This window comes from Sceloporus occidentalis, unplaced genomic scaffold (genome assembly GCF_023333645.1).
Source record: "Sceloporus occidentalis isolate IW3139 unplaced genomic scaffold, rSceOcc1.0.p SCAF_46, whole genome shotgun sequence".
NCBI lineage: Eukaryota > Metazoa > Chordata > Lepidosauria > Squamata > Phrynosomatidae > Sceloporus > Sceloporus occidentalis.
Genome location: NW_028317026.1, coordinates 390,354 through 534,532, shown reverse-complemented (window position 1 = coordinate 534,532; position 144,179 = coordinate 390,354). Strand labels below are relative to the sequence as shown.

The 144,179-nt window shown below is 40.1% G+C and overlaps 1 protein-coding gene across 1 annotated transcript; it reads left to right on the top strand.

The window, feature by feature from the left end:
* Positions 1 to 51,457: 51,457 nt before the first annotated feature.
* On the top strand, positions 51,458 to 122,139 carry LOC149289300 (neuromedin-K receptor-like). The gene is made up of 5 exons (XM_089490713.1): positions 51,458 to 51,891; positions 77,500 to 77,685; positions 78,495 to 78,645; positions 119,697 to 119,893; positions 121,818 to 122,139. Exons 1-5 carry the CDS (start codon positions 51,458 to 51,460, stop codon positions 122,137 to 122,139), a joined length of 1,290 nt encoding a protein of 429 aa, XP_089346839.1.
* The last annotated feature ends 22,040 nt before the right edge of the window (positions 122,140 to 144,179 follow it).

Below are 144,179 nucleotides of genomic sequence, written 5' to 3'. Positions count from 1 at the left end.
AACGTAACGTACATGCTGGGCAGTGGTGACTCTAGAAACAATATATAGGGGAGCACACAAGATATCACAGTCAAACTGGGGGGGCATTAATCATTTCCACCATTAAATCATAGCACTGAAAAAACTGAATATATATATAGCCAAACGTAATGTGCTGTGGAATGATACTTTTGTTATTGGACTAACATAATACTTGATCATTCAATATGGGAAGCCTGAAGCCACAATTTAGTACGACAAATACGGTAATCAACTGAATGAAACTTACAAAACCTGTATTTGCAGGTATACATAAATAATGTATGGAAACATAGCATAGCAGATATGGATCTACAGAATAACACAAAAACCTAGCTTTGCAGGTATAGATTAATTGGAATTCACATAAAAACACTGCATTAAAGGTATATTTAAAAACCCTTAAATTACAGGCATAGATCACAGGCTGCACACCCCACAGCCAGCCCACATAGAACCTGACCAGCACCCAGATAACACATACAGGATTTGCCATCTTTTTCCCCAAATAGCCCAACACAAGTCAACTTTGTCCCCAAACAGCCCAGCCTGTGCTATCTTTGTCCCATATACACCCTGCCTGTGCCATCTTGGTCCCCAAGGCTCAAACATCCTGCTAGTGACATCTTTGTCCTTCCACAATTATACATCTATGATACACACAAACACTTTTACAGTCACTCACTAATTCACACTTTCATTCAGACAATTCATCCACACATTAACTCATGCTCTCCCTCATTCAGACAATTCATTCACACATTAACTCATGCTTTCCCTCATTCAGACAATTCATCCACAAATTAACTCATGCTCTACCTCATTCAGACAATTCATGCACACATTAACTCATGCTCTCCCTCATTCAGACAATTCATTCACACATTAACTCATGCTTTCCCTCATTCAGACAATTCATCCACAAATTAACTCATGCTCTCCCTCATTCAGACAATTCATCCACACATTAACTCATGCTCTCCCTCATTCAGAAAATTCATCCACACATTAACTCATGCTCTCTCTCATTCAGACAACTCATCCACACATTAACTCATGCTCTCCCTCATTCAGACAACTCATCCACACATTAACTCATGCTCTCCCTCATTCAGACAACTCATCCACATATTAACTCATGCTCTCCCTCATTCAGACAATTCATCCACATATTAACTCATGCTCTCCCTCATTCAGACAATTCATCCACATATTAACTCATGCTCTCCCTCATTCAGACAATTCACCCATATATTACCGTATTTGCTCGATTATAAGAGGACCCTGATTATATGACGACCCCCAAATCTGAATATTAATTTAGGAAAAAAAGAAAAAGCCTTAATATAAGACAATCTTATAGGAAAAAAGTTTTACCAGTAAATGTTAATTCATGTAAACTATTTTTTTTAATAAAAGCTATGATTGAGAAAAATATTTTGGTTTTATTTCCTTCTATTTTCCAACCTGCCCCCCCCCCAGTTATGCACATCTGCCCCAGAAATGCCTTATACCCCCTATATGCCACTGTGCCCGATGATATGCCTTTTAACCCTATATGCCACTGTGCCCCATGATATGCCTTTTGACCCCTATGTGGCTTATTATGGGGCAGAGTGGCATATAGGGAGGTTTAAGGCATTTCAGGAGGCAGAGTGGCGTACAGAGCGTTAAAAAGGCATTTCTGGAGGCAAAGTGGCATTAAGGGGGTTAAAAGGCATTTCATAGAACACTCTGCCTCCAGAAATGCCTTATGCCCCCCCATTTAACACTCCCCTACCCCCCCCAAACTTACCGGTTCTTCTGACTCCCCTGTCATGCAGCCGGGGCAGCGTGTAGATGTCTACGCCATTCGCGTAGACAACTTACGCTGCAGCCGGAAGGAGGTGTGGCTAGCAGCGGGGGTTGTCTGCGTCCATCGCGCAGACCTTCCCCGACTGTCAGAGAGAATTCCGGGGAACTCTGATCTCTGACAGCCGGGGAAGGTCTGCGCGGTAAGAAGCACCGGTAAGTGGGGTGGGGGAGACAGGAGGATCCATAGTCAGACCTATTTGAAGTCTGATTATAAGACGACCCCGATTATAAGACGAGGGGTATTTTTCAGAGCATTTGCTCTGAAAAGACCTCGTCTTATAATCGAGCAAATACGGTAACTAATGCTCTCCCTCATTCAGACAACTCATCCACACAATTACTCATGCTCTCCTTCATTCACACAATGCATCCACACATTAATTCACACTCTTTACTTATTTCAATATTCTTACTACCCTCTTCCTCACTATCTACCCCCTCTCCCTCCCTTATCACTTTCTACCCTCTCTTCCTCCCCTTTCCCTACTACCCTCTTCCTCACTATCTACCCCCTCTCCCTCCCTTATCAGTTTCTACCCCCTCTCCCTCCCCTTTCCCTACCCACTATCTACCCTTTGTAGTTCTCTCACCTTTAGGTCCAGCGATGGAAGCACACGACTTCTGTCTTCCTGCTCTGCTGCAGTGCCTGCTGACGTCATATTCCGGCGCTCAGCATGAAATGCCGGCACCGCAACCGAGGTAGAGGCCTCGCGGAGGAGAATGAGGGGCGGCGAGCGGTTGCTAGGCACCCCTCTCTCTCCCCTCCGCATGGGATTTAAAGACTTTATTCGAAATTCGGTGGGGGGGGCAACAAGGGGGCAAGGAATATCCTAGTTGCTGCAATTGCCCCCCCTGTAGCGACGCCACTGATGCCGGGTAAAAATTTGACATCTCTAAGTGTGTGCTGAAAATACACCAAAGGTTTCACTTTGTGACATAGCTTCTTTGGAGCAGGTTCAAATTCTCAATCATATTTACCAGCTTGGGGTCCAACTTAGTTATTTACTAATAAAAGTATTATTAACCCCTTAATGACCAGTGATGTGCGGGGGATGTCAAGAAAAAACGGTTAGTTAATGAACAATGACGTGCCTGGTATGACATGGCATTCAATGAGCCTAAAAGGCGGTCAAAGATCAATTTCTTCGCCCAAACAGTGTGGCTCCTACAAGGACCCAGTGTGGTCGCTCTCTGGTGGAACAACATGCACCATGTACAAGTTACAATTTAAAAGAACCTAAGCTCAACTGAGTCTCCATAGACTTCATTCATATCTTGCTGCTTGGTTTCTTAAAGGATCGCATCAACATTGTAACTGGACGCCAACCACAGAGGGGAAGGCGACCGGAGGTGCTGCCCAGTACATGGCTACTTGGTACAGGACTTGAATCTGGTGCCTCAAACCCTACAAGCAGGTTATTAGTTGCCACCTGTGAAGCTGTGCTGGTGATCCATTTTACAGCAGTACTGATCACCTGCACCTGTTACCTGTTTAGTAGATCCTTTTAACCTGCCTCTGGTCTGCATTCATTGCTCAGCGATACTTTGCCTATTGAGCTTGGGTTGTGGCCTGTTCCTTTGAATCTGATTTCTTGCCTGTTTACCTGACTATGAATATGTGCTGCTTGTCTCTAAACCTAGATAGCCTGACCAAACCTCTGGTTTATCCTTCTGTACTATGCAAATGGACCTGGCTCTGTGCATTATCTCAACTTCTACCCTGTTCATCTCCCTTGGTCAGTTATGTTTTATGTGGACATTAATAACAGTTATAATAATGATCAGGCGCTAAATATCATACAATATTGTGTGAAAGTTATAGATAATGCTGCAAACACTTGAAGTATAGCCCCAAAATACCACCAATAATCATAAAAGATAGAAAAGTGTTGCGCCGAAGAGAATAATAATTATTGATAAATCAAAAATGTGAACGTGACTATTAATATTTCACCAAAAAAGTGTAGGAATGGAGATATAAAACAATAATACTTATATTTGCTTTCCAATTGTCAAATTAGGTCTCCATCCGTTGTATCAAGGTAATGTGTCAATATGTAAGAACAAAAAACGAAAGACAAAAAATCAGCTCTGCAGGAGATCTGGATCTTAGTCTTGTAGTCAGACTTTTATTTGAGGTCTGATCATAAGACAACCTCGAATATAAGATGAGGGGTGTTTTTCAGAGCATTTGCTACATATTTTTTGTAAGCATGTCATAAAACATTGAGTGCTATAGCATATCGCTGGTCATAGAGAGTAGATCATTGAAACTGGAAGATCATTGTGTAATACCATTTAAAGAGTGAAAGGTATTCTTTAAGCTTCTTGTCAACAGAATTGCAGTTCATGTAAAATGGACTGTAATGTGCATGATTTAAATACAATCTATTTATTGTTATAACTTGTAAATTGGCAACATCAATAAAAGCTTGTAAGCAGAACTCTTCAGCACTGTCAGACATGTATCCATAATACTAACATCTTTCATATGAACTCACATTCATTGTGCTTCAGTCAGTGGCATAGTCAATTAGTACAAAATAGCAAGTTTAGGTTATAGCATATTTTATTACATTTTACTAAATGTGCCTGGTTCTTTGTATTTTCTTGTTTTTTGTTTTTTTTTGCTGTAATGTAACCTCACATACCTTATTGGTATGATTACCAAATGTGTATTTGTATGAATATTGAATTTAGTATTTTATATTTATGTAGTTCTAGTGTTATATTTTCTGCATCTGTACATGGGCTTAAAAGGCATTAGAGCATGTTCTTAAGAGATTGACGTCAAAAAAGTCTCAGCAATAGATGAGACTTACCAGTAGTACTGTGTCCTCAATGGGGTTATTTTTACCTACTAATCTCTGTCAGGATTGAATAGTATCTCTTGTTATGTGCTTTTTATTTTTTAATATATTTTCTGCATTCTAAAAGTAGCAACAGTAGCAAGGATAAAGTAATTGATCTATACAAGTTTTTTTTCTGTGCACTATTTGTAATTAAAGGTTTTTAGGACTTGCTGATCATACACCACAGGAAAATGTCTAATAACTAAAAGGCAAATGATTAATTTAAGTGCAGTATGTCACAATATATTTTGGTGACCTTTTAATCTTGTTTTAATGATTTAGACTATGATAATGTATGAATATCATTAACACTCAAGTTAACTTAAATATACATTTGGAAACAAATAATTGTAAAGGTGGATGTGTTACCTTTCTCAAATCCCATATAATGTGGTGTACAGATTAAAATAAGCAAATTGGGTCTAATCACTAACATCAAAGTCTAATTACAGATTAACTCAATTTACTACACATCCCCCTTTGCAAGCTAACATCTGCATAACTTGCTTAAAAAATAATTAAAAAAGCGGGGGTCCCCTGGACCCATTATTAACAAGGACAGATGAAGCCTCTTCCTTCCCAAAGCCATGTAACATAGTAACATAGTAACATAGTAACATAGTAACATAGTTCATAAGGTTGAAAAAAGACCAAAGTCCATCAAGTTCAACCTATATACATATTGTGTCCCTACTGTGTTGATCCAGAGGAAGGCAAAAAAACCCTTATCAAGCAGATGCCAATTGCTCCATACCAGGGGGAAAATTCCTTCCCGACTCCAAATATGGCAATCAGAATAAATCCCTGGATCAACGTTCTGTCCCTATTAATCTAATATCCATAACTTGTAATATTATTGCTTTCAAGAAACACGTCCAGGCTCCTTTTGAACTCTTTTATTGAGTTTACCATTACCACTTCCTCTGGCAGAGAGTTCCATAATCTCACCGCTCTTACTGTAAAGAACCCCCGTCTGTGCTGGTGTAGAAACCTTCTTTCCTCCAACCGTAGAGGATGTCCCCTTGTTATAGATACAGTCCTGGGTATAAATAGGTCCTAGGAGTGATCTCTGTACTGTCCCCTTATATATTTATACATAGTTATTAAATCCCCCCTAAGCCGTCTTTTTTCCAAACTAAATAACCCTAATTCTGATAATCTTTCTGGGTACTGTAGTCCTCCCATTCCCCTTATTACTCTGGTTGCCCGTCTTTGAACCCTCTCCAGCTCCACTATATCTTTCTTGTACACTGGTGCCCAGTACTGTACACAGTATTCCATGTGTGGTCTGAATAGTGACTTGTACAGTGGTAGAATTATTTCCTTGTCGTGGGCATCTATGCCCCTTTTGATGCACCCCATGATTTTATTTGCCTTAGCAGCAGCTGCCTGACACTGGTCGCTACAGGTAAATTTACTGTTAACTAAAACTCCTAAGTCCTTTTCCATGTCAGTCGTCCCCAGTGTTTTCCCATTTAATACATATTCCCAGCCTGGATTTTTCTTCCCCATGTGCATAACCTTACATTTATCTGTGTTGAACCTCATCTGCCACATCCCAGCCCAAGCCTCCAACCTATGCAGATCCATTTGTAATCGTGCACTGTCCTCTATTGTGTTAACCACGTTACAGAGCTTAGTATCGTCTGCAAAGATTGATACTTTACTATACAATCCCTCTACAAGGTCATTAATAAATATATTAAAAAGAATAGGACCCAAAACATACTCAGAGTATGTACCATTAATAACCACCCTCTGTTTCCTATCACTGAGCCAGTTACTTACCCACATACACACATTCTCCCCCAGCCCAAGCATTCTCATTTTGTGTACCAGCCTTTTATGTGGCACTGTATCAAATGCTTTGGAAAAATCAAGATATACGACATCCAGCGATTCACCCCGGTCTTGAGCTCACCTCCTCATAAAAGCTGATCCGGTTAGTTTGACAGGACCGATCCCTTGTAAACCCATGCTCATATGGAGTCATACACTTATTTTCATTGAGATACTCCAAAATAGCATCTCTTAGGAAACCCTCAAACAGTTTACACACAACAGAAGTTAAACTAACAGGCCTATAATTCCCCGGGTCACTTTTTGTCCCCTTTTTGAATATTGGCACAACATTTGCCATGTATGGTAGGGCAGAAGTTAATGAAATAAGCTAATGGCAGGTTATAAAACAAGCTGGTGGTATAGTCTCTTGACTCTCTTGCCCATGGCTCAAGTGGGAAACTGAAGAAAAATATACCCTCATAAACTATAATAAAAATATACCCGGTGGAAGGTACAGTCTAGAGCCCTGCACGGGACTGCTTTTTTAATCTCGTTCCCGCTGTTTTGAATCCCGCTCCCGCCCGCTCCCGCAATGTGGGTGTTCAACTCCCGCCCGCTCCCGCCACATTTGTGGCCAATCACGCCCGCCTCCTTACCTGATTTCCCGCGCAGTCCCGCAAGGCTGCCCTCGAGTTGTTCCCTCACAGCGTCTCTTCTCTTGCTCCGCCCAGGAACAAGGCGGAGTCACAGGAAGTGACGTCACATCACGTGATTCCGCCTTGTTCCTGGGCGGAGCAAGATAGGAGACACTGTAATGGAGCAGCGAGAAGGCATCCTTGCGGGACTGCGCGGGATTACCGGGACCCGCAGGTACAGTGCCTGACCGCCCGCTCCCGCCCGCAGCCCCAGCAAGACCGCCCACGCCTCCCAATGCAGTACTCTAGTACAGTCCCCATCTAACTGGCACACTAGCAAACCATACAGACAACTAGCAAAATCAAATAAACACTGTACAGGTTATACTGTACTTATGGTGGTACGTGAAGTGAATGTGCAATTTTCTAGTGTTTGCTCGATTTTTCTTGTTGTCTGTGTGCTTTGCTAGTGTGCCAGTTAAGTGGGGACTGTACCTCCCATCGGGAATATTCTTTTTATAGTCTATGAGGGTACATAGAATACATTCACTCTCACTCTCTCTCTCAAACACTCAGTCACTGTCTCACACTCTCATCCTCTCTCACGCTCTCTAAATTTTTCCCTACCTTCTCTGCCGACCACTTCTGCTTCCATTTCTACATTTATTTATTTATTGTTTTATATAGCGCCATCAAATTCCGTAGCACTGTACAATGGGTACACATCTTCTTGTTCTTCATATTTTCTCTTCCATATTCTCTCTTTTATCTTCTCTCTTTTATCCTTTCTCTTCTCTCTTCGTTCGCATCTCTGTGGACATAACCTGGAGTGAACTTATGTGTCTGGGCCCGGGTAATCAGGTTGGGTAGGAGCCTGATTGTAGGGGATAGCCTGGGGTTCTGTCTGCACACAGCGATGCATGGGAACCGAAGGATAAGACAGACAGGCACAAAGGAATACACCACAGGCAGAATTTCAGGGAATGCTATGTATTGTATATTATTGCAGGACAAGCAAATACAGGTTAAATTGTCTCTTAGCAAGAAAACGTAATTATGGCAGGAACCCCATTGGACAGGGCACAAGGCAGAAAGCCCACTGGACAGGGCACAAGGCAGGAAGCCCACTTGAAAGGGCACAAGGTAGGAAGCCCGCTTGGAAGGGCACAAGGTAGGAAGCCCACTTGGAAGGGCACAAGGCAGGAAGCCCACTAGACAGGGCTCAAGGCAGGAAGCCCACTAGACAGGGCTCAAGGCAGGAAGCCCACTGGACAGGACACAAGGCAGTAAGCCCACTGAACAGGGCACAAGGCAAGATGCATTCAGGATCAGGTACAAGTCAGGATCAGGTACAGGGCCAGAGCAAACCGGTCCTATAACTTCATTGCAAAGGCCCCTAACAAACAGGGAAGTGTCCAGTTACAGGCCTGGTCATTAGGTCAGGTGTGAATGACATAGGCTTTAGGTGAGGGAGGCAGGGTAATAAAGCCTGTTGGTTAGGTCAGGTGTGGTAATGGCATAGGCTTCAGGTGGGAGACAGATAGAGCATAACCAAACACAGCTGAACATAAATAAGTACAAAGCGAACAAAGGGTTAAACTTTAACTTTCCTGCAGTCAGGATAGAATCCTGACATTATGCCAAAATGGTGGTGCTTCTGGTCACATCCTCTTCCACATCCTCCAATCAGAGGAGAGGACTTCACCTAAAGCTCTGCCATTTTGTCAAAGTTCAACTTCAGGCAAACAAATGTTATATACAGTATCTCACAAAAGTGAGTACACCCCTCACATTTTTGTAAATATTGTATTATATTTTCATGTGACAACACTGAAATGACATTCTGCTACAATGTAAAGCAGTGAGTGTTCAGCCTGTATACCAGTGTAAATGTGTTGTCCCCTCAAATATAACTTAACACACAGCCTTTAATGTCTAAACCTTGGCAACAAAAGTGAGTACACCCCTAAGTGGAAATGTCCAAATTGGGCCCAAAGTGTCAATATTTTGTGTGGCCACCATTATTCTCCAGCACTGCATTAACCCTCTTGGACATGGAGTTCACCAGAGCTTCACAGGTTGCCACTGGAGTCCTCTTCCACTCCTCCATGATGACATCATGGAGCTGATGGATTTTAGAGCCCTTGAACTCCCCCATGTGAGGATGCCCCACAGATGCTCAATAGGGTTTAGGTCTGGAGACATGCTTGGCCAGTCCATCACCTTTACCCTCAGCTTCTTTAGCAAGGCAGTGGTCGTCTTGGAGGTGTGTTTGGGGTCGTTATCATGTTGGAATACTGCCCTGCGGCCCAGTCTCCGAAAGGAGGGGATCATGCTCTGCTTCAGTATGTCATCGTACATGTTGGCATTCATGGTTCCCTCAATGAAATGTAGCTCCCCAGTGCCGGCAGCACTCATGCAGGCCCAGATTATGACACTTCCACCACCATGCTTGACTGTAGGCAGCTACAACTGGTTGCCGCCACACATGCTTGACACCATCTGAACCAAAGTTTATCTTGGTCTCATCAGACCACAGGCCATGGTTCCAGTAATCTATGCCCTTAGTCTGCTTGTCTTCAGCAAACTGTGGGCTTTATTGTGCATCGTCTTTAGAAGAGGCTTCCTTCTGGGACGTCAGCCATTCAGATACAATGTGCGGCGTATGGTCTGAGCATTAACAGGCTAACCCCCCACCCCTTCAACCTCTACAGCAATGCTGGCAGCACTCATACGTCTATTTTCCCAAAGACAACCTCTGGATTTGACGCTGAGCATGTGCACTCAACTTCTTTGGTCGACCATGGCGAGGCCTGTTCTGAGTGGAACCTGTCCTGTGAAACCGCTGGATGGTCTTGCCCACCATGCAGCAGCTCAGTTTCAGGGTCTTGGCAATCTTCTTATAGCCTAGGCCATCATTATGTAGAGCAACAATTCTTTTTTTCAGATCCTCAGAGAGTTCTTTGACATGAGGTGCCATGTTGAACTTCCAGTGACCAGTATGAGAGCGCGTGAGAGCGATAACACCAAATTTAACACACCTGCTCCACCTTTACACCTGAGACCTTGTAACACTAACGAGTCACATGAGACCGAGGAGAGCAAATGGCTAATTGGGCCCAATTTGGACATTTCCACTTTGGGGTGTACTCACTTTTGTTGCCAAGGTTTAGACATTAATGGCTGTGTGTTGAGTTATATTTTCTGGGGACAGCAAATTTATACTGTTATACAGGCTGTACACTCACTAGTTTACTGTCACCAGGAAGTTCACCGGAGGACAGCATATCCCCTGCAGGGTCTGTCCAGACCCTGCTTGGATATCCCACCACTCTGATGAGGCACCTGTAACAGCTTCCCCAGTGCCACCCATCCAGAAGTAATGTCACACGATCAATGTGATCTGGAGGACAGAGACAGAGCATCGTGTATTTTGTGCATTTGCAATAGTGTCAAAAAGTGTCTACAAGACCCATACAATACCCCCCGAATACTTATTTTACCCCAATTAACCCTTCTCTCCCTGTGATCATCTAAAAAAAATTTTTAATTTTTGCTAGTTTTTACTAAATTTCTCATCCTAAGTTTTCAGCTAATTATCTAACTATGGTATCAAAAGAAAGCCCTCTATCTCCTTGAAAAAAACAATATATATTTTCATGGGTACATTATTCACAGGAAAAGAGAATAATCGCTGAACCGATATACTGCAAAAATGGCAAAATTGCTCCGGGACTTGAGGTACCAAAAACCCCTCTCACTGAAGGGGTTAATCCCTAATATAATTCTAAACGAATACTGGTGTGCTGTTGATTTTCTTCTTTGCATTCTTCTTATACATATTTATTCTGCAATATGCTTTTAAAATACAACCAAGAAACAACATCTCACTTGGGAGAAGTTTGATACAATTTTAATATCGAAATCTGCTGTTAAAATATGTTTTAACCTACAGGAATGTACCATTTCTTTGGAGATGTGCAATGAAATCAAAATAATTTAATAAATGCAGTAGTTATTTTATTGGAACAAGAGTAACAATAACAGATCGGGAAGAAAGATATGTAATTTGTATTTTTGTGGCTATGCATCTTTAATCCATCTGGGAGAAATAACACTATACAGTATGTATAATTCAGGCTGTTTTTGTTTGCAGTTAATTAAACATTTTCCATGTTGTGTCATCCCTTTGAAATTCCTGAACACATTAAGAGAGATGTTTCCAACAGACTAAATGACAAAAAATAACACATACTGAACAGATATGCAACCTTCTTATTGACATATTTCCATTGGTAGAAAATAATATTACATTTACTTGATGATAGTGTCACTTACTTTCTTATTTGTTAGATATTGAATATGAAGTCACAAATGTTTCTACGTATATATATATATATATATATATATATATATATTGTAAATATAAAATGGGTAAAAAAGTTCCAATTATTTTGCTCCATGGTAGCAATACAACAATGTTAGTATTTAGTATTAGATACAACTCACTAAAAATGTTGAACTTTGATGAGTGGCTGTCTAAGGGATAGATGACCCTAATTTTATACTTAGATTTGCGCTGATCCAGACTTGCCAGTCCCATTATCTACTAACTTTTAATCCTCTCTGGCAGATCCAGCTAAGACGGGCATGGAAAAACTTTCCTCGACAAGGCGTATATGGTCCGGGAACATAATGGCTCTCTTGGTCAAAGGCCACTTATTGCCCTGGGAGCCCTGCTCCCTTGTCCAGTGTACAGATCTAAGGGAGTTAAAATGTCAGCCTCCTGCACCTGTTGCATGCTTCACCAAAGTCTCGGACAGCACCTTCAAAACCTTGGATTGATTTTCTATCTGTTGAAAAGTAAAAGGGGATGAAATATTAACCCAGTTTGCCCTTCAATTGCTCCAGCCAAGGGGCCCAAATAAATTACTTGTGCATCATCTGTGCATGGAATCCAAAAAAGACATTGCTATGCTACGAAAAAACTTAGCTCCAAAGCCTGCCAAACATGTTTTAAAATATTACAATTGCCTTTAGAAATTAGTAATTGTTGAGCAAGATGAAGTGGAACAGTTTGCTTGGTATTATCAGCAAATTTGAAATCAGTAGACTAAAAGAATTGTTGTTACAAACTAATGTGATTGTACTGCTTAACATCAATCAAATAAATTAAAATATGTCCCAAAAAGAACTTTCAAGATGGAGCGTTGTCTGCATAATAAAACATAGAATTGAAGCATGTGGCAATTCTAGGTAGTAGAAGACAAGGAACAAGCTGCATACACCAATAAATTAAAGCCAGTGTAATGGATATGGTGCCTCTTTTGTTATTTGCTTGGAGTTATTGTACCTAGAAGGTGCTTCAAAAGTAAGCCTAGAACATTTGCCTCATGGTCACAATCTTTTTTTTATGTGGAAAATACTTTAAAAGTCACATATTAATACATACATGGGTCATATCCTAATTTAACCTAGAATCAAAAAGTGAAGATATTTTGCACTGCAAACAACTGATGGCATATGCCATAAACCAAATCCGCTGTCAGAAAAATGTGATTCCAATTCCAATATTTCTTGATAATTATTTTGATTTTGTTTATATTTGTTACTTAACCCACCAAGGTAAGAAATCCTTAAACCATGTTTAAGTTCTAAGATTGAAGGTCCCTTGCTTTACTTTAAGACAGGGTTGGATAACATTTACCACGAGTGTGTGTTGTTTGAATACATGCTATACACTGACCAAAATAAGGACATTTTCTGTCAAGAGCTAAGAAATCTTGTTGTGTTCTATGTTTACATTATTTGTCTTTAACTTCTTACTTACTGGAAAGTGTAGATGTTTTCAGCCAGATCCATACTAAAGAGTGCAAATCTTTATAGGCATTCCAGAAACTGGGTCTGAGCCCTTGGTTTCTGTTGCACAATAGTTTGGCAACTTGATTTCTCAAAATAAATCTTATTGATTAAATTCTGATGAGATGACATTCAGAAAACCCAAACTCAGTTATCAGTACTGTATAAATATATATTGATTAAGAGAATGATTGGTTCCCTGTCAACTCTCTAAACCTTAGCAGATCTTTTATTTTATTCAGAGAAACATAAGAAGTGTTTTGTACAGACTTTGTACAGTTACCAGCAAAAATTCTGAATGAGCCAAAATCTTATAAGAATAAAACATTTCTAGGAAGGGGGGATTTAATAATACTATGAATGATGTGTAAATGGTGCATTTGGCCATAAATTCCACAGAGTATGTGGAACAACACCTTTCATATATGGTAATAGAACATGTATATCAGCCTTAAGGACATTAGTTTATGAATGATTAAGTAACATTCAATGTTACCTTTGAAACAAAGTTCTAACTGCTAAGTGCTAGCTTTTTGACATCAAACAACAAGGCAATCAATTATTTCTCTGGCAAAATTCACTAAACCTGTCAGACTAATTTGTACTTAATTATTACAGTGTTACAAAACATCAATAGGAAAAATAATTATTCCACATCTCATCTTAAAATAACTCAGGTCCAGTCTGGGGGTAATCAGTTATTGAAACTGAAATTAAATAAATAGACCTGAAAACAATGAGTAACTAGATGGTAGTCATGGTAATATAATTACAAATAAATCTTACTGTAAAAAGGAAATTATTTATAAACTTGAAATTATTTATATGTGTTTCAGCATTATGTTACTCAGTGACATAGCTCATGTGGTTGGACAAAAATTCTTGTAGTTAATTATTTCCTAAAACGGGAAGCAAAGCATAATTTCTGACCCCAATATGACAATTAGGCAGATGACTGAATTAATCTTACTCTTCAGTTTATATAACTATGTGTGTAAGCAGAGTCCTGACTAAGGGTAGCACCCTCCCCACCTCCTATGCTATATGATAGCTCTGATATGATATGATACCGGTATGTCCTGCCCTTCTTGCAGCGGCTGGGACACATCCCTGTCGCTGCACGGGAGATCAGGTTGTCGTTTGACAGCCTGGACCCCCCTTTGACAGCAGAAGCCAGCATCGCCAGCTTTCTGCTGCCCGGTCTAATGTAACAGCTTCCAGCACGAATGCCGGAAAACTGTTACATTTTTAAACGCCAATTAACTCTGCTCCCATCACTATGCGGCCATCAGACTGCTGGGAATGTAATCTAAACGGCTGATGCCGCCGGCCGGCTCTGCTTTAATACTTTTTTTTTTTTTACTTTATATGGCAAGCCGATCCAGCTTACCATATAAATAAAAAAAAGTGTTAAAGTAGCTCCGACCGGCGGCATCAGCACGCATCGGCCGTTTAGATTACATTCCCAGCAGTCTGATGGCTGCATAGTGATGGGAGCAGCGTGAGGTGAAAGCTCCGCCCCCTCGCACTCAGACTGCTGCAGCACCGGATGTCAGGTCAGTGACATCCTGTCAGCATAGAGGAGAACAGTGTGCAGCTACCAGAGGACGGAAGTCAAGAGAAGTAGAAGGTCAGTAAACCAATCTATTTTTTGTACTGTATAATATTTTTTTGTATTTGTTAAAAACAAAAAAAATCGGCATGTGTGTGTATGCAAGTGTGTCCCCCTATATGCCACTCTGCCTCCAGAAATGCCTTATACCCCCCTATATGCCACTCTGTCCCATGATATGCCTTTTAACCCCTTATATGCCAGAGTTGCATATAGGGCTATAAGGCATTTCTGGATGCAGAGTAACATATAGGGGGTCAAAAGGCATATCTGGAGGCAGAGTGGCATAAAGGGGGTTAAAAGGCATATCATGGGACAGAGTGGCATATAGGGGGTATAAGGCATTTCTGGAGGCAGAGTGGCAAGCCTGGGGGCAGAGGTGCATAACTCAGGGGTAGGTTGTCAAATGAAAGGAAATAAAAACCAAACATGTCTCAATCATAGCTTTTATTAAATATGGAAAAAAATAGTCTACATGAATTAATAAAGAAATAAAAGTTTCTTACCAGAATATTGTGAAGAATAATGTGATCAGTGTTTTGTTCCACTGAATAAAATGGAACTTTTTCATCTAAAAATTTTCGCAGTAGCAAATGTTTTGATCCCATTATGTGTAATGTATTTAATTTATTAGGGCCTTTTAACACTTTTGCTTTCTGGCATTTTAATACAAATAATGAGATAAAAAGAATGGCGAATAGTGTGACGCGGGTATGTATAAGGGGTGCGTGTGGGTATAAGAGCTTGACCGTGAGATAAACTATATGGGGCTGGTCTCCAAATTTTTCCAGGGCTGCTTTTCAGTCCCAGTCCGGCCCTTGATCGGTGCAGGAGGATCGCAGGGAGGAGAGTGAGAAATCATGTTTCTCACCCTCCTCCCATGCTGAAACACAAAACGAAGAAAAAAAAATGTTAAGTGATTTAAAAATAAATACATTAATCACCAAAATAATACATTAACTAACCATTTTTTTTTTTAAATATATAAAAAATAAAATAAACAAATACAAAAATATATATAAAAAAGATAATAATAATAATAATAAAAAAAACTTACATCCCATTACCCTAACACAACATCTACCCAGTATAGCCCTCTTGAGCATAAAAATTCAACGAATAATGTACACCTTATAGTATCTTCCCTATAAGTGCTAGGAAAGTATGGAAAATCTATATAAATTAGGTATTTCTGAAATCAGGACACCTGAATTGATAAACTTGGAGAGGATTTTTCATCACTTTCCTCCTAATTTTGCGAGGATTCAGAGGGAAAAATTATAAAAAAACCTAGCTGTTTGTTTTGCTAGTTTTTACTAAATTTATCATTCTAAATGTTCAGCTAATCATCTAACTATGGTATCAAAAGAAATCTCTATCTCTCCTTGAAAAAACAATATATAGTTTACATGGGTAAACTATTCACAGGAAAAGAGAATAATCACTGAACCAACATAGCGCAAAAATGGCTAAATTGCTCCGAAACTTGAGGTACCAAAAACCTCTTGGATTGAAGTGGTTAAAAACAAAACCCCTAGTGGCACAGCAAACATGAAACTAGGGAATTAACAAACTGTTTAATTGACATTCAGAGGAAAACATAAGCAATTAACATTCCTATAATGTAACATAAACACTGAACCACTCAATATTTAACAAATGTTCCCCATTTCAGAGGCAAACAGATTTATTTCTAAGCATCAAGAACACATGAATTCCTTTGATCTGAACTAAAGTTTTGAAAAAATTGAAATGTTTGGATTTGTGAAATTGCAAGTAGAAAAAGTTTGGATTATGGAAATTACAAACCCCAGCTATAAAGAGTTAGTTGGTGCAATTAACAAATATATTAATATTAGTATTATTATCCGCTTATTTATATAGTGCAGACAATGTACTCAGTGCTTACAGTAACCTATACAAAAAAAACTGCATTTATTTTGAACATTTTATTCTTTAACCAGTTTGACCTCCTGGATTTTGACCTTTGGCTGGTTTATGAAATATCTTGTATGTCTCCTGTTCCAAGACCTTGGCTTGTTAACCCATTGTGATCCTGTACTGCCTGCCTTGACTCTCTGGACTGATTATTACAAACTTCTATGCCTATCTTTTCAGTCTACACACATCAACAACAAGATAAAAGGAGAAATATATGTCTTGAAAAAAAAGAAGTTAAGACACCTTTCCCATGAAAGGTGGGTTTTATAATATACATGTATTGCACATTTTAACTATAAACACAGTTGCACTGATTTATTTAGTGGACAGAACTGTAAATACGGTAGTTTGGAAAAGTGAAATCACCACTTTATCTGACATTTCAAGCAAAAAAGTAATTCCAGTCCCAACAGAATTGTAAACCAATTTTAAAAATGACACATCAGCTATTAATTATAGATATTTCTCTATTTTATATGGAGAATTATATAACAATCAATGTTGCCTGTAACATGATTGTAAACTATTATGTTGTGCAAAGTAAAGTTTATTTTTTCATTATTCTTGAAGCTGGTAATAATGATCCTTGTATCTCTCAGCTCACTGTAAATGTACACAGATATGTTCTGAATTATTGTAGTCATATATACCCATCTAGAACTAAGATCAACAAGATCTTAATATTTGTAAGTATAACACATTTATAAAAATAATGGCATTGCATGTAATCTCCAGGGTTCTTAGAATCATAGCCTATTAATCATATTCTTTCAATATTACTTCCAGGAATTCACAGTATGCATTTACTGACACCAATAGAACAAAACAGTAAAAATAGACTTTTTAGAAAACGGTAGCCACAAGAGCATCAGTAAGGGTGCTACAAGATGGTTTTTTTTCATTATGAATACTGTATTTTAAATTATATTTAAAAGCGTTTTTCATTTGGATATGTCCTTTATATAGTCAACCATGGTTTGCTTGTGCTTTTTTAAATTTAAATCATCCAAAATTATTTTGGTTAAGAAAAATCATGACCTACATCAGCCTTGATGAAAGTGTTGTCATACAGTATGATTAGCTATTTAAAAAAAACATTTTTGTCTTTGTTTTACATATTTCTTGTTTCCCTTTATTACTTTGCACTGACCAGATAAAACCACTGTAATCTTCTTCAACATGTACATGTGATAATCATGTGGAGATACTGGATTTTTTACTGGACTACAAGCATGAGATTAATAATACATTAAAATAAAAAAAATATTTGAAAAAGAAAACATTTATTCTAATATTTTACTATGATGATGATGATCACCAAACCAGTTCATTTAACAAAATACCGCACTTAAGTGACTCGAATTTGAAAAAACACAATACGTTTTAATTTTTTTTTCAAAGTTAAGGGGTACAAAATGAAACATGCCTGTTTCCTTTTTCAAACATGAACTTTTCAAATTATTTTTTGTGAGGGCCTATGTCTGCTTAGCAGCCCACCAGCTCAAAATACCCCCATACAACTATTTGGTCACCAATCTCTGGTAAAGGAAGCCTCGGATGAAAACGGAACCTTTTCATGTTTTTTAGGATTGTTTGCATAATTTGCATGCAACTTCAGAGAAATCCACAGAGAAAAAAAGTGAGTTGTCACGTACAAGTAGTTAGGAGACACCGTGGTCAGGTAGGACTCCAGGACAGAACAGGTCAAACAAGCTGAGGTCAGGTTTCCGGAGAGCAGGATGGTCATATAACGGAGCCGAGGTCAGGATTCAGGAAAACAGGATAACCGTAAACGTAGCCGAGGTCAGGAATCAGGAAATCAACGAAGTCAGACAAGCCGGGATCATACACAGGAATACGGAATCAGAAAACGCTATCTGGGTACTAGCACAAGGCATAGAAAACCAACAGAGGCAAAGTCAGACAGAACTGAGGAGGTTTAAATAGGAACCGCAGAGGAAGTTCAAATCTCCCGCCAAACCTCATGACGTCACCACCAATGTCCGGGAATCGCCACCATGATGAGTGTGGCGCAATCTCCCCTCATAAATACCTGCAGTCTGGGAGTTCACCACTAGAGGGCGCGCGAGTGCCGGACGCCGTGTTCCAGGAGGTCTGCCTCTCCTGCGCAGCAGTCCTGCAGATGACGGCGGAAGCGGCACCGCGTTGGAGGGCGGCCTCCCTCTCCTGCGAGGAGGCTGCAGCGGTGGTAGCCGTGCGTTGGAGGGGGGTCTCCCTCTCCTCCGTGGCGGCTCCGGTGTCCGTGCGTTGGAGGGGGGTCTCCCTCTCCTCCGTGGCGGCTCCGGTGTCCGTGCATTGGAGGGGGATCTCCCTCTCCTCCGTGGTGGCTCCGGTGGTCGTGTGTTGGAGGGGGGTCTCCCTCTCCTGCGTGGCGGCTCCGGGGGTCGTGTGTTGGAGGGGGGTCTCCCTCTCCTCCGTGGCGGCTCCGGTGGTCGTGTGTTGGAGGGGGGTCTCCCTCTCCTCCGTGGCGGCAACGTGGGAGCCAGGGGCAGGTAAGTAACATGAGTGTGGGGTTTTTAATTGTATTATTTGTGATTATTTGTATTTTATTTGCAGTAGGTGGTGGCTGTGTCATAATATTTGATTATTGACAGCAGGGATAAGAACGTTTTTTTTCTCCCCCCTTCAGCCACACTCACAACACATGAATGGAGTTCATTGTAAACATGAGCTGTCTTTTTATAGACGTATTTAAGGAAGTCTCCCGTGATGCTATTACCCCAGACTTCTTTTCAAGGCTGTACTTAAATCATAGTAGACATGTACCTAGAATCACCGTTTTAGAGGCTTTAAAGAAAAAAGTGCTTAATGTTAGCCCCACCCTCTATTGTCAAAATGCCCACTCCCATCTATATTCTGCATTTTAAACACTCTACCTAATTTACAACCATTTCACCCTTTTTTCAAAATACAAAGCTGTTCTGTGTCTAATGGGGCTTGGGAAATAAACATAGTTATATGTCTTACAGGGGCACAGGGTCTTTAGGGTGAGTGGAGGCACAGACTGACCGCCTGGCAAAAGCTTGGGGGACCTCTGGCCACCCTTATATCACTAATCTCATATGCAACTAAATTACCAACCGCCCTCTTCATTCCTCCAATGACTTGCGTTTCTCTTTTTACCATTATTACCTCTTCCCACTTCCAAATTCAGGATTTCATACCTGCTCTACCCCATTATATCAGACTTTCTCCCTCTCTCATAAATAACATAATATAAAAAATGTGACTTTAATGAGAAACTATCACGTAATCATAATTTAATTCAGTACTAAAATAACTGCTTTTTGTATTTATATTTTCTTTACCAAAGTTTCCCATAATTCCTCAATGAAGACTTCATTGGATGCCTCAAAATCTTACTTCAGTCTAAATATGCAACATGTTTCATGCACTCATGTGCATATGGCTCTACTGTTTTTATCACCAATCTCTTAAAATGAGGTAAGAGCCTAAGATGCAAAAAAGCATACTGACATTAATGAGAGTGGTGAATAAAGCTGTGTAGTGTTCTCTTCAAGCATCTGAATTACAGTGTTCCTTTTTTGTTTAAATTGTAAAATTTCAACTTTCGAACTTTTTAACAAATTAATTATATCAACAAACTGTACAGCATTGTTTTTCCTTTGGAAAATTAATTAATCTGTGTCTCCAAAACAATGAAAAAGTAGATAATCGCTCCTATGGGATATAAAAAGTATAACAAAAAGATGTATCCAATAAAACCGATGGCATTAATTAATTAGCATACCACTCTGCCTTTTCACTGTGAACCCTGTGCTAAGCTGTTGCTCCATTATTTCTGAGCTATTTGAGAAAAGAAGAAAATTGACAGGCCTTCAACAATAAATATAATGCAGGGAGGGAACAGGAGCTTACCTATTTTTTTTTTATTTTTTTAACATAAGTAAACAAATAACTTTTCATATATTACCTGTAAAGACCAACTACCAATGCAATGGTTTAAATGATCTCTATCTTTCACCACTATTTTATCAATTAAATTGATCTACTAGTCAATAAACACTTTTATCCACTGGGGTGCTAGGGTGCAGTCAGGTAGCTTTTCTCCTCTTAAAAATCAAATGCTATGGAAAACAAGATAATTTGCTTTATGCATTAAATACAGTTATGTATATAGTAATTCTGTTTAGCATTCAAAAATATATGGTTTAATACCTTTTATTTCAATAAACATCCCTTAAATGCAGACCTGAAGGTCACCTTGTTGTCAGTCATATGATATCTAGGGTATATTTCCCTGCTCAATCACCACACTGAGATAATTCTTCTGGGCAATGTTAATGAAGCCCTGCTTTATCTAGCTAGAATACATTCACGCAACACATAAGCAGTCTGTATGAAAACATTTTATTATGTAACTACTAGGATTCTTTTAAAACACAACACAATATACCAAAAAAAACCAAAAAAGTGATTCATGGGCTTATAGTGATCAAAAATTAAAAATGTAAATATTTTACCTGTTTCTGATAGCAAATTCCTTTTGATAAACTGGCTCATAAAAAGGAGAGAAAATAAAACAAGAAAAAAAACATATAGTGTAGTATTCTAGAAGTTCTTATTAGTGATAATTATGCATCAAATGCGCTCACATTTACCCAAAAGAAATCAGACACTTCAGGGGATCCTGTAGGAACTTCCTTATGTAGAGGAGACTTTTGAGACCTCTAGTATTTGCTCATAACAAGGTAAGAGCAGAAAAAAGGACAAAGAGCAACACAATAGTGAAATATTGTATGAAATCTTGATTATTTAAATATGCATCAGATGCACTCATGTGTGATCCAAGATTCAATAAACACTTCAAAAGGTAGGGGGATATCTTCTTTTTTTTCAACTCTATTTGTGACTTGGATGAATGATATAGCAATTCGATAGAGAAAAGTCTTTTTTCTTCATACCAACTCCTGGGGGTGCATTGAAGATATCCCCCTACCTTTTGAAGTGTTTATTGAATCTTGGATCACACATGAGTGCATCTGATGCATATTTAAATAATCAAGATTATTAGCATTATGTTACAGTCTGTGATTCCTATAGTTAATTTTAGCATTATATCTTGGCTTTAGAAATTGGCCTCTTACTCCTTAAATTTATACTACCAGTAATATAGGGTGTGATTTAACTCACTGTGAATTTCAAAATTATTATGTATTTGAGTATAAATGATATCTGTTGTTTGTTTCCTCCAACATTTACTCTGTGCAGCATACAAAAATGGTAGGAACCTAAAAAGGACAGTACAAGCATCACATAAACACACATGTGAACAGTAAAACAATAACAATTGGTGAGCACCCAACTGCTAGTATACCTCTTGCTCTTGTGTACATTAAAAAAAGTTGCCAGCATTTAAATATAAGCCTTTATGTATTTCCAGTTGAAAGCTCGTGTCTAGCCAGTCCATCCAAAATTTTCACATAAAATAAGCTCATGGTGGGGGGGGTCACCATAAACCCCTTGGTCTACAACCATTTTCCGTGCAACTTAAAATGATATGGGTCAGCCTGGTCTATTAGATAGAATTTCTACTTCTAGAATCACTTTACACGGTGTCAGTGTAAGTTTAAAAGTGATAAGGACCACAAACAGTGATAAAGCTCTGCCCCCTCTTCATGGCATTTACGACAGCAGTGGGATTATGATCTGCCCATTTGGAACAGCCTAAAAGGTGATATGTACATTCTATGAACTATATGGTATTGCATCTCAATATCTATTAAGCTGGGTGGGTGCCCTCTCTACTTGATCATGGGTAAGGCTCTACTGGATAAAAGAGTGAAGGGCACTAGTTCTATGACAGAAAGATTTGGAAGCATGCATAAGAGAGTTTGACTAATATAGGTTGGAAAGGTTGGATATCTATCCCTGCAGTCTGCATGCCCTCTCACTGATTATAATTCATGATGTAGGAACTGATCAATAATATGTATCAGAAAAAAGGAGAAATTGCTGAAATCAGTGGCCACCAAGTGATATAAAAATGTAAAGGGAAAATACGTCATTACATTACATTTTCTCCAAATCATTTGATGGTACACTAAATGCAGTAGGGGGGTATCGTTACAATCACCATTTGTATAAATGTTTTAAGTGGGTCCCCTGTGTATTCATGAAGTAAGTAGGAAAAAGTTTTGATTCCAACAATGCAATCTCAAATGGCAGGAAGCTGGAAATTAAATAGGGGAACAAATTGAATGTCAAACCTTAAAGTAATGGCCTCACTGATATTATGGCAAGAGTCACCTGGTAAATTAATAAGAAAGAGGAATGCTGGGAATTAATCTCAGCATTCTGGTAAGTGTAGCATTCTAGTGAGCTCAATACTCTAATCAAAATCCACCATGAGAATGATTTAACGGGTGAATATGAGAGACCCTGAATGAAGGAAAGAAGGCAAGAACAGACTTGTAAACGGTTGGTTAGTGTACAGAGAGATAAGCTGGAAGCAAAAAACAAATGGGGGAGAACACATTTGGTAGAGAATGTATGTGTCTGCCTGGAGCGACAGGTGGGGAGCGTAGACCAGTATGCACGATAATAACCAGGCGAGGTATTTAGTAGATCAGTCCCAAAAAGTATAGTCGAGAGGATAAGCCAGAGGTCAATACACAGGAAGACAAAAGTACGCAAAGTCCAAAGGAAAGCCAAGGTCAGCACACAATAATGCAGGAGCTGTTTAGGTTCCAAGGGCAAGGAGATCGATAATGGAAAGCCGGGTGTGGTACACAGTAAGGATATTCACAGAAGAACTCAGGAGATACGGATAGAAGGCACAATAACTGAGCACGGAGGTACGCCCCGCCTCTCAGGGTGGAACGGCACCCGAGCGTGTTCTCGCCGTTCCCTGTGTGGGAACAATAAAGTTACCAGAGAGGGCATATGCACGCCCTTAGATCCGGCCACGGGGAAGGAGGAGGAGGAGACCGACGATGCAAGCAGCGCTGGAACCGCTACCGGTACTCCGGTGAGTCGCTGCTGCGGGGTCTAGTACGCAGACCCTGACAGTATGTTTATAGCATATGTTAAGGAAAATTGTTTCCTGTAGAGTTTGCATCTGCTAATACTTAATAAGCAACATTTGTTAGATTGATTGGGATCTGAATGCTTAACACATGTACCTACTTTGAACCTTAACCGCATTTTCTGTGAATATTGTCAAAAATGCTAATCATAGCTTGTTTAAGCCTGTATGACCTCAGATAAAGTAACATTTTGTAATTACTGGCAACAGTCCCAGAAAATGTGTGAGAGGGAGAGAGAACTCATCTAGAGAAGGCATAAACTTATTTAACAATTTCAGCAGTTTTGCAACCTGTTTTAGTTAGTTTTGTCATGGATCGCCCTCGTTTTCGGTGATTTGTACGAAACAGACAATTTTCCAGTTTGTTTATATGTTAAAGTTTGTATATAAAAATAGTTGTAAATAACCAAATCCTTCAGTAATTCCAATTAGAGGTATCTCCTTCAAATGATTTCATTTTCACTTGAATATATAGGTGTTTCTGCAAAATACAGTATGAAGTTGAAGATAGTGTAGAACTTTATTAAAAAACACACTAAGACGATTAAAGCAAGTACTTTATCCAATATAAAGAATAGGAAGATACAAGAATAATGTGATACATCCAAACTGTACTGGTAAAACCAACCTGAAATAGTCTGGAAAGTCTGGCAATCAAACAGTGTGTCTAAGCCTCAGTCCTGCCCTACATATTTCATGGCATCATCACTTTATCAGGTGATTACTCATTGTATTGGTTTGTGTTGAGGTCTTATGGTTTACAATATAAACTCATAAATCATTACCAACTGAATCTCCAATTACTAAGTTTTTTGATTTGCTTGACTTTTATTTATTGACTTAGATGTGTGCATGTTTAAAATAAATGGGAACTTTATACTATGTTAACTATGTTAGCCCCTCGCTAACCTGCTTACCCAGTGTGTGACAATATACATGGCTGCTTACAATATTACACATTTTTTTCTCTCTTCAAGATAAAAAGACAGCCAAGCATTAACTTGCTTAATTTAGCAGCTAATCCTTTCCAAATGTTTAAATAGATCTGTTTTGGAGACATTTTTTTAATAGTCCTTACTTCTTTGATAACAAAATTACACTTTTATGTCTAAACACTGTTATGTTATATTTTACATGTATATTCAATTTATAAGTGTCAAATGTTCTTATCAGCTAAATTCAAATCTGAGCTCAGGGTGTACTGGAAATTAATAGGACAAATGTTTTATATTTAGACTCCAAGCATCAACTATTTCCTTTTACAATCTAAGACAGAATCTTATCTGTGTTCTTGTAGCCTATAGCACTATCCATATATACTACCTGAGCTTTTTAGAAATTATTGTTGCTATAAACACAATGCATTACAAAAAAGAGAACACACATATCTCATAAAATGTTGATATACTGTTGAAATACTATTTTACAGTTTTTCATGAAAATACATCTTTTATTTCAGATTTACTTTTTGTAGAATATCTACTGTTATTTCTGTCGCTCTAATTTTTATTTCCTTTGCTTTTTTGTGTTCTTTTTTTTTTCTTCCATTTGATCGTGTTTACTGGCAGAGCTACTTTAGTGAGTGGTTAAAGTATCATAAAATGATCCACACCTTTATTCTAATTTTTGACCTTATTTCTCAGGATTTAGCAGGTACCAAAAGAAATAATTTTATATAGTTAATTCATATTGAATAAAGGAGAGGGGTATAAAAAATAAAATGACTTGGAGTATATACAGTTGTGCTCAAGAGTTTGCATACCCTTGGAGAATTGGAAATATATGTACCATAGGCAAAACACGTTTCTTTCATTTCTTATGGGATTCATATTCAACTGTAGGTTATAACAGAATGGCACAATCATGAAACCAAATATAGCAACAAACAAAACAATTGAAATGACCCCTGTTCAAAAGTCTGCATACCCTTAGTTCTAAATACCAGAGTCGTAGCTAGCTTCTTTTGTGCCTGCACATACACACACTGCCCTTACAAACACTTGCCCATATATGCTGCCTTTACCCACACCTGCCTATTAACACACATATACACCACTCTCCTTATACACGACTGCCCCCACACGCTGCCTTTACACATACCTGCCCATAAACACACATACACATATACTGCCCTTACACACACCTTCCCATACACGCTGCCTTTACACACATATCTGCTCATTAACAGGCATATACACATACACTGCCCGTACAAAGGACTGGCCATACATGCTGCCTTTACAACCACCTGCCCATTAACACGCATATACACATACACTGCCCTTACACAAACCTGCCCATAAACACACACATACACATACACTGTACTTGCCTTTACACACACATATGCACATACACACATAAGCTTACAAACACACAAATACCTACAGTGCTCTCACACACACCTGCCCATACACACACACACACAAGCTTACAAACACACCCGTATATACACATATACTGCCCTTATACCCCTTTCTCCCCTTCTCTTACCTTTCTCATCCTCCATCCTGTCATGCGAAAGCAAGGTCTGTCATTTCAGGCCTCTGCTTTAGTGCTCCCTAATCACTGTGCAGAGCATGGGGGTACGATATCATATCCTGGTGCCTAGCATAATTTGCCGGCGCATAGTGATTGGGCCGGTTAGAGGGGGATCGTGATCAGCCCTGCTCATTGGACACCTCCTACTCAGACCAGCATCATGGTGACTGGGTCCGCACTGCCCACAGGGGCGCCCGATGAGCAGGGCTGGTTGGGGAGATCACAATCTTGCAGCTGCCTTGGCACTCTCCTGAAGACCGGCCCAGGGGAGGTGGCCTTTCTGCTCATTGTCTCCCCTATAGAATAGCTACTGTTTTTTAGGGGCTTTGTGGTGAATGTGGGAGGCATTCGAGGAAAGGGATGTCCAGCACCATGCGCCCCTCCTACTCCGGCTGAAGCGCCGGCAGTGGGGCAGAGTGCTGCTGGCCTCTGCCCGCCCCACAGTGAAGGGTCCCCGCCTGCTAGCAGGGACCCACCATGGCAGAGCGACGAAATCCTCTGCCCAGCACCGCAAAATGCCAGACCGGCAGAAGAGCCAGCCACGGGGCAGAGTGTTGCTTGCCTCTGCTCATCCCCCAGCACAGTGTTCCTGCTGGCTAACGAGGACCAACAAACAGAAGCACTGGCACCCGGACAGAGCATTGCTGACCTCTGTCCTGCACCAGCAATCCTCGCTCCGGCTGAAGTGCCGACAACAGGGCAGAGTGCTGCTGGCCCCTGCCCGCCCCACAGCGAAGGGTCCCCACCTGCTAGCAGGGAACCACCAGCGGAAGAGCTGGCCACAGGGCAGAGTGACGCTGTTCTCTGCCCTACACCAGCAGAAGCACTGGAAACCGGGCAGTTTTTTTCTGCTCCCAATGCTCAGTATCTAGCTGCTCGGTGCATTCACGTGAAAGCTAACAAACTCATTGACTATTTATACACAGACACTAATCGAAATTTAACCTGTGTGTGTCATCTTGTGTGTCTGCAACAAGGACATGGGAGAATCGGTTAAAGATCAACGGCTTGAGAAGAGATAGTGGAATGTACGTGAAATGCGGAGATTACAAGGTAAATCCAGTTTGTAGGTGACAGGATTAATGCATCTGCAAACAGAGTAGGCCGATGTATCGTGGTGTCAACTTTATGGATGGCACATGCAGATGGATGTAGAAAGCCATACCCTATCAGTACTTCTTTTGAGAAAAGGAGGCCTTGGATAAGGCAGTGTGAAAAGAAGCAAGGTGCTGGATGAGATTCTCCAGAGCAGGAATCCCTGATTCAGAAATTCCAAATAGAAATGTGATGGAGTGGACCCCATAACCACAGTAGAAGGGTGAAGTTTGTGTAGAACCTTGTAAGGAGTTGTTTAGAACAAGTTCCAAACAAGGAAGGAGCTCATACCAGTCATCCTGGTTGTCATTTACAAAGGCCCTTAAGTTCTGCTCTCAGTTTTGGTTTACACGTTCTGCTCATCAGGGAAGTGACCTGGGTACATTGGTAGTAGCACATACAGGGCATGCTTTGACGAAATCTTCAATGTCCCTTCTCCAAGACAGCCACCAGAAACGTTGCCCTGTGGAAATATTCCAAGACGTCTCGCAAACCTGGGAGCAATGATAAAAGCTGATTTTCCCTTCTCTGTAGTTAGGAAGCACAAATAGTCTCCCAGTGTGAGTACGGGCTAGACAAGTGACTTGGGCTTCTTGGATGTGTTGGAAAAGGGGAGTAGTTGTAATGGCCAACATAATATGGTTGCTAGGGACTATGGGCTCCAGTACAAAACATACGATATAGAGATCAGCTTTTGTATTCTTTGATCCCAGGAGGTAAAAAAGTCTCTTTGCATAACTGATGTGCTGGAAGCTTTTGTGATCAGTAAGAAAGTAAGAAAGTAAGAGGGATATGAGACCCTTCTAATAAATGTCTCTATTTCATCAGAGCCAGGATAACAGTGATTAGTTCTCAATGCTTATAGCGTAATTTCTCTTTGCTGGTGAGAATTTCTTAGAAAATAATAATGGGTGTAGTGGCCCGTCTTAGGTCTTCAACTGGGGTATCACAGCTTCTACTCCAACTTCACATATGTCAACTTCTAGAACAAAGGACTGAGAAATATCTGGGTGGATCAGAACCAGAATAGATGCAAACAGTCCATTTAATCTGTTAAAGGCACCAGATTGCTTCTGGAGGTTGATTATGACCATTTTTAGTGAGGGCTGTCAGAGAAGCAATAACCTTGGAGAAATCCCTGATGTTGTTGGTAATAGTTAACTGAGGTCATTGTAATACGATGACATATCCCAAGAAGGTCACTCTGGTTACCTCAAATTCAAATTTTTCGAGCTTGGCATAACATCTATGCTCACGAAACCATCTTTTTAACATGGTGCGTGGATGTGCGTGGGTAAGTAGGGGGGAATGAATTAAGATGTCTAGATACATTATAACGAACAGCTGCAAGTACTCTCTGAAGCAGTCATTTACAAGTCTTGGCAGGTGATAAAGGGTAAACTTTGTTAAAGAGTGGTATGGTGCCTATGGGGCAATCATAGGCCTACTTGTTATTAAAGACATTTGCCAATTCCTGGTACTGTGACGGGATAGTCGAAGTGGAGACAGTCGCCATCAACCTAGCACAAGGTTGGTATGAAATGTGTGATATGTGCAATGCCAGGATGTGATATCTCGGGAAAACCAGTCAATTATGAGATTATACAGAAGCCAGAAGTATCTGTAGGAGATTACATTGAACATTAAAATGGCGAGCACCCACATAAAGGCAAAGAGGAACAGTCTCATATCTCACAGCAGCCGGCTGGTGGGGGTGTCCATCAATGGCCTCCATATATACTGGGGTGGTTTTAACAGTCAGAGGTATACCGTGAGATTCACAAAATGTTGGCCAATTAAATCCCTGGCTGCCCCAGAGTCTATGAGAGGAGTTTTTCCCTTGGACCATGGGAGTGGCATGTACAAACATTTGATGAGTTTGGGTGCAGGGGAACCCACAGACAAACCTATAGTAGGCCACTCTGTCTATAGTAGGCCTCCTCAGACAATCTTGTAGTACCTATATGCATAAGGTCTTCTGGAGATTGGGAGGAAGGTTCAAATGGAGTAAGGGGGGGGCAGGCAAACAGCGGGTCTTGCTGTATCTGGCACTCACAAAGACGTAAATCAATGTGACTGGTGTAGTCTATGATTTCATCTAGGCCAGAGGGTAGATCTCTGTCTGCCAGTTCATGCTTTAGGCAATCACGTAAACTGTTGGTGGCCACCAATGCTTCATTGTTCCATGAGTCCTCCGCTGCCAGAGTCCTAAATACAATAGCATAATCAGATAGGCTAAGGGAGCCCTGGTGCAATGAGAAAAAGCTGGAGGAAGCAGTATGACTACTGTCTGTCATCTCAACCACCTGTCTGAGGGTAGCCACAGAGCACTGGCGTAACTACAGGGGTAGACCGCAGGGCAACTGGGACCAGGCCCGTGCCTCTAGGGGGCCCGGTGTGACACCTTTCGCACTGATCCAGGTTGAAAGGGCAGTTTCGAAACTATTTTGAACCAGGAGACAGGAGCATATCGGGGTTACGTGACCCCGCTGTGAAACCAAAGCAGCCCGCACGGTGTGTACTTGTGTGTGTGATCATGGATGTGTACTTGTGTGTGTGTGAGCATGGATGTGTAATTGTGCGTGTGTGTTTTTGATCATGGATGCGTACTTGTGTGTTTGTATGAGCATGGATGTGTAATTGTGTAAGTGTGGTGAGATAGAGTGTGTGTTAGTGAGTATATGTGTATAAGTGTGTTTGCATTTGTTGTATGTTGGAAGGGGGCAAGGGGCAAAGTAGGCACATACCAGTTGTGTGGGGGCAATGATGACCAACCATTGAAGTTGTGGGACCTGGGGCAATTTTTCTAGTTTCTAGTTACGCCCCTGCCACAGTAATTATTCCCTAAGGGTGAGTTGGTAAGAAGGGAGATAAATACCCCACTCAAGCTCAGAAGGGCACAGGTGTGGGGATACCTCAAAGTTAATGGAACACTGGTTTAGGAAACTCCTGCAGCCAGATGGCTCTCCCTCATACCCGGGTGAGGAGGGAGACACATCATTTGCTGGAGCATAAATTCAGGCCTGCACAAACTGATCCATGTGGTGGTCAAGGCTTTCAATAGGGAGACAAAGTCAAACAAGCCGGGTAAAAATCAAAAAGACACCGTCAATGAGCCAAATCAGGAAGCAAAGCGCTAGGTCAGGACAAGCTGGGTCACAAGGGGTTAACTCAGAACAAACTTCAAGCAGGAGCAAAAAAGAGTACTACATGAACCAAGGGTAGTAGTAGAATGGAGGTCCCATGCTAATATAGGCCCTTAGGGACAAAAATGAGGAAGCGGGGATTAATGAGAAGGTGTAGAAATAAAGAGAAAGGAAAGAGGTAGGTAGAAACAGGAGAGATAAATAGCAGAGAAACAAAGAGAAAGGAGGGAGATATAAAGAGAAAGGGCAGAGATGAAGGGGTAATGAGAAAAGGGAGAAATTATTACAAAATGGAGAGCAAGAATGTGTTTGTATTTTGAAAGCGTATGTTTATTAGGGCAAGTATGTCTTAGGGCAAGCAAGTGTGTGGATGCAAGGAGAAGTGTAAGTCAGAATGTCTATGTGAAGTGGCAAGTGTGCATTTGTATGTGTGTTCATGGGCAGGCATGTTTGTTTATGGGCATGCAATTGTAATCTTGTATTCTTTACTTTTTTTTCACTAGTACAAGCTACTTGAGTCACTGTCTAAGGCTCCTGACACGTCAAGCATGTGATCACACATACAGACACTAACACACACCCACAGTTACACACACACACATGCAGATATATACATACACACACATAAACACTTTCAGTAACATACACACACATGCACACACTAACTTACACATACACATACCTGTATACACACTGTACATAAGGAACATTAAGGGGAATGCAATTGATAATTGTGTTCCTGGGATGATTTGGGGTAATTACCAACACTAGGAATTAAGTTTATAATTCTAAATTTTTAAATAAATGATTAGTGTAATTAGTCATTAAGCCTTTATGGTGCTACAATATTAGAAGTGATTGTGAAGAACACTATTCTCTATTTAAGAAAAACACTATACTGTTAAAGTGTTACGCTATGCTTGGTTTGGAAATTATTTTTGTTGTCCAATATAATAGAAAAGTGAACATATTTTTAACACTTTAATAAGATCTATGCTAAGTTGCTGTAGTTATTAGTAAGGATATTTTCAGCAGAAATGTTGAATAGTATTATCTGATTTCACAATCATATCTAGTAAACTAGCGATAGCAAACAATACTCAGTGACTATTTTAAGAAAAATACTACATAAATAAGTATCGTAATATTATCTGTTAGGAGATATATTTTACCTATAACAATGTTAATTAGCAGATACATTTGTATTCATCCCACTCTGTATACTCTCCAGCTAGAAGAAAAAATCCTTTATGTGCCAAAATAGAAACGGCTCATTATTTGCATTGGAATTATTAAAAAAGTAAATATTCAAAGGCATTTTTACCTTATAAGCAGACTGAGCATCTGTTTATGGCTCCCTTTAGTCTAAGTTGCCCCACAGGGAATTTTAAATGGGAAACCTAATAGTTATATTACTCCAATACAACAAGTACCATCATAGTGCTCGATCATAAGACGAGGCTTTTTTCAGAGCAAATGCTCTGAAAAATACCCCTCGTCTTATAATCGGGGTCGGCTTATAATCAGACCTCAAGTAGGTCTGACTATGAGACGACTAAGATCCAGATCCCCAGCAGCTGCAGGGGACCTGGATCCTCCAGGGGACCTGGATTCCCGGCACCGGTGCGGGGAACACTGATCTCTGACAGCCGGGGAAGGTCTGCGCGATGGACGCAGACAAGCCCCGCTGCTAGCCACACCTCCTTCCAGCTGCAGCGTAAGTTGTCTACGCGAATCGCGTATACATCTACATGCTGCCCCGGCTACATGACAGGGGAGTCAGAAGCACCGGTAAGTTTGGGGGGCGGGGAGTGTTAAATGGGGGGCATAAGGCATTTCTGGAGGCAGAGTGCTCTATGAAATGCCTTTTAACCCCCTTAATGCCACTCTGCCTCCAGAAATGCCTTTTTAACTCTCTATACGCCACTCTGCCTCCTGAAATGCCTTACACCTCCCTATATGCCACTCTGCCCCATAATATGCCTTTTAACCCCCTTAATGCCAGAGTGGCATATAGGGGTATAAGGTATTTCTGGAGGCAGAGTGGCACATAGGGGGTCAAAAGGCATATCATGGGGCACAGTGGTATATAGGGTTAAAAGGCATATCATGGAGCACAGTGGCATTTAGAGGGTTAAAAGGCATATCATGGGGCACAGTGGTATATAGGGGGTATAAGGCATTTCTGGGGCAGATGTGCATAACTGGGGGGGCAGGTTGGAAAATAGAAGGAAATAAAACCAAAATATTTTTCTCAATCATAGCTTATATTAAAAAAATAGTTTACATGAATTAACATTTATTGGTAAACCTTTTTTCCTACAGGGTCGTCTTATATTCAGGCTTTTTCTTTTTTTCCTAAATTAATATTCAGATTTGGGGGGTCGTCTTATAATCAGGGTCGTCTTATAATCAAGCAAATACGGTAATTAATTAATTGTATAAAATTTTTGATTTTGTATACAAGCCAAAGTAGTGAATTAGTTAAATCAAATTAAACAAGTGAAGACAAGAGTGTTATATAAATCCAACATCAGACCATAAAATGAGCTACCTAAAAACAAAGAGTTTACTTGAAATGTGAATTGGCAGTGGAATATCATAAAGATGGAGTGGAGAAAATCAAGTCTCAAAGAAATAAAGTTTCCCCATAAGACCTTCAAAATTGCATATCAAAAAGAATAATGAATATAAATGCTGAATATATATTCCACATTTATTTTGGAAGTACTCAGGTAATCTTGAAGAGTAGGAAAACTTCAAAAACCTTAATCAAACTGTATGTGAAATGTGTCTTGACATTTTCATGGCACATATAACTGTTCAGAATACTTGTAGACTTTTACCCATCCTAATTGTGAATGCTAATATTGTATTGCAGCAAAATTAAATATGTGCAGTGCATGTTTATTTAATTTCTTCCTTTTTTTAGATAAATTACCTGAAGCTTCTAAAGAGGCAATGTGACTAGAATATAAACTTTTAAAAAAGTCATATCCTTTTCCAAAAAAGGTTGATAACCAAAGATTTCTAGAAATGCTGTAAGGTTGACTTGTGCATTTGCATTTGTCCGAATTTTAATTCATACGAATGTCTGAAAACCAGGAGGGACCTCAATGAAAAAACAAACAAACCCCCCAAGAATCCTGCTGCTTACCTATGCATTACTCGCACACACTGCGTGAGCATCGTCTCTTCTACAGCCCAGGAGAAGTAGGAACCCAGCAGAGTCACGTCAATTTATGTCTCGTCACATGACCCTGTTGCCTTCCTGCTTCCCCTGGGCAGTACAAGAGAGGCTGTTCGCACAGAGTGCCAGCAGCCCCAACTTAAGCAGCGGGCCCTGCGGAAGTCTAGGAGCGGTGCCAAGAGTGTCGGTGTGGCAGAGCCTGTCATGATGTGTGTGTCTGGGTGTCAGTGTGGCAGAGCCTGTCCTGGTGCATATGTTTGGGTGTCAGTGTGGCAGAGCATGTGCTGGTGTGTGTTGTTTTGGTCATCTGTTTCCTTGAACTTTACTTACTGCAGGAATAAATTGAACTATTTAATTTTTACTTACCCAGAGATAGTACACTCTCCTGAATTTGTAATCACTAAAGAGGACAAAACAGAGAGATACTCAAAAAGAGCATACATTTTTTCAAAGCTGGATTGGGTTATTGGTGTTTACATCTAATCATAATACAACTAGACTTCAAATCATGGCAACTGACTGAAAAACGCAAAGATGAGAATTTACTAATTAAAAGTCTAGAAAACAAACAGGTCATTGAATTTGGGCCAAGTCTGTAAAAAAAAATCACTCTGTATCCATTCTAATGTAGTACAATATGTTGCATTCAAAAGGTATCACTTACAAGCTGAGGCATATGCCCCTTAAAAGTCATTTTGTTGAGCAATGTAGTGCAAATATTTCAATGGTGTAATTATGCACAAATTTAACTGAACACATTATGCGTAGGTAATCAAATTTTCATTATTTGTAGACCATCTGTCTTACACTCTGCTGCGCCTAAACTATATTGGGTTGCAAATTCATGAAAAAGATGACATAACACAAAATGTTGTATGATCTATTTTTATGTAAATGTTTATGTTTTTATTGTTACTGTATCAGAATGTTCTTCAAATTACTTTCTTTCCACCCTTGTAGAAACTGAAACATACTAAGCCCTCTGCAAACCACCATCGGAAACCATGCACTAACCCACCCCTCTATTTATTTTATTTAAACATTCTATTTTGCATCCTAAAACCATTTAGCCATCATTTAGATCAGAGACTGATCAGCTGCATCAATAACATTAAAAATAATAATAATAATAATAAAGGCAAAACAGAAAATATTACAACACTCTTCTGGTTGGCATTCCACTGACTTGACTCTCTCCTCTACAGACCATAGTAAATGCCGCTGCTGGGCTTATCTTCTTTGCACACCACTCTTCTTCTGCTTCCCCACTCTGTACATTCCTTCACTGGCTCCCTATTACCTTCAGAATTCAATGTAAAATATTTGTACTAACATATAAGGCCCTTCATAACACTGCTCCTCCATACATTTCTAAACAAATACTCTCCTACTCAATCTTTATATTCTTCCTATGAGCTAAGGCTTCTCTCCTCACTTATCACCTGGGATTTTTCTGTCTACAAGACTTCACTTGTGCTACCCCTTACCTCCGGAATCTACCTCCACCGAACCTTCAACTTTCACTTCCCTACATCTTAGTTGCTACAACTTCCTTGTCACTGATACAACACTACCTCTCACTTTTCTCTATTCCTTATGGTTGTCCTCAAGCCATTACCTCAAGATTGTAAGCTTGCGAGCAGGGCCCTCTCCACCTAATGTATAGGTTTATCTTAGTCTGTCAATTCTAGTCTTGTCACAGCCCTTGAAAAAATATATTGTAAGAACCGCTGTATAAATTGTTGTTGCTATATAAGTAAAAAATAATAGTAATAATAACCTGGCAGGAATTTAAAACAGTCTTGTTTAGGAAGGGATGAATGTGGGCAATGTTTTTAAGTTGGAGAATGCAGGGGGGTTTTTTTAGAAAAGAAACAAAACAGCTTCCACTTCGGATTCCAAGCTGAAAACCTCCTCTTGGAGTTACAGGTTGCAGGCTGTAGTTGACATTGTTCCCACTGGTCAATAGCATATAGAAAACTAGGATATGAATCCACACCAACAATAAATGAAATGCTGGGCAACTAGAGGCGTATGCAAGAAAAGTGCATTTATTTTCCACACTTACAAGTGCCCTGTCCCATTGGAAAGGTATTGTTTCTTTCCACCAGGACAGGGCACCTGTAAGTGCTGAAACTAAATGCACTTTGTTGCATTAACTTCTAGTTGCCCAGCGTTTCACTTACTGTTGAAGGAAGATAAGAAGTTTGTTTTTGGAGAGAGTCTTATGAATCATGCAGACATCCAGTTAGAGACAAGGCAGTTAGTTACACAATCTAAGAGGGAGGAAAAGAGATCAGAAGTGTGTGTCATAGGCATACAGGTTGTATTGAAAGACAAAGGTTCAGATGAATTTGCCAAGAGAGATAGTGTAAAGTGAGAACACAAGAGATACAAGAACTGAGCCTTGGGGTACACCCCCTGAAAGGGGAGTGAAAGTGTTTCCGAAGAGTGAGATACTCAAGAGGAAGTAGAGAGATGGGACGGTAGTTGAACAAATCATTTGGGTCCAAGGAGGGCTTTTTCAATGTATTCTTGAAGGAGGATAGGACAGAACCAGAGAGGTTGAAGATATGAGCTAATGTAGAGACAAGAATAGATGAAAAAGACTGGATAAGGAGAGGAGTACAGGGGAAATGCGGTTACACAAGAGGAAAGAAGAAGAGCACAAACCCCATCTTCAATAACAAGAGATAATACGTTTAATGTAGAAGAAGACGAGTTCAGTGTATGGGAGGGTGCAGTCAGAGGGAGAACAAGGGCAGCAAGAGTACTGATTGTCTCAATTTTATTATTGAATTGTGTTGCAAAATCAGAAGCAGTAAGGTTAGTGGAAGGGGTACTATTGATGGGGCAAAGAAGAGAATTGAAAGTATTGAAGATATGTTCAGGATTATGAGACAGGAAAGAGATAAAGTTAAATAGATTCCATGAGCAAGGATGAGAGCAGTAGTAGGGACATAGCATAAATTTAAAAAGCAGGCAAATCAGACATAATATGAGACTTCCACCAACTATTTTAATTTTAAAGCATTTGTTTTTGTTGTTTTTTTTTAGCGCAATCAATAGAGGCTGAATGCCTCTATATTAAGGCACTTCAGCAACTCTGGCTAGCTGGCTTTTTTAGCTGACGGTCGCCGCCGTCAATTGAAAGGCATATGGCCTTTTAATATGGTTGATATGATCAGTTCTAGTAGTGGTTGTAAAGGGCCTTTAGGCATTTTTGTGTGCCGCACCGGTGCAGGGAACTCTGATCTCTGATCAGGTCTGCGCGATGGACACAGACAACCCCCGCTGCTAGCCACACCTCCTTCCGGCTGCATCGTAAGTTGTCTACGCGAGTCGCGTAGACATCTACACACTGCCCCGGCTGACACCGGGGACTCAGAAGCACCGATAAGTGGGGCGGGGGGGGAGACAGGAGGATCCAGGTCCCCTGCAGCTGCGGGGGATCTGGATCTTAGTCGTCTCATAGTCAGACCTATTTGAGGTCTGATTATAAGATGACCCCGATTATAAGACGAGGGGTATTTTTCAGAGCATTTGCTCTGAAAAAAACCTCGTCTTATAATCGAGCAAATACGGTACTTTTGGTTGGGTATTTTGAGCTAAGGGGCTGTCCATAATGAGACATACTGTATGTCTCTCAAAACAAATAATTTGGAAAATGGAAAGGACATGCTCCATTTTGTGCCTCTTAACTTCCAAAAAAACATAAAAAAACTACACATGGAAGTATTTTTAGATTCACTTTTGTTCTGGTAACCAGTAAACAATTTGATAGCGATAGATTTGCGATTAGCTTTGACGTGGTGAGGACTTAGCAACAAGGACAAGGCTAATAAGAAAGGCGTTAAAGAATATAAAAGTCCATGGTCTAATTTATGAATAGGTAAGATAAAAAAAAAAGCAAACAGGGGACACAATAAAGCATTTTACAAAATATATAAGCATTTCAAGGTGTAGTATTAATATCACTAATATCACTAATATCACTATTATTATAATATCACTAATAATGACAGTAAAACAAGCTAACGGTATTTAGATTTGGGCTAAATTATCAATTCAACTGACCACAGAATGCCTGACTACAGAAATAGTATATATGACTTAACCTAGATTTAGGTTTATGTATAAAAATATATATTTTTTGTTTTTGCACCAGCACATGCCATCTGCACAATGATGACACATATTTCTGTGACTTGATTCCTCATGCTGCCACACTTTACAATGCCAAGATTGATGAGCATAGAAGGCAGTTAATAGAGGACACAAGCACTAGAAATGTATGCTATTTGATACCCAAACATGTGTGATAGACAATAAGTGAAACATAGACTAGAAGTTCATGCAAAAGTCTGAAAATCCATCCTGTAGATTTAATTCAGCTGAAAGGTGCAGGAAATGATCTTCACAATTTTTCTTAAACAGAATGATGACTGTTGATGGGAACACAAGATCCCCTAAGCATTATAATTATACTGCAGTATGACAGTCTTATGTTTTTATACTAACCTCCCTCACAGAATATTGACACATTTTGCCATAAGTGATATTATGCTTTTTCTTATTTCTAGTAATTTTAGGTCTGGCACTGAATAATAAACATTTTATCAAAAACTTCCAGCTGTAGGAATAAAAATACCATCCCCTGTACTACTAACTGTTCTGCGGTGCTGTTGAGAAGTATTGGCTCATTGCATATCATCTTACTCAGTGAAAATACGCTCACACCTTCAGAAGCATATTTTTTGATATGGCAGCAAAGCAGAGACTGAATCTCCATAATCCACTCAGCATTCCATAAATTTGCTAGTATGTAAAAATCATCAGAAATCCAGAACTGAACTTTCCTTATCTGCTTGACATATTGAAATTAGTTCAGACATATGAGAAATGGAATTTTACTGAGGCTAAATACTTTATTGAGGAAAGATGCATTATAATATGTTCATCTATAGTGAAAATTAAAGGAATCAAATCCAGTTTATATATTTTTTTTTAAGTACAACGATACAACTTTCTTATAACTTTTAGCATATCTGTCACCTGTATTCCTGAAGAGCTGATGTTTTATAAGGAATAGTTTGGACGCTATGCATGCTGGAAATAGGTGCACGTGATACATATTTTCACTGGTATGGACAAAACGGGCTCCTCGAATAACAGAACTGTACTGAGTAACCAAAAGTGGAGCAAACATTATCATGGTCAAACTAATAGTCCGAAAATAACTTCTCTACTTGTCTTAATCTATACTGAATAATGTTGTATCCCTATAAAGTTTAGTAAAAGTTCAGGCGCTACACAAACAAAAAATATATATGTGTATAAAGTAAATGAAGATTAAAATATATTATAACAGGTTCTGCAAACACTTAAGTATAACCCCTTTCTACCAAAATACAAAATAAAGATTCAATAGTGTTGCGCAAAAATATTTATGCCAATTTAAGAGGCAAAATGTAAAGTGATTATATATAATATAATGTGATACAAATAATATGTATAAAAAATATATATTAAGGAAAACAATACTTATATTTTTCGTCTCTGTGTTCTGTCTTTTTTTCAGTTTCTCAGTTGTGTTTTTTCTCCCAGTGTTTCAATGTATATAAGAAAAAAAGAATAACATAGTGTTTTCCGTAAAGGCAATAAATTTGTATCAGATATTTCGAATGCGGTATCCCACCCACATTGATGAGAGCATTATAGTTTGCTCTGACTTTCTGGGCGTAAAACGAACGGTTCCACCCGCCAAAGGAATTATATATGCTTCCGAAACTCCTTCCCGTAGAAAACAATCGGTCCACACGATAACGCCACAAGGCGAAAACCAATTATCGGTCCACACGATATCACCACGGAACGAAGCAAAGAGGCAGAAGATAAGGTATACAGATATTTAATTTGTTTACAGAAAAAAGTGCAGTATGCTCACATTTAAGATCTCTTTCTCGGGTCTCTCTCTTCAAGCGGACAACTTCCGGGTGTAACAAAATAATAATGAAAACGGCCATTGGGAAAGCCTGATTAAGGCGAAACGCGTCTGCGTGCCGTTTTCATTATTATTTTGTTAAGCTTTTTCCCATCTTTTCTTTATCATTATCTCCCCTTTCTAACTATTTCACCCTTTTCTCCATTTCTCCTCTGTCTCACTATCTATTACGTTTGAAAAGGTGAGGAAACCAGGATGCAGGAAATGAGGTATCAGTCTCTTTAGTGTGCTCAACTGGTATAGACGAATCTTGGGTGGGAGCGGAGTAGACAGCACAGTGCAACAGATAGTATTGTCCGGGTATCAGGCAGAGAATGGTCAGGGAATCCGGGTCAGGAACAGAGAGGTCAACGAGGTCAAAACAGAAGCAAGGGTCGATACCGGGTATCAGGCAGAGAATGGTCAGGCAATCCGGGTCAGGAGCAGAGAGGTCAAAGAGGTCAAAACACAAGCAAGGGTCGGTACCAGGTATCAGGCAGAGAATGGTCAGGCAATCTGGGTCAGGAGCAGAGAGGTCAACGAGGTCAAAACACAAGCAAGGGTCGGTACCGGGTATCAGGCAGAGAATGGTCAGGCAATCCGGGTCAGGAGCGGAAAGGTCACAGTGCAACAGATAGTATTGTCCGGGTATCAGGCAGAGAATGGTCAGGGAATCCGGGTCAGGAACAGAGAGGTCAAAGAGGTCAAAACACAAGCAAGGGTCGGTACCAGGTATCAGGCAGAGAATGGTCAGGCAATCTGGGTCAGGAGCAGAGAGGTCAACGAGGTCAAAACACAAGCAAGGGCCGGTACCGGGTATCAGGCAGAGAATGGTCAGGCAATCCGGGTCAGGAGCAGAGAGGTCAACGAGGTCAAAATACATGCAATGGTCGGCAACAGAAATCAAGCAGAGAACACCGTTAAGCAGGTAAGTACACAGCGCAGTCGTATCAGTGCTCAGTTTTTAAATCAGCCGCTCTTCTAAGCCCCGCCCCAACCGTGAAAACGTCCAATAGACGTTTCGTCTCCTCCATGGGGGTGTGGGAGAGGAAGGGGGGCATGGTGTGCAGCGTCGTATACGTCCTTCACTTAGCGGCGGTTCATTCTTGTGAACCGCCGTGTATGAGGAAGTAGAGGCGCTGCGAAGACTCTGCCCGTCGTGGAAGGATGGTAAGTGTCCTGCAGGTACTCAGGTGACGAACTCTGGATGGGAACGCGATGTCGCAAGTATTCTGGCAACGTGCCACGGACGGGACCGCGACGCAGCAGGTACTCGGGCGACACGCGCTCCGGCCGGGACCGTGACACTATCTTTCTATTCTCTCTATCATATATTCCGGATTTATCGGCGTAATACACACGTTAGCGTATAACACGCACCTGCATTTTGCCTCCTCTGTGGTCCGGCACTCAGTGTGTCAGAGCAAAGTGCCGGCGCTTTGCTCTGACTCATTACTACATGCCGTAACGCTCGCTGTACTTCAGTGACATCACCCGCGTAGACTGGTGTGTAGTAATGAGTCAGAGCAAAGCACCAGTGCTTTGCTCTGATACACTGAGTGCCGGACCGCGCACATCACGCAGCTATGATTGCAGCCCCGAAGCTTTGGGAAATAAGTGCGTGTTATACGCCGATAAATACAGTATATCTATCTCTCCCTTTTCTCCCTAACTCTCCTCTTTTTCACAGTCTTTTCTTTCTCTCTGTCTCTCCACTTTCTCTTGATCACTTAAATTTCTGAAGTCTTCTGCTTGCAGGCCTATGATCATGGCTACATCACGGAGGACTGACCTCACTGCTGAGTGCTGGGATAAGACGTAACGTCACAAAGACTTTATCCAAGCAATTGCATACCCATTAATGCATGTTGAGTACCTTTCACTATTAAAATTTTGGCCTTATTTCTGTTTCTAGTAGTTGGTCTCTGAGAAGCTGTTTCCTTCCTTATTTGATTTGGTAATGATGCTAATCTTCTGCATCTATGTAACCCCAAAAAGATGTGTGTACAAGTATTAAAGGCCTACCTCAAATTCAGAATATGGAGACGTGTGATAAGACTGTCCATCCAATCAAACACAAGGCTTGTTAACAACATGTAAAATGCTGATTAATCCCCATGCATATTGTTGTTGTTCCTTAATATTACTTGATTAGCCAATATCTACTTATTTTTTTCCTCTGAGAATTTAAACTGTAGGAAGTAAATTAGAAAAAAATGAAAAAAATAAGATAACGGAGACAGGAGGAAAGTGGAAAGTGGGTATAGTAAAAGTAGACTGTAAAAAAAGCTTTTTTATTCTAAATATAAATTCACATTAGGCATAAGTGAAACATATGTGACAGGAACCTGCATTTAAATGAGACTTGACAAAATGAGCTCCCTGGAATACGTGTAAGATGTAGTAGTGAAATTTATAGATATATGTTTGCCATAAAAGGTAACCACTTCACATTGATGAATATTGTAAAATTGTAAACAAAAGTAATGGATAGAGGACATGGATACCTTTACCCTCCAACCCTATCTACACGTTCCTCTACTCTAGCCTCCCTTGTTTTAACATTAAGAGCCTACAGCACTCAAGTTCCATCATTCTCTCATTGGTGCTGTATGTATGTATGTATGTATGTATGTATGTATGCTTTGCACAATAAAAAATATATTTAGGAAGACTTAGAAGTTGCGGCTCCGACTTATCTTGGGTCACAGAGGCATTTAGATATTTAATCAATAAATAGCTAAAAGACTAGATAACTGAAGCTATAACCCTGCATTATGTAATATTATATATTTTTATTTTTGTTGTTTTCAGTTAGCTCCTGGTTTTATATGCTTAACCCCTTCATGACCGGGACGTACCTGGTACTTCCTGGTCAAAGGTCACCGGCAGACCGGGATGTACCAGGTACGTCATCAATGATGCGCGATCCAGCGTCGCTATGAACGCTGGGATCGCGAGGGGCGGCTGCTACTGACCGCTGGCAGCCACTCCCCCTTAATTCCATGCACGTGATCGCTTTGAAGCTTTGAATTTAAACATTTAAAAAAAAAACTGTGGTCTTCAAGGGATAAAGATAAATTATTTCCCACACCCCAATGCCACACATTATTTGAGGTGTGGTAGAAAGTGAACGATTTAAGTTCACAGTATTGTTACAACAGATAGGGATAGTTCCCTCTCATTTTTTAGTGGGTTTTAGTTTTTATCTTAGGTTTCCTGTCACGTATAGGATCTCAATATTAAAGATTTGCAAATGTTACTATATTTTAACCCAACAGAACTTTTATTTATATCTTTTTTTTTATTAATTTTTGAACATCTCAATAAGTGAAATCATTGCCTGAGAACAGACTAAATGGGTGGTGTGTCACAGTATGTTAAAGGAAACTAATTAACAAGCAAAAGTGTTCTATACTTTGCAGAGATTTTAATGACTATGCAGACCCAAAATTAGTTTCCACTCTACCATCTTCCATGATGAGACATAACAGACAGATACAGTTTTACTTTGCTTTTTGAGGTATGGAGGGTTCTTCATAACTCTGAGAAAGATTTCACTTTCTACTCAACGGTTCATAATTCAAATACATGTATAGATATGTTTTAGTCCATAGTTTAACTCAGCAGGATATGTCATCTTGTGCCATAGGCACAATTTCATGGTCTATGAATTTGAGAGATAATGGGTTTATGCTAATACTTAAATTTTGGAAAAAGATGACAAAATTTGGTCCGCTTTGAATTATCACCTGGTAACTTGTATGTAGGTAGTGTGTACGGTGCACTGCCAACCGACTACCACCTAAACCCACCAAGTAAAGACACGGAGACTGAATTTGGATAAAACAGGCCACAGCATATTTTATTAACAATAACCACAAACAAAAACTGTTGGCCTAAACACCATATACCAATTAACATAAATACACAGTAAACAACCAACAAATAAATATTAAATACAAATATACAAATATACATATCAACATAATCCATAATACATTTAGACATAACCAACACAGGAACTGAATTAACCCCGTCCTTGCCGGCCGCTCACCACTGTACAATCCAAACCACAGGTACTCACCTCCCCCCTCGTCTAAACAAAACTGACAGCTAAACTGATAAGCTCGGTGGGCATGTCTAAAAAAAACACCAGAGGTCAGGGGAGAATTGAGCCTTCCTTCATCCAAACTCTGTAACTTAATAAAACCAGACCGGCAAGGACACACTAACCGCCAGCTGTGACAAAAGAAAAGAAAGTTAGTACATACCATTAGGGAGGGAGGTTGGGAAGCAGGTAAATCTGTTAGCTGTCTCTGAAAAAGTGACACTGACCGGGGCCGCCCAAAGGGCACCGTTTATCCCCTAGGGATACCCCAAACAAAAAATACCCATGCCACAAACATGCACTCACCCACACACATACATGCTCCCTGTCCATTTAGCTACGCTGATTCCCAGGGGCCTGCTCCTCCTACATCTCTAGTCGGAATGTTGAAGGGGAAGGGAATGGCAGCCACTCAGAGCACCACAGTGAAGGATGATGCATGAACAAGAATACCATTAACAGAAGGTTTTTCAGGAGTGCCTTTTTAGTTAATTACATTGATGAGTGATTGTTACCAAATTAATTTTAATATTTTTATCTTCTTGAGCTATATGTGAGGATTGAATTGTTCTCGAGCATTGAGACAACATAATACTTATGTGTCAAATGTGAAAACATGATGTGCTCGAAGAATACAGAACAACTGCTCATTATGTTACAGAATATAAAATCTTGTATTGCTTATTGAAATGTATAGATTGAGTTTTTTCCATTCTATTTATATTTACTTTAATTGTTGAAAAAAAAGACTGTTCACCATTATGACCATTGGAAAATGCCAAATAAACATATATTAATACTACTTATTCTTGATGATTTAATGTTGATTTTGAGGTATTTGATTAATAATAAAAATGATTCAGCCAGAAATTATTAGAGACCTGTGCCTCTACAGCTTTTCACCATGTTGTCTTCAGTTGCAGAGCATTAGGGTATGATGTCATATGTTGGTTATCTATGCCGTGCAACTATACATATCGTGCAGACCTTCCCCGGCTGCCAGAGAGGAGCATTCCCTTCAGCCCCAGCGGCTGCTCAATGGATGCAGACAACCCCTGCTACTGCTGGCCCTTCCGCCGGGGCTTCTATGACGGAGCATCGGCATCACATGACCTTCTGGTGCTCAGTCATAGAAGACCCAGTGGAACTAACGCCCACCTCCACCCGCTGCCCCCACTAGACACCCCTTTTTGCCACCCTGCCTCCAGAAATGCCTTTTAACCCCCTATATATCACTCTGTCCCATGATATGCCTTTTAACCCCCTATATACCAGAGTGGCATATAGGGGTATAAGGCATTTCTGGAGGCAGAGTGGCATATAGGAGGGTATAAGGCATATCAGGGGGGCAGAGTGGCATATAGGGGGGTATAAGACATTTCTGGGGGCAGAGTGGCAAGCCTGGGGGCAGATGTGCATAACTTGTGGGCCAGGTTGCCAAATAAAAGAAAATGAAAAAAAAAAAAAAATTTCTCAATCATAGCTTTTATTAAATATGAAAAAAAAGTTTACATGAATTAATATTTACTAGTAAAACTTTTTTCCTATAGGGTCGTCTTATATTCAGGCTTTTTCTTTTTTCCTTAATTAATATTCCGATTTTGGGGGTCCTCTTATAATCAGGGTCGTCTTATAATCAAGCAAATACGATTATTAAAATGACCCAATGAGATACAGTCATTTGAAAAAGAAAGTACACCCTCTTTGAATTAATGTATATGGGTTTACACATCAGGACATAATAACAAGTAGACATGGGCGCCGGCCAGCTCTTCGTGTTCGTCTTCGTGGGGGAAACAATCTTTGTATTCCGCAAATATTTGCCCGTTCCTGTCTTCAGTTGGCGCCAGGAGTTAAAATGTCCGTACGAGCAACTCTATTGGTAGCCTGCAGGGGCCTCCTCTGCCATCGACCAATGAAGTACACCTGTACTTCATTGGTTGATGGCAGACGAGCGCCTGCTGGCGACCAACAGGGTCGCTCGTACAGACTTTTAGAATGTTTTCCCAGCAACTTGGCCGGCAGAGAGCACTGGTCTCCCTGCTGCAACAGTTAAAAGTCCATACGAACGACCACTAAAGTCGCTTGTACAGACCAGTGCTCTCTGCCGGCCAAGTTAACCCCTGACGGCAAACCTACGGATTTCCGCTCCCGTTATCTCCACATCATCACAGCGGTTAACGGGAGCAGAAATCCGTAGATTCGCCATCAGGAGTTTTCATGTTCTCCCGAAGACGAATGCGCAAGTCTAATAACAAGCATCTGTTTTTTAGCAAGTCTAAGAAGTAGGTAAATACAACCTATTACATTTTGTTTTCAGCAGGAATAAAGCCAAAATGGAGAAGCCATGTGTGAAAACCTTAGTACATCTTATGATTCAATAGCTTGTAGAATCAGCTTTAACAGCAATAACTTGAAGTAATCATTTTCTGTATGACTTTATCAGGCTGTCAGATCGTTGTGGAGGAACTTTGTCCCACTCTTCTTTACAACATTGCTTAAGTTCATTGAGGTTTGTGGGCATTTGTTAATGCACATATCTCACTACAGCATTTCAATCGAGTTGAGGTTTGGACTTTGACTTCACCACTGCATTGCACTTTAATTCTTTTTTTCAGTGTGCTTGGGATCATTGTCCTGTTGCATGACCCAATTTCTGCCAAGCTTTAGCTGTCGGACACATGGCCTCACACTTGACGCTAAAATATTTTGGCATACAAGGAGTTCATGATCAACTCAATGACTGCAAGGTCCTCAGGTCCTGTGACTGCAAAACAAATCATCCCCCATTGACAGTTGGTATGAGGAGTTTGTTCTTTTATGCTGTGTTTGGTTTTTAGCCAAACATAGCGGTGTGCTTTATGACCAAACATCTCCGCTTTGGTCTCATCTGTCCAAAGGACCTTGTACCAGAAGTCTTGCACTATGTTCAGATGCAATTTTGCAAATATAAGCTGTGCTGCCATGTTCTTTTTAGAAAGAAGGGGCTTTCTCCTGGCAACTTTTCCAAATAAACTATACTTGTCCAGTCTTTTTCTAATTGTGCTGTCATTAACTTCAACATTTAACATACTAACTGTGGCTTGTAGAGTCTGAGATGTAACTTTTGGGTTTTTGACAATTTCTCTGAGCATTGTACGATCTGACTTTGGGGTGAATTTTCTGCGACATTCATTCCTGGGAATGTTTTCCACTTTTGAATAATCTTTCTCACTGTAGAATGAGGTACTGCTAAAACTTTAGTTTTTATAGAGGTGGTTGCACATGCTAATGATCACTTAATCAAGGGCATTTGATTAGCAGCAGCTGTATGCTGCTTAGCATCTTAATTCTTATTGAAGCAGTAAGGGTGTACTTTTTCTCCACATGGCTTTACCATTTTGGCTTTATTGTTGTTGAATCAAGACATGTGTAATGTGTCATATGTTGTTTATCTAAGGATGTATTTACCTAATTCTTAGATGTGCTAAGGAAGAGAAAACTGTAAAACCATTGAATTCTAAGAGGGTTTACTTTATTTTTCACACGATTATATACACAATTATAAAGATTGTAAACACAGGATTATTTTTTCACTAGGCCTTGTCATTTGACCCTTTTTGATAAGCAAATGTTGCAGATACAGTCAGCCAAGAAGCTTGATTTAAATTCAGAATTGGGCTCAGTACCATACCTGGGGGCATGGGAGGCAGTCAGCCCTGGGTGCCACTTATCAGGGGGTACCACTTATCAGGGGGGTGCCACCAGGCCGGCGAAGAGGAAGAAAAGGAGCTGACTGCTGTAAGAAGAAAAGAGGAAAGGTAGGAAATCATTCAGTGAGAGTGGATTGGTATGTGTGGAATCTGCGGATTGGTATGTGTGGAATCTGTGGATTGGTATGTGTGGAATCTGTGGATTGGTATGTGTGGATTGGTATGTGTGGAATCTGTGGATTGGTAAGTGTGGATTGGTAAATGTGTGAGAGTGATGGGTGTTATGCTGTACCATTTCCAATGTCTTTTTCATTATATAATTATGCTCTAAAGTACATCATAACTCCCATCACTCTATACTGTTCCATACAGTGGCAGAGCTGGGAGATAGAGGCCTTGCACCCCCACCGCAGGACTCCTGAAACGTAAGTGAACTTCAAAGGGGGGAGAGGGTAGATAGGGAGAAGGGAGTGAGACGGGGGGATAGGGGGTAGATAGGGAGAAGGGAGTGAGAAGGGGTAGATAGGGCAGAAGGGGGTGAGAATGGGTAGATAGGGAGAAAGGAGGGTAGCAAGAATATTGAAATAAAGAGTCAGAATGAGAGAGCGAAAATGAATGGATTAATGTGTGGATGAATTGTTTGAAAGAGTGAGAGAATTAATGAATTTGTGAGAATGCATCAATGAATATGTTTAAATAATTTGTGTGAAAGAATAAATGATTGTGTGAATGAAAGTGAATTAGTGAGTGACTGTAAAAGTGTTTGTGTTAATCATAGGTGTATAGTTGATTTGTCAAAAAGGCAAAGATGGTATAAGCAGGGTGTTTATGGGACAAAAATGGCACAGGTAGCGTGTTCATGGGACAAAGATGGCGTACACTCTGCTGTTTGGGAACAATGCTGACTCATGCTGGGCTGTTTGGGGGCAAAGATGGCACGTCCTATGTGTGTGTAATTTGGGTGCTGGTCAGGTTCTATGTGGACAATGTGGACGCTGTTTTTTTTGGAGGGTTATTAAAGAAAGCACTATTATATGTTCAGTAAATGTTATTTATACGTATTTATTTTACTTATAAGTTATTAATTTATTTTTTCAGATTTCTTGTTGTTTACAGTTGACATACAGTTTACAAATTGGTGCAATAAATATTCTTAACATAATTTTGTAGATGTCTTTACATTTGGGGGGGGGGGTGCCACTTACAGGATCCGGCCCGGGTGCCAAATACTCTAGGTACGCCCCTGAGGACATGTATACGTTTTTCATATTTATGACCAGCACAGGTAAAGTGCTGCCCTGCATTATGTGGGATGTATAGACTCATGGAAGGGAACCAATTAGTCACTTATACATCATCCATACTGCATGACAGCACTTTATCTGGTCTGGTCAGCAATATGTAAAAATGATATGTGTCCTGGAAAACATGGCTGATGTGATCATCCTAGTCTCAGTATATAATGATAATGTTATCCTGTACCACTGTCAATGTCTGGCTCAGTATAACACGATAGCAGTTATGCTGTACAACTGCCAATGTCTGCCTTGGTATATAATGATAGCAGTTATGATGTACCACTGTCAAAGTCTGGCTCAGTGTATATAGCAAGGCCTGACTCAGTATATTGTGATAGCACTCCTGCTGTACCTCCATCATTGTCTGTCTCAGTATATAATGCTAGCAGTTATGCAGTTTTAAAGTGTGTGTGGGGTGCCACATACAGGATCTGCCCCAGGTGCCAAATACTTTAGGTACGCTCCTGCTTGGTGCACCTAATGATGCACTTGATTGAATAATAACTCAACTTAACGTAATACTAAAAAGCTATGTTAGATAACTATGTACTAAGTACCTTAGATTTGTTCTCACATGTATTGGACCACTGGAGCCTCAATGACCCACTTGTGGTTATTTGTATATTTTCTTTTATGTATGGTAAGGTTATGTTATAGGAAAACAAAACAAAAAAGTTGGTAATAATGATACCCTCATTGGCTAACTGAATTGCATCATATAGAAAGCTTCAGGCATATTGTACCACATGAGGAAAAAACTAGTACTCGTGTCCACCTAATGGTGTAAGTGTGGCTGATGGCTTCATAGGACAGGCCACATGTGATATTTTTTTTCTAGGAAGCTGTTCCACTTATCTTCCACCCCCTCAGTAAAGTAAAACTTCCTTATATTACATCTAAACCTCTGACCACGTAGTTTTAGACAATCGCCTATTGTTCTAATAAAAGTATTATGCTGTATGATGTATGAAATTGCAATTTAATCATACTAGTTCCCTAAGCGAGAGTAAAGAAACACAAGCTATAGCACATAGTTTACTTTTATACTTCACGGCTCCTTTAATTTCTAATGGAACCCATATTTAAATTTAAATTAAACTGAACATATCAAGATATCAAGAAAGAAGTTAAGATAATTGGCTACCTTACAATTACAACCTTATTTAATTGCCGCGCAGCCTTGCATCAGGTCCTCTCAACGGAAGCTCTCTGATAAATGCCAGCTGCTGTAGTAATAGTGTGTAGTTGGGGAATCCTGTGTAATGTCAATAAACACATTACTAATTTTAATTTAACACCGATTGAGTTTGGGGGAATTTACTATATATTATGTATATTATTACATATCTTGTATATTATTCTGCAATATTTATCAATTTATCAGCAATATATACATTTAATCTGAACAGACATAGACAGATACACACTGTATATGGAAAATCATATTCCCAATTATTATGATTTTCAAACAAAAAGTAAACTATTATGGAAAAGGGTGTGAAAATCGTCATGCAGGAACCCTGCATTATTATGTTGTATCATGATACGAATTAACCCCTTGAGTTTAATATATTGTTTACCTTTTTACTTCAATTATAAAAATGCAGGGTATTTTAGGACAACAAATGTAGACCCTTCTGGTAAAGATGTATATAATGAGCTTTACTTGACTTGACCTCAAATCCTTTCTTCTGCTTATTTATAGTTACCCTGGAACATAGGTTCCTCAAGTAACAAGAGTTATAAGCACAGGTACAATTGGGTGCAATTATTCCAGCAATATTCTGATTAATATATGAGCCTATAATATAATTTACAACCATTTAGTATGATTTCATAATATTTACTATTAATTTAATTAATTTAATATCACATCAATTTTAAGATTACCGGTATTTCAAAATGCAACATATAGTTGGGCTCATTGATCACACCTTTAAGTAAAACAAGGAAGCAGAAATCTTATAGCAGAAATGTAGCTTGGAAAAAGAAAAGTTTTATCTCCATGCAGCTGACACATTGTCACATTGTTTGCATGCTACATAAATGAAGTCTATGTAAAAAAAAAAAACACACACAACACGGTGACAGGTGCCCTCTTGGGATTACCGTTCCATGGCTTGCACAGAGTGGAGGATGACGCCTTGCAGGCTAGGCAGGCACGGTAAGCAGGCTTTGTCGGAGTCTGGGTACCGTGCTCACAGCGTTCACAACGCACGAAAACGAACGCGGCAGCACCGTGGACCCACATTCCTTTGATGCCACCGACCTGTCCATGGCACAGAACGGATAAATCGCGTGGAATGCATTGCTATTAATACACCAGAAAAACTCGGGACAAGGTGGCAAAATGAGCACTCGTGATTTGTTTTTGTATGTCAGATGAGCCTAGTATGCACTAAAGCTACCTGTTTGCGTGGCGTCGGGAGTGTAGAAGCACTCAGTAGGGGTAAATCCGTATCCCCCTCCCTACTGTGATGTCACGACCGTTCTTCAAGACATTGGTGGACCTAGTTGTATAAAATGCTCGCAACCAGCAGCTTCTTCTGTTGCTTGATCTCAGCTGGTGGGTTGGAAGTTATCCTGAAGTTCACCTCTGTAGAGCTTCACAGAGTCTTTATCCTTTTCCCACTATTCAGTGAGTACATTTGAACGTAACACAAACAAGGATGGTTACCATTTGAGTTAACCTTTTCTTTTTCATCTGGCATTCCTGCAGTGAATTTGGAAAGAAAAAGAACATTTGTGTCCTTGTTTCCTTTGATTTCGTTGTTCAAGAATGACTTCTACACCCACAAATGTGTCATCTGAAGAAGTGAATGTGTTCGCTCCTCTTGGTGAAGCGATGTTGTGGCCAAAGAACATCTCCCAGAGTAATGCCACCATGACTCACAAGTTCGTGCAACCTCCTTGGCGCATAGCACTTTGGTCCCTGGCTTATGGTTCTATGGTGGCTGTGGCTGTGTTCGGCAATATAATAGTGATTTGGATCATCCTGGCACATAAAAGAATGAGGACTGTCACCAATTACTTCCTGGTCAGTCTGGCTTTCTCAGACGCATCCATGGCCGCTTTCAATACCCTGGTGAATTTCATATATGCCCTTCACAACGAATGGTATTTCGGTGAAGCCTACTGCAGGTTCCACAACTTCTTCCCAATTACAGCAATTTTTGCCAGCATCTACTCCATGTCTGCTATAGCTGTGGACAGGTGAGTCATCCAACCATTGCCCTATACAGAATATGTCATGTTCCTAATAGTGCTCTGTCATCTTTTATGATATGCCCAGATTCGTTTCATTTATGGAAGTCCAGAGATCTCTCGAAGGTAGTAGACAAGCAGCATTTCTACAGTTGTCAACTTGTAGAAAGGTTGTGAATGAAAGACAAATGACCAGAGTAACACCTGCTAATATTACTATTGCCTATTATTATAAAAAATTGAGTAACTTACTTATAATTTTAGTCCATACAACAAGATACCATTTGCTTACCGTGTTTCGTGTGCTATGATTTTGTGCACTGAATTAATTAATATGTCAAATATATTTCAAATTTAATTCTTTATAGGTAATATCATATGACTTTTCCCTAGAATGCAACATATGTTTCTAGATGTTTATGTTGACACTATTAAAAGCCTTAGATTGTGTCTTTTGTATCTAATTTTTGAACCCTCTTAATAGGTGCTCTAATTGAGTGCAAGTTCTAGTTATACTTTTGGTTGCCACAAATGTCAGATCTCAAGTATGTGTGTGTTGCTTTCAGTTAAAACACAGGGAAATACTACTGTAATGAAGTGACTACAGTTAAACAGTCTCCTCCAAGAACTGGAAAAATAGTGTAGTGCTTGGTTCTACATGAAATAAAGACTCTTGGCTTGATAATCCCATTTTCTATTCTTTATAAATCCAAGTTAAATATCAGATTTTCCTTCTATTTAGATTGTTATTCCTTGTCTTTGTGGTCTGTGGGCCGATTAATTTATGTTCAATTAATCTTTTTCCGTGAATGGATCATTTTAAGAGTGATCAGAATTGAATATGACACTTTAATCCATTTTGGTATTAAACAAATCACCAGGTTTACATTTAATTCAAGCAAACTTGTCTTTCATCAATTTTACTCTTATTCCACAATTTAAACATATTTTATGTTAAAGTCATATTCATCACAAAATATTTGATAGACTGAAAAGAAAGTTTAACCTGTAAAAGCAAACATCCCCAGTGCACCCCTTATTCAGAGAAGGAGGTTGGAGTTTTGTGAATTTAGGAATCATATTAGTCAACACACCAGTTGTGTTTTTTTTAAAATAGTTCAAGAGTTTGACAGTCATGTTAACATTTATTTTACATTATTTGTATTTTCTATTCTAAACACAATGTTTGCCAACATGCACATAAAGCTAATTTTGACTGTTCTCAAATTTGTTCAGATATCAGACAATAGGATGATGGTTGGATAAGTGTCTCAAGTTGCCCATAAGGAAATGAGATCTAGAGTGCATATGTGTGTGCCTGTATATATTCATCTGTGTGTGTGTGTGTGTGTGTGTGTATGTATGGCAACACTGACATTTTCACTCTCTCCTATGGTGACATCACTGCCTAAACCTGTATGAATGGTATTTGCAGATTGATATAATTTATAATAATCCTTTCCAGCAGACTGTTTCTGCAAAAAAAGGCAGACACAATTCAGTGTTTTTCTATTCCATTGTTTTTCTTCTTTCTTATTTTTCCTTTTTTTTCGTGCTCCCTGTACTTTGTATGCCATTTTAATCATTGTACTCTCATGCCACTGTCATAACCTTTAACACTACATATCCATGGAAAAATGTGGAAGAGGGGTATATACACCCCCTAAGATCCCTCCGACAAATCCAGGCTGTAAACAGCCTTTACATTATATATATATATATATATATATAAATATACCTTATGTTATTGCTGATGGCATCTTTGCATTTTGGAAAAATTGGCAGTGAAAAACATGGGTGGAAAAATAAACACAAATGAAAACAGAATTCTGACATTTTGACATAACTTGTGTTTAAAGTAGGCAGAATTGCACAGATGAGAATTAATGACAGCTATTAATCTGCTAGAAGTGCCCGAGCTCCATAAAACCAACATATGTCACAAGCATCTTTAACTGTCAGATTTCAGGAGACCTGGACATAAGTTAAGGTATTATGATTCTTCTATAAATGTACACTAATAAAAATTAATTAAGAGGGATATTTATTGTGGTGTACAAGTCAGTCCATTTCCATAATTATTTTTATACCTGTCACTAGGCCCATTTAGTAGAACAATCAGTGGTGTACTTGGGGGGTGAACTTTAGTCCTTTCTGCTGAACGTTTGCGGGATGAGCACAGACAATCTCCTCTGCTTCTATGGTGGAGCACCGGAAGGTCATGTGATGCCGGCGCTCAGTCATAGAAGCCCCGGCGGAAGTACTGGCCAGCAGTAGCGGAGGCTGCCCTGCCCCACTAGACGCCAGGGAGTCTGAAGCACGGGTCACAAGTAAAGGTAAGTCGGGGGGGGGGGTGTTCAATGGTTTTCTGGAGTGGCATATAGGGGGTTAAAGGGCATGTCAAAGAGGCAGAGTGGAATATAGGGGGTTAAAAGGGATTTCAGGGAGGCAGGGTGGCTTATTAGGAAGGCAGAGTGGCAAACTTTTTTTTCCCTATAGGGTAGTCTTACATTCAGGCTTTTTCCTTTTTTTCCTAAATTAATATTCAAATTTGGAGGGGCATCTTATAATCAGGGTTGTCTTATAATCGAGCAAATATGGTATTAATATTAAAATAAATACTAATAGCTGTATATGTGAACAGCATTCTAATTTGCTAAGTCACGTTAAGTTACCTGCACAAAGACCTTTACTGCGAAACTGAATGGTTATAAAGATTTGCTAGTACTGGAGGTATATATATATATGCAGTCTACTAAAGCAACGCAGGGTGAGAGGGGAAGAACTTTTGGTCTGCTGGCCTTAATGCTGACAATACATTGATGCCTAAAGTGCTTCAGAAACCCCATTCATGCATGTATTTATGAACCCTTCTTTACCCCATTAGGCTTGCCCACAGCTGGTTGTTGGTTCCTGAAATGGTACATCACGGGTGCATGTTTTGTTTTTTGAGCATGTCTTTTGATATTGAGTTCTTTAATGATGTTTTGCACATTTTGTGGAAATGCTACAGTTGAGCTTGGATCCCTAATGATTTGCCACCTTACCTTAAAGACTACAGTGGTTCCCCTAAACCTCTGTGACAAGAAGCATTGGCATTTTTTTCTTCACTGCATGGCAGGAAGCATGACAACTCAGGCTTCAAAAGACAAAATATACATTGTATATATAAAAATGCTGGGTAAATGCAGGAAGGGTAGTAGAACTCCTTGGATTAAGAGATTTAAAGCCAATCTTAACTCAAGGATAATGAAAAACAAAGGACAATTAATGAAATACCCCTAACTATGCTGTCGATCTATACAGTATATAAGAACTGGAAAAAAATTATCTGGAAAATGTATCAATTGAATATTTAATGAAAATTATAGTAACATGAGTGATAAATGCATTTAAGTGCTGGGATCAATTATACTTCTAAATCCAGCTAGAAAAATGCAGATGGAAAAAGATGCAGAAATGCTTCACTTTCTCCAGAAATCTGCCTGCAATCAGGGCTGGACTGGGAATGAAAAGCAGCCCTGGAAACATTTGGACACCAGCCCCATATATTTTATCTCATGGTCGAGCTCTTGTACCCACACGCACCTCTTATACATACCCGAGTCACACTATTTGCCATCCAAATAACTATAAAACATTCTTTTTTTTATCACATTATTTGTATTAAAATCCCATAAATCAAAAGTGTGAAAAAGCCCACATAAATTAAAGAGATTAGACATAATGGAATCAAAACATTTGCTGCTGCAAAAACTTTTAGATAAAAACGTTCAATTTTATTCAGTGCAACAAAACAATGATAGCAGTATTCTTCACAATATTTTTCAAAAGGAAATAAGAAAATGTAACAAACCTTTTGGCCATTAATACCACACGATCATCCCAGCACTACATCACACAGTGAATACCTAATCTTACATAAAAATAATGCATACATCTTACCGCCGCATCGGCTGCAATGGCATCTCAATGTGCCGGACGAAATCTCCCGGTTTCCCGGTGGGCCAGTCCGGCCCTGCCTGCAATATTCTGGCTTACTAATATTCTGGAGTACTATCACTCAGGGGTGAGGGTGTGTGTGTGGAAGTTCCACCCTTTTGATGAAGCGTTCCAAGAGACCTTATTAACAGGACAAGCATACAAAGAAAGAAGACACAAGAAAAAGAACAGACAAAAAAAAACCCCGTAGCTGCAGAAAAGGAGACAGGGACATGGAAGTAGCTGGAGGAGAAGGTAAGGCACCAGTGGGAGAGAGTGTGCCTCAGGAATATTCTTGTGTGCATCATGGAGATGGAAGAAACAACCACATTTCCTACTAAGGAGAAATAACAGCTGCATGAGCACTAATGAGACACAACTTCTGCCTGTATGTAGTAACTGTGTTTAACCCAGTTTAGTACAGAAAAAAAAACCTCTAATTTAACCAATAAACTGATTTGACTAATCTTCTGCTTGTTCGTTATTCATTAGTTGTTTGTATGATTCAGACAGGAATATAGAAGACTGTTATTTGGATGAATATTTAGTAAGCTTTATTAGTATATGGTAAGCTTTAAAAAGGTATATATATATATATATATATATATATATATATATATATATATATATATATATATATATATATATATATACATACACTTAATGAAAAAAGAAAGACCCCTGTGATAACGCAAAGCATATGGGAAAGTCTGTATTGACAGTTATCTTCAAAAGTATTCCCTTATAATCTGAAAAGACAGCTACTCTAATGCCTTGAAGTGAAGTGAAATGAATCCTTTTTCCTACAAGTTGAGAAAAAAATTCCACTCACACTAGGTGAAGTCAATAATACCACAGTAGTTACGTGACAGGAATCTCTTTTAGATGTTAAGAATTATTGCCATTCTAAATCAATGAAGGGCAAGTGAGATGGATGTGATCCCAAATTAAACTCTTCAGAAATTCAACCTCAGAACTCCTCTGGAGAAATATCTTCCTTCTTACCAATTATGCCACAAGATGAGAAGAACCAACCACCATAAAATCTGGCTCTTTCATGACTCTAATTAAACCTTACAGAAACAGAGAAATTGTATTTTTTCTTAAATATTTTTTTTTGTATGGATCTGTGTGGTTCACTTTTTACCAGTCCATTTTAAATACAAACCAATTCTCATTATTCTCAGTTCTAATCTTATTCTAGACTTACTTAAAATATCATACCATAGTGCGGTGTCATTGAATACTTTTAAGCAGTATAGTCCTGTGGAAAAGTGTTTGCCTATTCCCAATTTTCTGTTTTTGTCATACTTTTTCAGATCATCAAACTAATTTTAATATTAGACAAAGATAACCTGAGCAAACACAAGATGTTTTTTTAAATGAAGATTTCATATATAGAAGGAAAAAAGCTATCCATCTCTATCCTATGTGTCATTTTAGTTACTAAGTCAATCAGTTAACCAAATTTGGTTAGTGAACCTTCCCAGAAGTGGCCCGCCTACCAAAATACCTCCAAGAGCACATCGATGACTAATCCAGGAGGCCACAAAAGAACACAGACTAACATGTAAAAAACTGTCCTCACTTGCTTCAGTTAAGGTCAGTGTTCACTATTCCACAATAATATTCCACATCATACCAACAGTCAAACACTGCCGTGTCAAAGCCCCTCCTTTGCTGCTTCAGGACCCTAAACCTGGGTGACTTGACCTAATTGATGCAACGATTATTTCTGCTCTGTACCAGAAAATCCTGAGGAAGAATGTCTGGCAATCAGTTTTTGACCTAAAGCTCAACTGCAGTTGGGTTATGCAGCAAAACAGTGATCCAAAGCACACAGGTCACACCTCTGAATGGCACAAAAAAAAACAAATGAAGAATTTGTAGCGGGCTATTCAAAGTCCTGACATAAATCCAATTGAGATTATGTTGTATCACCTTCAAAAGAGAGTTAATGCTTGAAAACCCTCCAATGTGAGTGAACTAAAACAATTCTGCCAAAAAGAGTGGAACAGTTTTCCCCCCAGAGCGAAGTAAAACCCTTTATAGCCTGTGGGGACTACCCAAATTGTTCGACTTGTTAATCGATACTCTATCTTGTAGACTAAGTTTGGATTTGGAGAATTCTTGTAAATACTGGCAGAAGAGTCTAACAGTCTTAGTCTTTTTGACTACTGATCACATTTGTGTTTGGACTATCTTTACTCCATGTTTGTTGTCTGCTAGGTCATTAACTTCCTTGTACCCTTCATTTGGTACTTTAGTGTGTGCAGTCTCCTCCAACTGAGTAGACAGATCTGTGTTATTTCTTTTTAAAAAACACAGTGGCAAGTTGAATCTGCAGGGGTGTATATGGCAAAGATAGATGAGGATGGAGCTGGAATAAATAGTAAAACCAGCTAAAAACAGAGAACCAACCAATTTTTGGTTATTTATAACTACAGGTAATTTAACACACAATAAAAAAGTATTGAAATAATATACACAGTACAGGCCACATATATCACAATATAACTTAAAGGTACAGACATATTTTCAGATATTGAAAGCCAGGTAACACCCAAAATGAATCCAGCAATAATAAACAAAGGAAACATACTCACCTTAGACCCTTAGAAATACACTAACGGTACCAATGCTATTCAAATTTCTCATTAAGGTCATTAGGCATCATAATTTCTTTTAGATGTGTGCATTCAGATTAAGATGGATTGCAAATCTACCAAATCTAACAAATTTTGGAAAATGTGTAGTTTTGTACAAAGCCACAAAAAAAAAAAAAAAAAGACGTGACCCCCTACAAATCATAAGAAAACAAAGCAAAAAGCTCTGAATTTTCATCTGAAATACTTGGGCCCACATTCACTTACATACACTCTCACTCACTCTCTCACACTCTCATTCTAAATATTCAGCTTCTGCCGACCACTTGCTATCTTCAATATTCTACCCTTGTCTGCATCTCCGCGGACGTAGCCCAGTGGGAACTACCGCCCAAATGGTGTTGCCTCCAGTGATATCTGCTCCCTGATCCTTCAATCGGGGGAATCATTTTGCCATAACTTGAACTTAGGGCAATATGGCAGCCCTTTTGGTGATGTCCTCTAAATATATAAATAGGTTAGCATATGATGGGGCCATGTTTATCCCCATCGCTGTTCCTTGAAGTTGTTTAAAGAAGATATTCTCATGTGGGAAATCATTCCTAGTCAGTACTATCTTGAGCAGTTTTGTAGTGAATCAATAAAATCATCACCCAATGACTCCATATCTGCGGTTCCTCTAACAGTAGCCAAACCCTCTTTATGTGCAATAGATATATATATATACTGTAAATTAGACATAACTAGAAGTACCCAACAGAGTTTGATTATTTGTAATAATATCCTTTAGTTTATTTAAAAAAATCTTTTGCATCTCTCAGGTAGGAGGGACATCGTAAGACCTGGGGTTGTAAGATTCTGTTGGTAAAAATGGCTAGTTGCTGAAATTCCAAATTAGTACCAGCACCATGGACAATTCATTCTGCAATTCTGCAAGCCATATTGTAAACTGCCTTTTTCTCCGCATGAACATTTCTGGGGCCGCCAAAGTATTTACAGATCTCACAAAGATCTCTGTCAATAATATTTTCCAATTTTAAAGTTTGGAAAAAGCCCCTGTATATGTCCTGAGGCGTCCAAGGGGCATAAAGGACTTTACCATGGTTCAAAATCTCCACAACACTTTCTACTTTATCTAGATGTTCCTCAATAGTAATTTTGCCTAAATAATAAATCTTTGGCTTATAGAGTTATCATAACCTTTATGTCCTTAATCACCTTCACATCATGTGGGTGTTCGTATACCCTGGTGGGGCTTTCAATTTGTGGGGTTATTTGAGATTAGTGTCATAGATCTTTCTCAAAATCTGATCATTCACCAATATGTTAATTCCAGTAGGAGCTATTTTTCACTTATTTTCCAGAATTAGGGATGCCTGAAATAATATTTTAAGCAATGTTACCTAGAATAAGTAATGAGAAAAGCCAAACAACTGATATATTTTTATAATATTCATAATTTGAATAATTTTTAAATACATAATTAACATACATTATATATTAATAAAAAGACATGTAAAGTACTATTGATACCTAAACTAAATGTTACTCTCTATAAAAACCCTGACAATGCTGCCTAGCTTGACAAAATCGTAGGTCTAGCCATGCCTTTTTAATAAAACTGTAAATGTTAAAAATGCAAGTCAAATTCTACTTGTAGATATGAAGTCTTTTTGGGGATATCAACAACAGATAAGATCCTTCACATGAAGAGGTAAGGAAATAGATAGACCTGATAAAAGAAGGTGGAAGGAAGAAAGCATATGTGGTAAGGGACAAAATAAATCAATAATCAAGGTAGATGAATTAAGAAATAACTTATTTTTTAGTAGTTGTTTACAAAGCCCATGTATTTTTGTAATTGACTACTATTAACATCCTTGGTACATGTTAAATCAACTGGCAAGCAATGGAAGGGACAATGCACCAGATATACAAAATATATTGCCCAAATTAAGATATTTAGCAATTAACTATGCCAGCTAATTATATGAAATACTTTACTAGTTTAGTAATATAACCTGTTCTTTTGACATAATAATAATAATAATAATAATAATAATAGCAATAATAATAAAAGCCCTTATCTCAGACAGTGCCAAGGGTTTCATTACACAAATTAAAGCAAAGCAGGGAACCACCGAGAACTTAATCAGATTATTGGCAAAAACATGCTGTTACCAAACGTGTGTGCCGCACTTATTGGAAAGCTGCTAGGGAGTCATTGTCCACAAGACTGAGGGTACCAATGTCAAACACAAATAATGGCTCTACTGAATAACAAGGAAGATGTAGGATAACTGGGTGCTAAAACACTGCTAGCTGATAAACTGTTTGAAAAGAAAGAACCCTATCTGAATGTAACATTTATTAAGATACAACTAAAATCAAACTAAGATCAGTACACCTTAATCACATGAATAAGACAATTTGTCCCTCCTTAACCTCCATCTGCCAATTGTATCCCTAGTAGTTGTTTGTCCTGCAGTGCTGCAGCTATAAACCCTATAATCTCAGGTGCAGACTCCTGCTGAACAGTCCTCCTTTGTTTCAATTTACCATCCCCTTTTGTCACCAAAACTGCCCTGACCCGTCGAGGCATGAACTCCAAGAGCAGCCAGATGGAGGCCCTCGACTTTACTCACAGCATCCAGCAAGTTAATACCCTTTGTAACAAAGGCAAGGGAAAGGTGAGTAAGTATATTAAGACCTGTTCCTAAGACATCCCTACCAAAAGTATTCAAATTATAGGTGTTGTGGAAAAACAAGGTGAAGCAGCTGGTTCAAATTAAGAGTTATTTATTCAAATAAGATTACAGTTAAGTGACATGCAGTGTGTAAACACTTTCATGAAAACTGAGCAAGCCCCCATTGAGTTAAAACAGGGGCTTCCTATAGTTTGAATATGGTAACACCCACTTGACGAAGTCAGTAGATACAAGTTTGGCTATGTCAAAAATGTCTCCTTATCTTGCTGAACAGTTGGTGGGGTGCAGTCCTTTCTCCTTGTGCAAATGTAAGCATAAAAAGAATATATCTTGTTCTTAGCAAAACAAAAGTTTCATAGAATACCAGTGCTAGAATGATTTGATTTCTTAAACATAGGCTACTTTCCCATCTTTGTGGGTTCCAGATCTTAGAGTCAATGATATCATCAGGCCCCATTGAGCAAGGACATGTAGTTTCTTTCAATTAGTGTCCTGTCACTGCACAGGTGTCAGTAAATGTGACATTTCACTCTATCCACAAGACTGTGTTGTTCTTATATACATTATATGCTCCAAACTTAATCTGCTGAAACCGAAAGTATAAATTGTGTGTCTTGGTAACGAAATAGTTGAGCTTTCAAATAACTGAAAGAAATTCTTTTGGTTTTTTTGTGGACCAGCTTAAAATATAATATTTATATTGTGGAACCTTTTGAAATTTTTGAAACATCTATTTTTCCACTACTCTCTCTGTGAATTAGTTTGTCCTATGGGATAAATGTATATCTTCCAAATTCACTGTTTCCATCTAATGTGGTAATGTGAAATGGCAGTATACTGAAATTAGCATTAGTTGCTTGAACATACAACATATTTAAGGAATATTTAAAAACTACTCAGTTATCCTCTAGTACATCTATATTTAATGATCAAAAGACACCAGTGTCCAATAAGTAGGGTTATGAAAGAAGGGAGTTAAATCTCTTGTGTGTCCCAGAAAGCCTCACAAACACTAGATATTAAAGTAGGTACTTTAACGTGCATTCTTTAAACCAACAAAAACATATAGGAACTACAGATCCACAGGTTCAGCTATTCTACTCTTCTGGATTATGAAGGTTCACACCACTGATTGGCTCCTTAAAGAGTCAGTCCGTGGCAGGAAAGCACTTGAAATTTGTGCATTAAAGTTCATATGATGGCTAGAGTGTCCCTTTAATGATTTACATGGCCTGGCACAATTAAGCCTAATTTAAATTGGTGGAGAAAATTTCCCTGGCTTACAATAATAATTCCTTTGTATCCCTTATGGGTGGGAATGGTCAGATAAGAAAAAAATATTAGATATTATAAAAGCTATAAGATACTTGTCTCCAAAGAGCCCCTGGTGTCCTAGCTTCATAAATGAAGCCAGTCACACAGAAATACCAGCTGTGTTAACATGGCCTTGTCGATGTGCTAATATGTATCAGCAGTATGAGGCTGGGCATTAGCCATGAGATCATTGAAGAAACACAGCAGGCACCATACATGCCAAACAGACTTCAGTCCCTCTGTAAAGGAAAGGGGAAAAAAACTATGAAAAGTGTTTGGAATCTGTAACCTTGTAAAAGATGGATATTTATTAATTATTACTCTGGTTGCCCGTCTTTGAACCCTAAAGAACAGAGTAATAAGGGGAATGGGAGGACTACAGTACCCAGAAAGATTATCAGAATTAGGGTTATTTAGTTTGGAAAAAAGACGCTTTAGGGGGGACTCAATAACTATGTATAAATATATAAGGGGGCAGTACAGAGATCACTCCCAGGCCCTATTTATACCCAGGACTGTATCTATAACAAGGGGACATCCTCTACGGCTGGAGGAAAGAAGGTTTCTACACCAGCACAGACGGGGGTTCTTTACAGTAAGAGCGGTGAGATTATGGAACTCTCTGCCAGAGGAAGTGGTAATGGTAAACTCAATAAAAGAGTTCAAAAGGAGCCTGGACGTGTTTCTTGAAAGCAATAATATTACAAGTTATGGATATTAGATTAATAGGGACAGAACGTTGATCCAGGGATTTATTCTGATTGCCATATTTGGAGTCGGGAAGGAATTATCCCCCTGGTATGGGGAAATTGGCATCTGCTTCATAAGGGGTTTTTTTGCCTTCCTCTGGATCAACACAGTAGGGACACAATATGTATATAGGTTGAACTTGATGGACTTTGGTCTTTTTTCAACCTTATGAACTATGTTACTATGTAAAGGTTAACTTCATTTTTCTATTAAAAAAAAATACCTGCTGTCATTTTCAATGGCCGCAAGTTGGGATACTTTCCAGGGACCAGTGGAAGACCTGCACAAAAAAGAGAGAAAAGGAAGGCAGAGTGTGGTTTGTGTAGCTGAGATTGATGTTTGATAGAACCTGACCCATATAGTTGAGAGTAATTTGTGTAGCTGAGAGTGGTGTGTAGTAAGTGTGTGATTAAAATAAATGTGTGGGGTTGGGAGAGGCATTGTGGTAAAATGGGATTTATGTTGCTGAGAGTGGGGTGTGTGGTAAAGTGTAATCTGTGTGGCTGAGAGTGTTGTGTGAGCCAAAGTTGTGTCTCTGACATACATACCTGCTGGGTTGCAGATATAATGCATGTCTTACTGACTACATTGCAAAAAAGCACCCAAATTTAGGGTAGGAATTCATTTAATCAGTTGTAGTAAATGAGCTACAAGATAATTATTATTTTTTAATAACAGACAAACAAGTAGTCACATTTGGATCAGCTTCAAATGTACCTTTTCAAAAGATAATTGCCATTATAGACAGGGTTGCTTATTAAATTTTTATTACATTTTGTAAGCTTATATACAATGTTGTGTGAATGAATGGAAATTGCTACTTTCCTGAATGGCAGTGTTTTTTCATAGGTAAAGAGTTTTGCAGATTAATTCAATGAAAAATGTGTAACATTTCCTTGCAAAGCTACAGGGCACACTTGGCTTTAATTCAAAAGCAACATTATAAAGGTTGTTGATATTCAAGCAAACGTTATGTATTGTTTTAGCTCCTTATTGACTATGAGTAATCCCAAATGCACAACTCATGCTGTACATCAGTAAAAGCTAAATATTGCTCACCATAGACCTTTAAAGTTATTTGTGAAAGGTAATTAATTGTTAATTTATAAAAAGTCAAAGTATGCTGTGGAGTACAATATACAGATACAACATAAAGAGGGATTTTTTTTTCTCCAGGTTATATCAATGTAACCTCTACAGTAAGCTGATCTCAGTTTAGCCAGTATATCAGACATATGCTACACTTATTCTGAGCAAATTTGACATAATAAAATAATTCAACTTAAGTCTGCATGCATAAGGAGAACTAAAATGAAATCACCTAATGTGTAGCATGGCTGCATTCAAATATACATACCTTTAACCTTTGTTGATGTCAGGGTGGCAGGACCTGCCAGAACGTGATGAAAAAAGAGTTAGCCTGGGCAGTAAGCACCAGACCATATATCTTGGAGGTGTCAGGTGTGAAATTAATTAACATGTAAATTACAGTGAAACAAGTACTAATATGGCTTTAAAAATACACACCCATTAAACATTCACAGTGTTGGTGGAATTTCTGATGTGAACAGCTCTCTTGAGGTCATTCCGCAGCATATCTAGTGGGTTAAGATCTATGCTCTAAATGAGCCACTTCAAAAGGCAGATTTTCTGTTTAAAGCCATTATGCATTACACAACTTCTACTGAGCTACAGCTGGCAGGCAGCCACCTGGACATTATCCTGTATTATACCTTGATAAATTTAGGAATTTATTGTCACCTTGATGATGGCATGCTGTCCAGGCCCTGAGGCAGCAAAGCATCCCCAAATCACGATGCTCACTCCTCACTGTTGGGGTGATATTTTTATGTTAGTAGTGCTGCTTTTCTTCCAAAAACAAATCAACCTTAGTTTCATCAGTCCACAGAACATTTTTGCAGTAAGATTGTGGAATGTCAAGGCAAACTTCAGGCACGCAGCAATGTTTTTAGGAGAGCAGCAGTTTCCTCCCGTGGTCTCCTGTCATGTTAAATGTTTAGTTTATGGTACATTCATGAGCAGAGATGTTTTAACCAGTTCAAGTGATACCTTTAGCTGTTACTCCAAGGTGCTTTTTTCATCTAAATGTGCATTCTCCGTTCATCTTGGCTGGGCACCCACTTCTAGGGAGAGCAGTCACAGTCCTAAATTGTTTACCTTTATTAAAAAGAAATTCTTTGGACTGATGAATATGCAAACCCTTTGATATTACTTTACAGCTATTTCTAACTTTACACAAATCAACAATTCTTAATTGTAGGTCTTCTGACATTTAATTTTGTAAGGCATGATTCACAACAGCAGATGCTTCTTGAAAATAGAAAACCCAAAGTGTTTGTGTTTTTTTATTTTGATGTCAAAGTAGCTTTAAAACACACAACTCTTTTTTATTGATTGGACTCCAGGTTTTCTCACTCCTGACTCCTAATTAGCTTTTGTTGAAATGATTAAGCTAGGGGTTCACATACTTTTACCAATTCGCACTGTTAAAGTTTGAATGATGTATTCAATATGAACAATTACGATAAAATACTGTGTATGTCATTAACATAACAATCTAACATAGATGAAGATCATATTTTAAGATACATTTATACATAAATGCTGTTAATTCCAAAGGGTTCACTTACTTTTTCTTGCCATTGTTTCCTTTGGAAATCATCTGTGCAAGCAAGCTTATTTTTTTCAAGATAAAATAATATTTTAGTAAATATTAAAGAATAAAGGAAACAAATAGATTATGTGACTTTGAACGAGTAATGAGGAATGGTAATAACAACTGATGAAGTATAATCAATAGGAGTAAAATACGTGCGAATCACTTGCAATCATTGGCCAAGTGTTTGACCTAGAAACACTGATACAGGTAGTAAGGTGTTTATTAATTATTGTTAAATTTGGGAGTTGGGAAATGTATTCAAGAGATTGTGTGATTTCCAGATATTCACAGAAAATTAAAAACAAGATATACCTTTGTCTCGTCCTTTGACTTTCATTGTTGAAATATGAAGAAGAATGTAATTGCATTACTTGCTTCTTGATAAAGCTGCTAGGTTATTAACGCTGGATAACGTGAACCAGGTACAAATGTGTCTCCTAGACCCCTGACCAGGTTTTTATGTTTCTATGCTTGAACCCAACAGCAATCCTACATTTATTCCATAACATTTGATTTACTCTGTTTCATGCAGGTAAACAAGTAATTTCAATATTTTCTGTATGGATTAACTTGTCTGCTGTAAAATGATTTGGAATAGAGTTCCAAAAATTCGATGTCTCAAATCTAAAGATCTTACAACCTACAGGATTTTCATGTATCAAACAGAAAGAACAAATCAAAGGTTGTTATGTCAATGAAAATTAAGTTAATTAAATTAAACCAACAATTTAATTATGAACAAAGCTATATAAAACTAGATTCCAAAAAATACCTTTGAGGAGCCAGGGAAAAGTAAAACATTTATTTGACCACAAACATACCCTGATTGATGAAAGGCTGAGTTAGACTGAAACATCACACTTCTACTGTAGATTCTTTGCCAAATGATAGAGTTGGCTTTGCTTGCGTTAAACATTTCAGACATGATTTTGCTTTTGTGGATAGTGTGTGTATGTGGTCTGTTGCTTGTATTTTATTGAAATGTTAAAGTCACATTGTCTCTTAGTTGACGGTGAACAGCACTGTAGTGGATAATGTCACAGTAAATAGCAGGGATTTTTGTACATATGCTGATTTATTGTGACATTGATACGACTGAATTTTGTCCAATAATCATAAACATCACAACATACCACAGAACATCTCTTTAAAGTATATGCAGGTTAGGTTTTACTCTAAAAAAGAAACACTAATATTATGGGAGTAAAACTAAAGATTCTTTCCATTTGCATTACATGTATAAAAATTACTAATGACCTGTCTTAAATTTATTGCAGATCATTAGTCTAAAAAGTTTGACATGTGAGACTAGTAACTGATGTAGACAGACACAAAAATATATCTCCCATCATTATATTGCATGTCCAGAAGTGTCTTCCAAATTCCCCTATACCTTATGAATACTCTGCATACTAATGTTGGATGGCTGAAGTATGAAGTCTCAGTGATATGTGTGTGTGTGTGTATATATATATATATATATGTGTGTGTGTGCACTCACAGGACTTCCTATTAAAGTGCAAAAATGTTTATTAGTTTAGGTCATATGATGTCCTGTGAGTGCTCCTATTTTTTCTATCTATGGATGTCTAATTGTGGCCGAGGATCAGCACTGGGGCAAGTAAATTTATGGATTAGAGTATGCCTTTCATTCTTGGTACATATATATATAAACACTACCGTTCAAAAGATAGGTGTCACTTAGAAGTGTCTTTATTTTTGAAAGAAAAGCAAATTATTAAAATGACATCAAATGTAATAAAAATAGAGTGCAGATGTTGTAGCTGGAAACGTCTGATTTTAAATGGAATCACTTCATAGGCTTTATCAGCAACCATCACTCCTGTGTTCTCATGGCACGTTGTTTGAGTTTAAAACGCTAATTGAGTATATATTTTTTTGGTATCTTGGTATCTCTGCTGCATTTTGATTGAAATGTCATACATGAAAACCCATAGATGAAAATTTTTATATTGGCCTATTCACAAATGAGCTAGAAGACCCTTCCAAGCACCTTCACTACCACATTATTATTAAAACTGTTGTTGTAAGTTGAAAAACAAGGAGGGTATGAGCATTCCTTGCAAGTTTTTAAGTTAATGCTGTTCCATTTTATTCCAATTTGATGAAGCAGAAACCATTGCAGCTTAGATAAAAAGTATTATTTGTATAAATAAAAAACAACTACTTGTTATCTTCCAATTTATATTTTGCTATAAATAAACAAAATAGAAAATGACCTGATTATAACTGTATGTTAAACAGCAAATACATAGATACTAATCTAAACCACTAAAATAATAAAATAACATGTATTAAAATGTAAGTGTCAAGAAAATGTCCTTTTACATTTTTCATTAAGTAATACAACTAATTAAGTCATTATATCTGCTTGATACACATTATAATGTATCCTTACATAACAGCACAAACATAATTGTAATTGTCAAGGCCGGCCCAAGGCAAAATGCCGCCTCTCCCTCCGTCCCTGCCGCCCCCCCCCCATTATCTAACCTCCCCCTTGTACTTACCTTTCAGCAGTCCTGCGCCCAGTCTCCCTGTTCGGTCTCGGTGCCGGCTTGTAATGCTGAGCGCCGGACATCTTCCGGCACTCAGCATTACAAGCCGGCACCGAGACCGAACAGGAAGACTCGCCGCAGAGGAGAGAGAGAGGGGCGCCGAGCGGGTACTGACAGCTTGGTAAGCGAAAAACCACTCGGCGCCCCTTTCTCTCTCTTTCGCTTTTAAAAAAAAAAAAAAAAAGGGCTTGGGGCGGCAAAGTGCCGCCTGGAGCGTTTGCCCCACTCGGCTCCATTGTCGGGCCGGCCCTGGTAATTGTGGAATACCACACTATGATATCTTTTATTTATAACTCCTTCCAGTAAGTGAGTGTTACTTCTCCTGTGTATTTAACCCTTGGTGGGGCAGGTAGATTACTTTTTATTGCTCCTGAGACTGATTATTTATATGTATATTTATATCTGTATTTACTTTGATACTTGGTATATTATTAATACCGTATTTGCTCGATTATAAGACGAGGTTTTTTCCAGAGCAAATGCTTATAATCAGGTGTCTTATAATCAAATGTCTTATAATCAGGGTCGCCTTATACTCAGACCTCAAATAGGTCTGATTATGAGACTAAGATCCAGATCCCCCGCAGCGATGCAGGGGACCTGGATCCTCCTGTGTTATCCCCCCCCAACTTACCGGTGCTTCTGAGTTCCCGGTGCTTAGTCCGGGCTGCGTGTAGAGCTCTACATGATACAATCGCGTAGAGCTCTACACGCTTCCCGGACTAAGCACTGGGGACTCAGAAGCACCGGTAAGTTGGAGGGGGGGGGCATAACACAGGAGGATGCAGGGGACCTGGATCCTCCTGTTTTATGCCCCCTCCAACTTACCGGTGCTTCTGAGTCCCCAGACCTGGATCCTCCTGTGTTATGCGCCCCCCCAATTCAGAAGCACCGGTAAGTTTAGAGGAGGGAGGGGGAGTGTTAAATGGGGGGTGTAAGGCATTTCTGGAGGCAGAGTGCCCTGTGAAATGCCTTTTAACCCCTTTAATGCCACTCTGCCTCCTGAAATGCCTTTTACCTCCCTATATGCCACTCTGCCACATAATACGCCTTTTAACCCCCTAAATGCCAGAGTGGGCATTTCTGGAGGCAGAGTGGCACAAATGGGGGTCAAAAGGCATATCATGGGGCACAGTGGCATATAGCGGGTTAAAAGGCATATCATGGGGCACAGTGGCATATATGGGGTATAAGTCAATTCTCGGGCAGAGTGGCAAGCCTGGGGGCAGATGTGCATAACTGGGGGGGCAGGGTGAAAAAAAAAAGGAAATAAAAACAAAATATTTTTCTCAATCATAGCTTTTATTAACAAACAATTGTTCACATAGTTTACATGAACTAACATTTACTGGTAAAACTTTTTTCCTATAGGGTCGTCTTATATTCAGGCTTTTTCTTTTTTTCATAAGTTAATATTCAGATTTTCGTCTTATAATCGAGCAAATACGGTATTTAATATATGCCTATATTGTATTGTATAAGTTGACCGTGTATTTGTTTTGTCTGTATTTATTAAATTATTTGATATTTATTTTAGTGCTTGAGCCTTTTTTGGTCTTTATAGGTTTTCTCTACCTTTTGGAGAAACTGTATTTATCAAGACTAGCTGCATTGTTCTTTTATTGGTTATCATTCCCTTTATATTAGCCCTATTTTGTCCCTATACCTATGGCTGGTAAATATAACCGATATTATTACTTATTGTTTTTTTTTCTATCTATCAAGTTTGGGGCTATTATATATTACTCTTCCCCCCCCTGTTTTGGTCACATAGGGCACTGTATTCTTTTTGCTCCCTTCTAGTAATTGCATTAAAATGAACTGCAATGTACATTCATTTTAGATGTATTTTCTAAATACTTAATATTAACCATATCTCTTATAGAGGATCAGTTACTTGTCACAAAAATTACAATTTAAATACATTAAATAAAAACCATGCAGATGTTGTCACGGTCAGGACTACTTGCCAAGCCGTGACTGTGTGGAGGGCGTGGGCATGAAGGGGTTAATAGCACCAGGCCTCTGGATTTACTAACTTGACCCCTTAACAAGGCATAAGCTATACCAAATTAACCCCCAAATCCTGCCTGTATCCCCCCAGGTAGTCTGCCACCACTCACGATTTTGATACCAGATTCGTGAGAAATCCGAATTAGAACCTTTATCTCTATATATATATCAACCCACCCCGGGCAACTAACATATATATATATATATATATATATATATATATATATCCTGTAAAACTTAATAACAATATGGTAACGTGTTATCCTCTCTTAGGGTTTGTGGATATCGATACTAGAGCCCAAAGACAGACTTGGATTATGAATATTTTAATAACAAAAAGACAAAGATTACACAGTGCCAGAATTACAAAAACAAGACATACAAAATAAAAGTTAAACAGCAAACAGTTCTTAAAAACAATGGGACTTAAACACAGGACCCTCACTCACGAGTTTCTCCAATAAGTAGGCCTGTGGGAACTCCTTAAGTCCAGATGGATTCTTACGATGTTGTTCCGATCAGAGTATATCATGGAGTTCTGCTTTGAGGTCGCTGCTTTGTCCCTAAATCAGACTTTTGCAAGCAAACGCCCCTCTGACCACATGACTGATTATATGACACCATCCCCAAGAATCGGGTCCCATCTTTGATGTGCCAATAAGTTATGGTGGGGTAAAGGTGATGGAAACCCCCCACTTAAGATAGGAATGGAATTCCTATAACTCAGGGTCCTTATCTGTTAGGCCATGAATCACCACAGGGGTCCTTTGGGAAGATGACACCTCTAGCCAGAACAGATACAGAGGGCATTCACAAAGAAACACATTAAATCAACCTCAGATTAACTCATTGAATGCTTAAACAAAGAAACTAACCACCTCTGCTGGGTTACCCTTCCATGCATCCACTACGTTATATGAGTTAATCATGACACCTCCCCCTTTAAGATGGTGGACAGAGGAGGTCAGCACACGCTGATCTACTATGTCTGCCTAAATCCTAGTCTCCCCCTGACAAGACAAACTGTCAGCACGGGACTCCATCTGAGCAACTTGCTAAACTTCCCATCTACTCTATCTGCCTGAGGAGAAGGGTTGTGATAGATTATAACAGTGAAGTCACAACCATACAAGCATGGCCGTAACTCCTGCAAAGCACACACCATAGCTAAGCACTCTCTGCCAACCCTTGAATAAGCCTCTTCCTTTGGCGATAAGTTACTCGGATGTTTTAAGGCCTCATCCATTTGTTTCTCTGCCCTGCTTAGGATTGCTAAACGCTGCCCATTCCCAAGCAAGACAGCAAACGGGTGTCCGTTGTCCTGGGCTTCCTGTGTGGATCCCAGGCTCTGCGCTTCACCTACACTCACAGGGCTAAGGGTTTCTTGCTGACTGGTCAATGTAGCTGTCTTTTCATCAACATTTACTATATTATCCTCTGTAGCTGTTGCCCCAGCATCTTGCTGGTATGCCACTACAGCTACAGGGGAAATATTCTGCCCCTCACACTGCCCACTCAGTGAACACACAAAAGGGATATCAAGATGTGAATTTTCCTCCCCCTCCTCCTTATCTCCAGACTGTACAGCTTTAGGGGTCTTAGGCACAGTGGAGAAACTACCCCTTTCCTGCTTCTTAACCTCCAGCACTTTAAGGGTTAAAGTAAGCATTTCCTCTGGAGCATTAAAACTGAGTTTTGGCTGTTGATTCACAGAAACATCACATTCCATATATCCCATGTTTTCCCTTTGAGAAAATTGATTAACAGGGATATCCGCAGACACCCCTCTATCGTGCATTCTTTCTCCTGCACCGAGATCTAAGTACTCGGGTGCTGTAGACACAGTTGGGCACACATCCCCAGTTCCCTTTAGTTTTCCAGGGATAATACCTTCAGGACATACAACTTCTGAAGACACGTTGACAGAAGTATCCCCAGCATGCCCGAATCCCTTGGCTACCTGATCACCCATAGTAACACTATGCTTTTCCGTATCAGGGGGCATTGAACCAGAAGAGCCACTACAGACTCCCTGTTCCTGAAACTCTGCCCCTCCAAAGGTCAAACCACACTTTTCCCCTAGAGCTTGCTCGCTAGGTGTGGTCCCTTGGTGCACATCCCCCTTCATCCCTTCAGGAGACAGGATCCTGGGTGCTAGTTCAGACAGGCATACCTCTACCTTCTGGGCTCCCTCCCAGCTACCCACTACTCCCAAAGTTTCAGACAGTACCTTAGGTTGGACAGGGCTCTCTACCAGCCCTCCAGGTTTGCAGGTTTCCTCAACTGGTGCATACTGGCAAACAAGTCGACCCAGATCCTTGCCCAGCAAAACATTAACAGGAATATCCTCGGATATCCCCACCTCCCGCAAACCCTTGCCCACACCCCAATCAAGGTACACACGTGCCACTGGCACTGCAGGGCGCACCCCGCCAATTCCATGGATGGACATGGTCTTCCCAGGGATATGATCCTCCAATGTTACCATCTCAGGCCGCACCAGAGTGCAAGCAGCCCTCGTATCCCTGAGTCCCATTGTCACACAGTCACCTGCAGTCACTCTTTGTAGGTTCTCATCTTCATTCCCCTGAAACCTGGAAACAAACAAGACAACTGGGTGTTCCCCAACTGTTACACACTGCAAATTGTCTCCTTGTGCCTCCTTTGGTCTAGCCACAAATAAAACAGGTGCAGCTCCCCCAGCTGTACCTCCATTTCCATTTGTCCATGGAGATGGTCTCTTAGAAGGGCAGGTGGCACTCAAGTGCCCAATCTGGTTACACTGATAACACCGGCGGGTATCCCCCTGGCCCGATGTGGCCCCTGCTCTGTTGGCTAGGAAAGGTGTTGGTGATAATCTCCCTGCTGGCTTAGGAGTTGGTGGCTGGTAGGCTGCTCCTTTCCAGGTAGATGGTCCTTGTGATGCTTGTACCCGCTTGGTTGTTGGAGTACGGTTGTTGGCATAATCGTCAGCCAGATCTGCCGCCTCTGCCGTGGTCTTAGGTTTTCTGTCCAGAATCCACTCTCGGGCCTCTGGACTTCGTGTCCTCAGTAACTGCTCTAAAATCATCAGATCCTCCAGGGCCTCATATGTAGTAACTTGTAGGCCTCCAGTCCATTGCCGGAAAATAGTCCGAAGCTGGCCCGCATATTCGGTGCAACTGTCCGATGTAGCTTGCTGCATCTCTCGAAACTTTTTTCTGTAGAATTCAGGGGTGAGGTTAAAACTTTTTAACAAGGCAGATTTTATGGCCTCATAGTCCTGATCAACTTCCATTGGTAAGGAAGCAAACACATCCAGGGCTTTCCCCTTCAGACGTGGGGTTAAATACTTTCCCCACTCTTCCTTGGGCAGCTGGTACTTCCGGCACACTTTCTCAAATCCTCTCAAAAACACATCCAAGTCAGTGTCCTTTTCCAGCATTGGAAAGTGTTCCAGGCGAGGTCGGTTAGCATATCCATCTCCGTTAACTATGCTTTGGGGAGACGGACTATATTGCTTTAACCGTAGAAGTTCCAGCTGGTACCTCCGCTCCGCTTCCCGTTCAGCAGCTGCCCGCTCCGCAGCTCTCTCAGCAGCCTCCCTCTCTCTCTCTCTTTCCGCAGCCTCCCTCTCTCTCTCTCTTTCCGCAGCCTCCCTCTCTCTCTCTCTTTCCGCAGCCTCCCTCTCTCTCTCTTTTTCCGCAGCCTCCCTCTCTCTCTCCTTGTACTGCAGAATCAGGTTGAACTTTAGCTGTGGATCCACGCTCCCCAGATCTTTTAGTGCCACTTGTAACTCAGAGTCCATTACACTCAAGGCGTTAACTTTATCAGGAAAACATCCTTGATCCACAGGCTCTTCCAAAATCACATCTGCTCCAATGGCCTGCTCTGCACAGAGTTTATCATATTCCAGGAGATCCAAAATCAGCTGCTCTTTGCTTTTGCCAAAAATTTGTATATTCCTATCTTGACAAACCAGCTCCAGAGATTCTTTTGGCTGTCGTCGATATGCCTCCATAATGCAGTATGGTAGAGAAAAATAAAAGGGAGAGGAACGAACTGTTTTGCACTGTATGTCTGTAATTAGGCACTGAGTAATGTCTTTGGGAAATTACACAAAACCCATGTAATTTCTTCTAGTACTAAAATCACCAAACCGGGCAATATAAATAGCACTAAAAAACTCTAGATATCCCACCTAGCTGCCGCCAAGTTTGTCACGGTCAGGACTACTTGCCAAGCCGTGACTGTGTGGAGGGCGTGGGCATGAAGGGGTTAATCGCACCAGGCCTCTGGATTTACTAACTTCACCCCTTAACAAGGCATAAGTTACACCAAATTAACCCCCAAATCCTGCCTGTATCCCCCCAGGTAGTCTGCCACCACTCACGATTTTGATACCGGATTCGTGAGAAATCCGAATTAGAACCTTTATCTCTATATATATATCAACCCACCCCGGGCAACTAACATATATATATATATATATATATATATATATATATCCTGTAAAACTTAATAACAATATGGTAACGTGTTATCCTCTCTTAGGGTTTGTGGATATCGATACTAGAGCCCAAAGACAGACTTGGATTATGAATATTTTAATAACAAAAAGACAAAGATTACACAGTGCCAGAATTACAAAAACAAGACATACAAAATAAAAGTTAAACAGCAAACAGTTCTTAAAAACAATGGGACTTAAACACAGGACCCTCACTCACGAGTTTCTCCAATAAGTAGGCCTGTGGGAACTCCTTAAGTCCAGATGGATTCTTACGATGTTGTTCCGATCAGAGTATATCATGGAGTTCTGCTTTGAGGTCGCTGCTTTGTCCCTAAATCAGACTTTTGCAAGCAAACGCCCCTCTGACCACATGACTGATTATATGACACCATCCCCAAGAATTGGGTCCCATCTTTGATGTGCCAATAAGTTATGGTGGGGTAAAGGTGATGGAAACCCCCCACTTAAGATAGGAATGGAATTCCTATAACTCAGGGTCCTTATCTGTTAGGCCATGAATCACCACAGGGGTCCTTTGGGAAGATGACACCTCTAGCCAGAACAGATACAGAGGGCATTCACAAAGAAACACATTAAATCAACCTCAGATTAACTCATTGAATGCTTAAACAAAGAAACTAACCACCTCTGCTGGGTTACCCTTCCATGCATCCACTACGTTATATGAGTTAATCATGACAGATGTATTCTGTAAAATAATGCGGCCATTGTCATATACACACACACACACACACACATATATATATATATATATATATATATATATATATATTACTCTTACTGTATGTGTAATGGCCACATTATTTTCATTTTTCATTTTCTCAAGGCACTTTGGTACCAACTGACTTTATTTTTAAGTGCTGGGGAGGAAAATGGTAAATAACATCAGGACACAAACTGAATTACCAGATATGTGTTTTGCAACCACTTGCCAGGTTCCATCAGGTAACCTTAGTCTGTTGTGTTTACACCCTGCACCTCAAAACAATAACATTGATTGAAAAACAAAATCAATAGCAGAGGGAAGTTTAGCATGTCTTTCTAGAGATGTGGTTCTCCCACTTTTCTTGATTTCTAATACACTAAGTATGAATTCATTATTGATACAATTTCACAAATTGTTACTGTTCTTTTAACTCAGAACCCTTATATTGTGATTATTGTTGAAAATCTTGAAAACTATCAGTGCATTATGTAGTAAATCCAGAATTAAATTGATATATCTTGTGAATACATCAGTTGTTATCTCCATATTCATGTATACAATGTAATTTTTTTCTGTGAGCTGAATACTTTTCATGGTAACAATTAACTAAGACTTTGGTAGTATTTTAGTATTTGAAGTTTTTTTCACAAAAGTGTGAGTCATAATGAGAGTAAATTTGATATCAATTGCTCAGGCATAACAACTTAGCTTGTCATATTTTGTTGGTGGCAAAGTTAAAAACAGGTTGAAACTTTACCTTAATAGCAAATGGACCAAACCCAGGGAAGGATAATCCTTGTCCAACTTAAGAGTACTTGACAACACATAATAGTTTTTTTGTGATGTGTCAGGGTCCGCGTACTGGACCCCGACGAAGTTACTCACCTGAGTACCCGCTATCCACGGGTACCAGATCCAGCTTCACTCCTCCACTTCCTCCTCTGCATCCAGCGTGACTGCTTCTAGGCGCGCACCCTCAACAAACTTTGTGTCCCCCAATGGAGACAGCGGGGAACTCGCTCGGATGATGCCACGCACCGAGGCAGGGTGTCCACCGAGCAGCAAGTGGAAAACCCAGCACTAAGCAGTGCTCAGTTATTGTGCCGAGTACTGCTGTTTCATTGTGAATTATATCTTCCTATATTCCCGTGTACCGAACCTGGACTCCTTTGGACTCGGCTGACCTCCTGAAACCTGACCTTGGCAACTAAACGTCTCTCTCTCTGATCTTTGTGCACCAACCTTGGCTGTTGTGTCTGGACTCTGCTAACCTCCTTGTTCCATACCCTGGCTACTAAATAGCTCTTTCTGATTCCTGTGCTCTGACTCTGGCTATCTCGTGTCCTGCATCCCTAGACATGGTAGACAAGATTCTCTTCCATTTCGGTTAGTTGGGTGTTATCGAGGTAACTTAGCTGACAAGACGAAACCTTGTCAGTCCTACCATATTTTTTAATTGATATTATTTATCTCAGCTTTAATGAAACTACATCTATGTCAATATAATAGGAAGCCACAGTGAGATCTTAAGTTCTGGTTTTGCTATAATTATCCTACTCTGTTGGCTGCCAAAGTGTGTCTGAGTATCATGATATTCTAACGGTTTGCTTTTTTTATCCTGTGAGCAATTAATGGATTAGAAATAAACTTTGGTACATGCTACTGAATTTTGATTACCTTCCACACTCAAAATATAGTCACACCCAAACAACTGGCACAAGTAATATACAATGTATATTTCTGAATTTTATTTTATTATTTTTATAGGTACATGGCTATTATTGATCCTTTGAAACCAAGATTATCTGCAACTTCAACAAAAGTAGTCATTGGAAGTATCTGGATATTTGCATTCCTGCTTGCTTTTCCTCAATGCCTCTATTCCAAGACCAAAGTAACACCAACCAGGACCCTTTGCTTGTTAGCATGGCCAGGATATGAAAAAAGAATCACGTATGTCTGTTTGTTTGTTCTCACTTACTGAATCACTTAAGCAGTCCTTTAAGTGATTAAATGTACTGTTCCACCTAGGGTGGCTCTTAAAATATCCCAATATAAATTCTGCATCATATATCTTCCCTAATACTCCCTGTCTCTTAAAAACTGTACTTAAATGTCTATGTGAACTAATACAGTTGCTAGAAACAGAGTCCTGATATCCTCCAAAGTGAAGCAGCAAAACTTTACAAGTCCTAATACATTATGTGATGAGGAGTGAGTGTTACTGAGTGAGGTGTTTTGTGTGATTTGTGTTATAGGTGTGATATGGGATAGACAGACCTTAAAGGTAACACCCCTTCTGTGACGGGTGAGTGAGATAGGCAGGCTAAGCAGTGAAGACAGACAAGATTTAGAGGCCTCGCTAATAAACAAGAAAATACATCAAAGCTGTATGTATTAAAAAGGAATTTGTTTGTTTAAGATACGATAGTAGTGCATGATATAAAAATCTAGGAAAGTTGGGGGAAAAAACATCCATGTGGAACAGCACCTTTAAATTAAACATACCATGTAACTTTTACAATCATAAAATTGATTAGTTCTCTTAATTTTAATATTATTAAGAACTAGTTTACCTATACAAAGTATACCCCAATTAATAATTTATTTGAGATGTGGAAATGAAAAAAAAAAACACTGTTCACATGAATTATTATGTGTATGTACAAAAACAGGTGTTTGTTAAGCATATATAGCATACTTTTTTTTTTTTTTTAACTGTATATGCGCTAGATGCTCATTTAATCTTTTGTATTTAACAGGTACCAAATTATTGTAGTTCTACTAGTATATTGCTTCCCGTTACTTGTCATGGCCATCACATACACCATTGTTGGAATTACACTGTGGGGAGGAGAAATACCCGGAGATACATCGGATAAATATCACGAACAGCTCAGAGCAAAAAGAAAGGTAAAGTGCATAATGCCTCATTAAGTCACTTCTTTTTTATTCAGTGATCCTTGTATAAAAATGGCAGAATGTAAAAGTATTGAAATATTATGTCTGATAATACAAAAACATCATATGCTTACTTCTTACTGTTGCTCTTCACTCGTTGAAACGGAACCTTTGCTTTCCCCTGCTGCCGGATTCCTGGCTAGCACCACATACTTCGAATACAGGCTCCAATTGCATTGTACCCTAGTGGCTGGGTTTAGAACAGGCAAATAGGTCATGAATTTGAATGAGCTTAATAAAACAATTAGATTACACTGTCCTATTAGGTTTCATAATAAAACATCCTGTTAAAATTAAATACATTTGTATTACATTATAAAATGTTTTAGCATGTTTGATACAAGATGTTGAAACATAATGATGGCAGTTGTAAATAAAAAAAAAGAGATGAGCTCATGAAACAAATGTGAAAGCGTGTTAAATGTCCAACCATCCTCACAAAATACCTTAGGTATTTTCCGAAATTACTCTAATAACTCTGGAAAGTTCTGTGTGACAGCAAGAGTCGAATAGAAGTCACAGGAAATTTCTCATAATAGAGTAAAATGAAGTGTAGAATTCCTCAGTGTTCTTTAATTTACGTTACTTTTGGTAACAAAAAATGACGCTAAGAGAAAAGCTGCCATCAGAAATTTTTGAGCATAAATTTCATTTTAGGGCCCAGGCTCCCTATATATGTCACATTAATCCCTCAAGAAAGTGATATATGCATGGTGATTGCTGTTCTATACAAAAGCCAGTTTCCCTGGCACCTACCTTAGACAAGGTCTCTTCCTACCCCTGCTGAGCAACAGGACATGACATCCCGACACTCTACGCATGAACGACAGACCAGTGAGCCTAACAGCTGAGGTGGGGAAACTGTTAATGGATAATATTCAGGGATACATTTTAATTTATAATATTGTTAATAAGAGTCAACATGGCTTTATAAAGGACAGATCATGTCAGACTAACCTAACTGCATTCTATGAAGAGGTGAGCTATAATATACACAAGGTTACTGTACAAATTAAAAGTGGTTTAGACAGCATATCTAGCACCTGGATTGAAAACTGGCTTAAATATACAGTTTAAAGGGTTGTTATTAATACAAATTCTGAAGTTCCTCAGGGCTCTGTCCTAAGCCCACCATTATTTCATGTTTTTATTAATGATCTTACAGCGAGTACTGAAAGCTATGTGTCAGTGTTTGCAGATGAAACAAAATTAGGTAAAGTAATAAAGTCTGAACTAGATGTTATTCCCCTGCATGGAGATTTTGTCATATTGAAAGAAAGGGACAATGCTAGCCACTCTGTGATGACCTCAGGACTTTACACAGGACTGTGTAAAGAGCAATTTGAATTGAAGAAAGGAATTTTCACTTTAAGCAACCCAAAAAACTATAAAGGTGTGGAATTCACTAATCACTGATGTTATGTTACCAAATTCAGTAGATGCATTTTTTAGCAACTAAGAATATACAGGGATATAATTGGTTGTAAGGAGATGATTAGATATAGATTGTTGATGAGAAGTCAGATTGCCATTTTGGAGTCAAGATTTTCTTCTTTTTGAGGCACAATTGCAATAGCACTTCAGCAGGGGAGGGCTGGCAGCCCAAGGCCTGGGGGTCAAGTCTAGTCAAATGGCCCATTGCGCCACCAAAGCGGCTGCGAGCGACATTGAAAGCGGCTGTCGTGCGGCAGTCACTCCACCGGCGCTTAATGAAATCAAAGCGGCCGGCGTGCACGCACCGCACAATGGCTGTGCCTCATCTCTTCATCCCACCCCTTTTAAGATGTGGGACAAAGAGCTGAGGCACAGCCATTGGGTCTGACTGCCGCATGATGCAGGGGCGTGCCGAGAGTATTTGGCACCTGTGGCATATACTGTATGTGGCACCCACACACACACTTTAAAACTGTATAGTTTCTATGGTTAGGCAAACATTGACAGGGGTACAGCATAACTATTATATACTGAGGCACACATTGACGTCAATGCGTGCCTATCACTATACATTGAGCCAGAGACTGACAATACTGCACTACAACCCCTATCACTATATACTAAGCCAAACATTGATGTGGTGTAGGCCTACCACGTCAGTGACTGGCTTAGTATATAGTAGGGATGCACCGAAATGAAAATTCTGGACCTAAACTGAAAATTCAGCATTCACTTGGCCAAAACCAAAAAAACAAAACCAAAAAACTTTAAAATACTTTATTAAAAGTAACTCACCAAAATTAGACTAAAAAAAAATCAACAACAATATTAATTAATTTATATATATATATATATATATATATATATATATAATTAACAGCAATCACAATCCTATCATCCTATCATGCCCAGGTTCTAGCATGTGCTGGCTGACTTAGCATGATAGGAGTGTGATTACTGTTTGCAATATATATATATATATATATATATAATTATTCTGTCCAATAAAAGTGTTGTTAACACACCAAAGTTGGACCCCAAAAAAATTTGATAACAGCAATCACACTCCTATCATGCCTAGGCAGCCAGTATATGCTGGAATCTGGGCATGAAAGGAATGTGATTACAGCCTCCCTATGCCATGCTATCACCCAACACTTACACATCCATGCTATCTGAAACCCTCATTCACAAACATTCAGCATAACACCCATCACTCTCACACACTATCCACTCTCCCTGAATCTTGTCCTACCTTTCTTCTGTCACTGTCACTTTTCCTCCTCCTCTTCGTTCTTCCTTTCTTCTGTGTCCTGTCCTTCCGGTGCGGAAGATGGTGGGCGTGGCTTCAAATCCCGGCGCACAGCCACAGTTGCCACGCGGGCACCCCTCAGATGAGTGGCAGCCGGGGCGGGCCGCCCCCCGCCAGGTACGCTACCGGCACGACGGGCGCATTCAATCCAGCCGCAAACTAAGCGGCTGCGTTGAATATCCGTCTGCCGGCCATCTGGCCGGCCCACCGGCCAGGATTCAGGGCAGCCTGGTGGGCAATTGCCCCCCTGCCCAGCCCGCCCCTGCGCTTCAGTGTGGGTTTTTTGTCTTCTTCTGGTTTTATTTAGCGGACTTGTTTTTTAAAAACAACATTACTTTGTTACTACAGATACTACGGAGGCTTTTCCATTATGCCGTCATACAGCTCTACTGGGTCTAATGGTTGCCCTGGTGACAAAATCCAGTCTTTTATTTTACTGTTTTATTATTTGCCATTACGTAGCATGACCTTAAAAAATTATTGATGCTTTGTGTCCTTCACCATGATTTCATAGGATATTTATAATTCCACTTTAACGTTGTTCATGCAAAATAATTTATTAACCTTTTTTTCAAGCAGATTATATAATTATTTTCAAACTCTCCAGTTGGACAGTTTAAATCACAGCCTTTTGGCTTATCATGAATCTACGGTATATTATATTTAATGCTTAAATTTAGCTGCATACTTATTATTCTTCTTATCTAAGACATACATTTTTGTTATTATAATTCTTTTTAACTTGGTAATTTTAAAGAGCAACGTCTTACACAGACCAGATCAGACCTTAGAAATAATACTTTCAAGATATTATTTAAAAAATAATGCAATCAAAATTTTACTAAGGTAGATCACTTCCTTCTATGTAAAGCTATCTCATTAAATTGAAAGATGGACATTTGAACACACTGTAAAAACTGAAAAGGTTTTTGTCTTTTCAGAAAGACAAAATGTACTCATTAGATAGGCCATACAATTAATGGTAATATTTCAAATGGTACGTTTTTGAACTTTTAGATGTCTGTGATACCTTTTAGAGGGCCAATGTGCAAGGTAAAGGATGTAGTTTCATGGTCTCCTTGGTGAATTCATTATCACATCTGAAGAAAGGAGAGATTTCTGAGGTCTTGATAGTTCGTGTGGCCACCACCACACCACTCTTATTGACCCACTAATTTTATTACAAAATCTTCTCCAACCAATACGTCAATAAACATACATTGTAGTAAAAAAAAAGTATCTCATTATTTTATTACAGGGCTATAGCATCTTTGGGACATGTGTCCCAGGTGCAGCAAGCTGTATGCGTGTGAAACTGTAACTCATCTTGTTTTTAATCCCTGATATATTAGTGAGAGAACATACCATTGGTACACTGCAGCAGTAGCAGACCTCTTTCTCTATGGTCCAACTATTCTTGTCACTGATTAGCTACTTGAAGATGTCAATCAGTACCAGTATTCTTAACTCGCATGGGAACAAAATCTCACTTTTACCCTACACACCCTTTACACAAAAATAAGTATATGTATATAAAGTGGAAATCCATATTATTTTATGCCTTGAAATGGCTCACTCTGTATGCTGAAGAAAAAGTATATCTTCTTCCATCATTAACCACTACTGTTGTATTTACTAGGAAGCTTTTAGCGGCAAATTCTTTAAAAGCATTTTAAGGAGTACATTCGTTTTTTTGTTGACCTCATCATTTACAGGGTTCCAAAGCATCCATTTTCATGAACAGAGCTGTACAAATCTTCTTATGATTTTTATCTCTAGGGTAATACAAATACATGTGCAATACAGTACAAAGCATAAATGGTGTCATCGAAAATTGTAGGAAAAGTACGAAGGTGAAATATAAGTAGCACCACACACCTACATGTGGGTTAACGCATCTGCTAAATAAGCAAGTTATCATACAAGTTTGCATTTTTTTAATATTAATACAATATACATAAAAATATAAAATGTCCTTTCCATATTACCATAAATGAAAATATTTTCCAAAGTCCTTTGAAAAATATGAACCCTTAAAACAATAAAAATCATTATAAGTTTTGAGGTTGAATATTTACAGATTAATCCATAGAGTTCCTGTCACCTAAACTGCAAGCAGATGTATAGATCACAGTGAACTGTGACACTCAGGAAGCACCATTTGCAAACATCCTCCACATGGAAATGTTGCAAATTAAGGACACGTAATTAAAGTATGCTTTTTTTCCCTCTTAACTAATGTAGTGCAACACATTTGTTAACATAGCCTCTTCTGTAATTGCATAGATTGACTTCTATGCTATAGAAACCTTGTTGGCACTCTCTTTTTCTCACACTCTTTCATGCTCTCAGACTCATTTCTGCACCTCTCTTTCTCGAAGAATCCATCTGCATTCTGACTTCTTTTAGTACTAAAATCAAATGGGCAGCACACCTCACGGGGATAGTCCCTTACGCATTCCTCCAATCTCAGATGAGGGTGTGCATTAAGGCTCTGCCCTTTTGCAGAAGCAAGAATGGGAGACACTTTTTAATGCAGTAGATCTAGCCATTTCTCTTCCAGACTTATACTGCTTCATATCACGGACGGCTGAACAAAGGTTCCTACAGTCATTCCAAATCGACCTAGGCAATCTCCTTTTCTCCTACTGCGAGAATGCTTTATTGCCCACAACCACCTTCTTAATGGCTTCTTTCAGAACCTTACCAAACAAGATATTACCTTCCAAAGGAATGGTACATGGGGTGTCAACCTTGGGTGAGGATGACCATTGGAATCTTCCTCGCTCACAGACATAGTTTGGATATCTGTCCTTTGTTAAACACCTTAATTCTGTCATGGACTAGAAAAGAGGTGCGCTGCGCTGCACCTTAAGGCTGGCAAAATATTTGTCAGATACAGATGAAGAAGGAGGCTAAACTGAGATTCTCAAAATTAATCTGATAGCATTAACCCCTTAAGGACCAGGCTGTGTTTTACCTTTTGTACCATTGGGACCGAGGCTGTTTTAACACTTTTGCGGTGTTCGTGTTTAGATGTAATTTTCTCTTCACTCATGTAGTGAACCCACACAAATTATATGTTGTTTTTTTCAGGACAAGAAGGGCTTTCTTCAGATACCATTTTTTTTAATCATATTATCTAATTTCCCATAAAAAAAATAATAAAATATGATGAAAAATGTAAAAAAAACCCACATTTTCTGACTTTTACCCCAAAAATCTTTTACTCATCCAAAAAAGCTAATGAAAAAACCTACTAAATATATTCTACTATTTGTCCTGAGTTTAGAAATACCCAATGTTTTTATGTTTTTTTGCTTTTTTCTGCACGTTATGGAGCATTAAGTACAGGTAGCGTTTTGATATTTCAAAACCATTTTTTCCAAATCTGGTAATTCTTCCCCCCATGTGCCATTTCAGGTATCTTTGAAGCCGGCCAATGCAATTTACCCCATCAAATCATATATTTTTGAAAACTAGACACCCCAAGGTATTTCAAATGCTAGTATTTTAACCCTTTCCATGCATTAGATTCTACCACCAGCCTTTGCCACACTTTGTGTTAGTATTTTTTTGGTATTTTTTTTTACACAAATTGTACTTTGGGTATACATTTATAGCTCCAGGTATATGTCACAATCAAACAACACCCTAATATGTGTTCAACAACATCTCTCGAGTACAGTGATACCACCCATGCATGGGTTTGACTGCTGTTTGGGGTTAAAAGGCCACATTTGGGAAGTGCGCTTTTTTTCCCCTATTTTGGTCAGTCTGTGCCTATGCCCTATCTTTGAGCCTTGCCACTACAATTTACCTCATAAAACCATATATTTTTGAAAACTAGACACCCCAAGGTACTTAAAATGGTAGTATTTAACCATTTCCATGCATCAGATTCTACCACCAGCCTTTGCCACACTTTGTGGTAGTATTTTTTTTTTTTTTTTCACACAAATTGTACTTTGGGTATAAATTTATAGCTCCAGGTATACGTCACTATCAAACAACACCCTAATATGTGTTTAGGAACATCTCCCGAGTTCAGTCATACCCCACATGTATGGGTTTGTCTGGTGTTTGAGGTTAAAATGCCACATTTTGGAAGTGCGCTTTTTTTCCCATTTCGGTCAGTCTGTGCCTATGCCCTATCTTTGAGCCCGGCCACTCCAATTTACCCCATCAAACCATTCATTTTTTTAAATTAGACACCCCTTGGGTATTTGAAATGCTTTTATTTACATTTTTCCACGTCAGGATTTTTGGGAAGATACAGCGCTAATTTTAGCACTTGCTCATAATAATAAACTTTATTTTTTTATTTTATTTATTTTACTCTTTTTGAACTTTTTTTTTTACATTTTGCTGGAACTGGATAGTTCCTCTAAAGCATAATAATTTTTACGTTACCATGTTTTTTTTAAGCTTTTTTTTTTTCCTTTTTTTTTTATTTTTTTAAAAAATATTTTACTAATCACATAGTGATTAGAAAGCTGGGCTCCATTGACTTGTATGGTTGAATGCAGTACCTGTATTGAACCTGCAAGTGGAGCCAGAGTTCTCTAGAGGGTCTGGAGACTGTCTAGTAAACTTTTTCAACTTTATTATTTTTTTTCCCGGGCCACCGCCATCTTGCGGATGGTGAAGACTGCGTGTCACAGTCCATCAAGAGGTAAGTGTTTGGTGTCGCTGGATGCCTCCTGATCGAGGCATTCCAGCGACACCATTGAAGTTTAGGAGGTGATCGTTGATCGCCTCCTAAACGCTTTTAAAATGGGCATCCGGGGAGGGGCCAGACATGGCCCATCATGCCGATCTCGGTGTTGCTGAATGCCTCGACATCGAGGCATTACAGCAACACCGTTTAAGCTTAGAAAGTGATCGTTGATCACTTTCTAAGCTTGTTTAAGTCTGATGACGTGTCAGGCACGTCATAGGTCGTTAAGTGACCGTTTTGCATGACGTGCCTGACCCGGCAATGGACGTTAAGGGGTTAATGAAATGATCAATGTGCTTTGCATCCAAAAGTTCATGACTCTCAACATCCTCCACAGAAGAAAGAGGTGTAGCCAGTCTCTTCGAATCTTCTGAATCCAATATGAAATGAATGTCCCTTTCCTGGAAACCATGTGTAGGAGGGGCAACTGCTTGAGATAAGCAATCTGTGTGTAGCAATGTTATACAAGCAACCTGCAGAGGGTGCTAGAGAGTTCAGTGTGAGTTGTAGTAACTGTGGTTTGGAGCTAACCAGCTCAGCATGGCAGTTGTATGTTATGAAGCTATGCAAAATAAAGAAGCCTGTTTTACCCTTAACTGAGAGTGCATCAATCTATGCATAGGAGGGATCAAAACACTGTGCAACTCTGTTCTATTGTATGTGCATCACAGGCAATATAACGGGGCTGTTTGTCCTTTTTCTTCCTGCTGGTGCTTTGATTCTGGGCTAGGGCTAAAGAACATGGCCCAAACTATGATTAAGCCTCACAGTTAAAACATGTGAGACTTCTCTCCATTGGCTTCATTATTATTTTTTTCAATGAACTTCATATTTTTATATTAATTGGACTACTGTGGATTCATCAGTTGGAGTATGGAGATGCATTAATTGCTCACACTTATTTCTTCATTGCTCACACTTATTTCTTCATTGCTATGGCCCAAATTATACCCAGAGAAAGCACTCATTGAAAAATAAAAAATTTCTTACCTATAGACTATTTACTAGAGCAAACAATACATTTTCCAATTTCATTGCTAAAATTATCATTAATGGAACTTAGGGATACTTAGTTTTTGCAACAGTTAATTAACTGTGTAACAGACTACAATAAAAAAGGTGTTTGTCCAGCTGATAAAAAGGCCAACAAGAAGCTAAATGTGTATGTCCTGTATGTACAGTACATAGACTATCTCACTTATACTCAATTGTCATTTTCAGCAGGATCACCTCTTCTTCTCAACATTTGCCAGACTTTTGTGCATATGTAAAATTGCAGTTAAAACTGGGATTAAAAACAACCAAATATGGATAAAGTTTACCATACATCTAATTTTTCCCAGAATTCATAAGGTAGAATAATATGGCTTCTGGCTGGATAAAATAAGTGATGAAAGAGTTTACAGTTTGCTTCATACATTAAGTGAAGTTCTGTAGTCTAACCTAAAAAAAACTATATTCCACAGAGTTTAAAAATAGGACATCTATGTATCAAAAGTATTTTTGCATCATCACATACAGGTCTCAAGAAATGGAAAATTTTAAACCTAAACAAATACATCTTATTGCTAGCATGCATTGGGTTTGTTTGCATAATATTTTTGGCTTATTTAAAAATGAAATTACATTATGTGCTACTTGAAAACCAAATCATACAATGTTTTCCTATGTGTTAATATGTATGCACAGTATGCTTCAAAAAACTCAATTCCTGGCACATCTACATACCGGAGGTAGGGAATTGCTTTCATCAGTTCACAGACTCAGTAGTAACACGCCACTTAAGATGTAGATGAAAGACAAGCCCTGGATATTAAGAGTAAGGGCTGCTTGACTGGGCTTGTATTAACAATAAGCATGCTGGACAGGATTTAGGGGTCATCTAGGGGACACCCTATGGGGTTCCTTGTCCTGTGGGGTGGGGTTTTGGGGTGTCAATTTAGGGGACCCTCTTTTCTCGCCTCTGGTCAGATACTATCTACCAACGTTATATAGCAGTGACCTGTTATAAAGCTGTGAATCCAATCATCAATTCGGATCTGCATACCTTAATTATGGCTGATCAGGACGTAGATGATATGCTGGCTGCCATCAGGGCTGCTGCTGTGGCCAATGGTGGTTCGTGGCTGCAAGAGAAATTGGCTTCATTAGTTCCAGAGATGCAGGCTGGCCCTTCCGCTTCAGCTGGGGCCCGCAGGAGTAGGCCCCCTTCCAGGCTCAGCCCGGAGGTTGCCAGGAGGCCCACCAGGAGACCCAGAGCTTCTGCTTCTTCCGGGACCAGTGGGGCATCACATGCGGGCGGCACATCCCGGAGGTCTTCTGCCAACCGGGTGAATTCTGCAAAATCGGCTCCTGTCCTTCCCTCCCCGTCGGAACCCGTGGTCGCGCACGATTCTGAGGACGACAGCTCCGCCGACGCTATTCCACCTATCCCTTTGAGGTCTGCATCCTCCAGGTGTGTTTCTCCTCCGTCCGTTTCCCGTTCTCGGCATCCTCTTCCCTCTGTGGTGGTCCCTGCTCCCGGCAGCACATCTCCATTCAATATGGCCGCCGCCATGCCTCGTTCATCACGTGGCGGACAGAGGTAGTCGTGGGCTGTGACGTCATCTCGGCGCCGGGTTGCAGATACTGGGAGCGGCCATCTTGTTGGAGTCTTCCGGGATTTGCCTGCTGTTTCTCTCTCACGTAGGGACCGTGCAGCGATTTCTTCACCTGATGCAGCTGAGGATCAACAGGATTCATCTCAGCAAGGGTCCGGATGGTCTCCTTTGCTGTTCCCTGACGACATTTCCGCTCCGGATGCCTCGGCTGCTGCAGAACCTCTTCGACCGTCTGGAATGGCTCCCCTGCAACCCAGCAGTTCTGGTGAGCATGTTCAGAATTCCGGTCCTATTGCACCACACCCTCCTACACATACTTCTTTGCCTTTTGCTGTTGGGGGTCTTACTCCAGCTTCTTGCGCTGCGCCCCCCCCCTTTGCTCCAGGTGCCTAATTTGCCCTTTTTAGATTTGTTTGCGGGTTTTCGGTCGTTCTTGCAGCAATGTGAGGATAGGGTCAGGGCTGGTAACCCTTGCCCACAAGCGGTTTGGAGTGGATATTCTCCTCAGCCCGCTGGTATTTTGCCTGGCCCTTTGGGTACCGTTGTCGGTTCGGTACCTGTTCGCCGTCGCCGCAGGCGGTGGAAAAAGCTACGGACAAAAGTTCCGATAAGGCTGAACGGGTTGGTGATTCTGCGCGTGGGGAAGTTTATGTGTGCTTCGAGGGTCCGCTTGGGGCACACCTTAAACAGGAGGTGAGGGAGCGTATATGGAAGGGCGAGTATATTGAGATTTTTTCCCTTCTTCCCTTGGAGAAATTTAATTTGGACAGGGGCTCCAAGGGAGACGAGAGGAAGAAGGAAGAGGAAGAAAAGAGGCATTATGGCCTCATTCCTCATACTTTTACCAACTGGTTGCAAGCCTTTGCCATTTTGGCGAGCGTCATTGGCGAGAAGAACCCTGAGCATTGCTCGGGGTTATTTTGCTATATGGATAGCATAGGTGAAGCTTACTGGGTGTATGGAGGTATGGCGTGGCTGCGTTACGACGAGCAGTTCCGGCAGCATATGTCAGTCCGTAAGAATATTCGTTGGGACCACAAGGACATTGCCTTGTGGCTCTGGGTTACTGCTCTGGCCAGGTCTTCTAGTACACCCTTTCCAGGGGCTGCCGGGGGTGCTTTGGCGGCCGCATCTTCGGCAGGCAATAAAAAAGGCTGTTGCTGGCAGTTCAACCAGGGCATGTGTCGGTGGGGCACTTCCTCATCAAAATGTTTTAAAAAGACAAAATCGGCTTCCGCCGCAAGCACTGTTGCGAAAGGGGAGAACTCCGGTGAACGCTCTCGAGATGTTACCGTGGCTTCAGCGTTATAATGATGCGGTGGCTGCTGAATTGTTTTGGTTCGGTTTTACGGAAGGTTTTCGGATCCCTTGTCAGGTTGAACGGAGTTCGGTTGATGTTAAGAATTTGCAGTCTGCTTTGGCTTTTCCGGAGGTGGTCACCGAGAAGTTGCGGAAGGAGGTCGATTTGAGGAGGGTTGCGGGCCCATTTAGTTTTCCCCCATTTCCTGATTTGATTGTTTCTCCTTTAGGTGTTGTCCCTAAAAAAGAGGTGGGCAAGTTTAGATTAATACATCACTTGTCCTATCCGAAGGGCTCTTCGGTAAATGATGGGATAGACAGGGAGTATTGCGTAGTTTCCTATACCCCCTTTGATCGGGCTTTGCATTGGGTTAGATCGTATGGTGCCGGTACCCTAATGGCTAAAACTGACGTGGAGGCCGCCTTTCGGCTCCTTCCGGTTCATCCGAAAAGTTTCAGGTTGTTGGGCTTTGAATGGGACGGTCACTTTTACGTGGATCGTTGTCTTCCCATGGGTTGCTCCATCTCATGCTCGTACTTTGAGACTTTCAGCAGTTTCCTGGAGTGGGTCATTAGGACGGAATCTGGGATTCCCTTCTTTATCCACTATCTGGATGATTTTCTATGCATTGGCTCTCCGCATTCTTGGCTTTGTCACGTGCTTTTGCAAACCACGCAGCGTGTCATGGATTCTTTCGGGGTTCCTTTGTCGCCCGAGAATTTTTGGGTATTGAGATCGATTCTCGGGCCATGTGTTGCCGTATTCCGTTAGACAAGGCAGCTAGATGGGGCCTTAACGATTCCGTTATCAAGAGGATCGGGAGCTGGGAATCTGCTCGTTTCAAGTCCTATATTCGCCCCCTTTTGATATAAAAAAAATAAAATAAAATAAAATGGGAAAAAATGAAATAAATAAATAAACGGGAACAACTGATTAAACACTTGACTACACAGAGAAGAATTAACGTGCCTATCGTTACGGAACTTCCCGCCTGGGGGGCGAATTATTACGTTGCTCTGATCATGCTCTTTTTCCTGCATTTGGTCGCATTTTGATGTTGATGTTTCTTTTCTAGGTTGCAGGACGTGTTTAGTTTGGATAGTTGGCTACTCCTACGTTTTTTGGGCCGAGCGTAGAGCGACAATTCGGTGTTCGGGTCGTCAGTTGGGTTTTGCCCTGCCTGAAGTGGAGAGTCATTGCATGGGGGTGAGGGGCCTGCGCTGGGAAGGGGTTTCTTTCGAAAGGATATTAAGTGTGACATTATCCGTTTTCGGGCTTCCATGCCCGATGTCATTGTATTATGGTCCGAGATTGTCCCTAGGTTATTTTGGAGGGGCGCGAGGTCGTTGGCCGGGATTAATAAAGCTCGCCTGAACGTTAATAAGGCTATTGCTCATTTTGTTACGTTGCAAGGGGGTCTGGCGATTTCACATCCAGAGATTACAACCGACTCCCCTGCGCTTTACCGGGACAATGTAGTTCACCTGAGTGATTTGGGAGCTGACCTGTGGTGTCTGGAGGTTACCACCGGTATTGAGTGTGCCGTTGAGTTGTGGAGGAATCTCCGCGTTTAAGTTATGTCAAACGCGTAGATTATGGCTGAATTTTAGAGGTAGGTATGGGATGTTTACAATTGGCTGTTATGCCAATATTTATGTTTCATTTACATTTCTCCACGGGTTCAGTCCCTGGGGGAATTTTGGAAGGGTAGGGTGTTCCGACCCAGCGGTTCCCGTTGGTATTTGGCGGGATATCCCTACAAAATGTTATTTTACAAGGGTTATGGTTTTATATGTTAATCAATGTATACCTATCTCACATTTCTTAAAATTATTTCTTGCACTTTTGTCACAGTAATAAAGCGCTGTGGCCTTACACTTTCCAACGACCTCATGTCTCCTGTGTTTTTATTGATGTATTTCGCTGCATCTTAATATATAGTGCCCGAGTCAAGCAGCAAAACACTCCAAAAACATAAGTCATGAGTCATTCTTCCTATTTTTGCATGTTGACTGGTTTGTTTTCCTTGCTGGTTCCTAATGTTGTCTAAGGCAGAGCACTAAAGTGCACAGATTTATTTAAAAAAATACTTGAACGCTTAAGTTTTTTAATGACAGATCTGATATAATAGATGAGCATTTAAAGATCGCAAGGTAAATAAATTAATAATTGTTTGAACCTGATGTACAAGATCATGAATTGTGGGTTTCGATGACCTTCATTTTTAATAAAAGAATCATTACCAAAGGGCATGTATTTGTACATTTAGCATATGCTGTGTTTTTGGAGTACTCCTTGAGGTCTGTTCATGAAACAGCAAGTACATGCGAGTTTGCAAAAAAATTCAAGTTTGAAGCAGCAATGGGACTAACTTGCAAATAAACTACTGCCATCTGGCATTTGCATTTGCAAAATATTCACTCAACGCACATATTCATTAACCTACAAATTACTTGCTAGTAACAAATGCAAATTAGAATAGTTTTAACTCACATAGTTGACTTTGCATCTCTAGTTCTCATTTTAATCACTGTAAAACCTGTGCAGTTTTCCAGCTATCGTAAAGGGTGATGCAAGATATATTTACTGAGCTGGAATCCTGTTTTAAGTTACATTTACAACTCACAAGCGACTTGTGGGTTCACGATTTTGCAAGTTGCTTGCTTTCTTCAACTCCACTCTCTTGCAGTTGATGATATGTTAGTTTGTTTTTTTAAGTGATAATGCGAGATGAGACTGGTGAATTTGGGATTACAACAACACACGAAACAGCACTTGCATGTATAGATAAACTGAATAAGACATGCAAAACCTATATTTGCAGGTATACATAAATAATGTATGGAAACATAGCATAGCAGGTATAGATCAACAGAATAACACACAAACCCAGCTTTACATGTATAGATCAAATGAAATTCACATGTGAACTCAACACTGAAGGTATAGATTAAATAAACAGAATCAGATGCTGTATTTGCAGGTATGGAAACATAGCATTGCAGGTATAAATCAACAGAATAACACACAAAGCCAGCTTTGCAGGTATAAATCAATTGGAATTCATCTAAAAAACTCAGCATTAAAAGTATAGATAAAACCCGCTAAATTATAGGCGTAGATCACAGGTTGCACACCCCAAAGCCAGCCCTGGCTTCCACACTGCTTATATAGAACCTGACCAGCACCCAAATTACAAACATAGGACTTGCCATCTTTGTCCCCAAACAGCCCAGCCTGTGCCATCTTGCTACCCAAGGCTTAAACACCCTGCTTGTGCCATCTTTGCCTTTCCACAAATCAATTATACATCTATGATACACACACTTTTACAGTCACTCACTAATTCACACTTTCATTCACACAATTCATTCACACAATCTTTTATTCTCTTACTCATTCTCACAAATCATTTACACATATTCATTAATGCATTCTCACAAATTCATTCATTCTCTCACTCATGTACACAATCATCCATGCATTCATTCATTCTCTCACTCATTCAGACAATTCATCCACACATTACTTCACTCTTTCACTCTTTCACACAATTCATCCACACATTCTTTCATTCACCCCTTTCTCATTATCTACCCCCTCTCCCCCTTTGTAGTTCACTTACTTTGCAGAAGTCCTGCTGTAGGCGCGGGAGGCCTCTGTCTCCCTGCTCTGCTGTGGTGCGCGCTGCTTCACTGATGAGTGTCAGGATATGACATCATATTCTGGAGCTCAGCATGAAATTCTGGCACCGTGACCGAGCTAGAGGCTTCGCGGAGGAGAGTGAGGGTGCAGAGGGACCCTCTCCAATGTGTAAAAAAAAAAAGGACAGTGTTTCAGGGAGGCCACAGATTCCGAGACAATTCATTGCATTTTACCGCCACTCATTAACAGCTTAAGCAGCCAAACAGTGGCAAGACATTTTGGATCTTAGTAAAATAAAGGAGATTTTGAAGCATGGCTTTACCTTACTGCCAGATAAATGTTTTCTATTTATGTATTTCTTTTTTTTGTTTTGGAAGAATGCTAATTAAAGTATTCACATTAGACTGTCCCTTTAATCCACTGTTAATCTAGTTAGAAACGACAGATGCTCACAGAGTTAAAAGGTCTCTTCAATTCATGTAATAATGAATGAATGGCCCATTCTCTATATTAAATCATGACAAATACTGAAATCACACGCAGATCCTAAACAGTTTGTCCAACAGTGACTTAACCCCTTAAGGACCAGGCTGTGTTTTACCTATTGTACCATTGGGACCGAGGCTGTTTTAATACTTTTGCGGTGTTCGTGTTTAGATGTAATTTTCTCTTCACTCATTTAGTGAACCCACACAAATTATATGTTGTTTTTTTCAGGACAAGAAGGGCTTTCTTCAGATACCATTGTTTTAATCATATTATCTAATTTCCCATAAAAAAAATAATAAAATATGATGAAAAATGTAAAAAAAACCCACATTTTCTGACTTTTACCCCAAAAATCTTTTACTCATCCAAAAAAGCTAATGAAAAAACCTACTAAATATATTCTACTATTTGTCCTGAGTTTAGAAATACCCAATGTTTTTATGTTTTTTTGCTTTTTTCTGCACGTTATGGAGCATTAAGTACAGGTAGCGTTTTGCTATTTCAAAACCATTTTTTCCAAATCTGGTAATTCTTCCCCCCATGTGCCATTTCGGGTATCTTTGAAGCCGGCCAATGCAATTTACCCCATCAAATCATATATTTTTGAAAACTAGACACCCCAAGGTATTTCAAATGCTAGTATTTTAACCCTTTCCATGCATAAGATTCTACCACCAGCCTTTGCCACACTTTGTGTTAGTATTTTTTTGGTATTTTTTTTTACACAAATTGTACTTTGGGTATACATTTATAGCTCCAGGTATACGTCACTATCAAACAACACCCTAATATGTGTTCAATAACATCTCTCAAGTACAGTGATACCACCCATGCATGGGTTTGACTGCTGTTTGGGGTTAAAAGGCCACATTTGGGAAGTGCGCTTTTTTTCCCCTATTTTGGTCAGTCTGTGCCTTTGAGCCTGGCCACTACAATTTACCTCATAAAACCATATATTTTTGAAAACTAGACACCCCAAGGTACTTAAAATGGTAGTATTTAACCCTTTCCATGCATCAGATTCTACCACCAGCCTTTGCCACACTTTGTGGTAGTATTTTTTTTTATTTTTTTTTTCACACAAATTGTACTTTGGGTATAAATTTATAGCTCCAGGTATACGTCACTATCAAACAACACCCTAATATGTGTTCAGGAACATCTCCCGAGTTCATTCATACCCCACATGTATGGGTTTGTCTGGTGTTTGAGGTTAAAATGCCACATTTTGGAAGTGCGCTTTTTTTTTCCCCATTTCGGTCAGTCTGTGCCTATGCCCTATCTTTGAGCCCGGCCACTCCAATTTACCCCATCAAACCATTCATTTTTTTAAATTAGACACCCCTTGGGTATTTGAAATGCTTTTATTTAAATTTTTCCACGTCAGGATTTTTGGGAAGATACAGCGCTAATTTTAGCACTTGCTCATAATAATAAACTTTATTTTTTTATTTTATTTATTTTACTCTTTTTGGACTTTTTTTTTACATTTTGCTGGAACTGGATAGTTCCTCTAAAGCATAATAATTTTTAAATGTTACCATGTTTTTTTTAAGCTTTTTCTTTTTTTCTTTTTTTTTTTTTTTCTTTTTTTTCTTTTTTTTTAAAATATTTTACTAATCACATAGTGATTAGAAAGCTGGCCTCCATTGACTTGTATGGTTGAATGCAGTACCTGTATTCAACCAGCAAGTGGAGCCAGAGTTCTCTAGAAGGTCAGGAGACTGTCTAGCGAACTTTTTCAACTTTATTATTTTTTTCCCGGACCGCCGCCATCTTGCGGATGGTGAAGACTGCGTGCAGCTGCGGCTGTGACCGCTCTCCGGAGCGGTCACAGTCCATCAAAAGGTAAGTGTTTGGTGTCGCTGGATGCCTCCTGATCGAGGCATTCCAGCGACACCATTGAAGTTTAGGAGGTGATCGTTGATCGCCTCCTAAACGCTTTTAAAACGGGCGTCCGCCGCCATACAATGTATGGCGGCTGTTGACGCCCCGGGGAGGGGCCAGACATGGCCCATCATGCCGATCTCGGTGTTGCTGAATGCCTCGACATCGAGGCATTACAGCAACACCGTTTAAGCTTAGAAAGTGATCATTGATCACTTTCTAAGCTTGTTTAAGTCTGATGACGTGTCAGGCACGTCATAGGTCGTTAAGTGACCGTTTTGCATGACGTGCCTGACCCGGCAATGGACGTTAAGGGGTTAAATGCTAGAGGGGATAGCAATACTTTTGAAATATTTAAGAAAAGCACGCAGGTTTTACTTTGGCTAAAATAGCTGCTAAGATTACATTTCAGTAGTAAGATGTCTCCCTATTTGCTGGATATTTGGTTTTGTTAGACTTAGAGAGAGGATCTAAGAGGTTTTTGGTATCCAAACTGTGTGTTAAATATTCCCTAAATATTAAAGCAAAAGTATAAAGACAATTATAACAGTCGTAGAAAACACAACAATAGTCAGTAGATAAATGTTTTTAATTATGTTTCAAGCTGTGTGGGCAGCAAGGCAGTGAAGCATTCATTGGAAGTTCTTGAATTGGAGAGCTGGTGATTTTGGATGCATATGGCAAAACCTGAAGTACTTGTAGGACAGAAAAATTAGATGCTGCCAAGAGGATTTCACTCTCTGTAACCCTGGCTAATTTAGTATACAAAGAAATCTACAGGGGCTTTTTTGGAAGTTAAGATTGAACTATTTCCAGACAGAATCATATTGAAAATGTCAGCTTACTAAGAAGCCAATGCATCTGTGGCACCATTGTTGTTTTACACAAATTACAATTGAAAAATACATGACAATAAACAATTTAATATATACATACCTGAAACTGGAGAAAAAAACCAAAGGAGAATGCACTAATTTGTACAGATAAATATTTATACATAATGTGCTGTTATTTCCAAGTTTGATTGAACTAAATAATAATAATCTCCCCAAAATAAGTTGTTCACAAGGAAAATAGAAAGGTCCTCTATATAGAGTCACATGAAACACTAGAAAGGAACTTGGAGTACCATTCGGGAGAACATGAAAACGAACATGAATGTTGCGTTTTCTTTTGTCAAGCCGAATAACGAACAAACGAATATGGGGGCGGATAAACATACACAAATCTTTGTTTCTTTGTGTTTGGCTATATACTAGGCAAGACAAAATCCCTAAATATGCCCTAGCTAATCTCCCTGGTCTGGGGGAGCCATCGGCCATCTAAGGGATTTTATTCTAGACACTTGAAAGCCCACCAGCCCCGGAACTTCATTACTCCCCTAAACTGCCATAACCCCCTTGGTGACCCATCTCTTCATCCCAGACTGTCTGGAGTGAAGGGTTAAGTCAGCAGGGGAGTAACAGCAGCTTGGGGAGGTGACATTCTAGACACCCATTTGAAGGCCAACCACCCCCTTAACTTCATCCCAGACACCCCCTTGAAGGCCCATTAACCTAGAGACGAGCATATATTTAAAAAAAATATTTATTTAATTGTAATGTAGCTGGTGGTGAGTTTGTAAGTTACATACAAGGAATATATGTTCATATGCTCGTTCCCGGTACGTTTTAAGTTAGCTCTCTGATGCTATTTCTACTGCATTTCATGAGTACTTTGTTCATTTTTTTAAACAAGAATAAAGCGAATAATATTACTTACCGCATCGTGTCGAATATATAGTATCTTATTGGAGCATGGATCTGAGATTATATTTTGTTTTTCTTTATGCCGTTGCATCGAATATAGCAGGAGTAGGATTCCAGCTGACATGCAAGTTCACATGCACTCGCCTGTAACTCTTTAAATTTGAAGCTGCAGGCACTCACAAGCCCTCATAAACAACTCTCAAATGAGTGAATCTGAGAGTGGTTTTGCACGTGTTAGCATGCTAAAACATGTGACTGGAGTCGGTTGAGTTAACCCAAAGGATGAACATGCTTGTGCATATATTATGAACTGAAAATACAAAACAAAGGTGAATATTCACTAGTTAGGACACAAGTGATAAGAATAATACACATAGATAATAGCCCTTGGTGAAGCTAAATATAAACGCTTATAGTAAAGTATCTTACAAAGCACTGCTCTGCAAAATGTCAAGCCACACTTACCTCAATTTCAATTCACATAGGAACTGTCAGTACCTGATGTTGCCTTGAGCAAGGATTCTATTATACTTGATATATAATACAACATAAATGCACTTAAGCATTTGACGATCTCAAACGACATTTTCTGATTTATAATAAATAAAAGGCTGCCATTGGCTATTTCTGTCCCACAGAGAGAAAAACATTTACATTTCAGTGGTATGTTAGAGAGCTATATAAGATAACATTCCAGATAGTAAATGGGTTACTCCAGATAATTCATTTTTGTGTACCTTCCATTCCACAATAATGATGTGAAAATATAGCTGGTTCTAAAAAATTAATTCTAACTCAGAGTGGACATCTTAAAAGTGAAAACAAGTTTTGGTTATTCTTTTTTATAACCAAGTTACGTCACACAATAGCATATCAGAAAAGTGGAAGTCCACAAAGATAAATTTGGGAAGAAACAGAGGTGCAGAAACGCTTTCTCAGCGAATCTGTCTGCATTATTCTGGCCTCCCAGTGAATTTGCCAAAAGGGCGAAGCCTCTGCGCACACACCCCCACCTTTACTTCAATCCCTTTTGTAGAAGCTCTGTCTGTTGCGTTGTGTAATCTTTTCAATGTCACTACCGTGACGAGACGCCCTGTACCCAGACTGGGTACTCCCGCCAACTGGGTACTGCCTCCTGTCAGGACACCAGCGGTTAACCCATTCAGCGCCTAGAACCAGTGTTGTAGACAAAAGAGGGATACCGCTGCACCAGAACTGTGTTGGCGCTGTGATTAGCCGTAGCTTAGCGTACTCAGCACATGTACTTTCCTGAAAAGGACACCCCAGGTATCAGACATCACCAATGCTGAGGTGAAAGCAGGACTCAGTTTTATAGAAAACATACCAGTTTTTAAACAGTACAAGGGGAACATTTACATACAATAGTCACCGTAAAGCACACATAGTTCTCCATCAGGCCCTCCTTGGCACAGGGCTCAGTATTTGCACTCAGGCCACCTCATCCCAGTAGAGGGTCGCTATTGTAGTCTGATGGTAAACGCGGCGGTTCCCTGACCTTTGGCTGAAACCTGCTGGATATCAGATCTTCAAATACTAGCCATGGAAGTCTTTGTCCTGTAAGTTCTCACCTGATGGAAAGTAAAATCACACATAAACCCCCTCCCAAAATGCAGGTGCCCCAAATCTGCATCCAAGCTCCACATTCTTTAGAGTATCTGGCACTTGGGGAAACATGGCACTCTGTTCCAGGGGTAAGAAGTTGTCCCAATGGACCCCTGTACCCACCTCCCCAAAAACAGAACCTCTTCCAAGGCCAGGGCCCATAGTCTGTAGGAAGGAGGCTGTCCCTCAGGCCCCTCCAGGAGCCCATGGCACCGAGGCTTCTGTGACAACTGCTATAATGCTCTCAATAATATTTTCATATGACTTAAACCACTGCCACAAAGTGGTTGGCAGAGGAGGTAGAGAGGCATTTAGAGAGAACATGAGAGAGAGTGAGTGCGAGATAATGTGAAAGAGCAAGAGAAAGTAAATAAGAGTGAGTGAAAAAAACAACAAAATGCAAAAATGAAAATTCAGGGCTCTTTGTTTGCTTTGTTTTCATTTGTTGTGTTGGGGGTCCCTCCTCCTTTTTAGAGATTCATATGAATTGACGAAATTGGCAAATTTCATAACATTTGAATGTGAAGGCACAAGTCTAGTAATTAGCAGTTTCAGCTGTACTGAACGAATGGCCTTTTCTATATAAACAAAGCCTCTGCTACTGCTCAATATTTCACAAATTTCAGAGATATGTTTGCAAGGAGCTCAGTGAATGTAAACAAGGTCAGCAGACAATTCACCTTTTTATGTTTACCCTTTCCAATACTAATCCTCTATGCTTAATGGGTCTTTATCAGATTGTATGGCGTGTAGATTTGCCTGGCAATGGTTCTGCCTGCTCTAGGTCAGTGAATTTTCCTAATACCTCACATATATGAGATTACAGGGAGCTATGGTAAGCCCAAGAACTCAGCCCAACTAGTTGGCCTATTGATATTGGCAGTCCAAAAAGTTCATTGTGCAGTATCAAGCCTTGCCAACATGACTTCGGTAAAAGGTGGTAAAAGCTTCCTTTCATGCAGAGCAACCCAGGGTGTACCTTAACCCATGCGCCCCTTAAGGCTTTCCTCTTTTCTTTAAATAAGACATCTTGGCTGGACTACTAGTACTCTAAGCATTAATTTAATATTAAAGAGTTTTTTTAGATCCTTAACCTCTGGACCTAGCAGTTTGATCTTTGCACACTGCTTTTAATAGAAGGAAATATTCAATATTTATCTTACTCTCCAACATTTGAAACCTCTTTAGCTTTGATAGATAGCACAAACACTGGAGGGCAGACCAATGCTTGAAGAAAGCTGCCAGCTGTGTGTTAATGTGATCATCACACGAAATGTACAGAACATCACAAACTATATTTAACTATAAACACCCCTAAATGGAAACTACATCAGCTTTAGTATTATTTCATTATTTGAAGCAGTAATGTGTGATATGTGCTTCCAGAGTTGAAAGCATTAATCAGTTTTATTGGTGTATTCATTAAGACGCTTGTCAAAATTAATGTGCTCCCTGAAGCTAAGCCTTTAATGCGTCACAGAAATTACACATTTTTGCAACTTGTTTGTGTATCGTAGTTCAGAATCTGAATGAGTCCGGTTTCGAAAACATAAATATAACAGCCTTGTCAACTGATTACAGCTTTTTCTCAAGTACCGGATGCTATATTGGTCTTGCAAAATTAGCAAAATCGATTTGCATATTTTTTTTTTTATTCAATTATTTTCTTAAAATGAATTTTATTTCCTGACCTTTTAGTTTAGATGAAATTCAGAGGGTTGTTTGTTTCAAAATCAATTTGGTGCAATATTTTCAGTGGGGGAGGCCCATGCCACCTTTTGGACTTAATTAAAGTAGCATCTTAGGGCTTAGGAAGAGATCTATTCAAAATGGATAGACATCCAGCAGCTTGCTAAGGGAGTGAAACTCAACAAGAATTAACATCAATTAACTTAAAGTGATCCCTCAGGGTGAGGAAAGTGATAGGGCAGCAGAAAGAAGCAGTAGGGCAGCAGCAGCAGTAGGGCAATAAGCATCCATGTGGGACTAACTTTCCCCCAAAATTTTACCTTTTTATGAATTTTCAGAGTAAGAATGAGATAGAACAGCAGCACCAGAGAAAGGGGCAGTACAATGGTGCAAGAGTCACAACTCTCTCAGTTTGAATATTAAGTGCCCTATTAAGTATATTAAGTATCGTAATTGGGACACATTGACTTTCAAGAGACTGGTCCACAAGGTGCAAGGAGAGGTGTGTTGAGACCTGGGATGAGGATGCTGCCTGTCATGGAGAAAGCCTTTTGGCTTTGGACCCTGGTAGGGGGGCATGAAGCTGTTGGGTCACTAAGGAGAGGCTGTACATTGGTATACAGGGGAACTCTACTAATGGTCTCATCAGTACCATCACGAGTTTCTCTGTGCCAACTGAGATCTTTGGGGCCATTAAAGAATCCCAATGAGCTCTCTGAAGAAGGGCAGTGTAAAAAAAAGAAATTCTACAGCTAAGCCCACGGTAAAACCTTTTTAGGCAATGTCACTTAAAAGAAAAAACGCTGCAATAAAATCGTCAAAGAAGTGCAAAGGAAAAAGGGGCGAAGAAAAAAACAAAAGAAGAAGAAGACACAGTAGAAAGAAATATAGAGGCGGTAGTGAAAGGGGGGAGAATGAAGAAACAAACAGGAGGAGAGAATAATAGAGAAGCAAATGAACAAAGAGTAACAGAGAAGAGTGAAAAGGGAAAGTCAAAGACAGAGGGAGAAAGAGAAAAAAAAGCAAGTGAAGAAAGAGAAAAGGACCAAAAGAAGGGATGGAAAGAGAAATGGGGATAATGGAAAAAAGAGAATGGAGAGGGTGGGAGAAGGCGAGACAGATCTCATGCAATTAATTTAAGGAAAAGAAGAATGAGGTGAGGAAAATAAATAATTAAATGAAAATAGGCAAATAATGCTTCCTTTTAAATGTTTCGGGGTTAACTGACATCTGAGAAATGTAACAAGAGAAAACTGGCTTTGTTGGATGATGAACTGATGAAAGTTAAGGAGATAATGGCTCCAAAACTGACAAACAAATGGATAACAAATATTCAGAGGCTTTAAACACAAGTAATCCCTATATGCAATTATAGTATATGAGTCCTTGTGGGAACTTCCGATGTTAAAGTTCTCAAAATTTTTTTAAAGTTCCTGGTATTCTACGGCTTCTCCAGGTCACTTCAGGGAAACGCCGAGCGGCACTGCGGCACAACGCACTCCCTGCCCACGTCCCATCCAAAAATAGCATGTGTCCCGCAACGTCAGCGGTACTGCCCACAGGCGTCAGGAAGACCCCCACTGATGTCTGCGTGACCTACGTGCAATGTGCAAGGGGGCTCAGGTACTCAAAGACAGAATGTTCCCAAGTATGCACCTCTCCCATCTCCATATTTTGTATGCCCCTAGGTGAACAACTACGAAAAAATACACATATTGGACATAACACCTTTGCTTGTCAAAGGTCTGGATATGGCAAACTCATGCTTTGGCATGACCCCCTACCTTTGTAAATCTTCAATATTTTATCAGTTTTGACAGTAGAGAAAAAAATCTATTATTACTGTACAAGGCAAGCCAGTGAAAGTCCCACTTTAGATCTCCTTACATTAGCTAGATCAACGTTAAACATTACAGATGAGTTGTAGGCACACATCACAGTGGGTCTATTTTTAAAGCTAGGAGGCAGAAAACTAGTGAAGTGTTAACCTGCAATGTTTCTGGCCTAGGCAGGTCCATATGGAGAAGCCTCCTTAGACTGCATTAAAAAGACACAGAGCACAGTGGTATGACATCATATCTCGGCGCACCATAATGAGGATGGCGGTGCCGGAGGGGATGGCTGACACCCTGCCCTGGATCAGGCCTAGGGCAGCACTAAAGTTAAATACACCTCTGGTGACAACTATAAGAGTACAGATGCTGTGTGATACCTAAACATCCAGGCACCTATTATTTCCACATACTTTTGTACCTTAACTGTTGTACTCATTGCAAAACAATTTGATGCTGCATCTTCTAGCCAGGTAGTGGTAAGTTAGGATTTGCTTCAGGAACACTTATTTATCAAGCTGTGCAAACTTAATTGGAAAATTACACATTAATTAAAGAATTCCCAATACTTGAAAATGTCAGAAGCTCTCAAAGACTAAGCTGCACTTTGCTGGAAGACATTTACAATCGTTCCGGATTCATTTAATTCTATTATGCAAAACATATACCTAGTATTAGTTGTTTTATGAAATTTACACATTAATTAAACCTGAATGAATGTAGAGATTCAAATTAGTTCGATCACGTAATGAACGTTTATTCACTAATTGAAATGCATAATGTCATGTAAACTATGTTCTAATATTTGATATTTTTCCAGCAGTACTATTGCAAATATAATTAGAACTGTTTCCAATTTTTTTTACGAATAAAAAAATTGCGTTAAATAAGACTTTTGTATTGATATTCTGAAAAATTTAAAAGGCTGGTCTAATATGTGATACACCATTAATAAAGAATGCATATTTAAGTAATTTGTTAGTATTTTACTATGCAATCTTTACCTGCAAAAAAAAAGTGCATGTGCAGTACTGTGCAAGAGGGTCCTTTTAACAAAATGCATTTTTCATTAAGGTTTAATGTTTGTATGAATGCAATCTAACAGTTATTTCCCAACATTTCCAATGCCTAAAAAATAAATATTTTAGTGCTTGAGTTTGGGAGCATGGCTAGGGGCAGGGCTATTATATCTGACTTGATATTTGTTATTTTATTAGGCATTGAAAATAAAGTGGATATACTAGACTGGACTGCTCCAATAACTATTTCATTTAACAGAATACTGCATTTAATGGGTAAAATACAGTACAATACTGTCTATTGATACTGCTTATCGTGCTATCTCAGATTTACTTCATTTCAAGCATTTTATTAGGTTTTTGAAAACTAATTTATTCTTTGTACTTCAGATTTCAGGATCCAAATGACATACTCCATGCTATGCAGATGCCAACAGCTTTTTAAATACAGTAAAATGTTTTTCAGTGGTAGTACATAAAAAATGTGCCTGATTATAAATTTACAATTTTCCCAATGAACCTGTCAATCTGGTACATTTAATGACTTAATTTTCTTAAGTGAACCGTATTGGGAAGCAGTGTGCGATCATCATTTCAAAAGAGTGCTGTGGTATTCATTAATTGGCTTGATATTTTTTATATACCTGTGGAAAACTATTTTTAAGTGGTAAATCGCATGCATGGACACACATACAGACATTTATGCACTAACACACACTTACACATGCATACTAACACACACTCATACTATCATATATACACTCATGCCAACCCAGACACAACTCCCTCACCCCATTACCCCCTTAATCCCTCTTCTTGTTCAGAGCCTTTTTTGATAGCTTCTACTGGGGTTCCACACCATCGCATTACGAGACCCCACAGCATTCCCACCTGTGTAAAGAATTTTGCACTAACCCATAAGGCAATTGCCCACCTGCCCTCGGGCCAGCCCAACCCTGGTAACAGTACCTCAGTGCTACCATGGTGACAAACATTCTCTTACTTGGCACATTGTTTACATTATGTCATAACATTTACAAAGGTTTGTAATCCAGTATTAAAGAGGTTAACTACAAAGATAGGGGTGTTTTTCATTACACCCCAAAAGATTAAACTACAACCATATGGGCTGGTTAATGAGGATCAGAGATCTCCCTCATTGAGCAGTGTTCAATTGGGAAGCCCGATTGGCCAACTTTTGCTTCTTCAATCCGTATATGCTCTGGTGCTACTTAATTTTCAATATAGTATAGAGGCATCATGGATTGAACAAGGAACACTCAATATTTAGCTTTGGTATAGAGGGTGTATATATTTTATCCAAACATTTCTCTTCAATTACTGTTACATACCTCTATTACTGACTTTGCTGAAAAATTAGGGCATAACTCACTTCTTTACACAACTATTAAAGTATTGCAAGCAGTCTGGTTAATACTTGTGCTGAACTGGCAATATTCACCTTTTCAATCTTTTCTTAAAAATCCTACTTTTCAAGATCGAGTAGCCTTGTTATCTTTTACTCAGTAGGCACAGGGGGATCTATATCTTATTTATCATCTTCTGCATCACGAATCATAGTCGATTAGCCCTCTAGATATTCTCCTACAGAACCCTCAGTCTTCATGTTAAGAGTAACATAATTTATTCTCTTATTAGAAGGTGTATTAATTACGATGAGACTGAAGTGAGACCATTTCAGTGGCTGAGAATATTAGAAAACATTACCTATAAATAATTTGTTACCTTTTTTAATGTACACAGAAATGCATTCAAGTCCAAAGAGTTTATGTCTCCCCACACATATTTTATTTCATGGGCAAAAAAGTATCTAATTTGAGGGGAGGCATGCACATTTGTAGCATTGTTTTTGGTCCTGTCCAGATAATCTGATATTTTTGGGGAAGATAATAATCAATTTACCCTATTTACCATTAATCTTCCTTCTGACTTTACTGGAGAATGGTGTTCTGAACCAAGTAATGATAAGCTTACTCACATTATATTAGCAACCACATGGGAAAGAATTTTACATAAAGGGATCTATAGTGACCGTCCTATCATGGGGCTTTTACATAGTAAACTTTTCTTTGTATTTCGGATGGTCTGGTTTGATGCCAAGTTGAAAACATGTACAAATGTATTCTTTAATCTTTCGGACCACTTATTTGATTACAACCTCGAGGCATAAAACAGAAAATAAATGTGATGTTTCTACGTATCACCTAGTAATGGGCAACAGTTATTGGTAGAAGGCTGCCCTTCTCAATCATATAAGATGGCAGAAAGAGTGACTAGGGGAAAGGGGGACAGGGCAGTGGTAGGCGGTGAATGCCTGATGCTGGATGTATAATAATTTGTTGATTTTTTCCACGTTTTGGTTCTGTATTAAAAAACCTTAAGATTAAACAACCTGAATGGTTATTGAAATAATATTTAATGTTTTGTGGAGATGAATGTTACTTATACAGTATATGTTTCTATATTTCTCATGATTCATTTTACATCAACATATATGATTTTGTAATATGTACCTAAATATCTTTTTTTTTGAACATATGAATAAAATGAATTTATATAAAACAAATACTTATCTATATTCAGTGCCTGAAATCATGAATTATTTAATTGAACAGCAAACTTTAGAAAGGCCCATTTGGAACTTTAGTTTCTTTTTAATAAAAATAGCAAATAAAAGTGCTTGTCTTAAAGGTTTTCTGTGTATTGAAAACAAATTAGGATAGGGTTTTACGATATTATCTGACAACAAAGGAAAGCGTGCTGTGAATTGCAAATCCTCTTACACGTCTCTAGGTTTTCAGTAGAGTATGCTTATACATTCCAATTGAGAATAACACTAATAAACAAAAGTTCCAAATGCAAAATGTTGAAAATAATTGCTCATACATTGTTCTGCCTGTCTTTCTCCCTTATAATCTTGCTATATAGTTAAAATATTTCCCTAATCTTCACTATATCCATAATTGCCAAAACTTGAAGCCAATATTCCAGGGACACTTTGCAGCACAGCTATGAAATACTTACTTGAACATTTCCCCAACGTTCCGCCCACACCTACCCATTATTAGCATCATTTATCTCCACCTAGTTATGAAACGGACGTGCCCCCAAGACTTGCTACGGTACCAAAAGGATTTGCCATTGCCATAAACCCTTTAGGTGCCATGCTCAACATGCTAAATTGATTTTCGTAGGTCAGTTCTCTTGCTTTACACACACATTATATACTGTGTGTATATATTTGTGTATACACTTTCTGATAAGGCAAAAAAACATATATGTTATAGTCAAATGTAATCGACAATAAATTAAATATGAATCATACAGAATCACATACCAAGATACACACTGACATACTAAAAAAAAAACACATATTGACAATAATATACAGAGACATACACACACTGTCAGGCATACCTTATGCTGGAGAGGAGGAATCTTGTGCAGAAACCTTGCGCTGCCCACTAGCTAGAAGGTTAGGGTACTTTAAACTAGTAGTGATCTGAGCAGGGAGTTGGTAATCTGGTAATGCAGCACATTTCCTCAGATGGTAAGCAGACCACCAGAATTCTGTTGCAGGAGGTAAGTAGATACTGACGGTACCATGGGAACTTAAGGAGTCTGAAGAAGAGGCTGATTGAATACACAGGGGCTAAACGGATGCATGCTGACCACCAGAATAAGGGGGCTAATGACAGCAGGAACCTCACCAGCAGCACACAGGAGGAACGATAAGGGCTGACTGGTGTTTACTAGAATCCGTATAAGCTGGAGGATATCCGACCCATCCATGCCCATCTTTTCCTGATTTTCTAATGCATATTGATGTAATGTGATGGTATTGAGAGTACATCAGTACACTAAAATAAAATTACACACATGATGCCTGAACCACAATTTACTGACACTAATCCTTTTTAATAAAATATGCAAATTGAAATAGAGTAAATAACACAAAACCTTTACTTTTCCTCTCACTGATTTCTGGGCCTAGAAAGTTTTGTCCTCTGAAGGGATTACAAATTCAGGAGAGTGTTTTATCTCTGGCTAAGTAAAAATTAAATTTGTTCAATTTATTCCTACAGAAAATAAAGTGCCAGGAAACAGATTAAATACATACACACCAGCATGGGTGTAGGAAGCCCTAAAAATCTGTGTATAAACCTCTTTCCTCACTATCTCCTACCCCACTTTCTCCCCATCTCTTTTTTTGCAAACAAGTACAATAATATATAACTTGAAACACTGGTACATTAAATACATTAAATATAGGAAAAAAACTGCTTATCTTTGTAACAAAAGGCACCCCCTTTGAATATGGGTCACCTTCCACCTATCCCCAACTATTTTTTTTTTTTAATACTTTCCTGCTGCCTTTTTTCCCTGCAGACTGCTCTCCAACGACATGCTCTTTTAGCTGTCACGAGGAGCTGTTCCGTGTCAGCCCGCCCCCTTGAGCGTCACAGATCTCCCTAACCAGCCCAAAACTAAGGTCGCACATGCCGTGCCCCCCCAATCGAAACACTGTGCAGCCCCCAGGCGGAGGAGAGAGAGGGGCGCCGAGCGGTTTGGAAGAAAAGATAGTAAGAAAGGGGGGTAGTAAGAGTATTGAAATAAAGAGTGAGAATGAGAGAGAATTAATACATTAATATGTGGATGAATCGTGTGAATGAGTGAAAGAATGAAAGAATCCATGTGTGGATGAATTGTGTGAATGAGTGAGATAAAGAATCAATTAATGTGTGGATGAATTATGGGAATGAGTAAAATAATTAATTAATGTATGGATGAATTGTGTGAATGATTGAATGAATGAAAGAATGAATTCATGTGTAGATGAATTGCTTGAATGATTTGTGAGAATGCATTAATGTATATGTGTATCACGGATGCGATTTAGGGAAAGGCAAAGATGGCACAAGCAGGATTTTGAGCCTTTAGGACCAAGACGGCACAGACAAAGGTTAAGGGGACAAAGGTGGCTCACGCTGGGTTGTTTGGGGACAAAGTTGGCTCACTCCAGACTGTAATCTGTTTGTGTAATCTGGGTGCTGGTCAGGTTCTATGTGGGCAATGTGGATGCCAGGGCTGGGCCTTTGGGGTGTGCCACCAGGGCCAGACTGGGACTGAAAAGCAGCCCTGGAAAAATTTGGAGACCAGCCCCATATAGTTTATCTCACGGTCAAGCTCTTATACCCACACGCACCCCTTATACATACCCGCTTCACACTATTCGCCATTCTTTTTATCTCATTATTTGTATTAAAATGCCAGAAAGCAAAAGTGTTAAAAGGCCCTAATAAATTAAATACATTACACATAATGGGATCAAAACATTTGCTACTGCGAACATTTTTAGATGAAAAAGTTCCATTTTATTCAGTGGAACAAAACAATGATCACAATATTCTTCACGATATTCTGGTAAGAAACTTTTATTTCTTTATTAATTCATGTAGACAATTTTTTTCCATATTTAATAAAAGCTATGATTGAGACATGTTTGGTTTTTATTTCCTTTCATTTGACAACCTACCCCCGAGTTATGCACCTCTGCCCCCCCTGATATGCCTTCTAACCCCCTATATGCCACTCTGCCTCCAGAAATGCCTTATATCCCCTATATGCCACTCTGTCCCATGATATGCCTTCTAACCCCCTATATGCCACTCTGCCATATAGGGGGTTAAAAGGCATATCATGGGACAGAGTGGCATATAGTGGATATAAGGCATTCTGGAGGCAGAGTGGCATAAAGGGGGTTAAAAGGCATATCATGGGGCACTTTGCCTCCAGAAAAGCCTTATGCCCCCCTATATGCCACTCTGCCTCCCCGATATGCTTTATACCCTCCTATATGCCACTCTGCCCCATAATATGCCTTTTAATACCCTATATGCCACTCTGCCTCCAGAAATGCATTTTACTCCGTCACTCTGCCTCCAGAAATGCCTTATACCCCCCCATATGCCACTCTGCCTCCCTGATATACCTCAACCCTCCTATATGCCCCTCTGCCCCGTGATATGCCTTTTAACCCCCTTTTTGCCACTCTACCTCCAGATATGCCTTTTGACCCCCTATATGTCACTCTGCATCCAGAAATGCCTTATACCCCCTATATGCCACTCTGTCCCATGATATGCCTTCTAACCCCCTATATGCCACTCTGCCATATAGGGGGTTTAAAGGCATATCATGGGACAGAGTGGCATATAGGGGGGTATAAGGCATTTCTGGAGGCAGAGTGGCATGAAGGGGGTTAAAAGGCATATCATGGGGCACTCTGCCTCCAGAAAAGCCTTATGCCCCCTATATGCCACTCTGCCTCCCCGATATGCTTTATACCCTCCTATATGCTCCTCTGCCCAATGATATGCCTTTTAACCCCCTTTATGCCACTCTGCCTCCAGATATGCCTTTTGACCCCCTATATGTCACTCTGCATCCAGAAATGCCTTATACCCCTATATGCAACTCTGGCATATAGGGGGTTAAAAGGCATATCATGGGACAGAGTGGCATATAGGGGGGTATAAGGCATTTCTGGAGGCAGAGTGGCATATAGGGGGACACACTTACATACACACATGCCGATTTTTTTTGTTTTTAACAAATAAAAAATTTTTTTAGACAGTACAAAAAATAGATTGGTTTACTGACCTTCTACTTCTCTTGACTTCCGTCCTCTGGTAGCTGCACACTGTTCTCCTCTATGCTGACAGGATGTCACTGACCTGACATCCGGTGCTGCAGCAGTCTGAGTGTGAGGGGGCGGAGCTTTCACCCCTCACGCTGCTCCCATCACTATGCAGCCATCAGACTGCTGGGAATGTAATCCAAACGGCCGATGCGTGCTGATGCTACCGGCCGGAGCTATTTTAACACTTTTTTTTTTATTTATATGGTAAGCTGGATCGGCTTGCCATATAAAGTAATAAAAAAAGTATTAAAGCAGAGCCGGCCGGCGGCATCAGCACACATCGGCCGTTTAGATTACATTCCCAGCAGTCTGATGGCCGCATAGTGATGGGAGCAGCGTGAGGGGTGAAAGGTCAGTGCGAGGGGGTGGAGCTTTCACCCCTCACGCTGCTCCCATCACTAGACGGCCATCGCACACGGCTGCTGGGTGCTGATGCCGGCCGGCCACATCAGCACCCAGCGGCCGCTTTGATTAGATTTCGGGCAGCCTGGGGGGCAATTGCCCCCCTGCCCAGCCCGCCCCTGGCGCCGAGGGAGGCCTTCAATGCCCTTTGCAGCTGCTCAGCGGCTGTCTTCAGGGTTAGTCTGCCGGCCGCCCAGCGCCCAGCCCACGGACCCAGTCCGGCCCTGTGTGCAACCTGTGATCTATGCCTGTAATTTAGGGGGGTTTATTTATACATTTAATGCTGAGTTTATATGTGATTTCCAGTTCATCTATACCTGCAAAGATGGGTTTGTCTGTTATTCTGTTGATCTATATCTGCTATGCTATGTTTCCATACATTATTATTCTATAGCTGTAAATACAGGATTTGTATGTCTGATTCTGTTTATTTGATCTATACCTTCAATCCTGAGTTCACATGTGATTTTCAATTGTTGATCTACACCTTCTATGCTATGCTTCCATACATTATTTATGTATACTTGGGGTTTGTATGTCTTATTCAGTTGATCTATACATGCAAGTGCTTTTTACATGTGTTGTTTATTTGATATATACCTGAACTACAGGGATTAAGTAAAGGAGAGGTGTGGCTTAATCAATGAGGGGACAAAGGGATTGGGGATGATTACAGGGGAGAGTACTCTCACTTCCCCTAATCTGAGGTCAGTGTGGCAAATATTTTTGTTTGGTGTGGGAGCGGAGGGAGTGATTGCATGCTAGGGAGCGTGGAGAGGAGCCCAAAGAAATGCTTGCCTAGGGTCCAATTTTTCAAGCAGCTAAATTTCCTGCAGGACTTCTGGTTCTGGATCTTCCTAGGAACTAGTGTCTGTGACATTAAGAAGTATATAGTACATATAATTATGCATTTTGCATACAAGGCCATTGATTAATGGTACATACAGGGGCGTACCTAGAGTATTTGGCACCCAGGGCGGATCCTGTAAGTGGCACCCCCCCCCAAATGTAAAGACATCTACAAAATTATGTTGGAAAGAATATTTATTGCACCAATTTGTAAACTGTATGTCAACTGTAAACAACAAGAAATCTGAAAAAATTAATTAATAACTTATAAGTAAAATAAACACGTATAAATAACATTTACTGAACATATAATAGTGCTTTCTTTAATAACCCTCCAAAAAAAAAACAGCGTCCACATTGCCCACATAGAACCTGACCAGCACCCAAATTACACACACATAGGATGTGCCATCTTTGCCCCCAAACAGCCCAGCATGAGTCAGCATTATTCCCAAACAGCCGAGTGTACGCCATCTTTGTCCCATAAACACGCTACCTGTGCCATCTTTGTCCCATAAACACCCTGCCTGTGCCATTTTTGTCCCATAAACACCCTGCTTATACCATCTTTGCCTTTTTGACAAATCAACTATACACCTATGATTAACACAAACACTTTTACAGTCACTCACTAATTCACTTTCATTCACACAATTATTTATTCTTTCACACAAAATATTTACACAAATTCATTAATTCTCTCACTCATTCACACAATTCATCCACACATTAATCCATTCATTTTCGCTCTCTCATTCTGACTCTTTATTTCAATATTCTTGCTACCCTCCTTTCTCCCTATCTACCCATTCTCACCCCCTTCTGCCCTATCTACCCCTTCTCACTCCCTTCTCCCTATCTACACCCTATCCCCCTGTCTCACTCCCTTCTCCCTATCTACCCCCTCCTAACTATCTACCCTCTCCCCCCTTTGAAGTGCACTTACCTTTTAGGAGTCCTGCGGTGGGGGTGCAAGGCCTCTGTCTCCCAGCTCTGCCACTGTATGGAACAGCATAGAGTGATGGGAGTTATGATGTACTTTAGAGCATAATTATATAATGAAAAAGACATTGGAAATGGTACAGCATAACACCCATCACTTTCACACATTTACCAATCCACACTTAACATTCCATAGATTCCACACATACCAATCCACACATACCAATCCACAGATTCCACACATACCAATCCACAGATTCCACACATACCAATCCACACTTACCAATCCACACATACCAATCCACAGATTCCACACATACCAATCCACACATACCAATCCACACTTACCAATCCACAGATTCCACACATACCAATCCACACATACCAATCCACAGATTCCACACATACCAATCCACACTTACCAATCCACATTTACCGATCCACAGATTCCACACATACCAATCCACACTTACCAATCCACACATACCAAACCACAGATTCCACACATACCAATCCACTCTCACTGAATGATTTCCTACCTTTCCTCTTTTCTTCTTACAGCAGTCAGCTCCTTTTCTTCCTCTTCGCTCCTCTTCTTCTGTCTTCTTCCGGTTCAGAGGGCACGGACGGCGGTGGGCGTGGCTTCAGTGTTGTGCGCCGGGATCTGACAACAAAACCCGGTGCACAGCAGCAGTTGCCGCGCGGATCGCGAGGGAGTGGTATCGGAGGTCTTTAACAGACTTCCGGCTCCCTTGAGTGATTTTAAGCCGGTGGAACCTCCAGCGGCGGACATTACTGTCCGTCTCTGGAGGGGTGCCGGTTGCCGGCAAGTTGGCACCCCCCTTATGAGCGGCACCCGGTGCGGACCGCCCCCCCCCCCGCCCCCCGCTAGGTACGCTACTGGGTACATACATTCAAAGGGTTTGACAAACATAAAATTTACAGATTAAGACAAACAGATATATTTGGTAAAGAATGCTTAAACCATAGCTATTCCTGATTTCACTGGGTGGTCACCAGAGAGTTTGAAGGTCATAAATTGCAAACAAATTTAGCATGTGGTATGCAGGATCTTGTTATCTTTTTATATAATATGCTGGTATCTTATTTAGAAAGCATTGTATAAGTAGAAATTATTTATTCTCATGAAACTGCCTGATAAGCTACTTCATAGTCTATAGGGATATCAATTAAGATAATGTCACACATCTCTTTATAAACCAATGCACCTCCGGGAATTCTAGCTCCCTGGCGAATAAATCCTATTTTGACTGCAAGTTTTAGATTTATCTAGTAATTTCATTTGTTTCTTATCTTTAAATCTATATGTGCACACAGTTCCCTTTTTCTTCAGTAATTTCCAGGCCATTTCTTGAAAGCCAAGGTACAGTATATGTATAATTAGGAAAGCAGGGGGTGATTTACTTTTATTTTTAAAAGGACATGTTATTGCCACAATGTCCTACACTATTAACAGAGCCAATTTTTGGAACCACATTTACAGTTCAGTGTAAATAAAGAAGCATTCCTTGTATATTTTAACAGCAATGCTATATGCCTACCTGCAATTGCAAACAGTGCCTACAGACACAACAGGATAGGTGACAGATTTTGGGGTGGCCTAAGGAGTTTAGTCGACTCCCTCCCCCTGATCACCCCCAGAATCCTTTTGTCCCTTACTGAGCCATAGCTCTCTTTTCTCCCTATCTTTCCCCTTTCTTTTCTCTCGTCCTTTCGTTATCCTTTCGATCACTACCTCTCCCCTTTTTGTTTATCTTATCTCTCTCATTTCTCTTTATGTCTCCTCGTATTTCTCTTTATCCATCCTCATATTTCTCTTTATCTCTCCCTTTTCTCCTTATCTATACATTTTCTCATTATCTCCCTCTTGTCTCATTTTTCTCCCTCACTTCTTGTTATCTCTCCCCTCCCCATCTCTCTCCTTTCTACCCCACCTCTCCTTATTTATATCCTTTAACTTTATCTCATCTCTCCCTTTTCTTTTTTTTCTCCTCACCCCTCCAATTTGTCCCCATCTTTTAACCTTTTAATTATTTCTTCCCTTTCTTTTTCTTATGAATTTTCTACACATGAGCACACACACAAGCACTATAACTATATACTTACACATACACACTATCCAACACCATACACATGACCAATACAATACATATTAGACATCTGCATTCGGATTCATACGAATAGTAATTTTAACTGCATTTAGTTGCATTTTCACTCTCACTCACTCTTACTCTCGCTCTCTCACACTCTGACTCCTGCTTTCTCACACTCTCATTATTATCCATGAGAAAAAAATACTTCTTAGAATCTTTTGGTCAGATTTAGAGTATCATGGGCCTGGTGCTGAGGATTAAAATAGACAGAATCTAAACTCCTCTGCATCAATGTGTACTGGATAAAGATGACATCAGTGCTCAGGGGATAATATAGGATAGAATCTTATGTGATGGGATTGGGAGTACATCAGTACACTAAAATAGTCATCATACACGGGATGCCTGAAGCCACAATTTAGTTCTACTAATCCTTTATAATAAAATATGGAGATTGAAATAGAGTAAAACACAAAATCTTTACTTTTCCTCTCACTGATTTCTGGGCCTAGAACGTTTTGTCCTCTGAAGTGACTACAAATTCAGGAGGGCGTTTTATCTTTAAATAAACAAAGCGCCAGAAAACAGATGACCAAATACACACCAGGACACGCTCTGCTACACTGACACCCAAACATAAACACCAGAACAGGCTCTGCCACACCGACACCCAGACATACCAGGACACTCATCCTTACACATACACATTCAAGCTAATACATACTCCCTCTAACATACAGTTACACCTTCATGCTAACGCATACTTACACATACATATTTATGCTAATACACACATATACACTCATGCTAACACACAGTCTTACTAACACACACTTATACATACACACTGACTCTAACATACATACATACTCCCTCCCTCCCTTACTCCCATTACCTTGCCTTTAGTCTTCTTTCTGAGCAACCTCACATTTAGTGATGTTACATGACCCAGTCACATTAGTTCGGGAAGAATCTTGCCAGCCTCCTCTACCAAGATGCCCCCTGCAGCCCCGTCATTGACCTGCCCCTGTTGCCTTCTGTGTCTCTGCTCACGGTGTCCCTGAATCTACCCTTTCTACTCATACAGGGTATAGTAAATTCATACAAAAAGCTAAATCTGCTCCCTTTTCTAAAAATCCAGAAACATAAATCAAATGTAATTATGATAAACAAAGTTTCAAAATTATGTACTAGACACAGCATTCTTAAGAACAGACAGTTCCTCATTACATACATCATTCTACAATAGAGTTGATGAATGTGACAATTCTTTAAACTGCAGTAATGACTGAGATAAATTGCTAGTTTGAAATATCACTGTAATGCTCATAATTTACAATCAATTGTTAATTATGACTTTTAGTGACTTGTTTTTGTGTAATGCCAAAATGAACTGAATATCAACATCTAAAATAAAATTTACCAATAGTGTAATTAGAAATATTACATATAGTGATATTATTTTTTCTTCTCACGTCAGTCGTTTTGATAAGTAGTCTAAAGCAGATTTACAAGTCAATAAAATCATACAGATTTCAAAAATAGTCTCTTGTAATGTAATCTCAGAATAATCAAAATAGCAAAAAATATGCCGTATTTGCTCGATTGGGGCGCATGTGTATATAGGAAAAAAAGAGTTTGAACATACCATATGAATTCAACCATCCTGTAAGTGCATTCACATTTGTTTATCATATCACAGGAAGTTACTGCGCTATGTGGTTGTTTTCATTTCTATATTTATAGATTTTAAAGAATAAAGAACTGTTTTTTTACCTTTGAAGAGCCTTTTTCACCGGCTATACTTGTGAGTGCATATACTCATTACACATATTGATTTTTACATACGTTATCACACTATCAGATATATTTTTCTTTTTTTCCTATATACACATGCGCCCCGATTGCTGTTTCTGTACGTTTTCTGAACACTGAGAGGAGTGTTTTGTTGGGCTGCGGCAGTGTAAAATAGGGAAGTATTTTTACTTTATTTTGATTTCTCTGTTTTTCCACTTTACTTCAACACGTGACAGGGTGTTATAGGTTTATATTTTCTGTATTTGCTCGATTATAAGACGACCTCAAAAAATCGAATATTATTTTGGGAAAAAAGCCTGAATATAAGACTACCATATACCTTATACCCCCTATATACCACTCTGCCTCCCTGATATGCCACTCTGCCCCCCAAATATGCCTTATACACTCTATATGCCAGTCTGCCCCCAGAAATGCCATATACGCCTTATATGCCATTCTGCCTACCAGACTTACTAGTGCATCCCGAGACTTGTCCACTGTGCTTCAGACTCCCTGGTGTCTAGTGGGGGCAGCGGATGGATGTCTGCGCAATGCACGTAGACAACCTCCGCTGTTACCCGGCGCTTCCGCCAGGGCTTCTATGACTTCTATGCTTCTAGCACCGGAAGCTCATATGCACCATCATAGAAGCCCCAGCTGAAGCTCCGAGCAGAAGTGGAGGTTGACTGTGTGCATTGCGCAGACGTTCACCGGCTGCCAGAGAGGAGAATCCAGGTCCCCTGCAGCGGGGATCCTCCTCTCTGGCAGCCTGTGATTGACTGCGGGGGACTCTGGATCTTAGTCTCATAGTCAGACTTGAGGTCTGATTATAAGACGACCCCGATTATGAGACGAGGGGTATTTTTCAGAGCATTTGCTCTGAAAAAAACCTTGTCTTATAATTGAGCAAATACGGTACATATCCAAATCTGGTAGCTGAATACAAATGTGATTGTAATTTTAGTACCAGGTTGCAATTAATCTGCCATTTTAGGGATCTATTGGATTTCAGAAAAAGATGGCTTTGGAGACAAACATTTCCAAAACTCTACTGTTCAGGATACAGAAATAATATTTGTCCTCCAGCTGTTTAATGGCAGACTCAATTTAACAGAAGCCTTTAGCTAGGGTAATAATTGCCAAATTTGGTTTAGTGACATGAAAAGTGTATACTTGAAAATACACTGATTGAACAAAGGACCCTTGTACATTTTGTCCTTCCGTGTCCATAGAATTCAGATATTAATCTACACATTCTCTTTAAAGCCCAATATTAAACCATTTTTCACCAATTTTGCTCTACAAAAATAAATAGCCTATGGAGTTCAATGAATGGTCTGAATATATGATAACTGAATCTTGAAACCTACATCAATCAACATTATTTGACTGCCATGTGAAGAAATAAAACAGTATTCATTTAAACCTGATGTAAGAAATCTTAAAAAAAGGAACTCAATATATTTAAAGCTTCACTGTGTTTGGATAAACTGAATGAAATCAAACATATTTCAAAAAACACGTAAACCTGTATAGTCATGAAAGGAGCTTGTGTAATCAGATTGTTTTAGGGATTAGATTGATCCTAATATCATACCCGCACCCAGAAAATACATAATGCAATGGACACCAGATAATGAGCATACTACAAAGTCAATTAAACATGCAAAAGTAGGCTTGACTTGTGTGCTTAATTTAGCAATACAAATAAGACATGTATTTCTTAAGATTTTATTTATTATATTACCGTATTTGCTCGATTATAGGACAACCCTGATTATAAGACGACCCCCCAAATCTGAATATTAATTTAGGAAAAAAAGAAAAAGCCTGAATATAAGACGACCCTATAGGAAAAAAGTTTTACCAGTAAATGTTAATTCATCTAAACTATTTTTTTTTAAATTTCCTTCTATTTTCCAACCTGCCCCCCAGTTATGCACTTCTGCCCCAGAAATGCTTTATACCCCCTATATGCCACTGTGCCCCATGATATGCCTTTTAACCCTCTAAATGCCACTGTGCCCCATGATATGCCTTTTAACCCTATATGCCACTGTGCCCCATGATATGCCTTTTGACCCCCTATGTGCCACTCTGCCTCCAGAAATGCCTTATACCCCTATATGCCACTCTGGCATTTAGAGGGTTAAAAGGCATATTATGGGGAAGAGTGGCATATAGGGAGGTTTAAGGCATTCAGGAGGCAGAGTGGCATAGGGAGGGTTAAAAAGGCATTTCTGGAGGCAGAGTGGCATTAAGGGGGTTTAAAGGCATTTCACAGAGCACGCTGCCGCCAGAAATGCCTTATGCCCCCCCATTTAACACTTCCCCGGACTCCCCCCCCAAACTTACCGGTGCTTCTGACTTCCCTGTCATGTAGCCGGGGCAGCGTGTAGATCCCACGCACTTATGCTGCAGCCGGAAGGAGGCGTGGCTAGCAGCGGGGGTTGTCTGCGTCCATCGCGCAGACCTTCCCCGACTGTCAGAGATCAGAGTTCCCCGCACCGGTGGGGGGTGGCAGACTGGAGGATCCAGGTCCCCTGCAGCTGCGGGGGATCTGGATCTTAGTCGTCTCATAGTCAGACCTATTTGAGGTCTGATTATAAGACGACCCCGATTATAAGACGAGCATTTGCTCTGAAAAAAACCTCGTCTTATAATCGAGCAAATACGGTATTGTGTTACTACCCTAATCCAGATTTGAGCGTTATCTTGAACAACACTTTATTAACCTTTTGTATCTATTTGTTGCTTATAAGGATGTCCCTTGCAACGAATTATGTAACTATGACTTTGAAATATTGAGTAAACATTCTCTTTCCTCTTCTTGAAATACATTGTTATTATGAACACTGTGGTTCTATTTTCCAGGTGGTGAAAATGATGATTGTGGTTGTGGTAACATTTGCAATTTGCTGGCTTCCCTATCATATATTTTTTATTGTTACTGCACTTGATATCAAAGTGGACAGATGGAAATATATCCAACAAATCTACTTGGCAATCTTTTGGCTGGCAATGAGTTCAACTATGTACAATCCCATCATTTACTGCTGTCTAAATAAAAGGTAAGAATGCAGAAATCATGAAACCTTTGACCCCCCTCCTATCAATTAAAGTGCCTGATCTGACAATTACCCTTCAAGAAATCAACCAACTGTTTTAACGTTTAATGAGGCAGCAATGAGTCACTCAGCAGGGAATATGTTCTCCATATTCAGACACTGTCTTTGGCAAATATCCAGAATGTAACTTAAGTTTGATAATTAGGGTTCCACACATTTGTAGCCAGTGATCTGAAATAATATGACCTGTGTGATACTTTCCACATAGAGAACTGTGTAAATTAAAAACTATGTTTTATAGAATTTATTATGCAAGGAGTTATGCTTTCTTTGAGATTTTGAAATAAACACTTCAAGTTAGAGTATTTGGGTGAATGCAGTATTTGTCACTTTTGTGCAGATACTTTTTAATTTATTAGAAAATTAAACTGCCCCAGTAATTTTACAATAAACTAAAATGTTTAAAATAAATCAGAAACAACATTTTATTAAATCAGCCTAAATACACTGCTGTATTTGTTGCTGGGGTGCTATGGAGTGCTATGGAGACTGTGCTGATTAGGCACAGACTTCCATGGAAAATGTGATGGTTACAATAGACCTGCTGTCCTATGACTAGATCTCAATGGCTTTGTCCAGAATACATTGCTTCTTAGGGATATACTTTTGTGAATGTTTGAGATTAAGTCAAAAGGCTATCGTGGAGAATTCTGCAGTAAAAGGACTAGGGCTGCAACTAACGATTATTTTCATAATTGATTAGTTGGCCGATTATTTTTTCGATTAATCGATTAATCGGATCAAAAAACTGCCCTCCCCACATATGCCTTATATAGCCTATATGCCTTATACCCCAAATATGTCACTCCGTCCTCCCAAGGTATGCCGTATACCCCCTATGCCATAGTGCACTCATAGATTTGCAGACTGGTTCACCGACAATACTTTTATAAATAAGTACTGGGTTAATGTTCACTGCCCCCAGGATTTAGATTCCCCTCAGTTTGCCCCCCTTTAGCGCTAACTGCACCTTAAGTTAACTTTATTTAATAACAACTGCCCCTAAATTAACCCTAAACACCCCATCAACCACAACTGCCCCTAAATTAACCCTAAACACCCCATCAACCACAATTAACCCTAAACACACCACTAACTATAACTGCCCCTAAATTAACCCTAAACCCACTCACTAACTATAACTGCCCCTAAATTAACCCTAAACACCCCATTAACTATAACTGCCCCTAAATTAACCCTAAACACCCCATTAACTATAACTGCCCCTAACTTTCAGCAGCCCAAATATAAATGTTATACTCACCAGTGAGTTCTTGAGCCATGTCGATGGTATAGAAAACGGGCGGGGCTAATCGACACTTTGGTCCCGCCCCTTTCTTTCTCCCTGTCCCTCCCTGCAGTCACTGCCAATTGGCCCCGCCCCTTTCGCACTGTCCCTCCTTGCAGCCAATCGGCAGTGACTGCAGGGAGGGACTGGAAAAAGGAAGTGGGCGGGCCAATCGGCAGTGACTGCAGGGAGGAACTGTAAGTAGGAGCTGCTGCTGTGAGTCAGACACTAAATGGATTATAAAACGAGGGATATTTTTCAGAGCATTTGCTCTGAAAAAAACCTCATTTTATAATCGATTAAAATCGATTCAACTAATCGATAATGAAATTCGCTGGCAACGATTTTCATTATCGATTATTATCGATTTTATCGATTATTTGTTGCAGCCCTAAAAAGGACTGGCTACCTTCTATCAATGTAAGTCACAACAGACTTTGGATTATGGTTTCCTGGACTTACCTGATAGGGCTCCTTGGGCGATCTCTTTAAACGATTATGTATTATTTTTTTATGTGTGTGTATATATGTATAGTTGTTTAATTATTTATTTTCTATAATCTGCCATTTCTAACACAGATTCCGAGCTGGTTTTAAAAGAGCTTTCAGATGGTGTCCTTTTATTGAAGTGTCCAGTTATGACGAACTAGAACTGAAAACCACTAGGTTCCATCCAACCAGGCAGAGCAGCCTTTATACTGTGTCCAGGATGGAATCAAGCATGACAGTGGTGTTTGACCCCAATGATGGAGACAACTCAAAATCTACTCACGGCCACAAGAAGAGAGCTGCGTCCAGTGAATCCACAATCAATGGATGCTCACAGCGAAACTCCAAAGCTGTCTCCACAAGTTCAAGTTTTATTAGCTCTCCTTATGTATCTGCAGATGATTATTCTTAAAAAAAAAAAAAAAGCATTAGAAAAACTATGGGGAAATTATTTTCATGTAATGTTGAGATGACTGGAAGTGAATAGTAGAATTTTTCTGTTTCATGGACACTTACAATATGTGTAAATGGGAAATGTGATTCGTACCCTTAATGTATTTTTTTGCAAATATAAAGGAACAAATGTGATTTATTCCTTTCTATTGACAAAAATACATAAAGGCTTCAGAACAGACACAGTATGTGAATGTGGCATCGCTTTTCTCATAAAATATTCTTAAAAGAATAGTTTAATCAGAAAAACAGCCCCTGGTGTCAATTCAATATTTACCCTGCTAGAGCCCATGATATCTACAAACCTTCTGTAATAATGTATAATACTTATTGAATAATAGATGTGCTGTATTGTTCAGAATATATGCCACATTTTTAAATCAAAACTTCTGCTTGAAAATTGAGGTTTTGCATATATCCTGGATTTCATGCACACAAAGCCAATAAAACTTATGGGCCTTGAGCTCCTGCCATATAAACACAAAATAACATATGACATGTAGTATATACTTTGCTGAATCCCCTTGATGGTATTGGGGAGAAACACAACTGGTGTATGAGTAAATATTGTGCCACCAGCATCTCCAACTGGTCTTCAGTAATCAACACCAGTTTATATGGTGCCTTGCATGCTTACACAAACACACACAGTAACATACCTGCACGCACACTTACACACTGTAACACACACACTTGGTAACACACTAACACACACAGTTACATAGAGTGGCATGCCTGGCTTGCCACAGATGGTGGGGCCCTGGACAGGCCTCCCCATGCAATGCGGGGTGGGGGCCTCCATTACACCAGTGACCACAGACAAAGCAAGAGGGACATTGTAGAAGCAAGTTTCAGTCAATAGTATTGGCACCCTTGAATATTTTGTACGTCATGTACAATATCTCCAGAAATAATTGCAAATTTATCTACTTTGTATTATTGTAAGATTTTAATGGGATATTTGCAGTATTCCCTTTCCCCGTGGCAGATTTTAGATGTTTCCAAAGATTTTCAATTGTATTGAGATCAGGATTCATTGATGGCTAGTCGTAAACAGTCTGCTTTTCCTTTTCATCCATCCATTTTCTTTTGTTGTCTTTTTGGAAGAACCATGATCTTTAACCTATACCTAATTTTCCGACACTGAGTACTACTTGGCCTTTGCCCATAAATCCCTTTTTGGTTTAGTATGTGGTGTAGGGGATCAGCTGAAACAATCACTTCAGATTGCTCCAGGTCAGCCTTTCCCACAGTTTCCACCACCCTTCAAAGACATTAATGATCCATTTTCCCTTTTGCCACCACAACCTTCCTAATAAGTGTTGAAGCAGGGCTGCCAAGGCCTTTGGAGATAGCCTTGTACCCATCATAATTCTTGTTTTTGGTAATAATAGTGTTTGTGATGCTCTCAGAAAGCTCTTTTGTTGTCACCATTGTGAAAAAAGGAAAAGGGAATAAAAGTGGATTTCATAAATTGTAGCCATAATTTATTGGCTAATTCAAGCCATGAGGAAACTGACAATTTATTATTGGTGAGTCTAATTTCACAGCAATGACATTACCATTCTTATTCTCAAACTGACTTCTCTGGGAAGGTGTCAATTTAATATTTTTTTCTCCCATTTCTTTATTACCGTATTGGCTCGAATATAGGCCGCACTTTTTTCCCCCACTTTAAGTCTTTAAAGTGGGGGTGCGGCCTATATTCGGGGTCTAGCGCCCAACACCCGGGACATGCAGTCCCGGGCGCCGGGTAGGCAGTGGGGTTAGGATACAGATCCCCCGCAGCGGTGCAGGGGACCTGCATCCTACTCCCCGATACGCTCAGACAGCCTCCCCTGCCAGCACTTCCCACGGGGGGGTGCCGGCATGGGAGGTTGTCTGAGCGCATCGTGCGGACCGTCCGCACGATGCGTTTTACCTCTGCCCCCCCCCCGACTTACCGGAGCAGACTCCCGAGTGTCTTGCGGGGCCGGCGGGGGACATCTACGCAATACGCGTATACAACTTCCGGTGCCGGCACATCCGCTGAGCTAGATCTTTGGACTGCACCATGAAACGTCTTTCTGTTATATTTAAGGCTTCTGCCAAAGCCACTAAGATGTCATGTGGTCGTACCAAAGTTTATAACAAATTTGCTGGCTCCTTACAGTGTAGAAATGGTAGTTAATGATTTGAAAAAATTATACTTATTTCAGTGTTGGATCAGATACGTCTAAACATGGAAACACCAAACTGTTTCCCTTAGTTTTGTGTTACTTCAGTTTTGTGTTACTTAGTTTTGCGTTACTTAAGTCCTCCAAAAGAGTGGTGACAAGTTTGTTGGATTTTTTTATGAAGGTGATGAAAGTGCTGCTGCAAATTTTATCTGTGGCTATGATGCCTGCATATTCTGCTGGCAATGCAAGTGTGAACTTTGGTAAGCATAATGGTGTGTACCAGAAGCTTTCCGCTGTAAATGACCAGATATTTCTGACTGGCTGCTGAGCTCACATACATCATAATACAGCTAAAACAGTTTCGGATATCTTAAATTGTGACATGAAAAGTATCATTTTGAAATTATATAATTATTTCTCAATATCAGCCAAGAGAGTTGTCACACTGAAAGAAATGTTTGACTTTGTTGACCTCAAAATGTATTGTGGATGAAGACAGTGAGACCATAGAACTGGACCCGCCATCAGCTCCTAAGTTATATCTCCAGTCTTTACACAATTACTTACATATTTTTCAGACAGCCATATTTAAACTGGTGCAAAATCACCTGATTGGAGTTGATGTTTATGAGATCAGTGAGAGGCAAACTAATCCAAAGATAGACAGACATTTTTTGGATACCTTGTTGGGAAATCTTTGAAGAAACTACCTCACCTGCAAGCAAAGAAAATAGAATCAGAATTCCTGGCAAGTTATCAAACAGTTGTTTAATATTTGAACAGTGGTTTGATTTTTCAGACAAAAAGTATTTGTCTAAAGTCCAATGCCCAAATATGAAGGACAACCTTACATTTGATAAACTGATGGCAGGAGTTGGAGGTCTGAATTATAGACTTTTTTCAATGGATGACCTTTATGAAGAATATAATTATGTTTGTCCACACCTTCAAACAGTTTGCACCAGTACTGAAGCAGATGATGGTCTCAACACCGACGTTTAATGGTCAAAAATATTTATGAAAGCTAAAACAGAAAACTTGCCAAACCTTGTGATAGTGATTGCATTTTCATTATCATTCCATGCTCAAATGCAGCAGTTGAAAGGGTCTTCAGCATGATGGGATATTCAACTCCCTGATATCACTATTTATTATCATGTGAGCTTCTTCTGCTAGGGGAAACCATATCATGCAGTCTATTCTTTGTGTACATATTATTTGCTGTACATTTCCTGTCTGCATATATAAACACAACACTAGACTGTCGAAGCAAAAATAAAAGTCTACATAATGTAGTAATGGTGTAGTATGTATTTGGTGAACCTACGTTTGTTATATTGTTTTCAATATAAACAAGCTATGTATTTTGCTTTCATTTTTTTACTGGGGCTGTCTAGGACATTAAAATGTTCAATGTGCATTTAAGCTTGAAGATACTAGTGCTATTATTACTTAAGACTTGTTGTATACATTGTTTTTAAAATTGATGAGCATGGAATTTTTATTGGCTTTATTCTTGAGCTTATTTTTTTGTGTTTTTTGCTAATCCTGTGGTAATGCACGTTTGAAATATTGCCGTTTTCTATTCATAGTTTATTCTTTTTTTAGTTGCACTTGAAAATCAATTTCCCAACGACCCAAAAGCCTGTATGATGTCAAATTATACCTTTGTCAAACATTTTGAGAACTTATGTGGTATTATCATAAGGTGTAACATAATTTGTCAATAATAAAAGTTATAAATAAGTAAATAAAATCAAAGCATCTATCCTGAAATCTATGTAAATATTAAAATGATAAGTGAATATAAAATCGATTAACAACTGCATCCAAAGTCTTTTTGTCTAAAATATTATTTTTTGTTATAGCCCTTTGCACAATCTGTTAATTTATAACATAGCCCAAGACTGAAACCATTATTAGATATCATATTATCAGGTGTTTGAGGCATGACCAATGCATGTTTATTTTATGAATTCTGTATTGTAACTTTTCTTGGGTCTTACAAACATATATGGTCATCATATGTCTACAAGCTCTTCTGAGGATATCAAGAAAATTTTTCCAGTGGGATAATATTTCTGAATGTGTACACTTAGGAAACATTGCTTTAACTACTTCCCAATTTGACATTACCTGTACACATACTATACCTTTTTCGATAATACGATCATAAGATGTTCTCACAGTCTGAATTGTACCTGAACATGAGCCATGATAATAAAAACATGAATGATAGATATTTTCAGTTGGTGAGGACAACAAATAATTTTTGATACATTTAAACATTCAGATAAATCTAGATGTTAAGGTTCTGACATAACTTTGATTTCTAGCAAATGTAAATTCCTCAGATAAACTATTGTACGTAGGTGTCCTAGAAAAGTAATACCACCAGGTAATGCTAGCTACTGATTACTATACCTGGGAACTCTCTGGGTTTTACCCAGAGAACTCTGAGTGAAGCACCACTTCTCCGGTTTTCTGGGTCAACACCCGAATCCTCCAGGTCACAAGAGCAGGGTCTTGACACGCCCCACCCGTTCTCCCTTTAAATAGGGGTATTTCTTGTGATGTCAGTGAGTATGCCCATTGACATCAGTAGGAAAGCCTGGCAAGGGAGGGCTCCGGGTAGCCGGAGCTTAGAAGTTCCCAGGTCTGCTGCTGAGCAAGTGCTAAAATTAGCACTGTATCTTCCCAAAAATCTTGACATGGAAAGAGTTAAAATAAAAGCATTTCAAATACCCAAGGAGTGTCTAATTTTAAAAAAATGAATGGTTTCATGGGGTAAATTGGAGTGGCCAGGTTCAAAGATAGGGCATAGGAAGAAACTGACCAAAATGGAAAAAAAGCGCACTTGCAAAATGTGCCCCCCAAACTAAGGTGACCAGATTTTTTAAATGACATCTGGGGACATTTGTTTTTAAATTGGCAAATGTTAAAAAGTTTTATAAGCATATTTTCTGCAAACAATACATTCAGTGTATTCGGTATGTGTGATTGTATGATATATACTAGACTTGGGCACCAGGGGGCTCTTCGTGTTCGTCTTCGTGCTCGTCTTCGGCAAAAAAAAAAACTTCGTATTCCGCGAATATTCGCCTGGTCTTGTCTTCTCTTCGGGCGAATATTCGCGGACATTCTTCGTGTTCGGGTTTTCTTCGTTTTCCCCAGTTAAGGGGTTAAAACGGGGTTAAAGCCGCTCTGGCGCCTGGAGTTTAAATGTCCGTATGAGCAACTCTATTGGTCGTCAGCAGGGGGCTCGTCTGCCATTGGTTGATGGCAGACAAGCCCCCTGCTGGCGACCAATAGGGTCGCTCGTACAGACTGTTAAACTCCTGGTGCCGTAATTGTCCGGCAAATCCCACTGGTCTCCCTGTTCTATCATTTATTAACTGATAGAACAGGGAGACCAGTGAGATGTGCCGGGTAAGTTACAGCACCAGGAGCCTAAAAGTCTGTACGAGCGACCAACAGAGTCGCTCGTACAGACTTTTAGGCTCCTGGTGCTGTAACTTACCCGGCACATCTCACTGGTCTCCCTGTTCTATCAGTTAAATGTCCGTACGAGCGACCAATAAAGTCGTTCGTACGGACATTTAACTGATAGAACAGGGAGACCAGTGGGATGTGCCGGGTAAGTTGCAGCATTGCGGTTTTAAAAGTCTGCAGGAGCCACTCTGTTGGTCGCTCGTATGGACATGTAACTAATGGAACAGGGAGGGAGACCAGTGGCATCGGCAGGGTAAACCCCAATGCTGCAACTTACCCTGCCGATGCCACTGGTCTCCCTCCCTGTTCAATTAATTAAATGTTCGTACGAGCGAACAATAAAGTCGCTCGTACGGACATTTAACTAATTGAACAGGGAGGGAGACCAGTGGCATCGGCAGGGTAAGTTGCAGCATTGGGGTTTTAAAACCCCAATGCTGCAACTTACCCGGCACATCCCACTGGTCTCCCTCCCTGTTCAATTAGTTAGGGGTTAACTTTGTTTTTTAAAGGGTTAAGGGGCCGTGCAAGTGAGCCTATTGGTCGCTTGCACGTCCCTTTAACCTATGGATTTCCGCTCCCGTTAACCCCTTCGATGCTGTGTTAGATAACGCAGCATCGAAGGGGTTAACGGGAGCGGAAATCCATAGGTTCGCTGTCAGGGGTTACAAAGACCGTGCGAGTGAGCCTATTGGTCACCTGCAGGGTCTTCCTCTGGCATCAACCAATTGATCTTCGTGGTTTGTGTCTTCGTCTTCGCCTACGTTTTACCGCCGCCGTCTTCTCTTCGGCGTGTCTTCGGAACGAACACGAAAACGCACTCTTCGTGTTCGTTTCCATGTTCGCCCGAAGACGAATGCACAAGTCTAATATATACGTTATTTCTCACATTTTGTCCATGAGATAAAAAAATATTTCTTAGAATCTTTTGGTCAGATTGAGAGTATTATGGGCCGGGTTCTGAGGATTAAATAGAATCTAAACTCCTCTGCATCAATGTGTACTGGCTAAAGATGACATCAGTGCTCAGGGGATAATATAGCATAGAATCTTATGTGATGGGATTGGGAGTACATCAGTACACTAAAATAGTCATCATACACAGGATGCTTCAAGCCACAATTTAGTTCTTCTAATCCTTTATAATAAAATATGGAGATTGAAATAGAGTAAATAACACAACATCTTTACTTTTCCTCTCACTGATTTCTGGGCCTAGAAAGTTTTGTCCTTTGAAGTGACTACAAATTCAGGAGGGCGTTTTATCTTTGAATAACTAAAAATTAAATAGTTCAAATTATTCCTACAGTAAGTAAAGTGCCAGAAAACAGATGACCAAATACACACCAGGACACGCTCTGCTACACTGACACCCAAACATACACACCAGGACAAGCTCTGCCACACGGACACCCAGACACACCAGGACAGGCTCTGACACCCAGACACACACACCAGGACAGGCTCTGACACCCAAACACACACACCAAGACAGGTTCTGCCACACCGACACCAAAACACACACACCAGTACAGGGTCTACCACACTAACACAAACACACACATACAGGTTCTGCCACACCGACACCCAAACACATACACGCCAGGACAGGCTCTGCCACACTGACACTCAAACACACACCTACCAGGACCGGATCTGCCACACTGACACCCAAACACACACACCAGGACATGTTCTGCCACACCGCCACCCAAAACACACACACCAGGACATGTTCTGCCACACCGACACCCAAACACACACACCAGTACAGGCTCTGCCACACCAACACCCAATCACACACACCAGGACAGGCTCTGCCACACAGACACCCAAACACACACTAGGACAGGCTCTGCCACACCGACACCCAAACACATACATACCAGTACAGGCTCTGCCACTCCGACACCCAAACACACACCAGGACAGGCTCTGCCACACCAACACAAACACACACACCAGGACAGGCTCTGCCACACCGACACCCAAACACACACCAGGACAGGCTCTGCCATACGGACACCCAAACACACACACCAGTACAGGCTCTGCCACACCGACACCCAAATACATACATACCAGGACAGGCTCTGCCACACCGATACCCAAACACACAAACACCAGGATAGGCTCTGCCACACTGACACCCAAACATATACACCAGGACAGGTTCTGCCACACCGACACTAGGGATGCACCGAAATGAAAATTCTGGACCCCCCACATTTAAAAAAATAATAAACAATTTTTTTTTAAAAAGTAAGTAACACACCAAATTGGACAAAACAAATCAATATTGATATATATGATTGTTAACAGCAATCACACTCCTATCATGCCAAGTCATCCAGTACATGCTGGAATCTGGGTATGCCTGGGCATGATATGAGTGTGATTTCTGTTAGCAATCATATATATTTAATACAACAATCACACTGCTATCAGGCAATACATGCACATCACTTACAGCCTCCCTGTGCCATGCACCCCCCACTTACACATCCATGCTATCATACACAGGGGAGGGCTGGCAGCCTAAGGCCTGGGGGGCAAGTCTAGTCAACTGGCCCATTGCACCATCAAAGCGGCTGCGAGCGACATTGAAAGCGGCCGTCGTGCGGCAGTCACATCACCGGCGCCTAATGAAATTAAAGTGGCCGGCGTGCACGCACCGCATGCCTCAGCTCTTCATCACACCCCTTTTAAGACGTGGGAAGAGGAGCTGAGGCATGGCCGTTGGGTCTGACTGCCGCATGATGCAGGGGCGTACCTAGAGTATTTGGCACCTGTGGCAGACCCTGTATGTGGCTCCCCCACACACACACACACACTTTAAAACTGCATAGTTTCTATGGTTAGGCAAACATTGACAGGGGTACAGCATATTTGTTATCATTATATGCTTAGGGATTATGCAGTACCACCGTCAATGTGTGCCTATACATTGAGCCAGACACTGACAACCCCTATCACTATATACTAAGCCAAACATTGATGTGGTGTAGGCTTACCACTTTAGTGACTGGCATAGTATATAGTAGGGATGCACCGAAATGAAAATTCTGGACTGAAACAAAAAATTCAGCATTCACTTGGCCAAAACTGAAAAAAAACCAAAAAAAACTTTAAAATACTTTATTAAAAGTAACACCAAAATTAGACAAAAAAATCAACAACAATATTAACATATATATATATATATATATACACATATATATAACAACAATCACAATCCTATCATGCCCAGGTTCTAGCATGTGCTGGCTGACTTAGTATGATAGGAGTGTGATTGCTGTTTGCAATTATATATATATATATATATATATATATATTAATACTGTCATTGAATTATTCTGTCCAATAAAAGTGTTAACACACCGAAGTTGGACCAAAAAATTATTTATAACAGCAATCACACTCCTATCATGCCTAGGCAGCTACTACATGCTGGAATCTGGGCATGAAAGGAATGTGATTACGGACTCCCTATGCCAAGCTATCCCCCAACACGTACACATCCATGCTATCTGGAACCCTCATTCACAAACATTCAGCATAACACCCATCACTCTCACACACTTACATTCAGCATAACACCCATCACTCTCACACACTTACTAATCCACTCTCTCCTACCTTTTCTTCTTTCACTCTCACTTTTCCTCCTCCTCCTCCTCTTTTTCTTCTACTTCTTCTTCCTGTCCTTCCGGTGCACTGAGCGCGGAAGACGGTGGGCGTGGCTTCAGTGTTGTGCGCCGGGATTTGACATCAAGTCCCGGCGCACAGCCACAGTTGCCGCGCGCATCGTTTCTGGAGGCGTGCCGGCATGGTGGCACCCCTCAGATGAGCGGCAGCCGGGGCGGACCGCCCACCTCCCCCCCCCCCCCGCCATGTACGCATGACGGCCGCATTCAATCCTGCTCGCGGCCGCTTAGTTTTTAACTTTGCGGCCGCAGCCGCATTGAATGCTAGTCTGCCGGTCGTCCGTCCGGCCCACCGGCCCGGATTTAGGGCGGCCTGGGGGGCAATTGCCCCCCTGCCCCCCGGCCCAGCCCGCCCCTGATCATACACACACTCAATCATTCATTAATTCATACACCAATACTAATCATTCACAGATATTAATTCATTCCCTCATTCACAGATAATAATCATTCACAGATACTCATTCATTCCCTCAATCATGCATACTCATTTATACATGTAGTTCTATTCCTTGTTCAATACATTCAAATGTGTTCTGTGTATACCTTCATTTTAGTTTCTGCATCTCTGGTTACTGCAGTGGGTGAAGTATTTAGATCTCAATCTCTAGACCAATTAACATCCTCATCACCAGGGGCAGGCTCTGAATCTAAGTTAAACGGCCGCCCACTGAAGTGGCCAATTCGGCCTGCCAGGGCCGTCTGTAATGCGTGGCTGTAATTAAGCAACTGGCATGCCTACACCATGCCTACACCATGCCGCTCAGTGCCTCAGTGAAGCTTTTCGTCCTGCCCCTTTGAAGACGTTCAAGGGGGGCTCACACAGAACAGCTGCTCGTGACAGCTAGAAGAGCGCGTTGGAGGAGAGCGCTCTGCAGTGAAGGAAAGCAACAAAAAAGTAAGTATTGAAAAAAAATGTAAACAATAGTTGGGGTGATAGGTGGAGGAGGACCCATATTCAAAGGGGGGCTTAGGACAACAATTAAATACAAAAAGGGGGTGGCTGCAGGGTATAAGTACACAACAGGGTGGTTGGGGCATCACATAAATCAATACACAAAGTGGGGTGGGTGGCTGGGGGCAATACACAAGGGTACATTAACCAATACAAAAGGGGGCATCAATACACAAGAGAGAGGGCTGGCTGGGGACATCATATAAATCAATACACAAGGGTGTTGGGGCATAAATGCACAAAGGAGGCTGGCTGGGGGCACAAAAGCACATGGGGAAATACACAAGGGTGGTGGGGGGAATACATTAAAACCAAAGGGGAGGCTGGCTAGGGCATCAATACACAAGGGGGGGAAACACACAAAAAACAAACCAGTATGGAAAGCATGTTTTTTAATGCTTTGTGTAGATTAACCCATACTGATGCAGGTGTCCGTGTGGCAGATCCTCTCCTGGTGTGTGTGTTTGGGTGTCAGTATGGCAGAGCCTGTCCTGGTGTGTGTGTGTATTTGGCTGTTGGTGTGGCAGAGCTTGTCCTGGTGTGTGTGTTTGGGTGACGGTGTGGCAGAGTCTTTCCTGGTGTGTGTGATTGGCTGTCGGTGTGGCAGAGCCTGTCCTGGTGTGTCAGCATTGCAGAGCCTCTACTGGTGTGTGTTTGGTGTGGCAGACACTTCCTGGTGTGTGTTTGGGTGTCGGTGTGGCAGTGCCTGTCCTGGTGTGTGTATTTGGTCATCTGTTTCCTGGCACTTTAATTTCTATAGGAGTAAATTGAACAGATTTAATTTTAGTTACCCAGAGAGAAAACACCGTCCTGAATTTGTAGTCACTTCAGAGGACAAAACTTTCAAGGCCCAGAAATCAGTGAGAGGAAAAGTAAAGGTTTTGTGTTATTTACTCTATTTCAATCTGCATATTTTATTGAAAAGGATTAGTTGCATTAAATTGTGGGTTCAGGCATCCTGTGTATGATAACTTTTTTTTAGTGTACTGATTACTCCCAGTCCCATTACATTACATCAATATGCGTTAGAAAATGTGGCAGAGCCTGTGCTGGTATGTGTGTTTGGTGTGTCTGTGTTGCAGAGCCTACCCTGGTGTGCGTGTTTGGTGTGGCAGACACTTCCTGGTGTGTGTTTGGGTGTCGGTGTGGCAGTGCCTGTCCTGGTGTGTGTATTTGGTCATCTGTTTCCTGGCACTTTAATTTATATAGGAGTAAATTGAACAGATTTAATTTTAGTTACCCAGAGAGAAAACACCGTCCTGAATTTGTAGTCACTTCAGAGGACAAAACTTTCAAGGCCCAGAAATCAGTGAGAGGAAAAGTAAAGGTTTTGTGTTATTTACTCTATTTCAATCTGCATATTTTATTGAAAAGGATTAGTTGCATTAAATTGTGGGTTCAGGCATCCTGTGTATGATAACTTTTTTTTTTTTTAGGGCCCCCTGCTCATCACCATTTGTAACTATACTCAATAAAGCTACTTTTCTATATTATTTTACTAGGATCCATATTTATCATCATTCCTTTAGTCCAACTAAATAAATGTTTAGGTCTTATTGTAACATTTAACCTAACATTACTTTCTACCTTAAAGTTAATTTTTACATTACAAACTGATCAGTACCCTTCCAGTTTAACAAAACACCCCTATGACCCTTAAGCAAAAAACCCTAAATGTAGCTTGAATCTTCTGGCAAGAGTCTGCCATAATGAGAGCTAGTCCCTGAAAAAAGGAGATAATTAAACATTTGTAGTTATAATCTTTTCGTGATAATATCCTCCAAAATATAGACTAGCGAAGGCTAAAATCTAGAAATTTTTATTCCAGGACATATTTTTTTTAATTTCTGTTTATATTAACAGATGTTATTCTGACAGCACCATGGCAATCCATACCATCTATAAAATATTTTTTCCATTGTATAGTTCACCACTTCAAGTGTGTAATGTAGCAATAAGAAAACAATATGCCAAATGTTCTTAGGAATTATTAACAAAATTGTCTATTCACTAAGTGGTCAGTCAAGTTAGGGATAAAGTAAACTAACCACCCTCAACTGAGGTTGCATGCACGTGCAAGACAACTCATATATTAATGAGGACATGCATGTCCTATGAGATCTGATATATCCTTGCATGAAATTTGCATGGTCTCGCAGGGGATAGTAAGATATATATGGGAAAGGGTATATTAGTATATTAAAGGATATAATCGTTCACCTACATCTAAATGCCCCTGGGGGGGGCATTAGTTTTATCCAAGAACCCAATTTCATGCAAACCTAGGAGGATAATACACCTTCCTTTTCATGTTATTTCCAGTGATGATCAGTGAAACCACTGGTCCTCATTTTTGTCCCAAGGAAAGAAGCCATCCAAAAATGAAATTTAATAAAGGGCATGCAAATTAAGACAAAGAGGTGCTAGACATAAAAAGTGCATCCAACACTTAAGTAAATTACCAGAAAATGCTGCATACTATACAAAAATCAAAATTCTTGAGAAGGAGACCCCAACAAAACAATTTAAATACCAGCAGAGAGAACTACATTTTTGGGTTTTTTCACTCTCACACACTTTCTCTCTCACTCTTATTGTTTCATACACATTTACATGTCTCCACTTTTCCTCCTCTCCATTTCTTCTTCTCTATTTTTCCTATTTTCTGTCTGTTTCTTCTGTCTCCACAGAGCATACCCTCCTTCCCAATTGGAGGAATGGGGAGAGGATGTCCCAATGGTATGTGCCGATGTTCCACCCTGTTATGGATATCTTCAAGTGACCAGAATAATGCAGACAGATTCACAGAGAAGGAGAAGTGCAGAAACACCTTACTTTCTCTGTGGATTCATCTACTTGATTCTGGCCTGATGTAGTGCTTCTGCAGCATAGTGGAGCCTCAGTACACACCCCTAGGACAGCCTCTCCCCATTTTTACAATCGAAAGAGAGGGTACTCCTCCAGTCTCTACCCTGTCAAGAAAGTAAAGCATCCCGGCCAGGATTATGCTACAGAGAGCTAGGACAAGCGGGTCATCTGAGAAAACAGAAGTAAGAAGCCAAGCAAAGAGCGCGTGAGAGAGTTTGTGAGAGGGTGAGTGAGAGCGATAGCTTGTGAGACAATGAGTGAAATTGAGTTAGTAAGTGAGTGTGTGTGAGAGTAAGTAAGAGTATGTGAGAGAGAGGTGTGACAGTGAGTGATAACAATTTTAATTTCAATATGGGAAAATCCCTCCAAATTTCATCCAAACCAAAAGAGAACTTAATTTGTTGTCCGAGAATAATGAGCCAAGAACAAAACAAAAAAGTTGTCTGAATCATTTTTGATCCATGTTCAAAAGTCTAGGAAATACATTGTCCAATTTAAATAAAAAATGAAGCATACAAGTTTCCATAAGCAACACCAATTATGATGGTGTTCCAACATTTAGGTAAGCATAACATTGTCACGGCCCCGTGCGCAGCATGTCTCCCGAGTACCCACGACTAGCGGGTACCCGGCACTTACCTCCTCGGTCCTCCTACGTCCTCGATCCCCCTGACGATCCGGATCGCTACGGCACCGATGCCTCACGGTGTCCGAGCACGGCGGTTCGTAACAACGAACCACCACAGAAAGAAGGACGTGCATGGTGCTGCACGTCACGCCCCCCTTCCTCTCTCATTCCTCCATGGAGACGCCGGAATGTCCATGGGACACTGGCACTGCAGGGGGCGGGGTCTGGGGAAGCAGCACATTTAAAAGCAGAGCACTGACACTCATTCAGTGCTCGGTTGTTTTAACGGTTGAGCTCCCTGTGTTACCTTGTCCTTGATGATTACTTATTACCTGATACCTGTTGCCGGACCCTGCTTGTTACCTGATTACTCTTACCTGATACCTGTTGCCGAACCTTGCTTGCTACCTGACTACGCTTACCTGATACCTGTTGCCGGACCCTGCTTGTTACCTGATTACTCTTACCTGATACCTGTTGCCGAACCTTGCTTGCTACCTGACTACGCTTACCTGATACCTGTTGCCGGACCCTGCTTGTTACCTGATTACTCTTACCTGATACCTGTTGCCGAACCTTGCTTGCTACCTGACTACGTTTACCTGATACCTGTTGCTGGACCCTACTTGTTACCTGATTACTCTTACCTGATACCTGTTGCCGAACTTTGCTTGCTACCTGACTACGCTTACTTGATACCTGTTGCCGTATCCTGCCTGATACCTGGATACTCTGGACTTGATACCTGTTGCCAGACCTCGCTTGCTACCTGGCTGCTCTCGTTCTGGTACATGTTGTTGGACTTTGCCTATATTAGGCTATACACATCACCCCTATCCCTGCGTACTGGTTTCCTCACCTGACCCCATCATAATAAACATTCTTTCTTAGCACATCAATGTTCAACATTTTATATATGCTCATCCCCAATCCAAGTTCTTGTATTTATATTTATAGATGATATTTGGGTCTGTTCACTAAAGGAAGAGGTGACAAGGCCTCCTCTATACATGCCTGACTTTACCATAAACTTGTACTGAAAAAGGGCACGGATGGACCTGTATAAAGCATTGTTAAATCAGTAAGAATTTTCTAAGTCTTCTTATGTATTAAATTATGCATTATACAGGGCCAGGCCAGCTAGAAAAAACTGCCAGGTTTGGCACTTAATATAATGAAAAGTAAAGCAGGGGAATTAAAACCAAACTCTCCCACCTTTCTACTGGTGAATATAACCCATTGTCTTTAATTGGACAGGCCATGAAAGTACTGATTATTTCTCATAATTTGAGATTGAAGTGCATAGTGATTATGGAGCAGTAAAAAAGAGGTCTGGAGTGACAGATCTTCACGACAGGATGACAGAAACAAGATGGAAGGGAGGAAAGGAAAGAGATAAGGAGAGAAGGTATAGGAGAGGAGGACAAAAGGGTGCTGTAAGGGCAAGTTTGACCCAGTACATTTGTATATGGGTAGTTCGTATGTGTGTATAAAGGGAGTGTATATGTGTGAATATGGGCAGTGCATATTTGTGTGCGTGGGCAGGTGTATGTAAGGACAGTGTATATATGTGTGTATGGGCAGGTGTTTGTAAGGTCACGACATCTTTTTCCTTGACTCAAAGCAGTTTGCTCTCCCTTACATCTACACATATTATTATTTATTATTATATATTATTATATATTATTATATTATGTTATTATATATTATTATTATTTATTTATATAGTGCCAGCCAATTATGCAGTGCTTCCTACAATACATATATTTAAGGGTTAAAGGGGTATGACAACACTAGAATTGACAGATAAAGACAAACTGATACAGAGACAAGTGAGTGGGGGTTGTATGCTTCTTTGAAGAAGTGGGTTTTGAGATTTTTATATACATATGCATACTTCTGTTTATTAATCCTTGCCTCACAACATGTTTGTTTTTGTTGGGGGTTGCTTTATCGAGGGCCCACAATGCTGTTAAGACGACCCTGACTATAGCTTCTCCAATCCACCCTAAACCTTTAAATTTTCTGTACTAAAATAAACTATTGTTAATTAACTTCCAGTATTGTAGGTGAACAATGAGCATCAATCTAATGCTTTGCTAAGCTAACTAAATATCACTGACTGCCTCACACTCTAACTCTCATCAGCAGGCCCGGACTGGGACAAAAAATAGGCCCGGGCATTTAAGCCTGAGCAGCCCAGTTTAATTTATTTATTTATTGTTAAAGCCCACCCTTCATGTACCATCTTTGCATACACAAATCATTAACACATTCATTAATGCAGTCTCACAAATCATTCAAGCAATTCATCCACACATGAATTCATTAATTGTCCTACGCAGTCACACAATTCATCCCATTATTTATTCATTCATTCTCATACGCATTCACACTACCCCTCTCACTATGTTCCCCCTTTTCACTATGTACCCCCTCTCACTATCTATCCCCTCTCCCCCTTTCTCACTATCTAACCCCCCCTCTGCCCCTTCTCACTGCACCCCCCTCCCTCACCCTACTTACCTTGTTGCCGGAGCAAGCAGCAACTACGACCGGGCCCCCGGCAGGGCCGGATTGATTTAGGGGCTGATGGAGCTGCAGCTCCAGGCCCTTACCTTAAAATAGGCCCAGTCAGGACCGGACTGACTGGGCCTATGCGGCCTCTACGGCCGCATTAACGCAGACCCCCTTAAGCCCGCCGCAACTGCGACCGCTCTTAGGGGCCGGGAAGCCCCCACCAGGGCACAGGGCTTAAATTAAAACATCGTGTTTTTTTTTTTTAACTTTATTTAACAACCTCCATGTTAAATAAAGTAAAAAAAAACTTTATTTAACATGGAGGATGTTAAATAAAGTAAAAAAAAAACCCCGATGTTTTAATTTAAACCCTGTGCGGCCGCACACCCGTAAGGCCGGCCCTGGTGGGGGCTTCCCGGCCCCTTAGAGTGGCGGACCCGGTCGAAGTTGCGGCGGGCTTAAGGGGCAGGCGCCCCTTATGCCCTGCATTAATGCGGTCCTGACTGGGCCTATTTTAAGGTAAGGGCCTGGAGCTGCAGCTCCATCAGCCCCTAAATAAATCCGGCCCTGCTCATCAGTCTGTGACTTCTTCTGACAAGTTAAAATGTACACCACCCCCTGTTTTTTGGCTACTGCTACTGATCAGTCATTGATATTTGCCTTCCCACACACAGTCTCGCCCCACTTTACCTCAAGTAGCACCAAATTGCTTGTTATAGTGGCTGCTAAACATGGTCAACAAATGACGGATCTTACAGAAATTTCAGTGCTTTTGTCATTTTTTTTGGCAAAAATGAAACCAAAGGCAAAAGCCTAATACTCATACTATAAATGCAAGTATAGAGCCAAGTGATAAAGGCTGCTTTGGTAAACTATGAGTTAAACAATTATCATTGCAAATGAGATGTTTTCAGTTATATGTTGTCAAGAAAATCATTCTTGGCATTTGTACATTAAATACTCAGCTGTAAACCTCAAGACAGATCCTGAAGAAGTAAGCTGCTTAACATCCCTCGTTAATTATGCCCCTTGATACTTTTCAATCCAAAGGGAAAATTTAATTCTTGTCAGGAATTCTTAGCATGGTTAATTCAGTTACAGATGTTACTCAGTATCAAGCAATTAATATGTCTGTTCATCTGAAACAAAAGAAGGATTGACATTTATAACATATCCATAAATTCTGATCGGTTTTGGAAGTTAAAAAAAATAAATAAATAGACAGCTGGATATATTTGCAATACTGGGATGACCTCCATGCAAAAAATGTACTAAATATCAATATTCAATTACTTCAATATGATTTCAAGATTTCATGCATTAGTGGTAAAGTTTCTTTACGGATTATACTTTTTTCAGAAGTGCTGTATTGCTAAAGGTGGTTCATTGAACTGCCAACACATTTACTTCACCTCTCACAAAACAAAGAAATCTTGTAACTTCATAAAGGAAATGCATTATTTATTGCAGTATAGATAGATACACCGATCAGCCATAACATTTTGATAGGTGAAGTGAATAACACTGTTAATCTTGTTATCATGGTACCTGTCAGTGAGTGGAATGTATTAGGCACCAAGTAAATCCTCAAGGTTAATGTGTCAGAAGCAGCAAAAAGGGGCAAGCGTAAGGATCTGAACGACTTTGGCAAGGGCCAAATTGTGATGGCTAAATGGCTGGGTCAGAGCATCTCCAAAACTGCAGCTCTTGTGAACCGGCGACAGGGTCATGGGCTGCCAAGGTTCATTGATGCCGATGGGAGGGGGGAGGCTGGCCCATGTGGTCAAATCCAGCAGATGTACTACTGTAGCTCAAATTGCTAAAAAAAAAGATAATGCTAGTTCTGATAGAAAGGTGTCAGAACACACAATGCATCACAGTTTGTTGGAGCTGCGTAGCCACAGACCAGTCATGGTGCCAGGGGCGGGCTGGGCCGGGGGGCAATTGCCCCCCAGGCCGCCCTAAATCCGGGCCGGTGGGCCGGACGGACGACCGGCAGACGAGCATTCAATGCGGCTGCGGCCGCAAAGTTAAAAACTAAGCGGCCGCGAGCGGGATTGAATGCGGCCGTCATGCGTACCTGGCGGGCGGGGGAGGGGGGCGGTCCGCCCCGGCTGCCGCTCATCTGAGGGGTGCCACCATGCCGGCACGCCTCCAGAAACGATGCGCGCGGCAACTGTGGCTGTGCGCCGGGACTTGATGTGAAATCCCGGCGCACAACACTGAAGCCACGCCCACCGTCTTCCGCGCTCAGTACACCGGAAGGACAGGAAGAAGAAGAAGTAGAAGAAGAAGAGGAGGAGGAGGAAAAGTGAGAGTGAAAGAAGAAAAGGTAGGAGAGAGTGGATTAGTAAGTGTGTGAGAGTGATGGGTGTTATGCTGAATGTAAGTGTGTGAGAGTGATGGGTGTTATGCTGAATGGAAGTGTGTGAGAGTGATGGGTGTTATGCTGAATGTAAGTGTGTGAGAGTGATGGGTGTTATGCTGAATGTTTGTGAATGAGGGTTCCAGATAGCATGGATGTGTACGTGTTGGGGGATAGCTTGGCATAGGGAGTCCGTAATCACATTCCTTTCATGCCCAAATTCCAGCATGTAGTGGCTGCCTAGGCATGATAGGAGTGTGATTGCTGTTATAAATAATTTGTTGGTCCAACTTCGGTGTGTTAACACTTTTATTGGACAGAATAATTCAATGACAGTATTAATATATATATATATATATATAATTGCAAACAGCAATCACACTCCTATCATGCTAAGTCAGCCAGCACATGCTAGAACCTGGGCATGATAGGATTGTGATTGTTGTTATATATGTGTGTATATATATATATATATATATATATATATATGTTGATATTGTTGTTGATTTTTTTGTCTAATTTTGGTGTTACTTTTAATAAAGTATTTTAAAGTTTTTTTTGGTTTTTTTTCAGTTTTGGCCAAGTGAATGCTGAATTTTTAGTTTCAGTCCAGAATTTTCATTTCGGTGCATCCCTACTATATACTATGCCAGTCACTAAAGTGGTAAGCCTACACCACATCAATGTTTGGCTTAGTATATAGTGATAGGGGTTGTCAGTGTCTGGCTCAATGTATAGGCACACATTGACGGTGGTACCGCGTAATCCCTAAGCATATAATGATAACAAATATGCTGTACCCCTGTCAATGTTTGCCTAACCATAGAAACTATGCAGTTTTAAAGTGTGTGTGGGGGGTGCCACATACAGGGTCTGCCACAGGTGCCAAATACTCTAGGTACGCCCCTGCATCATGCGGCAGTCAGACCCAACGGCCATGCCTCAGCTCCTCTTCCCACGTCTTAAAAGGGGTGTGATGAAGAGCTGAGGCATGCGGTGCGTGCACACCGGCCACTTTAATTTCATTAGGCGCTGGTGGTGTGACTGCCGCACGACGGCCGCTTTCAATGTCGCTCGCAGCCGCTTTGATGGTGCAATGGGCCAGTTGACTAGACTTGCCCCCCAGGCCTTAGGCTGCCAGCCCTCCCCTGCATGGTGCCCATGGTTCCCCAACTGATTCATTTACACTATAGAGCAGCCATAGAATGCAGCAGAAGCCACTGCACAACTTTAAGACAGGGAGAGCTGCCGGTGTTCAATACTAAGGATGGCAGCCACAGAGTTCTCACACTAGTTTAAGAGCTGGGGGGTGGGGGAATGGTAAAATGGAAATGGTAAACAAAAGGTGCATGTGATGCCTGGAGTATCCCTTTAACAAACAGTAAATCCAAAGTATGTAAAAAAGGAGCTTCACTTACCCAGTGCCAATACACTTTCTCTTGTTAGCAGTACAAATGGTGTATTGTCTTCTCACTCTGTCTCGTCCTATCTTTGAATAGTTGTTATAAATGTTACACAACTAAAAAACAACCATTAAATAAAATAAAACAAAATCATTTTTGAAAAAGGATAAATGGTCTAACATTTTTATTTTATTTTTTTAACACAGTTCATGAAATGTACAGTGAATTGTTTTTTGCTTGGCTTGTGTATGCTTGTGCAAATTAATAGTTAAGCATTTTGTGAAATAACTATTTTAATCTCTCATCTCTGCTGAGAATGTCTCTTTTGTTGTATCTTTTCTGAAATCGTATCAATCCAGGCTGAACAATTTAGTTACTGCCAAATAATTTTGCGGCTTCATAAACCAGCATTATAAGTGCACTGCTGTTTTTCATAGAATGCCAAGCACTGATTTAGAGGCGGAGAACGTGTGTTAGGTGAGCTTTTTCTAAAGCAAACAGTATTAAAGGTTTGTTTGCTGCGATAAGGAATATAGCCCTTAGTTAACCTTGCTCAGGCAGAAACACACTGATAGGGACTAAATACTAAATACTAAGACTGATAAAGATTCGACAACAGATCACAAATTTCAAATATATTTGCGAGATTTTTCTGTGCTTCAAAAAAAAAAAAAATTCTAAAGGTGAAATTAAAAAGAGAATTCTCTAATTATTTTTCCCAAGTGACACAAAGTATTTGCTCATATTCCTTATCTGTGAATACACAGGCTTAATATGCAAAGATGAAAATAAAGAAAGGCTCCAGGCACTCAAGGGTTCCAGCTCAGGCAGATTTATTAAAGGAAGACAGCAACAATGTTTCGACCTCACAATGAGGTCTTTATCAAGTTGATAAAGACCTCATTGTGAGGTGGAAACGTTGTTGCTGGGATTAATGTAAAAAAAAGTCAGGACAGTGTGCCTTTGCCTACAATGAGAAGAGAAAAAAATCATAATATGCGCCGTATATCTATATCTGCTTTCGATCTTCATTGAAATTTGATATGCATACTTCCAAGGTGGGTTTCTTAGATCACCCCTTCTTATCAGGGGAGGGCTGGCAGCCTAAGGCCTGAGGGGCAAGTCTAGTCAAGTGGCCCATTGCGCCACCAAAGCGGCTGCGAGCGACATTGATAGCAGTCACTCCACCGGCGCCTAATGAAATTAAAGCGGCTGGCGTGCACGCACCGCGCCGCCCAATAGCCGTGCCTCAGCTCTTTATCCCACCCCTTTTAAGACGTGGGACGAAGAGCTGAGGAATGGCCATTAGGTCTGACTGCTGCATGATGCAGGGGCGTACCTAGAGTATTTGGCACCTGTGGCAGATCCTGTATGTGGCACCCCCCCCCCCACACACACACACACACACTTTAAAACTGCATAGTTTCTATGGTTAGGCAAACATTGACAGGGGTTCAGCATAACTGTTATCATTATATACTTAGGGATTACGCTGTACCACTGTCAATGTGTGCCTATACATTGAGCCAGACACTGACAATACTGCAGTACAACCCCTATCACCAGGCCCGGTGGGCCAGGCCGGATTGACTTAGGGGCTGATGGAGCTGCAGCTCCAGGCCCCTACCTTAAAATAGGCCCAGTCAGGACCGAACTGACTGGGCGTATGCGGCCTCTACGGCCGCATTAACGCAGGGCCTTATGCCCGCCGCAACCGCCCGCCGTGCCGCAGGGCACCTGCCCCTTAAGCCCGCCGCAACCGCGACCGGGTCCGCCACTCTAAGGGGTCGGGAAGCCACACAGGGTTTAAATAAAAAAATCGGGGTTTGTTTTTTTTTACTTTATTTAACATCCCCCATGTTAAATAAAGTTTTTGTTAACTTTATTTAACATGGAGGATGT

What these genes read in the sequence shown, in the direction of transcription:
- LOC149289300 (XM_089490713.1), top strand. Translation starts at nt 51,458, where the DNA reads ATGACTTCTACACCCACAAATGTGTCATCTGAAGAAGTGAATGTGTTC. An exon ending in TCTGCTATAGCTGTGGACAG is followed by an intron (nt 51,892 to 77,499) that starts GTGAGTCATCCA and finishes TTATTTTTATAG; the next exon opens with GTACATGGCTATTATTGATC. An exon ending in GGATATGAAAAAAGAATCAC is followed by an intron (nt 77,686 to 78,494) that starts GTATGTCTGTTT and finishes TGTATTTAACAG; the next exon opens with GTACCAAATTATTGTAGTTC.